The 144,179-nt window shown below is 40.6% G+C and overlaps 2 protein-coding genes across 19 annotated transcripts; one reads left to right on the forward strand and one right to left on the reverse strand.

The window, feature by feature from the left end:
* Nucleotides 1-23,672: 23,672 nt before the first annotated feature.
* On the forward strand, nucleotides 23,673-79,460 carry METTL21A (methyltransferase 21A, HSPA lysine). 14 transcript variants are annotated; one of them, XM_059168245.1, is made up of 5 exons: nucleotides 24,384-24,523; nucleotides 24,887-25,066; nucleotides 25,468-25,579; nucleotides 30,723-31,039; nucleotides 67,309-67,682. In XM_059168245.1, the coding sequence occupies exons 2-5, from the start codon at nucleotides 24,920-24,922 to the stop codon at nucleotides 67,537-67,539; spliced, it is 807 nt and encodes a 268-aa protein (XP_059024228.1). In that variant the 5' UTR covers nucleotides 24,384-24,523; nucleotides 24,887-24,919; the 3' UTR covers nucleotides 67,540-67,682. The 14 variants fall into 14 exon arrangements, with proteins under 14 accessions (XP_059024226.1, XP_059024222.1, XP_059024223.1 ...); XM_059168246.1 differs by lacking the exon at nucleotides 67,309-67,682 and adding an exon at nucleotides 37,199-41,086; XM_059168248.1 differs by lacking the exon at nucleotides 67,309-67,682 and adding an exon at nucleotides 31,706-32,620.
* CREB1 (cAMP responsive element binding protein 1) lies at nucleotides 38,073-100,798 on the reverse strand. 5 transcript variants are annotated; one of them, XR_009352039.1, is made up of 10 exons: nucleotides 100,565-100,788; nucleotides 82,321-82,442; nucleotides 76,129-76,275; nucleotides 75,350-75,391; nucleotides 69,294-69,394; nucleotides 63,231-63,373; nucleotides 58,345-58,527; nucleotides 56,191-56,341; nucleotides 43,699-44,267; nucleotides 38,073-42,401 (listed from the first exon to the last, which is right to left on the reverse strand). XR_009352039.1 is itself a non-coding variant. In XM_059168235.1 (9 exons), exons 2-9 carry the CDS (start codon nucleotides 82,432-82,434, stop codon nucleotides 44,123-44,125), a joined length of 1,026 nt encoding a protein of 341 aa, XP_059024218.1. In that variant the 5' UTR covers nucleotides 82,435-82,442; nucleotides 100,681-100,798; the 3' UTR covers nucleotides 38,073-44,122. The 5 variants fall into 5 exon arrangements, 4 of the variants coding, with proteins under 4 accessions (XP_059024218.1, XP_059024217.1, XP_059024219.1 ...); XM_059168235.1 differs by having other exon boundaries at nucleotides 38,073-44,267; nucleotides 100,681-100,798; XM_059168234.1 differs by having other exon boundaries at nucleotides 38,073-44,267.
* Nucleotides 100,799-144,179: the final 43,381 nt, after the last annotated feature.

Consider the following 144,179-nt stretch of genomic DNA (forward strand, 5'->3'; position numbering starts at 1 on the left):
CCTAACAAAACTTGGAAGCTCCATCTCTTCCCTGTGCAGATCTTTGTTCCAGGAACACCAGTTACTCAACACTCCCTTCCCACCCCCCTGCTTCCCTAGTGGCAGTCACTCGTCTAGAATGCCCCTCTCACCAACACATGGTCTGGCAGGTCTGACAATCCAGGATCATCTCAAATGCCACCTCCTCCATGAGGTGCCTCTCCTGTGCACTCCTTTCTCTACTCTGACAGAGGTTCTTTGAAGATAGAAGCTACATCTCATACAACAGTAGACCTCTAGCTTGTTCCCCCTCATTCCCGAGTATCAGGTTGTTGCAGGGAAATGACTACCCAGCCAGGGACCACACTGGCCAATCTCTGACATCCAGGTGTGCCCAAGGGGCTTGTTCTTACAGGTGGATGCAAGTGGCAGTGACAAGTGTCACTTACGGGCTAGGCGTCCTAAGAAGTGCGCATGCCTTCTTTACTCTTCTAATGCTTAGGCAGCTTGAACCAAGATTCTGATGTCCGAGAAGATGGCAGGAACTCAAGACAGAAGGAGCCCAAATCCCTGGATCATCAGGTGGAAGAGAGTTGCCTGATGACCTAGGACAGCATCACTGAGCTGTTGAGTGAGCACGAAATTAAGTTCCATTGGGTTAAGCCACTGAAATCTGATGTTTTCTTTCTTACAGAGCTAGACCCATTTCCTGCCCAATATAGCCTGGTATTCTCAGTATTTGGCTCATTCCATTTTATAAAGCAGGTGATCCAAAAGTATTTGTTAAATCAAAGGGAAAATTCAGAGACAAACACAAAGAAAGATAAATCGGGTTATACTATTAGAACATAGTTGGAGATATCTGATGACACTAAAATGTTCTTTTAACCCTAACTTCTTAAAAAATATCTCTTGCTCAAGTCATTTGTCTTACATTATGAGTACTTACACATTGAGATCAGTTGTCACTTTGTTCTTGGCAAAGAGAAAATAGGGTGTTTTGTGAATTGACGGTCATTCCAGTTGAATGTGGGTGCCAAGTTTCCTCTGGTTATATGAGCCAGATGGCATAACTGTGAACAAATAATGGTGAAATGAAAGATAATCCTTCTTGATTGTCAGATTCTTGGGTCAGACTTTCTAATATGATGTAACTAGTGGATAGGGCCCGTTGGCCAATAGCACTTCCATTCACCCTCCAATTAGACTTACATTATAAAATGATGATGCTGTTATTGGTGGTGTTATTTCTTAGGTCGTGCTCAGTCATACAAAAGGGAGATCTCTCTTAGCTCCAAGCTCCAAATTTCATCAAATCAAAACAAGCATGGGTTATCAGCCCTCCAAACCAAACATTAGGCTGATTCAATATGACTGGGTATTTGTTAGATATTGCATTAAAAACTCAAGAGTGTAAAGCTTGAAGAGTAAGAAGAAGAAGACAAGGTAACCAGAAATGTGCTATGTCTGGTCTTTCCCTCCACATTCCTAGCACTTAGTCAAGGGTCAGATCTTTATCTCATCATGTGGATGCAAGTGTAGTCCACTGTCCCCTCATACAGCCTAAAGAACTCCCTCGAGTATTTCTTGCAGGATAGGCCAATGACTGACAAATGAAATCTTTCAAGTTTTGTTTATATTTGTTTATTTGAATAACTTTCAATGACACACTTTACAAAAAGATTTATCCATTCATTTTAGAGAGAGAGAGAGAGAGAGAGTGTGTGTGTGTGTGTGTGTGTGTGAAATGGGGGTGGGGGGAGGTGTGGGCAGAAGGGTGGAGGGAGAGGGAGAGGGAGAGAGAATCTTCAGTAGACTCCCCACTGAGCACAGAACCCGACACAGGGGTCAGTCCCACCACTCTGAGATCATGACCCGAACCAAAATCAAGTTGGACGCTCAACCAGCTGAACCACCCAAGCACTCCTCAATGATGTATTTTTGATGGATAGTTTGCTGGATGAACAATTTTGTTTTTGTTTCAGCACTTTGAATAGATCATCCCCCTAATGGCTGGCCTCCCCAGTTTCCGGTGAGAAAAGCCAACTGTTTATATACTAATGATCAATTATACATGATACTGGATTTCTCTCTTGCTGTTTTCAAGATTCTCCCCCCATCTCTGGCTTTAGGCAGTTGGACAGTCCATCTATGGTGTATTTCAGCATGCCTGTCTTTGGGTTGATTAAGTTTGTTGAGTTTCTAGGATGTGCAGATTAATCTTTTCCATCAAATTTGGGGGAATTTTGGCCATTATTTCTTCAAGTATTCTTGCTGCCTCTTTTTCTCTGGTCTCCTTACAGACTCCCAACATGCATTAGTTGGTTAATTTCCATTTCCTTATTAAATTTTTTGATGCAGGCATAAGTACTCCTGTAGATTCATTCCTACAGACAAAATCACTAGGTTATGACAGTGACATTACAAGTTTTGATAAATATGGCTAATTGCCTTCTCAAATGTTTATAACAAGCCTCATACCCACAGTGTCTGAGCAAGTCCATTTCTCTAAGGGATTTTTTATTGATTATGTTGGAGATTCTTTTTAAATATTGGATGAGGCAACTTATTTTAATTTGGGCTATAGTTCCTGAGATGAGTCTTACTGCCTCTCAGAATCTTCCAACGATGTTGTTGCTACCTGCTCTATTAGCTCCTCCTAGAATTACCCTCAGAAAATATTCATGAAGTAGGAAGAAATGATGGGCACATTTCCCAATGCTTTTTTGTTCTATTCTGTTTTGTTTCTCACTGAAGAGAAGTCTGTTCATTCTAAATTACCTCTGTCTCAAATGATAGGGTCAACTGTGACCCTTCTCTGGGCACTCAAGGCTGTGGGGAGACATACAATGTCTGTTTTGTTAACTGTTTTTTTCCACTCAAACTACCTGATGTGAACATTTTCCAATGTCGTCGTCATTGTTGTCTTCTTCTTATTATTTTTAAGCTTATTTATTTAAGTGATCTCTACACCTAAGGTGGGACTCAAACTCACGACCCCGAGATCAAGAGTGGCAGCTCTTCCACTGATTGAGCCAGGCATGCCTCCAGTGTCTTCTTCAATACAATTTATAATGGCTGCATAGGAATTAATAACTGCAGAACAACAATAACAACACTGATTTTGGTCGTGTTGTTTCTATTTTTCCCTGTTATAAATAACACTGAAATGATTATTAATAATCTTTAAGCGAGCAGAGCCTTATTTTATTTTTTGTTGTGTGGCAGCCCCTAGCATAGAATCTGCCTTGAAAAAGACATCAGTAAGTGTGTGTAGAATGAATAAGTGATTGAATAACAAACTTTAATAGGTATTTAAACCTTTAATTCCAAATTTGATTATTTTCTTCAAAAAATACCCAGAGGAGAAGTTGATGGGTAGGTAGATGTATATGTTTTTTTAAAATTCTTGGTCAGAATTTTCAAATTGCCTACGGAAATTTTTTGCCAATTTACACACCCACTGGGTGTATATGGGAACGCTTGCTTCTCCACCCCAGCCAAATACTGACTTGTTGAAATCTATGTAACTGATGGTCAGAGAATAGGGTATTCTTACTAGTTTTAATGTGCATTTCTTGTAGGGCAAATGATATTGAAATTTTTACCTATCTTTTAGTATTTGCTCCTTTGACCAGCAGAACTCATTGGTTTGGGAAGGAGAACTGGTCTCTTGGTCTCTTGGGGGCCATAGCCTGGGGTTACTCAGGGAATGAAAGGGCTGTCTTGCGACTCATAAGACACCTGCTTCTCAGGCAATTTCTCAGGGTGTCATCTTTATTGGCATAAAAGAGAAGCAAGGAGAGTCCAGTTGTACCTTGCTCCTGGCAGTTTGCCTCTCCCTGTGCTGTGACCCAGGCAATTTTGGTTTATCTTCTAGATTTTAGGAATTTAGCAGCGGGCTTTGGTCACACTTCCACTGATACTCACCTTCCCCTAGGCAGAGGGTTTTCCAAGCTTTTTTGGTTTTGTCCCCATGCTGGCAAACCATTGTCAAGCATGTCTTTCTAGGTTAAACCTATTAACTAACAAAATCTATGCATGTAGTATAAATTTTAATGTATTAAGTACATATAAATCCATTACATGAAACTCAAAATTTTACAGATTTCATTTATTTACTTGAGAAAGCACACACGTGCACAAGCTCACGTGCAGGGGTGGGGGGGGGGCAGAGGGAGAGGGAGGGGGAGAGAGAATCCCAAACTGACCTCACACTGAGCCTGAGGCGGGGATCTCGACCCTATGATCATGACTTGAGCTGAAATCAAGAGTCAGACACTTAACTGATGGAGCCACCCAGGAGGCCCTGAAAGCCAAAATTTTAAAGGGTGACATTAAAAACATACATAACTGGCAGCTCCGTTTCTTCCTGCTGCTCAGTGATGCTGCCTTTTGGACTCTGCACGTTGGGAGTCCCCGTTCTAGTGTAGCTGCATGAAAGCAGGTTGTCTCCCGTCTGAGCAGGTGGGCTGTTGACACATTTATTTATTTTTATTTATTTTTTTAATTTTTAAAATTCTTTTTGAAGATTTTATTTATTTACTTGACAAAGATCACAAGTAGGCAGAGAGGCAGAGAGAGAGGGAAGCAGACTCGCCGTTAAGCAGAGAGCCCGATGCGGGGCTCGATCCCAGGACCCTGAGATCATGACCTGAGCCGAAAGCAGAGGCTTAACCCACTGAGCCACCCAGGCGCCCCTGTTGACACATTTCTTAGGGAGCCAGACCTCCACCACCTCCACCACCTCCACCACAGACCAGTAGGCTGTATAAATCAGCACTTTCTATGGGTGCTGCTGAAGGGCCGCTGACACCAGGACAGGCTGTTCAGCCAAACGCAGGCTGCGTCCTCCAATGCATACTTTGTGTGAGGACAGGGAACCTTTCTCGCTCTGCTTGCTCTCTGCTTGCTATCTCACCATCTGTGGCTAATCTGCTTGTTCAAAGATGGCCTTGACATTTGAGTAAAGGCAGGTGAAGCAGGATCCTGGTCAGGTCGCACCCTTGGCTGTTTCCGGTAGATTTTGCGTCACAGTGATCCAAGTGAGTCAAGTATTTGGTTCACACCATATTGTGTCAACATGTAAAGTCTCTGGACAGAGAAATAAACACACAAAATAACGTAAAATCTAACTGATTTTATCTAATCTAATGAAAGACACGACACACAAAAGTTATGGCGGGGATGTCTTTACGGTAAAATTTACCACCAAGTGCTTTCAAGGAAATACCTTTCCCTAAAGAGAGAAGAAAACTTCTCAAATAGATTTGATTTAAAAACTTTGACAAGGAGAGAATGAGAACCTCTGGAGCACGACCTGCTGATGCCATCCCAAAGGCTCGGCTGTATTTGAAAGGGCAAGTGTCTCTGGAGCCAGACAGCTAGGTTTTTTGTTTTAAAGATTTTATTTATTTATTTGAGATAGAGAGAGAGAGAGAGAGAACAAGCATGAGTAGGGTGAGCCGCAGAAGGAGAAGGAGAAGCAGACTCTCGCTGAGCAGGGAGCCTGACACGGGGCTCGACCTCGGGACTTTGGGACCATGACCTAGCCCAAGGCTCAGCTTAATGGACACTAGGCACCCCAGACAACTGGATTTTGAACTAGCTTTGGATCCCAAGCCTGCTGTGGGCTAGCACTGTAACCTCTGACACTGAGAGTCTACAGAGGGGAGAAAAATAATCCTTTCAACTTAGCAACATCAAGAGGGTCAAACCAGAGAACGCTTACCAACCATCCTGCCTATGGTAGTTGCTCAATAAATATGTGTTTTTTCCTTCCTCACGCTCTTTGGGTGATGGGGATTTCTTTCATGCCTGCTTATGCCCTGATTTCAGAGTTGGCCTCTTTTTTCTCTTAGCATTCATGATGCAGATCATTTCTCAGAGTTGCCTTAGCTACCTAAAAAATGCCTTCAATATGAAACTTCTATTTTAGAAGTTTATGCTCCATTTGATTGTTTCTAAGTCTGAAATGCAACCAAATGATAGCTCTGGTAAAGTCAGTGGGTATAGCCTCAGGTGCTTCCATAATATGACTGGCATCAGAACTGTTTTTGGCTTCATGAACTGCTTTTTTCCTTGTTTAATTATAGGCAACTCCAGTGTTCCACGAATTCACATATACAGCGAAATGCGCACTCACACCCACCGGAAAAAACCTGTCTTAGGAGAAGGCTTCTCCATCCGGCTCTCTCTGCTCAGCTTTTCTTTGCTCCTTATTCAGTTCTGTAAATACAGGTTTATATTTAGCCCTTTTTTGATTTCCCATATGTTCCTTCTAAAAACATTCCCTATTAAGGGATTTTCACTAGTTGATCTCGTGGAGAACTTCTGAGTGAACACGACCCCAGGCAGCCGTGACCAAGGTGTGTGTGTCGGTGGCATCACAACTAAACCAGGAGGGAAGGAAGCCCCTCCAATGTAGTCATGCCTGGCAGCACCTCATCTTTTCTGGAAAACTTGCTGCTAATGGACCAGGAGGGTTTAACACGGTGGGTGTGGAGGCCAAATTCATGCCATCTCTGCTCTGTGGGGAGTGCGCAGCCGGAGGATGGGAAAGGTCAGGTCACGGCCTCACAGACCGGAGGTAACCACCTTACTGGTTGGGAGAAGCCAGGATGCCTACTGGTCCAGGGACAGGGCAGGCTGGAGGGCCTGCCTAGCTTGGCCCAGCTTGGCCCAGTCGGGCCAGGTCTCTGACTGCAGACCAGCCGTTCTCCAAAGGAGCTGCTTCTGTTCTCGGGAAACAACTTACACGTGGCCCAAAAGGATAGGCAGGGAGAGGGGAAGCGTTTCAGAGCTGTGAGCCTGGCCCTGGGATCCTCTACCAGCCACCTCGAATCAGTCATGCGGGCTCTCAGTTTCCTCATCTGTAAAGGGGTTCACATTACGTGCTTTGCATGGTAGTGAGTGTGCGTGGCCCTCACGAGTGCTCCCTGAACAAGGCTATGCCTCAGTGGCTGGCCCGGGACTCTGCTGTTCACCCATCTATGCCAGGTCTCACTCTGGCTTTCCTGAATTTAGCTCTTGTCTCATAAAATACATCTTGGGTTGCCTTTCAGTGCTTTGTCTTTTTGTTCTGTGGCTTTTGTTTTTCCTGCTTTTCATTCCGGTTGATTTACCCCAGTAGAGAGTGAGTTCTGCTTCTTTTTTTCTAGAAATTTGGTTTCTATGGTTGCTAAAGATCACCACGTTTACCGACCTTGAGCTAAGGACCCGGGTGATTTCACCGCACTCCTGGGAGAGCATGGGTGTTCTTTGCTCGGCTTGTTAAAGAATTAACCTTCTTCCAGCCTTCACCAGCCCCAGCGGCTCCGAGCGCCTGGTGCTCCATCCCCTCCCTGGGAGTTCCCACGACTGTCCCCAGGCCTCTGTGCCCTTTGACACACTTTGGGAAGCCTGAAGTCCTGACATGTGGCCGTTCTGTCCTTCTTCTGAGAGCACGCCTGCACCCGGGACCCACACTCTCCTGCTCCTCTGCTGTAGGAAGGATTGAACCCCAATCCCCGGAACCCTGCTGGCTAAACCAGCTTGGTTTTACCGCAGCTGGAGGCCATGCCTTCCAACCTCTTCTCGCTCTGTAAACAGAGCTCTTTTTTGCCTTCAGCTTTATGCACTGTCTTACTTCTCAGCTTGTTTAGAACCCAGAGAAGAACAGGAGAGATTCTATTTCTTGGGGTTCCAAGACCCCATTGGTACTGTCAATGAATGAAGCTGGCTAGGGGAAAGGCAGTAGAGGGGAATGTGGGACCCTGAGGAGAAGGTGCGGCCAAGAGGGTAGAGCCAGCTGGTTGCTAGCTTGTGGGCATTTGGACCCACTTTGGCCAGATAGTTCAAACTTTTTTTTTTTTTTTTAAAGATTTCACCTATTTATTTCAGAGAGAAAGAGAGAGAGCATGAGAGGAGAGAGGGCAGAGGGAGAAGCAGACTCCCTGCTGAGCAGGGAGCCCGATGTGGGTCTCGATCCCAGGACTCCAGGATCACCACCTGAGCCGAAGGCAGTCACCTAACCGAGCCACCCAGGTGCTCAGATATTTCAAATTTTTAAAGAAAACCAGAGATCTGGGTTTCTATCTGCTACTTCCCTACTCCTCAATGTTGACAGTGAAACTAAAAAAACAGAACCCCGTGGTGTGGGATGAACAAAACACACTACCAGTCTGAGACAGCTGCCTGCACCCGGTCCTGGACCCCCAGGGTGCCATCTTCCTGGTCCCCTGTGCAGGTAATTCTAATTCCATCATCCAGCTGGAAAAATGTCCTTAGACTTCATCAGGATACTCGGACTCCAAAGGCCCCGTGTCTTCCGGGGAGGGGCACTGTTGTAAGGTTGTGAGTTAGTTTGAAACTGTAAGCTAGCATTTTTATTTGATAATACACCATTCTCCTTTTGATGCCATGTGAAATGCATGTGTAACTTTGAGAGTTACACACGAATTAATAAGCACAGGCAAAAGACAGGCAAACGGTTCCCTCCCTTTCCTTGGAATCATCAAAAGATAAAGAGTCCACCATGCCTTACCCGAGGAGGCACCATACCTGTGGGTACCACCGAACCCCAGGTTGAGAAAACACACACAGAAGATGACAACCTCTACAAACTCTTGAGCATCATTGACTCAGAAGCATCTAAGAAGTGGAATTTGAACTTAAACCCCCGGAAGTAAGGCAGGCAATAGTTGGGTAGGATAGCTCTCAACTGTAACTTTCATGCCATCCGTTGTCAGGTATTTCCTCCGCTGTTCTCTGAAAACTGCCCCTGGGATGGCCGTGCCCACCGGGAGGCAATGCTGGAAACTTCTCCCCCAGGTGCGGCTTCTATTGCGTTGTTGAAGGAGAACGTGGGGGCTCCTGGGCCCCGCTGCTGGGAACAGGCACTACCTCCCCGGCAAAATGAAAAACCCCAGTGTCGCTACTGAGGTTGCTCATGCCCTCCGGGTACACGGGCAGCAACTCTCCTCTTCCCGGTGCCAGGGAGGGCCTGTGAGCACTCGGACAGGGAGAAGCTGCAGAACTTAGGACTGGAGTTACGCCGGGACTCTACGAGCTTATGTTTCAGTGGCACCAACTGAAGCTTTATTCCTTCTGCTGTCTTGCATAGCGTGAGGCCTGCACCTCTTGGACTCTGTGACTCCCACCCAGGGGCCCGGGTAGAAGACGCAGAGATGCCTCCCCAAAAGGGTACACGCTGTTTGTGGGGTTTGGGGACTGCAAAGGCCTCAGTACCCCAGGGACTTACTCTCCACTTCCCCCTTGTTTGGGGCCTGCCAGTCTCTGGAAAGTTCCTGGCGTCTGCCTGGGGGCTTTTGCGTTTTCTAGTTCCCTGCTGGGAAGGCCTCCCTGCCCCCACATTTAGGTAGCTCCTTTCTTCAAATCTTTTAATTTTGGAAGGTTCTATGCTTCCGAGTTTCCATTTAAATGTCACCCCGTTCGTGTCCTCCCCTCCCCGTGTGATAGCGAAGAGGCCAGGCTACCACGCAGGGGGGCGTCAACTGAAACCCCGTCCGCTGTTTGCCACCACAAAGGCTTATTTCTTGCTCACGTCACAATCCAGGGACTCAGAAATCCAGTTCCTCCAGTTTGTCCGCTGCTGAGGGTGTGAGATGGGCAAGAGAGGGCTCCCAGGCAGGGGCGATATGGCCCAGAACCAGGCACAAGGCCCCAGGTTCCCTGGGAGGGGGCTGGGAAAGTCATCTTCCCTTACAGAGATTATTCCAGTTAATGCTCCCACAAGCCTCTGAGGTCCAGAGGAGCGGCCTGCTCATTTTCCAGATGGGAAGCCGAGGCTAAGGCACTAAGTATTAAGGCCACGAGGCTTAAGTGGCAGTGCTGGGATTAGAACCCTGAGTCCTCTCAGAGCACGTACTCTGTACCGCCCACATTGCTTCCATGTTAAAGACAACAAGAAGACTGACAACGTATCAACTATATATTTTATTCAGTGCTAGCAAAGCCGAGTCTTACAAGTATGCTTGTTCCTTTTCCTTGAATAGTCATAGTTTAGACAAAAAATACAGTTTTGCTATGAAGGCACGGGAACCACCTAGACAAATGGTTCTCAAAGTCTGTCCCGGAGCTCCTGGGGAACACTGAGACCTACCTAGGGAATCCACAAGACCAAAACTGTTTTCATAATAATACTAAGATGTTTGTTATTTGTCTTTTTCGCTCTCATTCTCTCCCGAGTGTACTATGGAGTTTTCTAGAAGCTCCCTACATATAATGATGTCATTGCTGTGATGCTAATATGTAATCAAAGTATGATTGTTACTTGAAAATGAATTAACAAATGATTGCTTTAGGTTTTAACTTCTTAAAATTTCTAATATGGTATGTATCAATAGATAAAACCCACACAAACAAAAGTTCTTTGGGGTCCTCAATAATTTTACAGTGTAAAGGATCCTGAGACCAGGATGCCTGGGTGGCTGAGTAGGCCAAGCCTCTGCCTTCGGCTCAGGTCATGATCTCGGGGTCCTGGGGCTGAGTCTTGCATTGGGTTCCGTGCTCAGTGGGGGGCCTGCTTCCCCTCTGCCTGCCCTCCCCCTTGCATTGTGCTCCCCCTCTGATAAATAAATATAATCTTAAAAAAAAAATAATCCTGAGACCATAAAATTTGAGAAATGCTATTGGGTTAGAAGTTCAAGGCAATGTGTTTTCTGATAACACTTTAAACTCTAGTGTATAGCAATTAGGAGGCTCAGTTTAAAAAATATCTTTTAAAAATGTCTATGTTTCAATTTCTATGTCTTTAAAATGAGATTATAGCACAACTATAATACTAATCTCTATTACAACATTAAGTAAAATATAAGCTAAAAACATTAACCATAGTAGCTTGGATGAGAACTAAGCAGTCTAAAGAAAAACTAGCATTAACAATAAATCAAAAGAAATTTCCCCAACTTTCTGCTCCTTTTCTTACCTCCACTCTTGCTCAAGAATAGTAGGAAAATGGGTCCAATTTGCTTTTAGCACAACATTCCGTCCATGAATTCTTCTACTTTTTGGAGATTGGTAGTCTAATCAATTTGCCTTGGCCCACATTAATGAAAACAGTCACTACAGATAAAATTTCATGGTAACAAAATTCATCTTAACTGCATACTGTGTAAAGAAACGGCTCCTGAGGTTGGGTGACGGCTTGGTGTGTTTTCTCACGCTGCTGTCACTGTGGTAAACTTCAGTTTAAAGAAACCAAGTAGCCATTCTCTCCCGTTCACGGCAGTGGTATGCGATGCCCCACGCTCTTGGTCTTTATAATCCATTTTACCTTTAAAGGGTTAGCCATGTGGGCAGCACATTCACTGCGACAGAATACAATGTCTGATAACTTGATATTATAATCCCTGTTACTTTAATAGGAGGTAAGCTGTGCGAGCACAGAGCAGCCCATTTACAAGATGACAGATAAGACTTCCTTAAGTGCACAATGATGCTTGATTTAAGGCTTAATAACAGTGGATGTATTTAAAGTGTTCTCATATTTGCAGATTTTAAGATTCTAAATAAGAAATGAAAAAAAGTAAAGAATAGGTGGTCTCATTAAGAGATCACTACGTGCAGGTGTTACGGTGTTACATGTGGTAATTGCCATGTGTTAACTCACTGCCCGCCTCCTCCTCCAAACAGTCCAAAGATGTGGGCATTATTACTATTATTCTACTTTTCCTACACTCTCAAACACTGTCCTATACCATTTTCCACTATAAAATTGTGAATATTAGTTATTTTCTTTTTAAAAAATGTTTGAGAGAGAGAGAAAGCACAAGTGAGGGCATGAGCAGGGGAGAGGGTCAGAGGGAGAGGCAGACTCCTCACTGAGCAGGGAGCCTGACACGGGGCTTGATCCCAGGACCCCAGGAGTATGACCTAAGCTGAAGGCAGACACTTAACTGACTGAGCGCCCCAGGTGTCCCTAAAAAAAGTATTTTCATTTAAAATTTGCCCTCATTTATTTGTTTCTTGCTGCTTTGGCTGCTATAATGGGTTCTCAAATACACCAACTTCATGGGCTGGAGGCCCAGCTGAACCCAAGACCCTAAGAGCGAGGCCTCCACGATGGCCCTCCTGTGCCTGGCACCGTGCGGACGCCCCCTGTGTCTTCTCAAAAGATACACTGAAGTCTTAACATCTAGCACCCATGAATGCGACTTTATTTAGAAAGAGGCTCTTTGCAGATGTAATCAAATAAAGATGAGGTCCTACTGGATTAGGATGGGCCTTCCGTCCATGACTGGTGTCCTTAGGATGAGTGGGAGATTTGGAGACAAAGACACCCAGGGAGAAGACTGCCACGTGAAGATGGAGGCAGAGATGAGGGGAAGGCTGCCACCAGACAAGGCAGGCCAGGGGCCCCCAGGAGATGGAAGAGGCAGGGAAGGATTCTTTCTTTAGAGCTTTTGGAGAAGTTATGGCCCAGCCAACACCTTGATTTCAGACCCTTAACCTCCTGAACTAGGAGAAAATACATTTCTGCTTTTTATAAGCCGCCCAGTGTGTGGTGCTTGGTTATGGCAGCTCTTGGCAACGAATACACCAACTTCATGGGCTGGAGGCCCAGCTGAACCCAAGACCCTAAGAGCGAGGCCTCCACGACGGCCCTCCTGTGCCTGGCACCGTACGGACGCCCCCTGGACAGACCCCATCAAACCAGTGGGTGACAGGACCAGACTGAACTGATAATGGGGTCTGGGTCCAAAGACTATTTTGAAGGCCTAGTTTTGTAGTGAGAGATCACAGAGCATCTTCAACAAAAATGAGATATTGCCAGGTATCTGAATATCTTCTGGAACAAGGCAGGATATAAAGAAAAAATTAGGTCTTTGAACTGGATGCCATGAACTTGTAGGCAATGGGGAGCCACTGATATGCAACTCTAAAGACGGTGTGCAGGCCAAGTGACGGCGGTGGGCTATCAGCTGGAGAGGCGGCGGGGTCCTGCGGCAAGACAGGCCTCGGGAGGACACTCTGGTCACCGTAACCGCCTGGGCTTACATGCACAGTGACCGAACAGAAATTTTAAACGGGCACTGAAAAGCAGGAAGGTCACCAAGCCTGCTAGACAGGAGAAGCTGGGACCACAGTGAAGGAATTGGTAACAACTAGGATTTGGTGAGTGCTTACTGCAGGTCAAGCACTGTGCTCAGCCCTGAGCATGAGGGCACTTCCTCCTCACATCAGTGTGGCAGCTTCAGCCTTGTGGGAAGATCCTCCTTTTGCAGAGCAGGAGAATGAGGCCCAGAGATACTAATCCACTTTTACGGACTTCCCCTCCTCTGGGGCACACAGCAAGCCCTGAATGAGGTGGGCATTATCATCAACCCCATTTGCAGGTAAGAAAATGGAAACCAGGGGAATGGCAGTAAAAATGCAGCCTAAGGCTGCATAATTAGACACTAGCCAGAGGGGAGCTAGCATTCAAGTCCTGGCGACTCTAACTACCCCCGCCCCCCAACCAACTCTTGCACTGCACAGCGAGGGAGCTGGTACCTTTTTTTATTTTTCAAGTTGACTCTGCACTGAGCGCCGAGCCTAATGCAGGTCTTGATCCCATGACCCTGAGATCATGACCTGAGGCCAAACCAAGAGTCTGATGTTCCCTTGATAGAGCCACCAAGGTGTCCCGGAGGTGGTACATTTGGTATGGTGGGGGCACCTCTTCAGCCTAGAATGGGCAGAAAGATGTCACCAGAGATCAGGCTTCCTTTCCACCAACATTTATCATGGTCTGGGCTAACTCAGGTCATCTGTTGACCACAAGTGTGGAGAGGAGTCAGACTTTTGTTTTTCAAACACATGTTCATCTGTTAGGATCATATTTGTTCTTTGGCAAATAGGACAGTAAGCTAGCTATCTCTGAGTTATATGCCAGGGACTTATAGAATGTATTCTGTGTACTTCTTCCTAAAAACAACGGAAAACACATCACTCATTAGGACTCCCATGATTCCGGGGCGCCTGGGTGGCTCAGTGGGTTAAGCGTCTGCCTTCGGCTCAGGTCATGATCTCAGGGTCCTCGGATCGAGCCCCGCATCGGGCTCTCTGTTCAGCAGGGAGCCTGCTTCCCCCTCTCTCTGCCTGCCTCGCTGCCTACTTGTGATCTTTTTCTCTGTCAAATAAATAAATAAATAAATAAAATCTTAAAAAAAAAAAAAGAAAGGACTCCCATGATTCTCGAGGTGTGCATCGGGCACTCAAGCCAGCTTCAGCAAGAAAAGGAAATGTATTCTCAGGTTACGCCGGTGCAGGTTGTGGCCGGGAAGCCCCCAGCTGCTCTCCGGGACCAGCCTCTCCATACATACATCGTCCAAACCGAGGACGCCCTGCGCTGGTATGGCTTTATATCTCCTTTACTCAAGGGACCAGCCCGGACTGAATGTGTCAGGGCTGTTTGGCTCCTGCAGGGGACAGAGAAAGCTGTTTGACCTGGCGTAAGTGAATTGGGGAATTTCACGGCTCAAATAACTCAAACTTCTCAGTCCACTGGATGCAGGTGGTCACAGGGCACCCTAAGCAGCAGCCTCTCCCTCCTCTAGCACCACTGCCGGCTCCATTCCCGGCTGGCTCAGCCCTCGTGGGACCAGATGACCAAAAGGACCTCTAGACTTCTACCCTTTGCCAACACTCTGCTATTCTGAGAGTCTCAGCAAGTCTTGGTAAGGGCTACAAGTAAGCGCAGCTCTGGTCACGTGCCTGCTTCTGGACCACCCATGGGCAGATGGAAGGAAGCGCTCACTGCCAGGTCTGGAGCCAGGGCCAAGGCTGGCTCTCCCCCAAACACATAAGAGCAAATGATACATGAAGTCGACTGTCGGGTACAATTTTAGGTGCCTTAGAGAAGTTAAATCGTTTTAACCTTATCTTCTTTGTTTGCTAATTTAATCAGCACATTGTCCCCTTTTGTAGGTGGGGAAACTGAGGCACAGATGAATGTGTCTCAGCTAAGGCCACGCAGCTGTAACCTGCAAGAGCTGGGATTTGACCTGAACTGTCAGGCCACAAAAGCTGGGCTCTTGACAGCTAGCACAAGGGATCTGCCACCAGCAAAATGCGACACGGATGCTGGGCTAATAACAGTAAGAACAGCTGTCCAACAGCCACTCTGAGTTTTCGCTCTGTGGAGAGAGTTACGGATCCGGCCTGGGTGGGGTACCCACCGTGACCCAGGGTGGGATCATGTTGTTCCAAGGTGGCGGCTTCTACAATCCATGACCTAGTACATGGACTAGTTCCAAAACACAGGAGGGACAAAAGAATAAGCACCCTTCCACCATTCTTCTCTGGGGAGGTGGTTGGGGAAAGGCAATTAATCATGCGGATAAAAATAAAAAGCTATCAGCCATAGGCCTCTGGGTGGACTTATTTATATGTTAACTCTTCCTAAGTTCTGCTTTCCTGCAAGACGCTGTGTGGGCATGAAGAGTTCCATGATGCTCAGAGAAGTTCAACAGTGCACCATGAAAGTGCAGAGGGAACCCCCTGGGCTGGGGAGATGCCTGAGCACATTCCCTAATTAGTTAGCAAGCTCCTCTTGCTATTAGGAAAAAGCCCATCATTTTTGGATTGCTATATTATGGTTGAACTGTACTTTGAAATGTGGGTAATGCAAAAATGGGATCTCTTTTTTTGGATACCTCCAGCAAGGCTGTCAGTAAGAGAACTGCCTTCAAGTCTTAGAATCCCAGCTGGAGAAAGGGGGTCAGTGGTCTCGGCTGACGTTGACGCTGGGGGCCCAGGAGACATTATGAGATGGGCAGAGCTCCAAAACAGGATCCACTTTACTGGAAAGCTAAACCGAGCCACCCGCTTAAAAACCTGTACCTAATGCTCGAGATTCCTGTCTCTTTCACACCTTGTCCGTCAGCTTCTGCTGAGCTACGCTGCAGTAACAACCCCAGATCTTAGTGGTTAGCTCCACAAGGTTTATTTCTCACTCCCGTTTCCCCTATCGCACAGGACAGCTGTGGTTCTGCTCCACGGGACCCGCGGTGAGGCTGTGTCCTGCTCTGAGACACACAGTTCTTAAGCAGGGGAGAAGCAATGACACAGCTGTGCAAGGCACCTCGTGCTCCTGCCTGCAGGTGGCCAGTGTCATTTCCACCCATGTTCCACTGGCCAGAGCAAGTCCCACAGCCAAGCCTGATCCTGTCCTGGCCCAGGGTGGGTGGACAGACATCACTTCCTCCAGAAAGGACACCAAGGACAGGCCTGGGGAAGGTGGACTGGATATTTAAAATAATTATCATCTACTACATACCCAGTATTTTTTGAGGATCAAACATTTATTTTCAAGTATTCACAGAGAACCAGCGGCTGTTTGGTTTATTCTTATAAAAACATGAGCTCCACTTCATGTCTACACTGCTATACAAGTTGCATATGCCCTAACTGTTCTTTCTGGTGCTTCTTGAGCCAAGTGACACCAATGAGAACCTTGAGAGGGCGATGGGACACACATTTCGAGATGAAATGTAAGTAAGTATAATGAGACGGATGTCCTGTGTTAGCGGAGGGCTGGAGAGGTCCGGAAGGTTCTGTCTCGTAAAGTTCTGTGCATGATTTCAGCAAAAACAATGGCGAGTGCAGAGAAGGAGGGAGGAGGGGCCGGGATCTCTGTGGCAGCCTTCGCACTCGAGGAGCCTGGGAGCTAGGGAGCTGTACACATGACTCAGGGTCATCCCGATGAAAGGGTCAGAGGCAGAATTTTACTTTCATGGTCTCTCTGGCCCCAAAGCCCGTCCTTTTTCTTGTGCCCAATCCTAACTTCCCAAGGGAAAGGGACCCAGAGAGGGAAGAAGGAAACGGGGTGGGAGGAGAGCTGAGAGGCAGCGGCCACACAGAGACAGGGCGGAGGTAAGAGAGAGGAGACCGGGGAGAGGGGAAAGGAGGCGAGAAGGCCGGAGAAGGAAAAGTAACTCTGAAGGAGAAGGGTCGTTGGAGGACTGCCCGACCGGACGTCAGATTTAGCACAAGCCGCAATTATCGAGACAGCGTGAGGCTGGCGAGAGGACAGGTGAACGGATCGGTGGAGCGGCGCGCGCCCAAAAACACCCACGGAGATGCAGTCAGCTGATCCCGGACAAGGTGGCAAAGGCAAGACAATGGAGAAAAGGCAGCCTTTAAAAAAAATGGTGCTGGAACAACCGGGACATCCACATGCAAAAACATGAATCTAAACACAGACCTTACAAGATAACTCCGACAAGATGACATAGCACAAAATGCAGGCAACCTTGCGTTTGCAATGATTTTTTTCAGTGTGAGGCCAAAGGCAATATCCATGGGAGAAATAATTGATAAGGTGACTTCTTACAATAAAATATTTCTGGTCTGCAAAAAATGCTGTCAAGAGAAGGAAAAGACCAGCCACAGACTTGGAGAAAATATTTGCAAAAGAGCTATCTGATAGAGGACTGTTATCCAAGATATACAAAGAATTCTTAAAACTCAACAATAAGGGGCGCCTGGGTGTCTCAGTCAGTGAAGCAGCCGGCTCTTGATTTCAGCTCAGGTCATGATCTCAGGGTCCTGGGATTGAGCCCCAGAGCCCCGAGTCTGGCTCTGCGCTCAGTGGGGAGTTACCTTAAGGATTCTCTTTCCCATTGCTCCCTCCCCACGGCCCCCCCACCGCTAGCACTGTCATGCTCTACCTCTAAAATAAATGAACGAATCTTAAAAAAAAAAAACAAAAACCAAAAAAAAAAACCCAAAAAAACCAACCTCAACAATAAGAAAATAATCAGATTAAAAATGGGACCAACAACAGGTACATGAGAATATGCTCAGCATCACTACCCTTAAGGGAAATGTAACTCAAAACCACAATAAGATATCACCTCACATCCGTGAGAGTGGCAACTATCAAAAAGGTAAGAGATAACAAGTGTTGGAGAGGATATGGAGAAAAAGGGATGCTGGTACCCTGTCGGTGGGATACAGTGTGGTGTAGCCACTATGGAAAACAGTATGAACATTACAGAAGTTCCTCAAAAAATTAAACACAGAGCTACCATATGATCCAGTAATCCCACTTCTGAGTTTATATCCGAAGGAAATGAAATCATTATCTCGAAAAGATACCTATACCCTCATGAACTTTGACTATAGCATTATTTACAACGTCCAAGACAAGGAAACAACCTAGTCCCATTGACAGATGAATGGATAAAGAAAATGTGGTGTGTGGGGTGATATATCTCATATATAATATATCATATAATACATATCATAGGCATACAAATATACGTTGGAATATTATTGAGCCATTAAAAAGAAGGCAATCTTGCTATTGGCAACAACATAGTTAGATCCCAAGGGTCCTATGCTAAGCAAAAGAAGCTAAACAAATATTATATGATCTTACTTATATGCGGAATCTATCTATATTTTCAGAGTGAATAGCAGGCGGGGGTGAGGGGAGGGGAGAGGGAGAGCGAGAATCTTAAGCAGGTTCCACATCCAGTGGAGCGTCTAATGCTGGGCTCAATCTCACTAACCTGAGAGCAGACCTGACCTGAAACCAGGAGTTGGATGCTTAACCTACTGAGCCACTCAGGCACCCCTATGTGGAATCTGTTTTTTAAAAAGCTAAATTCATAGAAACAGAGTAGAATGGTGGTTGCCAGAAGCTGGGGGTGGGGGAATGACAAGATGTTGTTCAGAGGGTACAACTTACAGTTGTAAGATGTATAAGTTCCAGGAATCTAATATTCAGCATGGTGATTATAGTTAACAGTACTATATCATATACTTGATAGTTGTTAAGAGAGTAGACCTTAAATATTCTTACTACACACATGCATACACATACAAATTATAATTATGTGAGATGATAGATGTGATAACTAACTTTATTATTTCTATTTATTTATTTATTTATTTTTAAAAGATTTTATTTATTTATTTGACAGGCAGAGATCACAAATAGGCAGAGAGGCAGGCAGAGAGAGAGAGAGGAGGAAGCAGGCTTCCTGCTGAGCAGAGAGCCCAATGTGGGGCTCGATCCCAAGACCCTGGGATCATGACCTGAGCCGAAGGCAGCGGCTTTAACCCACTGAGCCATTCAGGCGCCCCTAACTAACTTTATTATAATAACAATTTTGCAATATATACATGAACCAAATCATCACATTATATATCTTGAACATAAATATGTCAATTATATCTCAATACAGCTAGAAATTAAAATAGGACCCCAAAAAAGGGGCCACCAAAAATCACAAGATACTTAGGAATAAACCTCATCAAAGAAGCAAAGGATCTGTACTCAGAAAAATGGGGAACACTCATGAAAGAAATTGAGGAAGACATAAAGAAATAGAAAAACATTACATGCTCATAAATTGGAAGAACAAATATTGTTAAAATGTCTATGCTATCTAGAGCAATTTATATATCCAATGCAATCCCTATCAAAATACTATCAACTTTTTTCACAGAGCTGGAACAAATAATCCTAAGATTTGTATGGAACCAGAGAAGTCCCCAGGTAGCTAAAGAAAGGCTGAAAAAGAAAACCAGAGCTGGCGGCATCACAATTCCAGACTTCAAGCTCTATTACAAAGCTGTAATCATCAAGACAGTAGGGTACTAGCACAACAATAGACTATGTGTTCCAGATCAATGGAAGAGAATAGAGAGCCCAGAGGTGGACCTTCACCTCTACGGTCGACTAATCTTTTTTTTTTTTTTTTAAAGATTTATTTATTTATTTGACAGAGAGAGATTACAAGTAGGCAGAGAGGCAGGCAGAGAGAGAGAGAGAGGAGGAAGCAGGCTCCCTGCTGAGCAGAGAGCCCTATGCGGGACTCGATCCCAGGACCCTGGGATCATGACCTGAGCCGAAGGCAGCGGCTTAACCCACTGAGCCACCAGGCGCCCTACAGTCAACTAATCTTCAACAAAGCAGGAGAGAATGTCCACTGGAAAAAAGACAGTCTCTTCAACAAATGGTGTTGGGAAAATTGGACAGCCACATGGAGAAGAATACCTATACCATATACCATAAACAAAAATAGACTCCAAATCAATGAAGGACCTACATGTGAGAGAGGAATCCATCAAAATCCTAGAGGAGAACATAGGCAGGGACCTCTGTAACCTCGGCACAACTTCTTGCTAGATACATCTCCAAAGGCAAGGGAAACAAAAGCAAAAAGGAACTATTGGGACTTCATCAAGATAAAAAGCTTTTACTCACAGCAAAGGAAACATTCAACAAAATCAAAAGACAACCAACAGAATGGGAGAAGATATTTGCAAATGTCTTATCAGATAAAGGGCTAGTATCCAAAATCTATAAAAAACTTATCAAACTCGGGGCACCTGGGTGGCTCAGTGGGTTAAGCCTCTGCCTTCGGCTCAGGTCATGATCCCAGGGTCCTGGGATCGAGCCCCACATCGGGCTCTCTGCGCTGCAGGGAGCCTGCTTCCTCCTCTCTCTCTGCCTGCCTCTCTGCCTACTTGTGATCTCTGTCAGATAAATAAAGAAAAAATCTTTAAAAAAAAAAACAACAAAAAACAAACAAACAAAAAAAAAACTTATCAAACTCAATACCCAAAGAACAAATAATTTAATCAAGGAACGGGCAGAAAACAGGAACAGACATTTCTGCAAGGAAGACATCCAGATGCCCAACAGACACATGAAAAAGTGCTCAACATCATTCAGCATCAGGGAAATACAAATCAAAACCACAATGAGATACCACCTCACATTAGTCAGAATGGCTAAAATGAACAAGTCAGGAAATGACAGATGCTGGTGAGGATGTGGAGAAAGGGGAACCCTCCTACACTTTTGGTGGGAGTGTTAGCTGGTGCAGGTGCTCTGGAAAACAGTAAGGAGGTTCCTCAAAATGTTGAAAATAGAGCTACCCTACAACCCAGCAATCTCACTACTGGGTATTTAGCACGAATATACATATGTAGTGATTTGAAGGGGCACACCTGCACCCCAGTGTTTATAGCAGCAATGTCCCCAATAGTCAAACTGTGGAAAGAGCCCAGAAGTCCATCCACAGATGAATGGATAAAAATGTGGTATAGGGACACAGTGGAATATTATGCAGTCATCAAAAAAATGAAATCCTGCCATTTGCAATGACATGGATGGAATAGAGGGTATTATGTTAAGTGAAATAAGTAAATCAGAGAGAGACAATTATCATATGATCTCAGTCATATGTATAATTTAAGAAGCAAAATGGAGGATCATAGTGGAAGAGAGGAAAAAATAAAGAAGCAATCAGGGAAAGAAACCGTTAGAGACTCTTAATCATAGGAAACTTGAGGGTTGCTAGAGGGGAGGAGGTGGAGGGAATGGGGTGACTGGGTGATGGACATTAAGGAGGGCATGTGACATAATGATCACCGGGTGTTAGATAAGATTGATGAATCATCGACCTCTACCTCTGAAACTAATAATACATTATATGTTAATTGAACTTAAATAAAGATCTAAAAAAATATGCCAGGGCACCTGGGTGACTCAGTGGGTTAAAGCCTCTGCCTTTGGCTCAGGTCATGATCCCACGGTCCTGGGATCAAGCCCCGCGTCAGGTTCTCTGCTCAGCGGGGACCCTGCTTCCTTCTCTCTCTCTCTGCCTGCCTCCCTGCCTACTTGTGATCTCTGTCAAATAAATAAATAAAATCTTTAAAAAAATAACATAAAAAAGTGTGCCAAAGACTTAGCAGACACTTCATTAAAGAAGAGGCAGAGATGGCAAATAAGCATATGAAAAGATGCTCCACATCATATGTCACCAGGGAACTGCAAATTAAAACAACTAATACACACCTACCATAAAGGCTAAAATTTAAAAACACTCACAACACCCAATATGGACTAGGATGTGGAGCAACAGAAACTCTCATTCGTTGATAGTGGAAATGCAAAAAAATGGTACAGCCACTTTGGAAGACAGTCTGGTGGTTTCTTGCAAAACTCAATATACTTTTGCGGTAATATTCAGTAATCACAGTCTTTGGTATGGACCCAAAGGGTCTGAGTAAAAAGATGAGTGGTCATGGCAGAAAGAGGGAGAGGACTAGGTGGAGCACAGGGGAATTTTAGGGAGGGCCCCATCTCTGTATGATGTTATTATGGTGGGTATATGCCATTACAGATTGGTCCAAACTCATCAAATGCTCAATATCAAGAATGAATCCCAAGATAAACTTGGGGTGATAATGATGTGTCAGTGTAGGTTCATCGGTTGTAACAAATGCCCCACTCTGGTGGGGGGTTACTGATCATGGGCGGAGGCTATGCGGGTGTTGGAGCAGGGAAGTGAATGTGAAATCTCTGCACCTTCTTCCCAATTTTGCTGTGAATTTAAAACCGCTCTAAAAATAAATTCGAGGGGCGCCTGGGTGGCTCAGTGGGTTAAGCCGCTGCCTTCGGCTCAGGTCATGATCTCAGGGTCCTGGGATCGAGCCCCGCATCAGGCTCTCTGCTCAGCGGGGAGCCTGCTTCCCTCTGTCTCTCTCTGCCTGCCTCTCCATCTACTTGTGATTTCTCTCTGTCAAATAAATAAATAAAATCTTAAAAAAAAATAAAAATAAAAATAAATTCGATTACACACATTTAAAAAAATAAAAATAAATAAATCGAGCAAAAAAAAAAAAAAAAAAAAGTAAAAGAACTTCGCTGCAGATCTTTGAAGTTGATCAAGTCTCCTTCGCAGCCCCCCTTCCTTTGGAAGGCTGAGGTGTGCAGAGAGGCCGGCACGCCCCCTGCAGGCGGGGAGAGGCGAGTAGCGGCGGGGTTCAGGCTTGGCCTCAGGCCCCTACAGCAGGGAATGACCAGGAAGCGCTGAAAAATACCAATGCTCGGGGCGCCTCACGCCAACGGCGACTTCCCAGGGGCAGAGTCCAGGCCGGGGGAGTTGAAAATAGCTCGCGTGCACTCCAACACGCAGCCGGGGCTGAGAATGCCCGGGTCCGAGCGGCGGCACGTGCGGGAGGAACTGGGGCTCAGGAAGCAAAGGCACCTTTCCCGGAGGGGCGGCCGCCGCTCCCCGCGGGGCCGTGCGGTGGGCTGCTCACTCCAGCCGCGCCTTCTAAGGGCCGGCAGCTTGGGTCAGTGGCTCCGGCGTCAAGCACAGGGGTCCCGAGGCAGGGGAGCCAACCGTCGGCCCTCCTGGAGGGACGCTAGGGCCTTGGGTCTGCGGCAACCGCCCCGCACTAGGTGTGCGGCCACGTCCCGCGCCCCCCGGCCCCGCTGCCGCCGCGGGACGCTTTTCGCGATCGGGTCCCGGGCGCAGCGTGCGGCTCCGAGTTCGCGCTAGAGCTGACAAGGGCTTTGTCACTTTTCCTACTCTATTGCCACCAAGTGGCGATGACACCACTTCGGACTTCCCCTGCTGCCGCGAGGACGCACAGGTGACCGTGTCCACTTCGGAGCAAACTTTTACCTACACCTGCTAATTCGTGACCTTTAACACTAAAAACGGGCCGGCGTACAGACCAGAAGAAAACAAAACGACGCGCACACAGAGCGCGGGGCGCGGCGGGGGAGGGTTGAGAACCCTCTCACCCGCAGAAAAGTGGAACCAGCAGGAGAACGCCTCCCCCGCCGACCCGGCGGGCTCCCTCCCACCCCGCCAGGGCACCCCCGCGCACCTACCCGCGACTCCGCACCTCGCTCGCCTCCGGCTCCTCGCCTACGCTGCCCTCGGCGTCCCGGAAGCTGATCGGGCGGACCGGGAACCTCGGGGGCCTCGGGGAGCCCCCGGAGGGAGGCCGGATCCCCTCTCCCTCTGCGTCCTCCTCCAGCGCGCGCCCCGCACACCTGCGACCCTGCGCGCCGCGGGGCACCTGTCCGGGGTAGGAGGGACCGGAAACGCGTGTCTCCCGGCGCGCGCGCCGCCCACCCCCGCCGCCGGCCCGCGCAGCCCGCGCCCCGCCGGCTCCCGGCCCTTTAAGGCGGGCGGCTGCGGCGGCGGCGGCCGCGCTCGGGGCGGGGAAAGCGCGGGGCCGGCTCCCCGGCCGTAAGTAGAAGCGAGGCCCACCTCGGGCCCCGCCGCGTCGCCGGCCCCGCTTCGGGGCGGCCTGGGTTGGGGAAGTGGGCGGCACTCCCGGGGCGGGGCGCGTCCGGCGCGGCTGGGGGGGGGGGTGTCCTCCCCATCCCCCCACGCCCACCCCGCGGGCTCCCGGAGCTCCGGGGCCCGCCGGCAGCGAGTACGTACGCGGACCCTTTGGAGGGGACTGGGCGGGTGCGGCGGAGGACTCAGGGCAGGCCTCTGAGCCGCGGACGCCCGAGCCCGCCCCGGACCCGGGCTCCGGCTCTCCCCGCCCGCGACTCGGGGCTCGCGAGTGTCTTTCACTTCCAGTCCGGGCGAGCTGGAACTGCGACCGCGACAGAAAGCCGGATGACCAAGCCGTTACCACTCAGTCCGAGTGCAGCTTCGGGCCCGGGGCTGTCGCTGTTGAACGCGCTGAATTTCGAGGGGTTGGAGGGGAGACCGGGACGCAGCAGCGAACACTGTCCTGCCGACCGCCGCGAGCGGCAGCCGCGGTCCACACGGGCTCGGACAGGGTAGGAAGCGCGACTTCCACCGAGGCCCGGGGCCAGCAGCCCGGCTGCGCTCTCGCTCCTACCGCGGCCCCGGTTCACCCGGGGGTGACCGCGGAGTGCCTCGGGCATCCTGCGGGAGCCGTACGGGAGTGCGTGCTTCTGCCCGAAGACCTCGTCTGGCGGGCTTCAGAGCGGAATCGCCCTTCCCAGAAGAGGAAGAGCCCTGCAGGAAGGAATTAGACAAAGCCCCCCGCCCGCCCCGCCCCCTTTGTTGTCTTCTTTTGAACCTGTAAAAAAATGGCCTTAAAAAGCAGTTGGGGCTACTTAAGAGAGTGCATTTTTTTTTCTGGCCAGAGCGTCACGCAAGCTTCTTTTGCTCAACAGCTTTGAGGGAGCAGAGAGCGGAGTGCAGGCGAAATGGCCCTGGTGCCCTATGAGGAGACAGCGGGAGTGGGCTTGCAGAAATTCCACAAGCCTCTAGCCACCTTCTCCTTTGCCAACCACACCATCCAGATCCGGCAGGACTGGAGACAGCTGGGAGTCGCAGCCGTGGTGTGGGACGCGGTAAGTACACCCCTGGGCCTCTGAAGACCGCTGCAACTGATGATAAGACTGCACTTTGTTTACTTATTTTTAATAACAGCTTTATAGTAAGATATAATTCATATACCAGACGGTAATTAAACTTGCCATACGCCGCAGCACCCTGTGTTGTGTGGGCAGTGTCCTTGACCCCTACTGTCCTCCGGGGGGGATCTTGTGGGGCCTGAAGCCTCTGTCTGTGCCCGATTTAGGGGGTCACCGCCCAGCAACAGCTGAGTTTCTGCCTGTTGTTGCTAAACTGGGACTGGAACCTTGCAGGGGGGAGAGGGGTGTGCGATGTCTTCCTGCTAGTGGGAAGTCTGCCTGAAATGGGCTCCTAAACCACTTGTTGACTTGACTCACCCCGCTGTGCTTTGACTCAGGCTGTCGTTCTTTGCACGTATCTGGAGATGGGAGCTGTGGAGCTGCGGGGCTGCTCTGCTGTGGAGCTGGGCGCCGGCACCGGGCTGGTGGGCATAGTGGCGGCCCTGCTGGGTGAGTGCCATACGTTGGCTCACTTCTCTGTGAGTGGAACTCATTGTGTGGTGTGATTGCGGTTTCCTTGAGACAGACTCAAACTCGTTTTCCCCTTGCTGGACTTTTCTGTGCCCTGTGCTTATGAGTCAACTGCTGGTGCCCTTAACTCCAGTAAGCCTGGTTTCTTCTCTCTTGTTCTTGCTCTCATCCTGTTATTTATACTTCTCATAAAAGATTGCTTTGCCTTCTTCAGTTTTTTAAAAAAATTTGTTTTTTTTTAAAGCAAGCACATTTATTTGGGCAATTAGAATTGCAATTGGGGAGACTATTAGGTTGTCTGAGTTAGGTTCCTGCCCCCCTTCAGTTTTATGCCAGTAATATGATCTGAAGGCAACTTTCAGTTCAAAGAGAATTCTCATATTCACGCGCACAGCTTTTTTTCCAGTTTAGGGTCCTTCCCGTACTCTGTTGGATTTAACCCTGTGACGCAGGTTGAGCAGGTAGTCTCATTCTTATAGTTTCCTTGCTGAGAAAACTTTGCTGGTTTTTCTCTTCTAAGAAGGGTCGGCCCTGCTATAGTTTGTACTGACATATTTAAAATTTGTATTCACAGTATGCAGTCCTGAATTGATACCAGGGTTTGCCATTTTTTGTTTGGTGTACATACATTAACTTAGGCCTAGAGCATTTTTAAGCTTTTTTTTTTTTTTTTACTTAAAGATTTTATTTATTTATTTGAGAAAGAGAAAGAGCACTGAACAGTGGGGAGAGATAGGGGTCAGGAGCGAGGGGGAGAAATACTCTGCGCTGAGCAGGGAGCCCACTCAGGACTCCATCCCAGGACCCTGAGATCAGAACCTAAACCAAAGATGGATGCTCGGCCGACTGAGCCACCCTGGTGCCCTTAAGCTTTGTTTTTATTTTATAATTTTAAAAAATTCTTTGTTGACTCCTTTCTATAGCTTCTGACTCATGCAGTTCAAACTATCCAATGAGATATAACATTCATTTCAGTATTGTCACCCGGGGCTCTTGTTAAAATGAAGTTTCAGCTTCTGTAGGTCTGCGGTCAGGCCCGAGAGCCTCCATTCTGACAAGCTCCCAGGGGTGATGATGCCAACACTGTTGGAGTTAGACCACACTTTGGTGGTCAGGAGCTAGAATTCCATCCCATTACGTATAGGTACTCAAGGACCCACAAAAGCCCGTCCTTTATTGTGTTCTTTTTCTGGTAACTTCTTTCTTTTTTCAGTCTTCCTTTCTCTGTTTAGCTCTTGCCTTTCCAAATGTGACGGAGAGCGGGGCAGTGTGGTGGGGAGCTAGGTTTCCATCGCCGCACACCACAGCCCTTGCAGGCACTGATGAAGCCCTAGCTCGTACACTGCCTTTTGTTAGCTTTGTAACATCCCCATGGGTGTTAGGTCTTATTTTGAACTTCTTATTTTCCAGTGAAACTGGGGTTCTGGGAGATGAAGCCCTTTGTGAAGTCCTGGTCAGTGGAGCCCCGAGAGTCAAACCAGGCTCCTCAGACACTGCGGTCCTTTATTATCTTTCCTTGATGCTAACTTTGCTGCTGTGAGAGGAGTTATCTGGAAGGGAGATGAGGTTTCTTCTGTTTCTGCAGCAGCTGGCACAGAAACGGGTTAGTTGGCCAAGTGCATAGGTTTAGAGTTATACTTGGTTTTGACACCTCCTTTTAACTCTTCCCAGCTCTGTGACCTTTGGCAAATTGCTTAATCTGTCAGCTTCAGTTTCCCTGTAAACTGGGGATAATAATTAGTTCATGCCTGAGGATCCAGTGAGATCAGGCACAGGAAGCAGTTAGCTCATTAACTGGCACAAAGCAGATGCTCAAATAAATGTTGATTACTCCTCTGAGTATTTCCTTTTGTGATCTAGAAGTCTGGATCTGTGGGATGGGGAAAACCGGATGAGCTTTTTCAAAGACTAGGGCAGAGCGAGGGAAGGTTAGTTGTTGCCTCATAAGAGGGACAGCTCCTGGAGTGGCTGGAGGGGAGCCGCAGACCCTGTGCTCCTGATGGGGACATGTGCTTCCTGGCCAGGTTTCGCTGTCACCTCTTGGAGTCCTTTCCTGTCCCACAGCAGAATTCATTGCAGCCTGATTTCTTCTCCCCACAGCGCTTGGTCGGCTCACCACCTACGTCCCCACTGTGTCACATTTTGTAACAGGCGGTTTGTCCTTGTGTCTGTCTGTCCTGGCTGGCTGAGGTTCCTGAGACTCGGGACTGCACCTTACTCTGTGTGTCCTTGGCCCCACACACCACTTGCCACACAGTAGATACTTCAGTAGCTCTGGAATCAGAGTTGAACAAACTAGAAGATCATGAAAAGTCATGTTTCTTTTACAAAAGTGATGTCACTCTCTTTCAAAGTAGACCTAGAAGCAGAATACAGAAAGGGGATGACGAACTCATCTAATGTCCTAATTATTCATGACTGCAACATACATAGTGTTGCCACTTTGGTATATTTCCTTCCATTCCTTTTCCTCCCCCTGTATTTTTTTTTTTTTTTTTTTAAGATTTTATTTATTTGAGAGAGAGAGCATGAGCAGGGAGGAGAAGGAGAAGCAGACCCCCCACTGAGCAGGGAGCCCACTGCAGGGCTCCATCTCAGAACCCCAGGATCATGAGCCTAAGCCTATGCTTAACTGACTGAGCCATCCAGGTGCCTCCACGTCCACCTGTATTTTTTTTTTTTTTTTAAAGATTTTATTTAAGAGAGGGAAGCAGGCTCCCTGCTGAGCAGAGAGCCCAATGCGGGACTCGATCCCAGGACCCTGAGATCATGACCTGAGCCGAAGGCAGCGGCTTAACCCACTGAGCCACCTAGGCGCCCTCCACCTGTATTTTTAATCATAGCTGTAGTTCACTGTTACAGAGTGTGTGTGTGTGTGTGTGTGTGCGCACACACACATATGTCTCATTTAACATTACATCGTGCGTACCTCTCTGTGCTATGTGATTTGCATACCTATTATTGGTTGTGGCTGCAAAGTATTAGGTGTTAGTTTTGAGGCTGAAACCTGAGACTAAAGAAAAAGTTTCTTTAGAAAGGTGGCAGTGAGAACAGAATAGGTAGTGATTTTGAAATGTAAGAGGTTGATCATTCCCCTTTTTATTTATTTGTTTATTTTTAAAAGATTTTATTTATTTATTTGACAGAGATCTCAAGCAGGCAGAGAGGCAGACAGAGAGAGAGAGGAGGAAGCAGGCTCCCTGCTGAGCAGAGAGCCCGATGCGGGGCTCGATCCCAGGACCCTGGGATCATGACTTGATCGGAAGGCAGAGGCTTTAACCCAGGCGCCCTGATCATTCCCCTTTTTAAAGTATTTTTGTTTTTCGTATCCTGAGTCATTTATTACTGAATTCAGGGAACACCCAAAAAAGCCCTGGTGAGTTTTCTGCAGAACTTTAATAATGAGTGATGAGATTTTCCTGTTAAAAGAATAAAAACACCTGTTAATGCCTAGGCAGTTCCCAGGTCTTTAGTCTGTGCTCCTCAGCGTGCCCCTGTGTGGTGGGTGGGTCCAGTTGGAGCTCTCTTCAGTGGTGAAATGAAGGCTTGGTAGAGGTTCGGTAACTTGCCCAAGGTCACGAAGCTCATGGATTATGGAGTTAGAATTGGAATCTAGTTCTGACTCTTAAACCCTGGTTCTTGCTTTGAAAATCTCTTTGTACTGCCTAGAAACTATTCTTAGAAAAAAGTATCCCATTTTAAAGATAGGGTTCTGTACATTGGGGTGGGGTCAGGGAATCTGGATTTTAAAAGCTTTTGAGGTGATTTGATGTCCACCAAGTCTGGGGAACAGTCTGTTAAGAAAGCCAGAGAGAAGTTTTGAGTTAAACCAGGAAAAGGCTGTCTGTGACTTTCTTATCATCAGGAGAGAGGAGCAGTATCTCTGGATTCTGCTCATCAGGCAGCACGCTGTGTCGCACTGAATGGTCCAAGTGGTGGCAGCGCTTGTAAAACCCAGCAGCTTGAGCACTGTCTTCGGTGTCACACCTGGGACTGTAAATGTCAGATTGAATTACACGCCGTCCTAACATCACAGGCCAAGATAAACACCAGTCCAAGCTGCCACTGAAATGGTGTTTGCTGTAGCTGGTCTGGAGCCCCATGGGGAATTACCCATGACAATTCCAACTACAGAAGAGTGCAGAGGAGAGTTCATCTCGTGAAAGAAGAAGCCTAGTGTTACAGTGTTCAGAATTCACTAGGCCCAAACTGAACAGGATTACGCACGCTGTATTTACTGCAGCGCAGATGATCTGTTTCAGGGCTGACCTTACGTGCTTGTTTCACCGTGAGAGTGAACTGCCAGCTAAGTCTTCTCCCAGCCGTACTGGTTCATGGTAAATAACTCACAAGAAACATGAACAGAATACTGCCTTATTAACTGTATACACCACACGTAGAAACTTAGCATTTAGGAAACATGATCTCACATTTTAACCTATAGTGCTTTGATACAATCTAGTGTTTGTATATACTCCTCTAAGTATGCCATTTTTCAGAAATGATATAAGTATATAATTTAAATTGATATATAATTTAATTGATACATAATTAAAAGGATATAAATATATAATGATATAATATATAATTTATATATACATAAATACATAAAATACATAATGCTGCTTCCTAACAGCAGGAGATGTGGACTGGGATTTCATAATAGCCAGTTAATCTCTCCCTTGATTTCTTTTAAAGCTTAGACTCCAGAAAGTAGCCTTTCCCTGTTTTTGGTATCTTGTCATCTTCATAATCATTTGCTCCTAAATTTTTCTTCTGTGGATTCCATTTTACCCTCAGGTCTGTTGACTTGAAGATCATGACCTAATGAATGAATGAAAGTAGTGGTAGACACCTGTGCAGGGTGGGCCAGCTCTGTCTGCAGAAGGTGTGTCAGAGAGACAAATCAAAGATTCACCTTTGCCAGTAGAGTGTGTGGAAGGAGCTACTGGTCGTTGTTCTGCTCTTCTGCAGCCATCCCTGAAGGCCATGATCTTCTGGCTTGCAGTGGAATACTGGAGACACTCACTCTGCTGTTTAACTTGATCCCCCCCCTCCCCCACCGGCCAAGCTATTAGTTGTATTGATGTGCACATGACTGTCTTTCTGTCCCACATTCTAGGTGCTCATGTGACTATCACGGACCGAAAAGTAGCATTAGAATTTCTTAAGTCAAATGTTCAAGCCAACTTACCTCCCCATATCCAACCCAATGCTGTTGTTAAGGAGCTGACGTGGGGACAAAATTTGGGGAGTTATTCACCTGGAGAATTTGACCTGATACTTGGAGCTGATATCATATATTTAGAAGAAACTTTTGCAGATCTTCTTCAGACTTTGGAACATCTCAGTAGCAAGCGCTCCGTGATTCTTTTAGCTTGCCGAATTCGCTATGAACGGGACAACAACTTCTTAGCGATGCTGGAGAGGCAATTTACTGTGAGTAAGGTTCACTATGATTCTGAAAAAGATGTACATATATACAGAGCACAGAAGAGAAACCAGAGGGAGGACTTATAGTTGGCTTTAATTTATAAGAATGTTGTTATTGAGTGCCAGTGAAGGTCTTTGACTGGGAATTGAACCGTATTTAATGGAATGGATTACTGAACGAAAAGTCCAACCAAAGGTTCTCAAGGGCCAAAAAGCACATGGTTAAACAAAGCAGCATTTTGTCCCATTGCTGTGACATTTCAGTCCTATTTGACTCTGAAAAATTCAACTACCATTAAAGGAATATATGAGATATTTGTGTCCCATGCTGTTCCCTCTTGATTCACAATTTCCCTGATGATGTAAGGAAGGGTTGTTATAAGCGTGTCTTTAAAGCAGCAAGCTTGTTTTGGGAGGTTAACCCATGCAAATTATTTGACACACATTTGAGATGTATGTTTAGCCCAGTTTTCTAATTTTGTGAATATAAAGCAAGAGGCTTAATGTATATCCCCTGAGCTGTTAATGCTCTTGAGAACTTTTTGTCTGCCCCTACTTAGGGCTAAGTAGTTTTGGTTATTTGAGAGTAGGATATGAGTTCTTAGAGGTTCTCATTTCATGCTTTTTGGCTTAATTTCTTTTTCTTTCTTTCTTTTTTTTTTTTTTTTAAAGATTTTATTTATTTATTTGAGAGAGAGACAGTGAGAGAGAGCATGAGTGAGGAGAAGGGCAGAGAGAGAAGCAGATTCTCCGTGGAGCTGGGAGCCCGATGCGGGACTCGATCCCGGGACTCCGAGATCATGATCTGAGCTGAAGGCAGTTGTCCAACCAACTGAGCCACCCAGGCGTCCCTGGCTTAATTTCTGATTTAGGTATATAAACAAAGGATTAAATACAAATAAAATTTTAGCTGCTTTTTGAAAACTAAAATCTTGGTCCTCCATGTGCTGTGCACAGGCTATCATCCTCAAAAGCTGTAGGTTTCCCTTAGCACTCCCCTTTTTCAAATGTTGTTCTCGTGTTTCTTGCTTAGGCTTTCCCCTCCTCTTTGTAATGCATAGGGTGACAATGAAATCGGTTTTAAATCTCAGCCCTTCATGGGAGGTTAGCTCCCTGAGGAGAAGCTCCTTCCACACTGGATTCCCTGAAAGACTGGGGCGGGGTCCTCTGGAGAACCAGGACTGTTCTGTGCCTCTTCCCTGGCTGCCTCCCAGTAGCCAGTATCTCAGAGCCATAGTGTTGAATGAAAAAGATACATTCCATTTAGGGAGGACTGGTCTTTGGGGTAAATGATTGCTTCGTTGTTTTATGATTACCTTTGACAGACCTTATGAATGAAGTCACACACATTTTTTTTTTTTTTAACAAGGTACAAGATTAACAGCTTCAGCAAATTTAGATAAGAATATTATAATCTCAGTATGGTATTTGGTACTAGAGATAGATTTCCTTTGTAAAACATTAGAAACAAGACTTCTTTCCTCTTAACCTTTCAATGACTATCTTGGATGTGAAAATACCCAATACGTTATTTTCTGCATATATTTTAGAGGTTTTACTTTAATAAAGATTAATTACGAATTAAAAGTTCTGAGCATTCTGTGATGTACTGGTTCAACACACTTCTTATATGTGCACATGAAAGAGAAATATCCATAACTTAGCAAATCCGTAAAATACCAGTAGTGTGCCATGAACATGGAAGGTCTTTGAAAACAAGTGAAGGAGGAGCTGTGCAGTATCATCAACGCTGTAATGAAAGACCAGTCCCGTTCAGGTATGTTGTTAGTTTTTTTTTTTTTAAGATTTTATTTGACAGCGACACAGTGAGAGAGGGAACACAAGCAAGGGGAGTGGGAGAGGGAGAAGCAGGCTCCCCACGGAGTAGGGAACCACATGCGGGGCTCGATCCCAGGATGCTGGGATCATGACCTGAGCCGAAGGCAGAGGCTTTAACCCACTGAGCCACCCAGGTGCCCACCTTTTAGAAGTATTTTAATTAATTCAGCTCCTTTAATATCCTTGGCTTTGGAGGACAGATGCTGAGGTAATTGTTGGTATAGATGGAGACAGGTGGGACGGGGTGGGGATGGGGAGCTTCGGGATGCCTGGATGCGCTACCCGAGAAGTGAAGCAAGCATAAATTGGTGGTTTTACATGTTCATAATAAGAATCAGAAAAGGTTGGGGCACCTGGGTGGCTCAGTGGGTTAAGCCACTGCCTTCGGCTCAGGTCATGATCTCAGGGTCCTGGGGTCGAGTCCCGCATCGGGCTCTCTGCTCAGCGGGGAGCCTGCTTCCTCCTCTCTCTCTCTGTCTGCCTCTCCATCTACTTGTGATTTCTCTCTATCAAATAAATAAATAAAATCTTTAAAAAAAAAAAAAGAATCAGAAAAGGTTGAAGGTAGTTTTTTGTTGTTGTTTTAATAGAAGAAAATAAAAGGCAAGAAAAATTCATCTGGAATAGTTGGGTGGTTTCAGTTTTTTTTTTTTTGGCTTTGGGTTTCAAATGTTGTCGCAGGCTAAGTTCCCTGGGGAAATAGAGGTGGAGGTTAGGGTGCAAAGTTTAAATGGGACTGCTTCCAGATCGACATCTCTGAGGAGGTAAAAAGTACCAAGCCTGGGAAGGAGGGGAAGTTGGGTTGGGACGCAGTTACGAAAGTCCTCTGAGAACGGAGAGCGAGAATGGCCCTGCACTTGGGCCTATTAAGGCAAGGGGGTGGGACTTTATATCCCAGTGGAGGAGATTAGTCGTATGACCTGAGGGGCCTGACTTTAAGGGAAAGAAAATAACTGAAGAGGATCTCCGCTCAGGGCCATCAGCCAACATTCCCAGACTGCTTCATGGGGGTGAGGGGCCGGGGAGAGAGGCTATCCCTGGATAGCATGCCAGTGTCCACCATAAATGTCAGTAAAGTTGTGACATGTTTCTCTTATGTTCAGGGATTTAATTGATCCCCAAAGTGTGCATTCTAAGTCTGCTTGTTTTACCCTCAAGGATAGAAACCCAGTCCAAACATACTATACACTAAGCCTTGATTCTCGCATTGCTCAGTTTCTTAGAACTCTTAGTTATCCAGCGGCTATCAGTGACTTTTCTCAGAACTAAAGCCAAATACTGGTGCCAAGATGCTATGTTAAAATATATGTATATATGATATTAGGTTCTTAGAACTACCACTACTATAAAGTATGCTGTCATTTTCTAAGTGGATTACTTCTTGATGGTATCTTGCTTTAGTTCATGATAGATGTATCCGAAGCCCTGGTACCATCTTTGGTTAGTTTCTAGTGGAATATTTATTCCTTCATACAGAAGGATCAGAATTCTAATCAAAAAACTTTATCTAAATTAACTGAACATTAAATTGAAAACTCAGGGCAGAATAACAACAGTGTCTGGAATGTTTCATCTTACCAAATACAACTTATGCTCCTAGAAGACAATACCTCTTTCAAGTGTTAACATGGTGCCTTCTTCATAAAGGGCAGGTGTTTTCAAAGGGGTAAATAAATGTTTACTCATGAAAAATACAGATTCAAAAAAACCCCAACAGATTCCTTTACAGACGAGTTACCTTATTGCTTAATTTCTGTGCTTTACTTTCCCTTGCCCAAGGTGTAGGGATAATGAGAGATCAAAAAATGAAGCCTACTCTCAAAAAGTTACTATCAACTTATAGAAAAAGATTGAACTCAAATATCAAATCCATTTACTCTCTATGCTTTTAGTTTGTGGTGGTTGATAGGAGGATTTATCAATTTTTAAATCAAGAGAACAAAATTTTAATTAAAAAATCACTTTTTAAATGTACACATATTGGTAAGAGGCCCTAGACATAGGGCCTGACATCGTAGTTGGTGAAAGTCATGTGATTTATTTTAACATCAGAGATGTGGTCACAGTTCTGCTGCTACCCCAGAACCACTCCCGAGGCAGACGTAGTGGCATTTTGAAGGTCTTTAACAAGAATGAGGCAAGACACGGTTAGAGCATGGAGAACCTTGTTCTGGGAAACAAGAGGCTTTGTTTCTCTGGACAGACAAGCACTGCATGAAATCAGGGCAGATTTCTTCTCAGTTCTTTGTCACTTTAAAAACAGGATTTGCTAGCTCAGAAGTTTCTTTCCACTCCTAAGTCATGTTATACTTGTCTTTCCACAACCAGCAAAGTGTTAAAATTTAACACTAGAAAAGCCAGGACAATGAGAAACTCTTTCCTAGCTAAGAACAACTGCTTGTGAGGAAGATTAGAAGGGAAAACCCTGTGAAAGAGGCATGAAAAGAAGGCCTACCTACTACAGAGCCTTGTGTTAAGGCTGGTTCTGCTATTCTTAACTCCTAAAAAAAAAAAGAAAAGAAAATTACATACACTATATATAAAGTATGACATTAAAAAATACTAACCAAAATTTTTTTTATTAATTTAGCAGATTCTTAATGCTTAGGAAGCAACCTCCAAATATGAATAAAACCATATTTAATAAATGACAATTTCCACTTCTTTGTATCTATCCTAAAGATAAACTAGCTTGTATTTTTACTAACTTGTGTGTATCTGTAACAGTCAAAAGTCACAACTTAAGTGTGCACAAGAGGGTCCTTACTAAATAAACTGAGGTATCTATACAGTAGGGCAGTGCACAGTAGTTAGCAAGACTGAGGCAGATGTACATATACTGAAATAGAACTGACAAGACACATTCAGTGAAAAAGTACCATTTATGTAAAAGGGAGAGGAGGAGAGAATAGACATTGCATTTGCATGTGCACGCACAGATTGTCACTAAAAGGATACGCAAGAAACTGCTTTGTACTGCTTCCCCCTGTGTAGTTTTTTCCAAATGTGAAGTGAAAAAAATGAGAACATTATCAAGAAAGTGAAAAGGAAACTTAATGGGAGAAATAACTGCAAATCACATTACCTGTAAGAGTCTAGTATCCAAAAATATGTAAGGAACTCCTAAAACTCAACAACAAAAAACACCATTAAAAAATGAGCAAAAGACTGGGACATTTCTCCAAGTAAGATTTACAAATAACCAACAGACCCATGAAATTATTCTCCACATCATTAAAGAGTGCAAATCAAAATCACGAGATACCTCTTCACACCCATAAGGATAGGCACAATTCAAACAAAAACAAAGAACAAATGTTGGCCAGGGCATGGAGAAATTGGGACCCTCATACATCTCTCAGAGGAGTGTGAAGTGGTGCGGCAGCTCAGGAGAAATCTGGCAGTTTCTCAGAAAGTAAACCCAGAGTTGCCATATGGCCCAGCAATTCCACTCCTAGGTAGCTCTCCAACAGAACTGAAAACGGGACTCCAATACTTGCACATGAATGTTAATAGCAGCACTATACACAAGAGCCAAAAACTGGAAATACCCAGTGTCCATCAGCGGATGACCGGATAAACTGTGGCTCACATAATGGATTATTACTCAGCCATAAAGAGGAATGAAGTAATGGTAAGAACTAGTGTGGAGGAAATTCAAAAACATGCTAAGTGAAAGAAGCCAGACACAAAAGGTCACATATGGTTCTATTTACATGAAATATTCAGAACAGGTAACTATAGAAACAGCAGATTGGTGGATGCCAGGGCCTGGAGGAAGAGGAAAATGGAGTAACTCTTTAATAGGGACAGGCTTTTGGCAGCGATGTGTTGGAACTGGATATACAGGGGGTGGTAGCACATTGCGAAGGCACTAAATACCACTTAACTGTTAACTTAAAAAAAAAAATGGTCAATTTTGTTACGTGAATTGCAGCTCAATTAAAAACAAAAGTAGCATTCAAGTGCCTAGAAATACCTCTCCTCTCTCCTCTTCATTTGTTACGCCTTCATGAGACTTCTAAGCCCCAAATTTGGTCAGTGTGCCTAAGAAAGATGTGGAGAGTGGAAGGCTAATGCTGATTAAGGCAATTCTGGGCTTTTGCCTTAAGCAGTTGAGTGGAACAGTGGCATCTTTTATAAGATGGAAGAAACCAGCTGAAGAATGAACAGATTTAGAGGAGAAATTAGAAGTTCTGCTTTGGACCTCAGTTTTGCAATCTGAGTAGAGATGACAAATCGGAGTTTGTAGCACAGAGTTGAAATTGTATAAATGTTTTAGAAAGGTTTCTTTGGCTGTCTCAGCTTCTTTTTTTTTTGTCTCAGCTTCTTGAGGGCAGGGACTTCTTATTGCCCAGAAGTGTGTCTTCAAGTATTTCTGAAATAAGAAAGAAACAACAAAGGTATGGGCAAAGAGAAGATGGGTACTCTAAGGTACCGTATGGTTTTATTGGAGGCCCAAGCACCTGAACAACACGGGTTACAAGGAGGATGACCATAGGTCCTGATTTACTCAGCACAATCCTGCTTTACCCCTTTTGTCCCTATTAATTAGTATCACCTTTTTACTCTTAAAAATGTCTGCAGAATAACTTACACAGTCATGCTCTGTAGAAAAACAATAAGATTTATATAACAAGCTTCATAAACACGTCATGGTAATTTTTCTAAAAAAAAGTTTAGAATAAATGCAACTGCTTATTTTCAGAAATTGAATCAATAGGAGAATCTTTTATTATGCTTTAAGCAAAGAGCAGATTAACCACACCCTCTCCCATTTCCTTCCATTTTATATGATCACAGAACTTTAGAATTACAAAGGGACCTGAGAAGTTTTCTATTCTTATTGTTCTTCCAATGCAAACACAGTATTTTATGACACTGGAGACAGCTCCTAGTTTGTCTCCCACCGGTTTTCTCAATAGGGTGGTAATATCTCCAAATCTTCAAATAGGCACCTGTTCAATCTTACTGAACAAAAAAACCTTGTGCTAAAAATGACGAATACAGTAAAAGTAAATAACTGAAGATATGTTCTTGTTGCTCACATTAGTTTTGTTGCTATGTAACAAGCCTGTGAAATATTCTAACATAAATTTGCTCATTTAACAAAAGTAATAAACCTAAGTTAAGAAACTATAACTCAACACTACTGACAAAAGAGAAAATAGAGATCCCATCCCCAAAAAAGAGACTTACAGAGTTTTTAAAAGCATGTTTATGTGACTGCACATAAATGTGTGTAAAAAGGGCATTATGACAGTTGATACCACAAAGATTACAGTAAGAAAAAAGCACTTTATGACAATATTTCACAAATTCACAAGGATCACTTTAATATACAAAGCAATTGCTACCATTCTGAACACAAAGCAGCTAATATGTACATAGTGTTAATAAAATGCATTATAACTCAGTACATTTTCTCTCTTTACACAGAGCACAAAAGATTTAGGTAAAAAAATTAAAACAGGGATGTTTCTAGAATGTAGGGAATTTTATTAGAAATGTATTTCCCTCATTATAGTTATTTATTTAGTATTCAACTCCAATAGCAACATCAGAGTTAAAAATCAATACCCTGTTTTGTGCTGATAGTTTTGTGGGGGAGGTATTCTTTACCCCAGTCCTCAAGGAAAAATTAAAACAAAAACAAAAAGCATCTTTCTCTCTAGAAACTTCCCTGATTATTTTGTTTCTAAAAAGTTTCAAGTGATACATCTAGGTTAGAAATCATTCCTTCTGTGGGTGGGGATGACAAGTGACATGTGGACACATCAGCTAGAGACACTCTCCATGGAAAACTGCTAACTAGCACTCTTCTTTGCCACCCCTAATAAATCCATACTCACAGAACAAGGTTGACAAATTATTTCCCACTTTTAATATAAATAATTTTATTACATACACAAATTGGAGTGGCACCTGGATAAAAATACGTCTATAAAGCATTTACCAATTCAATTTTAAAAACATAAGAAAATAAAACCTCCCAAACACAATGATAGATCATTTCACTTGGCCAACTAACGTAAGATTATTACCTGCAGGGATTTTCTTCCTTCCCTACCAATTTTTAAACTACCTTAGATTTACTCTCACATTTCTGAGATGCTCCTCAGACAGAAGCTTGGAAATGCCATACTTGTGTAGGCAAGTATCATATAATGCCTGTGTAAAGTAGGTAAATCTAAATTTCCTACTCTTTGACCCTTTTCAAAGACATTTCCCACAGATTGTTCATTTTTCTTTTACTTGCTGGTGAGAATAATTAAAAACGTGTCATGTTATGCCCAGCTAGGACCTGCACCCACAGTACCAGAATGCAGACAGGTCAGTATCTTCCCTCTGTGCTAAACAACTCTGCCTGTTTATAATCTCATCTTGCTTCACAGGCTTTGTTCTATTTTTTTTTTTCTATTTTTATTTTTTTAAAAAATAAATTTCAAGCTAAAACACCTGAAATATAATTCCTCCATTCAAACATTATCTGGTCCCTCTCAAAGTTTGTCTGCCCCCTGAGGACACATACAAAGGCTTAAGCTACATTCACTAATCAGTAAGAACTTATCAGAAGCATATGAGACAGATGGAACTTCAGCACCCTGTTTGATTTATTTGAAATTCTTCCATACTGACTCAGCTTCATGATATGTTCAACCCCTCAGGTATTAGTGCCTCTCCTAGCCATCAATTCGAGAAAGTCAAGGAAACCAGTTCCCAGTACATACAGTGACTGTGCAGTCAACTTAAAAAAGTCAACATATCAATATTAAAAGTATTCAAGATGTATGCAAACCATCCAACAAAAGTTCTAGTTGTGCTTTGTATGATTGAGTGAGCAAACATATCCCCCAACTCTTCACCTACAGGCTTGCTAAAGCACACAGCACTTTCTCCTGTCTCACCTGACATCAGTCAAATTTAGGCAGCATTTCTTTGATGTTAAAAAAGCCAATTTAAAGTGATAAAACCTTTGTCTAATGATTACACGTGGTCTCCATCATGATAGTAATTACCTTGAAAAATATTTTACTGTTCTGGACAAATTCATGGATACCTTGGCATCCTACAGACAACATCAATGTTGGAAATTAACATCTATTCATTCGAGTTGCTTTTCCTTCTATCTTTATCCATGATGAAAAAGCGTAACATTAGATCCCAAATCATCTTTTAACTAACTGGGCCAGGCAAATCTAATTTCCTCTTATTTTTCCTTTATAGCTATTTAAAAGACTAGCCTTTAGGTGCTAAAATATTTTAATGAAAAGTTTCCACTTTAAAAAGTCACATGATTTGAAAAGAGGAGAAAGACATAAGTCAGTTGACAATTAATTGATGAGGGAACTTCTCAAGTTGCTAATACCCAACTGGGTCATTTTTAAAAGTGCAAGTTACACCAAACATTTACAAAGAATACAATGTAAATATAATCCAAATAAATATACAAGTTTTGTATTAGGTCAATGGGAAACAATATACCAAAAGTTTCAGAGCCACAAAGGCAACAAAATACAGCCTCCTGAAATACCTGAAAAGGTGTGTAACTACTGTTCTTAAAACCCACTTTAATTAACTTTACCATATTTGTCTTATTTAATCCTGCAAAATGAAGCAGCCTTTTTGATCTTCAAAATAAAGAGACCAATTTATGCTAGTAGCTGACTGTAGCAGATGACAAAATTATGTACATTTTAAAAATGTAAAGAAGAAATCTAGATTGAAGTCACTTCAAGTAAAAGCATCCTGGTTTAAACAAACTTGTTGTTTCTTTCTAAGCCTTTGTATGATTCCACATGTCACCCCACATGGTCAAAATGACAGTAGGGATGAGGCCTGAGAGACCGAGAGAAACTTCAGCCAGATGACCTCTGATCACACAGCCTGCCCCACGGTGTGTGCTTTCCGACACTAGCGCTGCCGCTGACCTACCATCAAAAACACATTTTCTGACAAAATCCCTGCTCAAATGAAAACACTAAAATTCCTCCCCCAGGATGAGTTTTGAAAAATCAGTGGTACCTTTTAGAAGCTATCTTCAAAATGTTGTTACCACTGTTATAGCTGCCAGAAACAAAGCAAAAAAATCAAATACTTGGGGGAGGGGTGGGGGAGTTTTCAAGTGACTAGTAACATATGTAAAAGTATCCAGCCAAAGAAAACTAACAATAAAAAAAAAAAAAAAAGGAAAAACTTGGAAGAAAATTAGAAGACAAAAATCAATCATGAGTGCTGAAGTAATGCAGTCCAAGAAACTACCAAAAGGGATGCAATAGAACACACAAAAATGTAAAATTTCATCTGACCTCAATATACTATAATACTCAGCATTCCTGACTTAAGAGCTCTCAGAGCTTCAGATTATATACTGTATGTATTTATATATATTTACACATATATTATACAAATGCCATTCCCCCCCAATAGTATCTAAATGAACAGAGCACCTATGACAATATGATGGTTGCCAATATGGTACTTGAGTTTGAAAAGAATGAAATTAAAATTATATCTGATATCAATTTTTTAATAATGTGAACACATTGGATCTAGCCCTTTCTAAACCACTTTTCAGTTAAACACTATCAAAGCTTGAAAACTCATGAGAGTAATATATCAAAAATAAACCCCTCCCACTTCATTTTTATTAGAGTTAATCTGTCCTATAGATAAAAGTGCCACATGGCCCTATATTTGCAAAGTAATCGATATCAAACTTGCTATTTTCTAGGCAAATCAGTAGCATATGTACAGATTCCTATGATGTTTTCATTCCCTTTTGGCCAATATGAAAAAACATTACTGGTAATGTGGCCCATATATGTTCTTGGCTACAAGATTTTTTTTTTATTATGTCATTTTCTTAATAAAGATTTTCAACGTTGCATGCTTAAAAACAAACACCTTTTTTCCAATTCTTGTTAAAAAAAAAGTTGCATAAAAGATGCTTATCTGTATAAACTGAAATATCTTCAAGTCTCTTTAAGGGTCTAAAACAGATTTAGCAATAGAATACATTTCTTACCTCACCATGAAGTAATTGACTTCAAACCAGTGCAATCATCCTCAAGGTACAACGGACCTGGTATTTATAAAAACTTATAAATTAACCAGCTCATATGGGTGTGACTGCCTTGATTTATCAGGGACTAAGAGGACCACCAAATTTCTAATTAAACAGAATGCCTCAACTTTTGGAAAAGGGTTTAGAGAATAACAACTTGCTAAAGCCTAGGCAATTTTCATTTATAAAGTTTATGACATTCAAAACATTTCGACTCATTAAGAATTCTAGTTTGTGAACAGATTTGTGATTTTGCTTAGTTTCTGTTGAAGTTTTGGAAAATGACAGATCTATGCTGATATACAAATAATTTTTATGCTACAACTTTCCCCATTAGCTCAGCAGGATAAACATCAAACTTTAGTCGTTTGAAAGCCTTCTTGAGAATCTGGTGAATTGTCCAAATATAAGACTACATCACTCAATTCTTAGAATGATGCTCCTTCATAAACTCTGTTCATCCTTGAAAAAAGACAATGGTTTGTTACAAACAAAAATATACCATATACAAGTATTAATTAAAAGCCTTATTTTTCAAAATGGACCTGATAACACCCAAATGCATATTTTGTTAACATATTAATAAACTTAATGTTTTAAAAAAAAACCCTCAAGACTAAATATAAAACATCAATTTTCTATACTCTTCTTTTAAAAGGAATAACCTTCTTAAATGAAAAATTATATCTAATATTATGTCAGTCTCCAATTTTTAAAATCCACCTTAGTCCTATTTTTCTCTTAAAGGGTAACTTTTAGATTTATCAAGCTTAGTGAGTGAGTAATTAATAATTAGAAGCAGTACTGGAAACAATGTATGATACATATAAATACAGACTGTTATAGTCAGGGGTTCAAACAGGTAGCTCCTTTGTAGAACGACAAAGGCTATATAGCATATTGGAAAGCTAAAGCAAAACTGTCCTTTTTAGGAGAAAACAAACCAAAAATATGTTTTGTAAGAATGACAATCCAAATATTGTAGTACAGCAGTCATTCAAATATCTCTGAAGAAAATAACTTTCCTTGTGTACATCTAATCCTGTACTTTTTATAACTATACAACTTTTTATTAAAAAATTCACTAGAGATACTCTGTTAAAGTATGTTAATATGGAAAAGATTTCAAATCAGTGTTTTTCTACAACACATAACATTTTATAAACAAATATAATCATTTTGTTTTATTTAACATCTTGAAGGCTTTCCTGTTGGTGGTATACTGTAAAGTGCAAATGGGAACAGCTTAATTAGAAGTATCTTTAAGTAAATGAGTGACATAAATATTTTTTGAAGGCGATGACAAAAACATTTATTTAAAAACCTGGTTATATAACTCAAGGGGGTGGTTTACTAATGAGCATCTTTTTACTAATTAGAATTTGGTACTAACTAAAACAAGCTTTGTACTTTTACTTCAATTTAAAATTCAGATACCATGCTTTTTCATTCAGTTGGTTACTTCTTTTAATGTATTCAAAAATGCTGAACACATACAGAACTGAATTAAGAAGCAACAACTGCCCTATGGAAGAGCTGGAGTTAATACAGAACGTTTTTAAGAATCAAGGACAAGTTTTCAGTATTGAAGAAGAGAATGTACATAGAAAGCACTCCAAATTCATTCTTAATTTCTTCAACACCATACTAAAATTCTTTTTTAGAGGGTGTATCTCTTAACAATTTTACATAATTCACAATGAAAATGTGAAAACATGTCAATTTGGCAATCAACACTTCTTCATTGCACCTTACTTACTTTATGCATGAGGCCCACACATTACTTCAGCTCAAGAGGCTGGGGTAATTCTGTCCCTAAGGCAATCAAGGAGCTCAGCACAAACCTTGAAATCATTTTAAAAAAGATTTTCTTTTCCTCATTTCTCCCATCAATTTACAAGTAAACAAATTATTACTCCTTGAAGAGGGAGGGGGATGAAAAGCAGAAGTCTCTTCATGATTCCTGGTGCTGAAAATTTCTTGAGGGGAGAAGTGGAGGCAGGTGTTGGAACATTCACAGTTTAATGCAAAAGCACAAATGAATGAAATTCTGTAGTTGCTTTCAGGCAGTTTTGCGAATAGAAAAAAAGAAATGTTTAGAAAATAAAATGTTTATTTCGTCTTTCTGGTTGTGGCCAAGCCAGTCCTTTTCCACCGTTAATAGGTGAAATTTAAATCCCAAATTAATCTGATTTGTGGCAGTAAAGGTCCTTAAGTGCTTTTAGCTCCTCAATGAGTGTCTTATTTTGGTTTTCAAGCACTGCCACTCTGTTTTCTAAACATTTCACATATTCTTTCTTCTTTCTACGACACTCTCGTGCTGCTTCCCTATGAGCAAAAAAGGACAGGAGAAATTATGCAACATTTGTTTATGTATCATTTATTTTGGGCTAGAGTACTTTTAAATATTTAGTTCAAAGCAAAACATATTTTAATATATTAAAGACTAAGCATTTGAAAAAATGATACAGAATGATTTGGAGATGGCCTCATATAAAATTTTAATTAAACATACCATATAAGTATGACATGGAGGACACTAGGAGATGGAGAGGAGAAGTGAGTTGGGGAAATCGGTGGGGGAGACAAACCATGAGAGACTGTGGACTCTGAGAAACAAACTGAGGGTTTTGGAGTTTGGAGGGGAAGAGGGTGGTGGGTATTATGGAGGTCATGTATTGCATGGAACACGGGGTGTGGTGCAAAAACAATGAATTTTGGAACACTGAAAAAAAAGAAATTTAAAAAAAAAAATCCAAATGTGAAAATCCCATGAACAACACAAAGGGCTGAACGATCACTTAAAATTTAAAAGTTGTATCACTGTTAGTTGATATGTTCTGTATCACACCTATAAAACTTGAAGTTCTATCAATAACTAAGAAAATATTAAGGCTAAATGTCACTGTGAAAAACATCCTAAGTCAAATACAAAAATCTCATAAACTCATCATTTCAGGGTAATAAAAAAAAGCCTAACATGGGTCTCTTCCACAAGTGACGCTGAGAAAACTGTATACCCACATACAGAAAGAATGAAGTTGGATCCTTCCCTTATACCATATGCAAAAACTAATTGAAAATAGATTAAAGAACTAAATATAAGACCTAAAACTATAAAACTTAAGAAGAAAACAGGGGAAAAGCTTTTTTTTTTTTTTTAAAGATTTTATTTATTTATTTGATAGAGATTACAAGCAAGCAGAGAGGCAGGCAGAGAGAGGAGGAAGCAGGCTCCCCGCTGAGCAGAGAGCCTGACGTGGGGCTCAATCCCAGGACCCTGGAATCATGACCTGAGCTGAAGGGAGAGGTTTTAACCCACTGAGCCACCCAGGCGCCCCAGGGGAAAAGCTTCAAGACATTGGGTTGGCAGGGATTTCTTGCTATGCCACCAAAAGCAGACAACATAAAAATAAAAAAATGGGGCGACATCAAACTTAAAAACTTCTGTGCATTAAAGGGCACACAATCAATAGGGTGAAAAGGCAACCCATGAAATGGGAGAAAATACTTGCAAATCATCTATCTAATAGGGACTTAATATCTAGGACATACAAAAAGAACTTTTACAACTTAACAAAATAACTTGATTAAAGAATGAGAAAGGACCTGAATAGACATCTCTCCGAAGATGTACAAATAGCTAACAAGCATATAAAAAGATGCTCAACATCAATCTAATTATTAGAGAAATGCAAATCAAAGCTACGCCGATGTATCACTTCACACCCTTTAGGATGGCTACTATATTTACACAAAATAAAACAAAAAACAATTTCCCCTCCAAACCCAGAGAGAAAATAAGTGTTGACCAGGACGTGAAGAAATGTGAACCCTGTGCATTGTCTGTGGGTTGTAAAATGGCCCAGCACTACAGAAAACACTATAGCAATTCCTTAAAAAATTAAAAATAGAATTACCCTATAATCCAGCAATCTAACTTTTAGATATATATCCAAACAACACAGAACAGGATATTCAAGAGATATGGGCATGCCTATGTTCATAATAGCATTATCCACAATAGCCAAGATGGGGAAGTAACCCAAGTATTCATCAACACATAGACACACTTTAAAAATGTGGTGTATATATACAACGGAATATTATTCAGCCTTAAAAAAGAAGGGAATCCCACCAAATGCTACAACATGGATGAACCTTGAGAACAAAATGCTAATAAGCAAAATAAGCCTGCCACAAAAAGACAACTGTATGATTTCACTTATATGAAGTATCCAAAGTAGTCAAACTCATAAGAACAGAAAGGAGAATGGTGATTGCCAAGGACTCACAGAAGAGGAAAATGAGGGAATTTGTTTTTAATCGAGTTTCAGTTTCACTAGGTAAAAAAAAAGTTATGGAGATCTATTGCACAACAGTATGAATATACTTCACACTACTGAACTGTGACCTGGGGATAAAAATATATGTTTATAAAAAATATATGTTTATAAAAAATAAAAAATTAAAAAAAAAAAAACTGGTTAAGATGATAAATTTTAAGTTTTATACCACAATTAAAAACTATTAAACTATTTTTAAAAATCTAGCAGATTAAGAATAAAAAATATTTTTAGTGAGCCAGGAAGTCCAAACTGGTAAATTTTTTAGCTCTCTGGAATTAGGATCGCATATTATATCCTTAGTCACTAGCCAAGGGCCTGGCATAATGTAGGTCCTTATTCCTGAATGGACATAAGAGTTGAAAGAAAAAGGTTCTAAGTCTTTAAAAAATAGAAAAAAGCAGCAACTTCAATCACTCATTTACAATAGTGGCAACACAGCATAGCACTTAAAGAGTAGCAACTTCAGTGTCAGGTTCTTAGGTTTAAATGGTTCCCTCTTACCAATTAATTATATGACCATAAGCAAATTAAGGCAATTACATGACCTTAGTTTCCTGACTGTAAAATAGCGAAAACACTAACTACCTCAAAAATTTTATGAGGATTAAAGGAATTAATATATAAAAAGTGTATGAAATAGTGGCTGGCATTTTGTAAATGCTATTTATGTGTCTGCTGTAATTATTTCTAGATAACTCTAGTACCTTCATTAATGTCTTCATCCCCATACAGCCTTCTCAGTCAGAAAAAAGGAGCAAGCTGACTTTTGGAATAAAAAAAGCTGCACCTAATGTTCTATTATCCATGACATATGGACGATATATGATCCACTGCATCACTGTACCACTGGTGAAAATTTGGGGGGAGGAAGGACTTAAAAATGGCCAAACATTCTCATGTACAGTGAAGACAACAAGCCAAGAAGTGCAATAAGGCCGTGAGTGATGTAGAAGACCGCAGGTGGGAATGATTCTGAGGTCAGTCTGGATGTTCCGTACGTGGTGAAATCTAACAATACGGAGTCTGTGGGATGTAGTACACACTGACAAATCTACTTCTATCCAGGGCTGTTCTCCTGTTTTCCTTGCTTTCTCCCCCATCATTTGAGAATTTAGAGTTCACAAGTGTTCACATGAATCCAGTATCTATCTATATGCTAGTTTCTAAAAAGTTAAACTAATATGATCCCATAGGTTAGTATCTTCTACTTTTGCTCTAGCGAAGTTAGTATACTTTAGTGTTGCTAAAGCTTGGGTTTCTCAAAAGCAAAAAGCAAAAAAAACAAAAGGAACACTGGATTAAGATAATTAACTTATTTCTTTAATGTTAACACCTTTGATCCTTTCAATATACTTTATATTGAGACTCTCTCCAAAGAGGAATTCCAACTAGCAAATGCCAAGCTCATTATGGGTATAAAATACCTTTTTGGAGGAACACCAAATAAAGTTCAAGTACTGTCTTGCACAGTGACGCTCCCAGTTTAAAATAAACAACGTGGATACAAATTTAATATAGTATGATAGAATAGCAGGACTTCTAAACTGAGGATCAGAAATCTTAGGTTCAGAGCCTGGCTTTGAAACTAACTAGTTCTATAGTTTCCAACAGGTACCAGGGAAGAACTATTTCTTTATCTGTTTGTTTTTTGTTTTTTTAATTTAATTTTTATTTATTTTTTTTAAAAGGACTAATCAAGATGTCTCCAACTAGGACCGTTAGATTTGTATTAAGGAGTATGCAAAATCAGGGAATAAACCCGCTATGTCATTCTAAAGCACCAATTCTGATTAATGGGTCAGAGGGGTGGCAAACATTTTCATATTTAAAAAAACATTATTATATTTTGGAGTGGAATACAGAATACAAATGAACTTTAAATAAAAATTTTAAAGAAATCCTTAGCTTGGAGAATACTACTTAAAGCTTCTCAAAAATTTTTAGATATATATTAAAAAAGAAGAAGAAAATGAAAGGATTCTCCCAGCGGATCGGTCTGACAACATGGTGTGAAGATTAAATTGACCACTGATGTTTCTTCCAGTACAGAAATAGGATTTTATGATTTTAAGCATTCATGCAAACAGATGGCTTATAAATTCTGCAATTGATGTGATAGGCATATTTTTAGAAAAAGTTCTTTCACATAATGTGTCCCAACATCCTCCTCCATTCACTGAACTAGCTCTTCGCCTCTAAATGATTCTTATTCTCTCGTTTTCAGCATCCTCCATAATTCTAAACTACCTGATTTTTTTCTCTTTTACCTTCAAAGTTTATCAATTGTACTTTAAGAAACAAACAAAAAACAGGCTTTTGTTACACTGATTTTCCTCTATTGATTTTCTCTTTCTCTTTTCAGTTTTATTGATTTTATTTATTTATTTATTTTTAAAAGATTTTTATTTATTTATTTATTTGACAGACAGAGATCAAAGGTAGGCAGAGAGAGAGAGAGAGGAGGAAGCAGGCTCCCTGCTGAGCAGGGAGCCTGATTTGGGGCTTGATCCCAGGACCCTGAGACCATGACCGGAGCCGAAGGCAGAGGCTTTAACCCACTGAGCCACCCAGGCGCCCCTATTTATTTATTTTTAAAAGATTTTATTTATTTGACAGAGAGAAAAGGTAGGGGAGTGGCAGGCAGAGGGCAAGGGAGTAGCAGGCTCCCCACTGACTAGGGAGCCCGATGTGGGACCTGACTCCAGAACCCTGGGATTATGACCTGAGCTGAAGGCAGACACTCAACCAACTGAGCCTCCACGCTCCCACAGTTTTATTAATTTTAATTTGCTCTTCTTTTTCTAGTTTCTTAAGATGGAAGTTAGGTTGGCAAACTTGTTTTTGGTAAATATGTTTGGCTTCTCAGGCCAAATGGGCTCTGTCACAACTACTGCTATTGTAGCATGAAAGCAGCCTTAAATAACACATAACTGAATGAGCACGGCTATGTTCCAGTAAAACGTTATTTATAAAAAACAGACAATGAGGTATAGTTTGCTAACCCCTGACAGATGACTGACTTAAGACTTTGTTTTCTAACATTAAGTATTTAATGGTATAAATTTCCCTCTAAGCACTGACTAAACTCCCACAAATTTGTCGTATTTCAATTTGCACTTAGTTAAAGATACTTCCTTTGAAACATCCTTTTTGACCTACAGACTTAGAAATGTTTGATACATAATTTTCACACAACTGGGGATTTCCTGGATGCTTTATGGGCCAAGCGCATATTCTAGTATTTCTATTCTCTTAAATTAACAAGTGTCATTAAAATGCCCAATAGGTAGAGCTGGTGGACTGTCATTCAGGCTGTCTATCTTCTTTCATCATTCAGAAAAGAATGCTGAAGTTTTCTTTTTTTGGTGGGCAGCAAAGCAAGGTTTACTGAGCAATGGTGAAGTGATAGTACAAAGCTCCCAGAGGGGGAGGGGACCTGCGAGGGTTGCCCGGAAGTTTTCAACTACTCAATTCTGTTCAGTTTCATCATATTTGGCCTCATTTATGTTACAGCTCTGTTAGGAGCATATACATGCAAAATTACTATGCTTTTTAGAGAAACAATCCTTTTATCTTTACATATTCTCCTTTTTTGTTTTATCCCCGACAATGTTCCGGCTTCCTTTTGATTGCTGTCTGCACGCTCTATCCTCTTCTACTCCTTACCTTCTCATTTATCTATGCTTGGTATTTGATATCAAGCTTGATATTTGCTTGATATTTGAAATGAGATTCTTATAAATAGCATATAGTTAGGTCTTGGTTTTTTGTCTGGTCTTTTACGTGGGTTAGACAAGGTTTAGCCATCTATGACCCATGGGTCAAATCCACACAGTCTGTTTGAAACAATTTTTAAACTAGCCAGACCAAGTGAGAGAGAGAAAGGCCACAAATTCTCAATATCAGGAATGAAATTCCTATTAAATAGTCCCCTCCACCACCCAAGAAAACCACAACCAAAAGCCCAGAAGTGTTTAGATATAAATCTAACCAAAAAAATGTACAGAATCTGTATGCTAAAAAATGGAAAGAACATCGTGTTCCCAGAATGGAATACTCAATATTCTTTTAAGATATTAATTCTCCTCAATTTGATTTATAAACTCAACAAAACCCTAATCCAAATCCCAGAAAACTTTCTTATAGACATCAACAAACCAATTCTAAAATTCATATGAAAATGCAAAGGAACCAGAACAGCCAAAACAATTTTGCAAAAGAGCAAAGTTGGTGGACTCATCCTGTCAGATTTGAAGCTTACTAAGATGCTACAGTAATCAAGACAGCACAGTACTGGCTAAAGGATACACACAAAGACCCATGAAACAAGCTAGCCAGAAACATACGCACACAAATATGGTTAAGTGATTTTTGACAAAAGTGCAATGGCAATTCAATAATCTTTTTAACAAATATGCTGAAGCAAATACATATCCATACACAAAAAATATGAACCATGACACACCTCACATCTTATATAAAAGTTAACTCAAAAGGGATCACAGACCTAAATGTAAAACATAAACTGTAACATCAGCCACTCTGGAAAACAACTTGGCCATTTCTTATAAAGTTAAATAGACGCTTACCATTCTACCTGCCCAGCCCACTGCTAAGATTTATTCAAGTTAACTGAAAGTTCATACTAACTCCTGTGTATGTTTATAGCAACTTCATTCATAATCCTCCCAAACTGAAAACTATGATGAACATCAAGGTCAACAGATAAATAAACCACAGGATATGTGTACAATGGAATACTAGGGATAAAACCAAATAATGATCCATGTAACACTATCAATAAATCTTGAATGCATTTTGCTAAGTGAAAGAAGCCAAATCCTAAAGGCTACATATACTGTATGTTTCTGATTATATGAGATTCTGGAAAAGGCAAAATCCCAAGGACAGAAAACATTTCAGTGCTTCCAAAGTCCAGGAAAGGGGGCAGAAGCAGACTACCCATGGGGTATCAAAGAGATTCATTCTAGGGTGGTGGGACAGTTTGGTAAGGCACTGTGAGGGTAGAAACATGGCACCATACATCTGTCAAAACCAAAAGAACTATAGAACTTTTATACTTTTTATAGTAAACTACATGCAATCCCAGTATTGAATGAAGATGGTGATGAATATTTCATACTACACGTGTGTGATATAATCTTAATCTTCTGGGGGGCGGGGAGGAACAGACCTAAACAGGTTGGAAAACAGTACTTTCACTGGTACTTTAAGGCTAAAAAACGATAAGAAACCATACATAAATACTGTATTGTATTTGGTAAATTTGTTTCTCACAGGTATATAAGTTAGCAATTTTGTAACTATTTTAAATGTATACTAGAGTTAAACATATATGTAAATTATACTTAATGGGAAGCCAAGTATGTATGAATCTGTCTATTTATATTCTTAACTCATTATTAGTCTTCTGACTTGTTAAACATTTCTAGCTTGTCATTTGCTTTGCTACTTTATCTTTTTCTTGGCTAAACAGAGGTTTTATATTTTTGTACAGTCAAACCCACCTAACATTTACATCTATTATTTTGCCTTCAGGAAATCTATTAAAATACTGCATTCTAAAATTGTTAGACAAGGATGTAGACTGCATTAATTCCGTAATTTTTTATTCCACCTTTCCCATGGGAAGAGCACACGTTCCCACTCCACTGACACTGGGCTTCTCCTTGTCTGTACTTTGGCCAGTGGTACCTAAGTGGACATGATGTTGATCACCATCAAGAAGAGGATTTAAAGAAACACTGTCTTTTTTCCTTTGCTATAGAAATGACATGTCTCAAAAAAGGTGCTCCTCCTGTAGCTGGGAGCATGTGGAAGAGAGACACAGCAGCTGGCTTGCAGCTGTCAAATGTAACGTGAGGAAGAAATTTTGTTGTTCTAAGACACAGATTTTGAGGTTTCTGTTGTTACTACAGCAACAAAAATTAAAATAACAACCGTCTATCCTTTCTTTTAGACCACTTATCACTTCATTTCTGAGTAAATGGTAATCTGAACAGTGTAGAATTGGGGGATCATAACTTTTTTCATCAAATTTCAGTTTAAGATAGGCTGTGTTTGAGGTACATATAAGGGACATTCATCCTAGTGAGTATGTTCAGGAGGAGAGTGATCCCCTAATTTTTCTACTGAAGTGTACCCCTAATGGAAGAGGAAATTCTGGGGACACAGCCCAAAGCAACCACTGCTGGTGTGAACTTCTTTTAAGTCTCTTACCTTAAAAATATTTCTAATTTTTGAGCAAGATAAACATTCAAGGAGAGCATTCCATGTTTACCTCTTGGGGCTACATTATCTCCAGCATACTATCATAAGCTCTGGTTTGAGAAGTACAGCAGGAGAGAGCTGTATACTGAGATCTCAGAATTAACATGTAGACAGGGCTTTGCCCCCAGATACAAGCTCAAGCCTCGGGTCTACCAATTTAAACGAAAATTTGAAAGATTTTATTTTTAAGTAGCATCTACAATGTGGGGCTCAAACTCATAACCCCAAGATCAAGAGTCATAGGCTCTACTGCCTGAGCCAGCCAGGCAGCCCTGTACCTAATTCTTTAAAGGTGTGACCTTTGGCAAGATACTTAACTTCAATCTGAACTATAGCGCCTCTGTAAAAGGGAGATAGGCTTCTCCCTCATCGTAGGCAATATAAAATATGTAAAGAAACTACGTTTGATGTCTAGCATCACTGGCCCTTAGTAAATAGTATCTTAGGAAAAAGGTCAAAGCCAGCATTTAGAATTAGAAGGTGTCAGCATATAGCTGATGCCTGAAATACATGGTTATGAATGAACATTCTAAGGGAAAACTTCAAAAGTAGTCGGAAAACCAGATAAATAAATCAGAGTTCAGGAGAATAAGTCAAAAGTGTCAAATACGGGGTACCTGGGTGCTCAGTCATTAAGCATCTGCCTTCGGCTCAGGTCACGATCCCAGGGTCCTGGGATCGAGCCCCATCATCAGGCTCCTTGCTCCACGGGAGGCCTGCTTCTCCCTCTCCCACTCCCCTTCTTGTGTTCCCTCTCTCACTGTGTCTCTCTATCAAATGAATACACAAAATTAAAAAAAAAAAAAAAAGTGTCAAATATTCCACAAAAGTAAAGTGAAATGAAAAGAGAATACCAGATTGCCAAGTGCGAATCTGTATTTTTTAAAGATATTAAGAGTACTATGGTGAGCATAGAGGCCAGATTCTAATGAATGGAAGTTGGAAAGAGGAAGCAGTAGTAACGTGGGAATAAAGGGTAAAGGGAACTACAGCAGAGTCAACAGGAAGTCTCCTTAAAACTAAATCCAAGCAAAAGTATTTTATTAAAGTTAGAGACCATGCTAAAGATTTCAGACCAGCAAAGGTTGTTAGGAACTGTAGCTTTGTGAGCCCTGTCCCTAACTTGGAATATAAGTATAGGGGTGGGGGGGATACATAAACTAAAAAAATGAAGAAAAAAGGAAATTTGGTTTGCTAGACAAATGAACAAGTGTTCATAAATGGGCAGCTCTCTGCTCCATACAACAGAGCTGACAAGAAGCCATAGGGCTGCCTCCTCACCCACCAACTACACCACCTGTTGGTCTTTTCTGTATAAGGGGAAATGTCTATGGGGACTTGTGTGTGGTTGAGTCACAGACTCTAGGTTTCAGCTCAGGTCACAATCTCGCGTCACAGGAAGTCTGCTTGAAAATCTTCTCTCCATCTGCCCCTTCCGCACTCGCACTCACTCTCTGAAATGGCTAGATAAATCTTTAAATAAAAAGGTGCAGGGGGGGGTTTCTGTCCCACAGAGGCAACTACAAGGACACAGCATAAAGTCCTTCTGCTGTTTTTATAATCAAGAAGGTTTTTTTTTTTTTTCCCCATCTGATTGCTTTGCTGTGTCTTGCCTAGAACTGGTTTATTTAGTAAGCGCTACTGTCTTAAGTTTTAAAACCTGGCCTTTACTTAAGACTTCTTAATCGGACTTGCTTCTAATTTTAGAAAGGGTTAAACATTTCTTCACAAACATTTTAAAGCTGAAAAGATGTAAATACAGTATTTAATGTATTATTTAGAATACATTTAAATGAATGCAGCTTTTGATGCTTCTGTTTATTATTATTACTACACCTAAGGAAAATCTTGGATTGATAGAGCACAACTAATATTCCAGAAAAAGTCCTGCCATTTCCCAGAGCTCAGATGTCATTTACTGATACTCTATAACAGCTAGGTATTTTAGGGACAAAAGAGGTTGAGCTGAGTGGAAATATGAAACTTCATAAAAACAAACACTTCGATAAAGCACTACAGTTAAAGTGCTTTGAGAGGAATGATATCTGTCCCATAGAACAGCCATTTGGATGGGTGGCAGAATCTTTTTTTCGAAGAAGAAAAAGGAGGTTTAGAGGGGGTTAGTATGTTCTTCCAAAGTCACAGCAAGTAGAGTAGATCCAGGACCTGAATCCAGACTGTCTAAATTCAATCCCTATGTTTCTTTTACTTTATGGCAGTGTTTGAAAAATCTTGGGGTCAAGAACAGAGGAGGGGCACCTGGGTGGCTCAGTGGGTTAAGCCTCTGCCTTCGGCTCAGGTCATGACCTCAGGATCCTGGGATAGAGCCCCACATTGGGCTCTCTGCTCTGCAGGGAGCCTGCTTTCCTCCACCCATTGACTGCCTCTCTGCCTACTTGTGATCACTGCCTGTCAAATAAATAAATACAATCTTAAAAAAAAAAAGGGGGGGGAGCAAGAATATTTTCACCAATTTCAAATTTTATCTTTATAAAACTTTATTTTCATTTTCTATAGTTTGTCTTAGGTCATTTCCATTTTAAATCCTCAGCTAAATATTTAGATCCTAAACTAAATAAAAATACTAAAGTAAATACAATAAAAATATTTTATTGTTTTTTGGGGGGGAGGGACAGAGAGAGGAAAGAGAGAAAGAGAAAATCTTAAGCAGGCTCCACACCCAGTTTTAGAAGCCCAACCTGGGGCTCTATCACACAACCCTGAGCTCATGACCTGAGCCAAGATAAGAGTCGGATGTTTAACCTACTCACCCAACCAGGTGCCCCTTACTAATTTTTTAGATGACAAAACCATTTACAGCTGTAAATTTACATTATGAGAATTACTTTACCCACACTTCATACATTTTGTTGTGTAGCATTTTCATTGTTGAAGACTAACTCTATTTTAAGATTTTGTCTAATAACAAGGTAATCTTAGATTTAATCTATTTTTGATGACTCTTTAGGTACTAACTTGTCAAATCTGAGTGAAGATAATATTAATTAAAACATGAACTGGCCATCATATTTCCTTTCTTTTAAATAAACTTAACATAAATGAAATATTTGATATTAATATACATACCTGAAACTCTTGATCTTCTTGAGCAATACTATTCATGAAAAGAAACAGTATTTAAATAATCTAGGCTGCTGGTTAGAGCATAGTGAAAATGTAAGAGTTGTGTATTAAATCTTTCATGGAATAATTACACAAAAGAAAACTATGTTACAGATTGACCCATGGGGCTCCTGGGGGATCCGTGGGTTAAGTATCTGCCTTCAGCTCAGGTCATGATCCTGGGGTTCTGGGATTGAGCCCCACATCGGGCTCCCTGCTTAAGTGAGGGGGTGCGGCTGCTTCTCCCTCTCCCTCTCCCCCTGCTTGTGCTGTCAAATAAATAAGTAAAATCTTAACAAAATAAAGATTTGACCCATAACCCCATTAGCCATTTCATAAGTGCAGATTATTAAAAAAGTTTTAACAAATCCATCAATTCTACCAGAAAAAAATTCATTGCAAAGATTCAATCAATTATCAAATTCATGTCTGACAGAATCTGAAGATGACATGACCTACCACAATCTAAGTAAATGCAATGGATGTACCTGTTCTTCATTAGGCGAACCTCTCTCTTTCGTGCTGCTTCTTCAGCAGGCTGTGTAGGAAGTGCTGGGGAGGATGCCATAACAACTCCAGGGGCGATGGTGCTAGTGGGTGCTGTGCGAATCTGGTATGTCTGTACATCTCCAGAGGCAGCTGAAAAGAAAAACAGTGAATATGGCATAAGACACAGAAGCATATGACTCAGTAAAACTACATGTGTCAATCATCAATTTAAACATATACTTTGGATTGAAAAGGGAAAAAAAGGAACATGATTCTAACTAAAACGCTGAAAGAATCAGCACTCTTTGGGTCATTACTGACAAATAATTTTCAATTTAATATATTTATTAGTATAGACACTTGGGTGAAAGAGCCTTAACCTAGGTCTGCCGGGTCTTGTATTTATCTCTCATTGGAATGTAGTTCTATTCTGTTGTTAACATGCTTACCAACCTTAAGTCTAAAAGTAAGTAGGGCACAGCTTGGATGATCTTCCTAGATAGAGTATACTCCTCAATGTCTTCCTTTGATATTGGTAAATTCATATTAAAAAATTTCAAGTAGACTCTTGCCACGACATAAAAACGACCATGATTTTTCATAAAATAGCAAAATGGGAGAGAAAATAAAGCATTATGGTCAACTATTATAAATTTCTAATTGAAACAAAACTGAAAGTATGAAAAAGTGTACCACTTGATGTCAATTATATTACTTGTTTTAATGTAAATGCTAATTGCTAAATAAACTGAAGTTTTTTCTAAATGATCCATCACTTGTAAAAAGAAACACAATCATTATCTGTCAAACTGCTTCTAAAAACAGCTTAGTAATATGCCCTACTAAGAATAAGGAACCTAAAATTATCTGAGAGAATTTGAAGGTCTTTATAAATTATCCATTTTTGCTATTAATATCAATTAAAATGTGTGGTTTGAGTGGAAAAGATTTATATACTAAACATGTTACCATCTTCAAACTGACGTTCAGAATTCAAATTCACTGACATCCTGCTTTACAATTTTTGAGTACCTGCATGTAAAGTGAAAAGGTGTTTTACTCCCATTAATAAACAAAATATTATCTTCTTCAAATATTATTTGTTTAGTAACAGAATATGTTCTGTAAATACATTAGGGCCTTTAAAAGTAAACGATGACTCTCTAGTTGGTGTTTTAGGATTATTCAAAAATTATCATCCATGCTGAAGGGGTACAATGGTCATTATTTAACAGAGGCAAAATATATTATTATTAATAAAAATACTTTTAGATACAGATTTTAACATTATTTCCTCAATATGCAAATTTCAATCTGGCATAAATTATATTCTTAAAATATTCAAATGGATTCAAAGAAAAATGGTCAACTCCTATCCATAAAGATTCCTAAAGTAAGAAAAATAAATAAATAAATAAAAACAGAAAAAACGCTATTTCAATAGTTCATCAAGGATTTAACTACTACTTTTTCTCCATAGACCAGCAGACATGCACACTGGTATAAGACTTTTCAGAACATACTGTTTTCATCTGAAATAAAATGATGATCTTAGAAATGAGGATGTAAATTTTTTGAGCAAAAATCCGAAAAACAGAATTTTGAACCTTCAAAGATTTCTTTTTTAAAGTAAGCTCTATACCTAATGTAAGACTTGAATTCAGCCCCAAGATCAAGAGTTGCATGCACCAACTGAGCCAGTCAGGCGGCCAGAACCTCTAGAGATTCTCACCAGTGATTTAGTATAACTCTTTATTTGACATGTTTAAAAAAAAAAAAAAAAAAAAAGGCACAGAGAGGTGATTCTTACTCAAGATCACATAGCAAATCTATGCAGTTAGATCCAGAATCTAGCTTTTCTAATTCCTGATTTCACTGTCGTGCCCTGTAACCTACCCTGATTCTCCTATCCCCAAATGCTAAAAGTGTTAAAGATGTTATATTTTTAAAAGAGAAGACAGTTGTTTTTATGCCATGACATTTGGGTCCAACTGGAATAATGGAAGAGTTCATGGAGAACATTTTCTATAATTAAAAAAATTAACTGCATTTTCATAGTGCTTGGCAGTATCATACTTACTTTTTCTGAGTTTATAAACAAGTTTTAACCTTTCAAAGAATTTACCACACTTGTGAATTCTGAATTCTCTCACCTTGAACGACGACTTGGTTGCTGGGCACTAAGATCTGCTGTCCATCCGTGGTCTGTGCGTACTGTAGGATGGTAGTACCCGGCTGAGTGGCGGCTGCATTGGTCATGGTTAATGTTTGCAGGCCCTGTACCCCATCGGTACCATTGTTAGCCAGTTGTATTGCTCCTCCCTGGGTAATGGCAACTAAAACCCAATGGATTTTATTGTTATCAGTTTAATTAATGCCATGTAAGACTTACAACACACTAAATTCAAAGTAGAATAATGTGTAAGAAATAACTGAGGAGAAATTATTGTAACAAATAACACTAGCAAGAAGATTTCGTATACTCAGGTAACTTTCTGCTCTGGAAACCCACTTCCAATTGCTATAATACAAATGCACTCTATGTATTATAATTTACAGTAATACCCATTAACAATTAAAAAAAAATAAATGAGAAGATGTTAAATTCCTTTCAAAGTTGTTTGGTTCAGAAGAGGTACCACACTGTGATCCATACTTCCTTTATTCTAGTCTTACTTAGGCCGTATTTTAACTGTTTGATATTTGCTGCTCCACTAGCAAATAAATTTCTTGAAGGCAGGAAATATGATTTTTCTTCTCTACTTTCACATACTTAGCACAGAAATGGGCAGTAATAGGCGCCCAATAAATGGTTATTTTAATGCATAATTAAATAAAAACAGTTCAGTAGTGCATTCTGTTCTCCAACTCAGCTACCAATGCATAAACTGTAAATTACATATCCATGCATTCTCATACAGGATCCTTTGATTATTCACTAATTAACCATACATCATTCATCTTTTATGAAGTAATCTACTTTGGCTCACACTAAAAGATATTTCACTTTATTAAAAAAATGAATTCAACTTTATGCTACAGTACATGGAAAAAGTTAACAGAAAGAAGTAGGTTATTATTTTTTTTGAGTGAAGCAGTCCTTCAGATACTACAATCAAGATAGGCAGTTGGATCCTCTCTAGACACTCTCCCTATTAAAAGTTTTCTGGAAACAGGCCTAAAAAATCACAATATTACATATAAAATTGCATAATGGATTTTAACTAAATAAGTCAACAAACTTGCGACTTACTCAAGTTCCTTTTTTTTTGGTCTGTTAGAAGGGAATTATTTGGGATCATTTGTTAGCCAGCTCTAGGCAACTAATATCCTGAGTCGCCTATATAAAGAAAATGGATTATCTACTGTTTGGTCAAGAAATAGTAACAGTAAGTAAGTATGATTTGGTTTACAAATGACAAATGATACCTATGGAAATTAAGATACTGGCATATACAATCTATTCACTTTAGCCATTCCCATAAGTTTTACTTATCTTTGACAACTAAAAAGGAATATATAAGAACTATTCTGAGATTAATATTGCAGGTAACTTGAAGGAATCAGAAGGTTAACAGAATTAAAACACAATTTCTCATATAGAGTTAATAAGCAAATTCTACTGCCCTTAACATACATAGCTTTCTTCTTGGTTATATAACAATAAACTCAAGGGAGAAAAGAAGTAGGAAACTAGAAATCAGACCTGGGTTCTAGTCCAGATTCTATCACTAAATTGTTACTTGAATCTATTATCTCTTCTATAAAAATAAAAATACCTGGTTCTAGGCACTAAATACAACTATAAAAATTAAATGAGATCACGTAGGTGAAAGTATTCTGAAAACGCAAGTCTGATCCTATCAGATGTGTTTTTCCCTATAACACATATTTATATACTTTATAATTCCAAAAGGATTTGAGAGGTCTTTCAATAAAACTAAATTCATTAAAACAAGAGGAAACGAGAAGTCAAGTAACTGATGTCTCTAACCACAGAGGTTCTACCAGAAAATCTAGAAGAGAATACAATTAAACGTGAACTTAGCTAAGATTCTGAATAGCCAAAGTAAGGAGGAAAACATCATGGGTTACACTTGTATTTAGTGAAACAAAAAATTCAAGTTCAAAATGATAGACACATATGTTTCTACCTTAGAAGAGAATTTCTCAAATAAGACTATCAGGAATAGTAAACCAAGTAATAGATAAAACTACTGACAGCATTTAAAATGTAAAAAAAAAAACCAGTTTATGGAAGGAATACAAACTGGTGCAGGCACTGGGAAGGGAAACTGGGCAGGATGTGCTTTGATTCAACAGTTCCACTCTTTGGATCCTATCCAACTGAGGTCCTACTACATATATAAGAATCTTCCTGTCACAGTGCCTGAAACAGCAGAAATGCCTTAAATGTTCATCAGTGTGTGTGGGGGTGGGGAGGGAATATTAAAGAGGGGGGGAATGTTTAAGTAAAAGTTATATTTATTTTATTTTTATTAATTTTTAATTTTTTATTAACATATAATGTATTATTAGCCCCAGGGGTATAGGTCTGTGAATTGCCAGCTTTACACACTTCACAGCACTCACCATAGCACATACCCTCCCCAATGTCCATAACCCCATCTCCCTCTCCCTACACCCCTCCCCCTGGCAATCCTGTTTGTTTTGAGATTAAAAGTCTCTTATGGTTTGTCTCCCTCCCGATCCCATCTTGTTTTATTTATTCTTTTTCTACCCCCAAACCCCCCACGTTGCCTCTCAACTTCCTCAAATCAGGGAGATCACATGATATTGTCTTTCTCTGATTGACTTATTTCCCTAAGCATAATACCCTCTAGTTCCATCCACATTGTTGCAAATGGCAGGATTTCATTTCTAAAAGTTATATTTATACAGTGAAACACAATACAGTTGTTAAATTGTATACATCTGTAAATATACATTTGACTATAGTATATAAATAATGTAGGTCTCACTTGTATCAAAATACATGGTAATATATTTATGTATAAATAGAATGAAAAAGAATGGATATATACTAAACTTTTGACTACCAGGGAGAGATGAAAAGGATTATAAATTAAGAACTATATAGGGCACCTGGGGGCTCAGTCATTGTCTGCCTTCGGCTCAGGTCATAATCCCAGTCTCCTGGGATCAAGCCCTGTGTCGGGTTCTCCACCCAGCGGGGAGCCTGCTTCTCCCTCTCCCATTCCCCCTGCTTGTGTTCCCCCTCTTGCTGGGTCTCTCTCTAAAATAAAAATCTTAAAAAAAAAAAAAAAAGGAATGTATAATGATGTATATATTTAAATAGTCATTACATTGACTTTTTTTCATTAGAATGATTCTTAATGACAATCAAGAACATGCTACATCAATTCTGTCAAGGCTCTATGTAAATAAGGGATATATATAATGTAATAAAGCTTTAAAAAAATCTGAAGTATTAACCTTTAAAACCAGCAATTTTTAGTTCCTGGAAGAGAGTGGTGTATCGAATTAAATATACACATTTCTAATTTCATTTCCCTATTTGAGATTCTGATATGCCTATTTCCAAAAGAGCATGCTTTCTCCTGCAAGCAAGAATCCCTACAATCACTGAATCACTGTCACTAACAGAAGTACACTGTATCCCTCAGGTTTCTCTTGAGGCAGGGGAAAAGTAAAGTTCATGTATCAATGTCTCAGCATACATACATCTGGAGTAACTCAAATTATCTGGATATAGGGCTAAAAATACACACATCTGTGTCCAGAGATAATACCTGTTTCTCTTTGTCAACAAAGAACTCAAGAAGGAAAAAGGGGACTGAACTCCAGTAAGCACAGAGTGGACAGGAACGTTAGTCAAAAATGCTATCCTTCTGCTCACTTTCCAAAGTTTCAGCTTTGGGAGAGCTAAAAAGTCTGGTACTTGGGAATCTGCTTTTAATACAGTTAGAAAGCAAATTAGTTATGGTTAAACCAAGGTTGAGCTGTACTGTGAAAACTATTAACTTGGGAGTCAAACTTTTACACATATTCCTGACACAGACCACCCCAGGGTATTAGAAAATTAATGCAACAAGGGAGTGTCAATGTGTACATTTGATTTGTAGTAAGGAGGAAAAAGGGGGAAAACCACATAATGGGAAGTACTAGATTTAATGGATAAATCAAAATGAAGAAATCTATGTAAGAGGCACTCTGGGAGTCAAAAGGTATTTGGAACAGATAGAAAAACATACCATTCACACAAATGCCTCTGATCAAGCAAAAGCAGAGCTGGAAAGATAGTTAAAAGATTTGGGTGAAAGATAAGAAGAGAGACCTAAGTATCAGACAGAAACAGAGACTTTGATTAATTTTGCACACACACAATAAAACCTTTACTTTGTGTGAGCCAATTTCAGCAGTCCTTGTCTATGTTACCATAATTCACATTACATTTTATATTAAAAAAGAGTAACTGAATGTCCTGGTAGACTGTGACCAAGCCTCTCAACCACCACCAGAAAACATTAAATATGACTTTAAAATGCTACTTTTAGAAGGGAAGGCGAATTAATAAATAGATGAATAGTGAGACCATTTTTGTCCTTACACATAACCATGGAATGGTTATCTATCTTATCTGAAGAAGTATTTCCTTTATTAGCGTCATATATTACACAAGGACTAAAATCTAGAGTTTCAAGCAGTGGTTCAAAAAACTTCCAAGACTCTCCTGGCATCTGCACAAAACAAAGGACCACCTGAAGGACTAACATGCTTGAGCAGTACTAACAAAAACCCTGAATAATGTAGGTCTCACTTGTATCAAAATACATGGTGATATATTTATGTATAAATAGAATGAAAAAGAAAAGAGTGGAAGAAAAGAAAATACTTCTGTTACACAACTTTGCATACTGAACAGTAAAGGAAATATAATAATGGCATTCAAAACTGAGAAAAGGTTGGCACTTGTAGGATTCCTTTAAGGAGAATGCAGCCATTAGCTTTGTTTTTTTAAATCTCATTTTCCAAAGCAGAAATATCTTTTACTCACTATACTGTCCGCTGCTAGTTTGGTAAATTGGAGTTGGCACCGTTACAGTGGTGATGGCAGGCGCTGAAGTCTCCTCTTCAGACTTCTCTTCTTCAATCCTTGGCACTCCTGGTGCATCTGAAGATAAGTCATTCAAAATTTTCCTAGAAAAATAGAAATCTACATTAATCAAAATGAAAATGACATTTACTGGCTAAATATACATAATAGTAAAAGAAAATGGGCAGAAAGCTGCTAATACTTACAGCAGCAGTTTAAAAAGACTGTATTTATTTATTCATTTGAGAGAGAGAGAGAGAGAGAGAGCGAGAGCGAGCGAGCAGGCCTGTGGGTGGGGAAAGGAGCAGAGGGAGAGAGACAAGCACACTCAGTGCTGAGTGTGGAGCCCCACGCAGGGCTCAATCTCCTGATCCTTGAGATCATGACCTGAGCTGAAATCAAGAGTTGGAGTCTTAACCAAATGAGCCACCCAGGTGCCCAGGACAGTAGCTTAAAATGTAAGAACAAGAACAGACCATACATGGATGAGAGATCTAAATGTCAAAATAAAATCATACAAGGACCTTAAAAAAAAAAAAAAAAAAAAAAGAAATGAATTTCTCTTTAATCTGAATGAAAAGGAAGGCTGTGATTGGAAATACAGGTGTAAGCAGAGATTATTAACACTGACTACAGTAAAAAAATCCTTCTGCAGGGCAAAGAACACCAAAAAAAAAGTTAAAAATGATTAATAATACTAGGAGAAAATGTTTACATATATTACAGATAAAGGGTCAATAGCCTTGATATATAAAGAACTCGGAAAAATTTAGGCAAAAATAAATAAATGAATGAATGGATGGATGAGTAAATAAATAAATACCTAAAACCTGATTAAGCTTTTCAATTCTCAGACTGGTAAAAAGTAAAAAAAAAAAAAAAAAAAGTTTAACAATACATTCTCTTAGCAAAACTGTAGAAAACAGACATTCTCACTATTTTGAGTATAAAATTGGCACAACTCTTCTGGAACGAATTTGGTGACATGTAACAAAACTACATCTTTACACAGCAATCTTACTTCGAGGAATACATCCTTAAGATATACTTATTACAGTACAAAAATACATACATAAGGTTATTCACGGTAGCACTGTTTGTAGCTGAAAAATACTGGAAACGGTTTACATAGGAAAGCGGCTGAATAAACTACAGTTCATCCAGATAATGGGTATAGCATGGTACCTTTTTTATAAGAAAGAAAGTAAAATAATATACATGCATTTGTTCTACTGAAGAAGAAACTCAGAAAGAATAAACCAGATAAAGTTAATGAGATTGCTTAATCCACTGGGATTGGTAAGAAAGAAGTTTTAAAAAAGGAAAAATTGGGAGGGAATACTTCTGAGCATGTGCATTTTTTGGTATAATTCTGACTTTTCAAAGAACCATGTTCATGTTTCACACATTAAAAAAAAAAATCAAGGAGGATGGAGAAAAAATTCTAAAATGGAATACAAATAAAAATAATAAACCTTACTGTATTCCAAATGAGTGGCATAATCACAGAAGAGGGGGGAAAAACCCACCCAAGTAATTTCTGACATCTTAAACTTCTAACAAACCAGCATGAATTAATAATTTAGCTTCAACAGTCTACCCAAACCCCACGGCTTTATGCTGCTATAGTCACAATTACATTTTCATATACTGTGTGTGCATTAACAAAGTCATAATTATTATTTTATGCATTTGTCTTTCCAATCACACCGGAAAAAAAGCATTTCAAAGCAAAGAATATAATATTGGCTTTTATATTTACCCATGTTAATTGCCTTTACTGGAATTGTAAAAAGTATTCTACTATTATCTCTTCTAACATTTCTTTTGGCCCTATTTCCCCTCTGAAAATTCTGTAAATGCTTCTTCTACTGGAGCACCTCACTCTATTCCCCATGACTTTTCACCTTTCTCATTTTCTCCCTATTTCTGTTCTCTATTCTCAGTAATTTTTTAGTCCCCTTCCAGTTTACCAATTCTCTGATCAGCTACTCAAATCTTGTTTATCCCACTAACTGGCTGTTATTTATTTATTTATTTTTGGCTGTTATTTTTCTTAATTCCACTAATTGTATCTCTCATTTCTCAGACTTGTTAATCATTTCTTTTCCACATTTGTTTGTTTTCATTTAGCAAACTCCTATTCTTACCACAAGGATGATTTTTCTCTCCCTATCTCTTTGCGAATGAGAAACACAACTATTTTCAACAGCTTATAGACTGACAGCTGGTCAAAAGATCAACTCTGGGTTTTGGCCCAGGTTGTGATCTCATGGATCATGGGAGGCCTGCACTGGAGCTCTGCTTGAAGATTCTTTTCCTCTGTCCCTTCTCCCATGCATGCACTCTTTTTTCTCAAATAAATAAATAAACAAATAATTTTTTTTGGGGGGGGGCAACGGAGAGCATACGCTGATCATTGCTCTAGAACATCATTTCAAACTTTAGCACTGAAGCACTTGAAGAGCATGTCAAAACAGATTCCCGGGTCCTCACTCCACAGATTCTAATTCATTAGAATATGTGGTAGCGGCACAAGAAGTTGTACTTCTAACCAGATTCTGATTGCCAGTGTGGTCTCTGGACCACATTTTGAATAGTACTGGTCCTCAGTGCAATGTTTTTCAAACCTATCCTAAACTATGTATGGTTCACAACCCATACATTGCCGTGAAAAGAGTTACGTATGTTTGCAATCAACATGAAACAAATAAAAAAACAGCTGGACATCATATATGATAAAGGTGAGTACTGCTATATATTTTGCTTCAGATGCCTATATATAGGTAGAAATATGTGTGTACCTGTGTGTGTGTGTGTATCCATAAATGAATATAGATAATGTATATACAGAGTAAAATGTAAAGATATATCTTTTACTGTGCATTGTGGTCAAAATAAAAGTTTGAAAGCTAGTACTCTAGACACACAAATAAATCTTATCTTTTTCATGAAGCCAGTAATCACATCCTGTCTTCTCTTTTTAGTATCTAATATTGTTGACCTAGACCATTTTGGTCATTCTTGTATCTTGGGCATATATTTCACTTTCTCTCACAGTATATTCCAGATGTGGTCTGAGCAGTGAGATTAATTCCCTCCCTTAATGTAGACTGTCTATGTATATCTTAATGATAATTAAAGAGCACAATTATCTTTCAAAAATGAATTCTTAATCCAGAATCTTATACTTAAAGAACTGGTTTTTAGACTCAATTTCAGAAATTATATAATTATCACCAACAACGGACAGAATTTTCCTTGGCTATGATCTTTCAAAGCACTTATTCTCATATCCGTTAGGGCACTCTTTAAGGGCACTCTCCCTTAAAGTTCTGCCACGTGCAATCTGATAAACATGGCTTCTGTGTTTTTCAGCTGAACTGCTGGTAAAAATACCAAGCCAGGGGAGATGAAGTGAGAGCCCTTCAAGAAATTTCTCTGTATAATTTAATCACTATAAAGCTGGGTGTATCAATTAATCCCCATTTCTCCAACTTCACAAGTGTATCATAAGGATTCTGTTAAAGATGCTGTTATAGTCAAGACAGAAAAGCTAGGTATCAAGAATTTGTAAGCCTAAAATAAAAATGATACATAATGATTTTAAGGGAAGATGTATTATCTTTCATGAACAGAACTCTCTAACGCAGGTGTGGTCTCAGGCATCTTCTATCTGATTATGAATTAAGGTGTTACTATTTAAATGATCCTTGCTAAGATACAGGTTATAACAAAAGATCTTTTTCAGCATAAAACTCTTGTTTTATTTTACTTTATGTTTTAAGACTTCATTTATTTAGAGAGAAAAAGCACAAGTAGGTAAAGGGGCAGAGGGAAGGGGAGACATAGAATCTCAAGCAGACTTCACATTGAGCAGGAGTCTGACTCGGGGCTTGATCTCTTGATGAAATCAAGAGTCCGAGTCATACACCTACCTAACTAACTGAGCCACCCAGGTGTCCTAAAGCTCTTATAAGGTCTACAACTAGAATTTACAGAACTTATTTACAACTATTTGCCTGAAATTTATATACAGAGAAGGTTTATGTCTCCAAAGCTGGTTGGATTTGCTTCAAGATTAAAAGTGTTAAAAACTGGCAGTTGCGGTCTTGCTCTCCGAGTTCCTGTTTCCCTCCTCACGCCGCCCGGATGGCCTCCCAGAACCGCGACCCAGCTGCCGCCAGCGTCGCCGCCGCCCGCAAAGGAGCCGAGCCCAGTGGGGGCGCCGCCCGTGGACCCGTGGGCAAGAGGCTACAGCAGGAGCTGATGATCCTCATGATGTCCGGTGACAAAGGAATTTCTGCCTTCCCTGAATCAGACAACCTTTTCAAATGGGTGGGGACCATCCACGGAGCAGCTGGCACAGTGTATGAAGACCTGCGGTATAAGCTCTCCTTGGAGTTCCCCAGTGGCTACTCCTACAATGCGCCCACAGTGAAATTCCTCACACCCTGCTACCACCCCAACGTGGACACCCAGGGGAACATCTGCCTGGACATCCTGAAGGACAAGTGGTCAGCCCTATATGACGTCAGGACCATCCTGATGTCCATCCAGAGCCTGCTAGGAGAACCAAACATTGATAGTCCTTTGAACACACACGCTGCCGAGCTCTGGAAAAACCCCACAGCCTTTAAGAAGTATCTACAAGAAACCTACTCAAAGCAGGTCTCCAGCCTAGATCCCTGACTGTCTAGCCTCTCTTTTTATTTTGTCTTTTTATTTTCTCCTTAGACAGTCTGTCTTTTTCCTCATTTCTATCTAGGACTGTGTATCTTCAGCTGTGGTGTCATTTTTGTTTTGTTTCTATTTTTTAAATTAAGTCTCTGGTTGAGCCCTTGTGATGAATATATTAAATAAATACATTGGATTAAAAAAAATGTTAAAAACTAACATGAGATAGATTTCAAAGTTCAAATCTAAAATTTGCTATATTAAAAAAAATGAGCATAAATGCATACAACATATACTTGTTATCAAAATTTCTTAAGAATTCAAAGTCAGTTTGTTGATACTCATTTAGGATCCTTTATTTTAAAAGAGAAAAGGGTTAGCTTAGTAGTTGAGTGGAAAAAAAATTTTAAGCATCCCTTTGAAAACAGAAATAACTTAGGCTAATAACAAGAAGAAATAGTAGAAGTTTGAAATTTGTTGAGCTTTGAAGCAAGCTTACGAGTATTTATGGAATTGCTCTTCCTGGAGGTATTTAGCATGGAGCCAATTTCTACATATTAAAAAAAATGATTTTGGTACATCTTCGAGGCAGGTCATAGACTAGACAACCTCCACAAATAAACACAAAAACTATAGTAGGGTGCCCTAAAATTAGGGGATATCAGCAAAGCATCATCCTGAAACAAATACTAAATTAATAAATAGCCACTAAATACCATGGCACAAGAAATGGTTTGCAAATGTGCTGTTAAACAGATAAATAGTATCGTGTCAGAACTAACAAATAACTAGAAATGCTATAACTTAATGAAATACATTCCAAATTTTTAAACAAAAAAGCAGCAGCTGGCATAGTCTATAAAAACAGAAGCAGAAAAAAAAAAAAAAATCACTGTTGATCCAGGACTGTGCAGAGGAAAAAGTTCTCTTATTCTGTACAATAAACTTCAACTGAGAGAGAGAAATACCTCAAGATGAAGAAAAGTAAATTCTGTGGTCCCGAATTGAGCACCTAATTGGTCTTCTGACATCTTTTCTATTTTTTTCTTTTTAGAATTTATTTGTCAAGAGAGCGCAAGCGAGTGAGAGCGAGTGTGAGTGTGAGCCAGTGCACACGAGCGCACAAGCAGGGGGAGTGGCAGGCAGAGGGAGAAGCTCCCTGCCAAGCAGGGAGCCTGACGTGGGGCTCAATCCCAGGATCCTGGGATCAGGACCTACGCTGAAGGCAGGCATTTAACCAACAAAGCCACCCAGGTGGCCCGATCTTCTAACATTTTTTCACCTCTAAGTACCTAAGGCTTACTGACATCTTTGATTCTAAATTCTTTAAACAATCAAATTCCATACCTGTAGGAAGGCCTCCTTGAAAGAATTTCTCTTCGTTTTTGGGAATCAGTTACACTATCCACGGACTCCTGTGAATCTTCACTTTCTGCAATAGTTGAAATCTGAAAATAAAGAAGAACTTTATCTTGATAATCGAGTTTAGTTCCCATGAAATTTTTATGAATTCTAAGAAAAAGTTAAATGTAAAAGGACATATATAAACCTTACACATGCCAGTAGAAAAAGGTCAATTTTTACGGGAGACAACCATAGAAGTCACATTCCTTTCCCCTTTACTTATTCTACAGAAGTCATGGGGCCTAAATTTTTTTTTTGTCAAAACCAAGCTGATGTGATATCCAAGTTCAGTTTCACCTCTTTCAGAACCTCATGTAACCAATCTTGAATGCAACATTACTGTCAGTTGTTTTCTTAAAATTGTTAGAACAAAACTGCCAAGTAAAATAAGGTTTCTGACATGATGGAGGAATAAATGAGCATATATTTAATCATAAGTCTACATAGTGACTATACAAATATTTTCCTTTAAACACTTATAAATATATTTACAACTGTATAAATAAGGATTGGTGATCCCCCATCATGTTCCAGATGGTTGTTCCTAGCAAGTTAGTTTACATATAGACTTTCAAAATTGGCATTTGACAATTTTTATTAAGCAAAAATCAAGGTAAAGAACTGTGCATTTCTGGAAAAGTATCCCTGGACTGAAAAGTAAAAGATAAGCTGAACAAAGATTTTACATGGGATAATATTAATAATAGCAACTAGCATTTATTGAGAACTTACTATGTGCCAGATACTATGCTAAAGCACATACGCACATTACAGTAATATCAGGTTCTAAACAAGTACAATTACTATATCCATTTTGTAGATGGGAAGAACTAAGGCACAAAGAGGTTAAGTAACTCACCCAAGTCACAAAGCTAGGAAGTAGTGGAGCCACTGTCAATAGTTGGCATCTCAATTTTAGAGATCCTTACCAGCATCAAAATCCTGTTGGTTCCAATCTCAAACCAGTTTTGTCAGAAGGAACAATCCAGAGATGTTTTAGACTACAAGTTCACTCACCCACGCATATATATCAGAATATATACCATGAAGCTTCTCTAGTCTAATTAGCAGGAGTCTTCTGCTCTTTTCGAACTAAATGTGCATGATGCCGTCACAGAGAGAATAATTAGATTTAGTGAAGGCTAAAGAGTCTGTGTGGTTCAGCTCTGTGTCGAAATTTAGGGCAATGGCAACAAGAAAAAAAATATTCAGAGGAACCTGAGGAATCCCACACGGACTCATATGTGGTCTGAGCTTATGCGTTCTGGAGAGTAAGACTCATTTTGACAGGGCACTTTGTAAAAAGGCACTCCCTTTAAAATAAAATTAGGTAAATCTAGTCATGCCTCACAGAATTTACCTACAATCAAATAACGTACCCCACCGAAACACTTTAAAGTTTAAGAACTATACTCTTAACGACATACACATTAATAGGCAACACTTAATGAATCCAGGAAAGACAGATAAAAAGATGTGTGAGTCTGAATTTAGTCTGTAATTCTGTGCAGAGTAACAGTGCTATGCTTCCTGCCAAAGGAGCACAGAGAACAATTCCCACCAATCTCAGAGGTATAGCAGAGGAGGAGCTATGAAGACCTTAGAAGAGCGTCTGAATTTCAAGGAATAACAAGACTGAACAAAGTGGACAGTACTGTGACAAGTGTTTACCTTCATAGTACTTCTCAGAACCTCAGTTCCTCTACTGTTTTCTGCCTTCTTTGCATGACTCTCATCCTTACAATCTTTTTTTAAGGACACATAGTGACATAAGCATAATCTCCCAAGTTGAAAGTCATTAAAATAATAATTTTAAAACATTCTATATAAACTACCCCCAGGGAAGTTTTGAAATGAAATAAATTAAAGTTGCATTTTAATATATGGCCTTTGATTGTTTTTTTTCCCAAACTCCGTGGATCTACGCTCTTAGCAGGAAAAAAGCCTCCTTTTCTCTCATCTAAAAGATTTTGTGATTTCGGATAGAAGGAATTAATTTGTCACTATGTAGTAATTACAACTATTTTCATGTAAAGGGAATTCAGAATTATTCAGTAACACATAGCGAATATAACATTTTCTCTTTGGGAATATTATCCAGGGAGAATTTACAAGCTATGAAGCCACTTCCTATGGACTGCCTACCAAAACAAACAAAAACAAAACCAAAATCCAAAGCACACACTGTATCCACATTTCTGAGACTAATAAAAATCATGTCAAAAAATCCTTTTTATAAATAATAACTATTAATTACAATTTAAAATATAATTAACAGTTATTAGACATACCCATATAAAAATGATATCCCAACCATAGGTATCACAAACTACCACCACATTCCACTGGTAGAGGCCCTTCCTCTGGTCCCTTACCTCCTGTCACCTCTTTCATTAACCCTCTTCTTAGCTCCTTGAATAGGTCTTTAACCTTACCACTTAGAAGTTTGAGACATTTTCAAAAGCCATATCACAACTTGTAGATGTAAAGTTTTAGATCTTTATTTCTCAACTTTTAGTTTGTTAAAAACCCATACCTCCTATTTGTAAGGAGGACAATCTTCCCATTTTGAAGTTATTTGAAATTTCAAAATTAAATGTACAGTGACTAAAACCAAGTCAGATGCTTTCTCAAGTTACACACGGTCCCTTTGAAACTCAGACTTATGGTTTAGGTATAGTTATTTACTCCCTGGATCAAGAACATTAATAAACATCTAGAATAATGATTTCCAAATTCTTTTCACCTGCAGATCTTCCTTATAAACAAGAAAATTTTACATAAGCATATATATTCCCTCTGTAAATTTTAACTGTTGTTTTTATAATAAAACAGTTTTGAAAGAGAGGAGTATAAGTATCAAAACATTTGTAAATTTCTTAAAACATAAATCATCCCATTTTTTATAGAGCAAGAACGATGTGATTTAATATGCTTCATTAAAAAATCACTTAATATTTTATAACAGTGCCTCTGATTCTAAGCTTGGGCTTTTTAAAAACTGATTTAGCATTTGCTATTGTTGAAAAAGGGAACTCATGAGAAGCAGACATAAAAATAAGTGCATTTTTGACTGGGCTTACTAAATACAACATCGTTTTTTCATTTTCATCTACCAATTATACAAACTTTTGATGAGATTTACCTAGTGCATTTTCATCTCCCTGGCTTTTAATAATTGTATGCTAATAATAATAGGTGTTACAGTTTTGTATTTTAACAAGTACAAAACCTACTGAAATTCTAGAAGACTTATGAATAGTTTAAAGAATTCTATTTCCAGAGTTTTTTATATATATATGAGTTTTGAGCTGACAAATTTATACTAACTGCAATTAAAAAAAAAAAGTATGAAAACATTTCCAAACTTCTTTCAAAATGCTCTCTCCACAGCACAACTTTCTTTCAAAAAGCAGTTAGTTATCCTCTTGCATTGTTAAAATGTCACTTTCTCCCAGGGTAGTTGAAAGGGATTTCTTCTTTCAAAAGTATAGATAACACATCCCTTCCAAATCCTTACTCACCATCATTAAAAAGACCAGAAACTTTGGAACACTTGTTTCATGTAAAACACAAACAAGTAACTCAGCCTCATGTTAGACCAGTCTTCAATACTTTGCTGCAATAATAACCACTGATCCTATTTTTGCACAAAAACTTATTATTGTTCCCATCATATTAAAAAGTATTATAAAGATTCTATCAAATGTTTCATCCAGCCACTCTCCCTTTTGTTCATTCTATCTGAACCACATCCCTTTACTATATCTTGATATATGAAGCACATTCGTACTTCTAAACCTTTGGGACTTGCTTTACTGCTTGCATGGCTTAGCCTCCTGCACTGCCTTCTGGTTTCTGTTCACTGCGTTCCCTGACCACCCTACAGAAAACAGAGCCCCCTGCCCTCCACATTCTCTATCCCTTCCCCTGCTTTCATCATCTTCCCAGCACTTATCCTCACCTGACATATTTTATTTTTTCATTGTTTCTCTTCGCTCAAATGTGATCTTCATGAGAATAGAGAAGTATTATTTGTTCACTGCTGTCTTTCATAGCACCTAGAACAGTGACTGGCACATAGCATGTGATCAATAAAAATTCGTTGAAGGAATGACTGTAATAAATTTAAGGTAACATAATCCATAATCCAGACACGTTTAAACTGCACTTTATTAAAAATGCATTTAAAGCACAAATTAAAAGTGAAAATGCCACTGTTAACTTCTATACGTTCATGTAACTCCTACTATTTTTGCAGGAATTCTCATATAATCTGTGAGACTTGATACACATAAGGATAAAATTAGGGCACTAATGTCAAGCCATATATGAAACACTAGCACAGTGTAATTTCTAATATTCTTAGATTAAAAACAGAAACAGATCCTAGTATCTTATTCTCACATTAAGAGAAATGTGTCTTGTATTTTTTGAAAATGATGTTCTAGAATACTCTTATTTTCCCATGTAGAAGTTCACAGGATCATTTCTCTGTTTAAACACATCTCTTCTGATGTAAACTACTTCCTAGTTACCAAAATACTAATCCCTGTTAACCAGCTCAAATGACCCATAAAGTTTAATATATTCTTCATGATTTAGGCCCTTCAAAGAAAAAAATAAAGTAAAAATATTGTGTCTCTATTTGTAGAATTCAGGTTTTCAGTTATAAATATAGCTCACCTTGATGGAAAAATGTGCTCTTGAGAAGATGAATAAATATTTCTACAAAGTTAATAGCCATATACTCCCCAGGTCCAAATTATTATTGTCACAAAGTAAAGATTAAAATTAAAAATATAATTGACAATTAAATATCACATATTATGACGAAAAATTATCATCTTAATAAGTTTAGAAAATTTTGGTGTGTTCTTTATAGAAAGGCCTCCTACTCGTAAGTGAAAAAGAGAAAGTAAGGATTAAATGTGATCGGGAATCTAGGTCTCCTGATTAGCAGGTCAGGTTCCTTCCACTATTACCAAGAAGAAAATGAGTGGGAAATTAGTAATGGCATTGTATGGAGAATAGTAATATAGCACTCAATGAAATAAAAACTGAGGCAAAGGATCGGAGACTATTGGCCAGTCAGTGTGATTTCACAGAAATGTCTAATTCCTTAGTTTTCACCAGGATGACACCGTCTCCATCTTGGTAACAAATTCCATTCCGAGTATCTTTCAGTATGTAAATTCACACGTGTTGATATTTTTACATGAAAACGTTCTTTTTTTTTTTTTTTTTCCATGTAAGTGTCCAAGCGAACCAAAAGCATAAGTAGAGGTGGGTAACGGTGGCTCAAGGACTCAATAATATAATACGGCTGACTAAATCGAATATACCGTTTGAGGACATTAACAGAATGCTTCCAGGGCAAAGGAAGCACTTGTCCCATCTACAAATATCAATCAGTCTGGCTACCATACTCGAGGAAAACACAACAGCTCTCATCCACAGGATGATAGCAAGGACAGTAAAGAGCAATAAAAGCTACATCGTACAATAAATGACTGAAGAAAAATAGACATTTGTTTAGTCTGGACATTTTTTCTTTCAAAGTAGGAAGGGTGCAAGAGACAAGGGAGAAGTGGTCCAAAGGAGAAAGAATTAAATTTGCTTAATAAGTTTCTAAGGATGGAACTGGGACCACTAGTTAGATGTTTTAGAAAGGTATATTCTGGCTCACCACAGGGAAGAACAGTTCAGCAATCACCCCTCTTTATAAATTGGTTACCTCGGGAGACAGGGGTTCCATTTCCCTAGTGTTCAAGTAACGCTGAACTACCATTTGGAGGAGAGGAGAAAAGATACGCAGGGAAAGTAAGCAATACACTAAGGGCTCAGCAGGTAACAAGTCCGGCCTAGACCTAGATGATCTCTACGATCTTTATGCAAACCTTAAATTGCATGTTTATAGAAGGATAACAACATAAAGAATAATTTCTCACCTTCCTTTCTAAAAACAGTTCTTTCCAAATCTAGGACCTAGGACTCACCTGAGTTCCGGAGAAAAGTCTTTTTAAGTCCTTACAGGAAGACTGTGAAGCAAAAAATATGAAATGGGAGGCTGGGGTTATGGCCTACTTGAATGAACGTTCAAGTCTTTTTTTTTTCTTTCAATAAGCTCACTGCAAAGATGTCTACTACTCGAGGTTCCCTACAGTTCAGTAGAGTAGTCACCTTCATTCAGAGCTCTGTGTGCTTTTATTTGCCCTGGATTCAATCCAAAGGAACAATCTCTCCAAAGAATTAGATAACATGCGCAGTGTAATCCCTGAATATATCATTATTTCAAAATTATATACTCTAACTTACACCCCTAGACATAGCTGGTTTTATAATGCTATGATCTCCAAATTCAAGTTAGTATCTTAGGTAAGGTTATTAATTTTGACAAGGGCTTATTTTTTCCAATTGCATGTTTAGAAAATAAATACAAAGTTATTTTTGTTATCTCAATTTTCCTGAACTAAGGTATATCAGCCTTGGTCTTTCCCAAACATTTCCACTTTACCCCATGTACTTTAAGATTTTTTTTCCCCAATCAAGTCTTTTTCTTCTGTAGCTTAAGAAAAAGTCTTTTTTTTGGTCTGTTCTTATGTGTATATATGTTCCTATACATAAGGTGACTATACAGACGCAGCATATTCCTTTACCGTAAATAAAATAAACTCTGAACTAGATATGTTCCTAATTCCATAACTAATGAAAGGAGAGAGATATGGCTATAAACGACAGTTATGAAAGTAGATGCAGAACTTTTTTATACACATACCTGAACTGTCTGGACTTGTGGAGACTGAATAACTGATGGCTGGGCCGCCTGAATAACGCCATGGACTTGAACTGTCTGCCCATTGGGCAGCTGTACTAAAGTTACGGTGGGAGCAGATGATGTTGCATGAGCTGCTGGCATAGATACCTATGGTGTTGAACATGGAAAAAAATTATCATCACAGATACCTCTTTGAGAGTAGTCACGTTCAGTACGAAGCAACTTTTTTAGCAGGAAAAAGATGACTTCTGCTAGCCAAGTATTTCACTGGTGTGAAAGAAACTAATGATTACATTTAATATATATTTAAAAAAAAAAAAAAACAACTGTACATGCCCCCTCCCTTTCAAATCCTTCCAAATGACAAAAAACTATTTTAATGTAATATTTACAATTTAGGTTTTTTTGCTAATATTTAAAATTTGTAACACAGACTTCCTCTGAATACTAAATACACTTTAATTTGTATGGTGCTTTAAATTTTTCCTACCTGCTTTCATGTCCAGTTTCTCATTTTGCTCTTCGAAGAAATCATGACTGGATAATAAGGATTATCTCCATTTTAGAGTTAGAAATATCAACTGCTCAAGAGATTTAGTAACTTACCCAAGGTCAAGAGCTATGGTAGCTTTGAAGAAACATAAAAGTCTTCAGAATATTTTGTGTTAAATAACTCATATTCTAAAATACAACTGCTCTCAGACTTGGGCAAAACTTAGCGAAGTCTAGAATAAATATATATCTAAAAATGTATAGCACAGTCTTCTCTTTTAAACTAATTACAAGTATGCCTTTTATTAGTGAGAAAGTATTAATACGTATTATAAACTGAAAATTTCTACCCTTCCTAAATCAAACTGATATGATAGTTGATATTTTAAGGATTTATTTTCCTCTTAAAGGAATAAAAGAACTGAACTGAGTGAATTTAAGAGATACTAATTTTCTCCTGAGGCACAAAGAAAGCAATTTTAATGAATCAATATCCAGGTCCAAAGAGCTCTTATGTCATATCTATATCTATCAGATAGTATTTCTTGTTCCTATGCTTGAACACATTCAGATGTTCAATAATTTTTGCTCATTTGGTAAACAGTAATTGTGGACCCATGTGCTAAGAGCAATGTCAGAACTGAAACTACAAACATGAAGGGAATTACTGGGGTACATGTATGATGAAGGCATGGGGAAAAGAACACAAATAAATAAAATCCAGTGAAGTAATGAGGCTTGCCAAGAGAAAAATACACACACTGAGAAAAGCTACCCCACCTCCCCTAAAAAGGGAAGAATGCAAATTTGAAATAAAGATTACAAATTAGGCATATTTTGATTCCCAGGGGAGAGGCACAGAATTTGGGGGAAGAAGGGATAAATAAATGACAGTTAGCACTACTAAGTGCGTTACTGTAGGAATGTAGGAACCAGGGCAAGATAAAATTGTAACACCAACAGGCAGGGGCTAAATGAGCTCGTCATGAAAAACCATATATATTCCATTAAAAAAGTTGCACTATATCTTGAGGAGACTGGGAAAGGCACTCAACGGCTTTCAAACTCTGGAATATCACATGGTGAGGTTTGAATTTTAGATAGATCACTTCAGTGGCAGTATGAAAATCATCTATTTCATTGAAAGAACAAAGTGGAGGGGAGGAGACTGAGAAAGCCTATCTAGTAGTTAGGTGAGATGATAAAGCCAGAAGTAAAGTACTAGCTGTGGTACACAGGAGAATGAGAGAACTGATTCAAGGAAAATCCAGGAGGCAGACTAGAAAGAGCTTCATGAATGACTGCTTGAAGGAGGTGAGAGAGGAATCCAGGATGACTCACATATTTCATGTTTTGGTAAGAATCGATAAACTATGCTATCAACTGAAACAGAGAACACAAGAAGTAAGGAGAAGCTTGGGCAGGAAAGAGCCCTAATGAAATGAGAAGTTAAAACTATGAGTATCCATCTTTGGGCAGTTAGGACATCCCTCCTTAATATAATCATTTTCTCTCTGGCCACTATAAATTTTGTTTGGTTTTATCTGGTTCTCAAAATGTGGTCCATGGACTACCTCCAACAGAGTTACAACATGTGCCTATTTATAAAGTCAGACTCTTGGTGGACCTAAGGACACTTTCCCCTATACTGAAATTTGAGAACCACAACCCTAAGTTATTCAGAATATTTCTTCTTAGTTCCGTACAAAGGCTCTTCTGATATATGAAGCAATTATTATTTCCTCTTCTCTATTTTACAGAATAAATATAACAAGCTAACTCAAGGAGCTGGTTAATCTCTTCTCTACCTGGATCATTCTACAGAACAGCTGTCTCATTATAACTTCGTAAACAATACAGATATAGAAGATAAAAATTTCTTATGTTCCTACCACTCAGAGATAATTGCTGTTAATATTTTTGCTGAAGATCTAGATGCTTTTAAAAGTGCACACTCACACTCAATTTTTATAACACACAATCATGGAATCTAATTTAATCTTTCAAATCCATTATATCTTTTCATACCATTAATAATTTTCTTAAGTGGTTTTAGGGCTGTACAATAAAAATTACTGTTTAATAAATTCCTTACTATTGGATATTTAGGTTTTCAAATTTGCCTGTTACAAGGAAGCTACAATGATCATCCTTTTACCCAACTCTTTAGTTAAATCCATAAAAGTTTACATTCTCATAGTCAAAACTAATATTGTTTTTTTTCCTTCCCATTAAAAAAAAAATCTCTGTAGGGGTGCCTGGGTGGCTTAGTTGGTTAAGCATCTGATTCTTGATCTCAGCTCAGGTCTTGATCTCAGGGTCGAGAGTTCAAGCCCCACACTTAAAAGAACAAAACTGTGCAAATTCCAAAAGTAAAATAAAGCATCTCATTATTGTTTTAGATTGGTTTTCTTCCTTTGCTAGCTCGGCTGAATTTTTTCCTGTTCACTTCAAATCACTACAGTCTTGGATTTGGCAATTTTATTATATTTTTCCATTATTAAATACTGACAAAAAAATACCAGGTTTCAGAATTATGAAAGGAAATTATGACAAAAAGGCATCATGTATGTGTTAAGGACTTGGATGACCAAGTGAAAAAACTCTGTAGTTAGGAATAAAAAGAACAAAACCTACACAAATAGGAATAGAAAACCAGCTTTTCTAAAACTCAACTATCATGTCATTCTGCTCTTCAAAGTAAATGCTAAAGGACTGCCTGATAAGGATGATAAATTAAACATGTATATATCATTTTGCTCCTTCCTGAATCTTCAATTAAACTTCATAAAATTGATTTTGTTTTTACAGGCACAATTACATGAGCAAAGAATGGGACAGAAGATAACACGAAGAGTTTTGGAGGTTGGAAAGAAGACTGGATGAATGGTAATGAACTTGGGAGACCTCAGGAGGACAACTCATGACGTAGAAACAGGGAAAGCCTGATTTGAACCACAAAATCCTTAAGAGGCGCAGGATCTAAGTCATCCTGGAAGGTGGAGTAAAGGGAGAAGCTGAAAATAAGGAAGGCTAATTGAAGGCTCTTTGAAAAGCAACTGGATCCCCTCCCCACACCCTCTGTGGAAGAGTAATTAATCTACTCCATGCTGACAGAAAAATGGAGAATTAATTTCTGGGTAGTGGATCTCCTGACTGCCTATAACAGACACTGCTGAATGTTGGGTTACTAACCTCCAGTCTACTCTCTCTTAGCTCCCTGGTCTTTACCCTACAAGCAAGGGATCAATAAAGCCTTCCCGGAGGAACCTAATCAGTGACAAGGGGCTAAACAAAGACTTAAAAGATACTGACATTGGGAAGGCCATAACCACCCTATAGTGAGGCTCACACACAACTCGTAGTTGTTAGGCCCCAGCACACTTAGAGCTTCCAATGGTTTTTTTGGTCCCCTACTTTAAACTTGAGCAGACAACCACAATTATAAAACAATAGAGGAAAGCTTCTAATATGAAAGATGGAGACCAAAACAAATTGAAGGGCAAAAAGGTATACAGAGGAAAATCTATGTGGGGAGAAGAAAACTTAAAACCTAATTAATATTCTCAGAGACGACAGAAAATATTCCCTTTGTTAAACATAAACAGGATGCTATTAAAACACAAAAGGACTATTCAGAGAACAAAAGGAACTCTTGGAAACATGACAGCAGAAATAAAACGTTCAACAAATGGGTTGGAACATCAAACTGAAAAAGTCTCCCAGAAAGCAGAGCAAAAAGACAAAGAGAAAGCAACAGAGAAAAGATGAGAAAATCAGAGAAACAGTCCTCTAGGTATAACATCTAGATGACAAAGAAAAAAGGAGAGAGAGAAAAATCTTCAACCAAATAATTTAAAGAAATTGCCCAAAATTGAAGACATGAGCTTCCACTAAAAAGGGCCCAATGAAAATATACAGCACAATGGATAAAAACTATTCAAACCAAGACCCTAATAATGAAATAGTGAAGCACTGTGAACAAAGAGAAATAAGATACCAGAGAGGCAAAATAAATGGACTTAGTCTTTTCCAAAAGCAACACCACATGGTGACTGTTCCAACTTTGAGAGAAACTTTCAAGCTTTGGAAGAAAAATCATTTTTTAAAAAATAATTTATTTATTGATTTGAGAGAGAGAGAGAATGTGTATGCAGGTGGAGAGGGGTAGAGAAGGAGAAAAACTCTGAAGCCGACTCCTCACTGAGCATGTAGCCTGTCATGGGACTCTATCCCAGGATTGGGAGATCATGACCTGAGCTGAAACCAAGAGTTGGATGCTTAACTGAGCCACCCAGGTGCCCCAAGAAAAATGATATCCTTACCAAGAATTTTTTACCCAAACTTGCTCAAAAAACCATTGGAAAACATGCTTTATTATACCAACGAAACAAATTCAGTAAGAAAGCAGGGGGAAAGGAATTTCCAGGGCTGTATTGTATAGCAGACTTAAGAGGACAACCGGATCAGACAGAAAAGTGCCCCCCAAGAGACAGTTATTTGGAAGGCTGTCATCATCACCAAGATCCTTTCTGGGATTATATCTTATTTTTACCATAGGGTCAAATGCTTAGGTGAGCCCAGATTCTGATCTGTGCATGTTTGCCTTGACCATGTACTGATGAAGTCCTGGCTCTTTCTTCTTCATTCCTCCATCTGCCTTATCTAAGTATTTACTTTATCCCTAGATATTTTCTGCTTTGCCTTACTGCTGAGGGTTGGAGGTAGACCCTAATACTCTCAGAAGAAAACACAGAGCAGCTCACTTCTTCTGACCATATTCCTGCTGGAGATCCAGTATTTGGGCCATACGTTAATACTACACCAGAAATGGTGTAGTAACCATTTGTGGTTAGCCCCCTATTAGCCAAGACTCATTTTTGCTCAGGGACTTCCTTAGTAGGGCTTTTAAATTCTTCAGGAAGCTGAAGCTCAACACTGTAGAGCCTCTGCTAAGATTATTTTCTCCTGGGAGCCTTTATCAAAAAGAGGCAGTAACATACTCCTTTACCTAGCAGGTTTATGTCTGTTATTTATCTATGTATCTATAACTACCTTTCTTATATAAGGCATAAGGTTATATAATGTTCTTATATTAACTTATTTCTTATGTATGCAAATAATGGTTAATAAAATATTTGAGGAAAAATAAATCAGAATAAAAAATAAGGATGAAAGAATATAACTCTAGAGGTAGAATGTTTAAGACAAAGACAAAATAAAGGAATCATAAATTATATGTAAAAGATATAGGAAACAAAATTTATCATCCTTGAAATTTACTTGTGTGTCAATTTATCTGGTTACCCTATTTTTTATTTTAAGCACATAGAAAACTTAGTGTCTCGGATTATCTAAATTCCCATGCCTCAAAATAAATCTGTGTGATAAAAAAAAAAAAGCAGTTACCATATCAGGTTTTCTTCCCTCGTTTAGGAGAGACAATCTCTACCCATTAGTTAAAATGTCATTATTCTAAATCAGGTCACTACAAATAACGTTCTAACAATACATTTTTCTGTTCTGTTAGTAAATCATTTCTAAAATTATGCTAATACTTAGTAAATAGGAACTTCAGTATTCTAAGAATGTCTCTGCTCAATTCTATGTCTATCTCTGCAATAAAAACTAAATCCTCTTGTCGAAAACATATTTCTCTTGGAAGAGACATAACTTGGAATCTCTCCATGTATTTTATACCTGGGCTAATGTGGCAATCTGTGGCTGGGCTTGAACTGTCATTTGCTGGCTTTCAGCTTCTGTTACAGCTGCATCTCCACTCTGCTGGTTCTCTGCTCCAGATTCCATGGTCATTTAGTTACCTACAATAATATGGAAGAGTGTTACAAGCACTACAGTGCTTTGTGCTTTTGTGACTTTAAAGGCAAATTTCAGGTTATAAATAGGTATATGTGTGGTTAGGTCAGAAAATGCACTCAGAAATCTAGTTAAAAAATAATCTAGCTCAATTATTGTAAACTTATCCAAGTCTGCTGAGCTGTAAAATTCTAACCCCTTCAAAAAACCTCCCCCCGAAACCCAAAAACCCAAAAAACCCCTCTCTTTTCCCTTGTTATTCCAACTAGAAAGAAGGAATTCCTCCCTTTAATGAATCTCCCCTATTAACAAGGGGAAGGGGGTGCCAGTAAAATTCTAATTTTTTTCAAATTGTACTCCTCAGGTATGGAGAGAAGGTAGAGAATAGAAGTGAGCTGATATCAGGGTCTATGAGATACTGGCTTCATGGTACTTCATATGAGGGCATTCCCTTCTATTATAGGGCAGAAACATAAAAGTATAAGCTACTTCCAAGATAATTACTGGTGGTGGGACAAAAGCAGCCCAGGTTGTGGGGTATCAAGATAGAAAGGTGGGATAAATAGACACAAAGCCAAATCAGAGACCCCAAACACTGCAGATCTTAGCCTTCTGAATCCTCACCCATATACAGCGTGCAATACTACACATGCACACAAACATGAAATAAAATTTTGAGTAAGTTAATCAAGGCTGCTCTTTTTTACTTTGGGACCCTGCTTTGGTAGTATATTTGTTGGGTAATCTGGCACTGAATGGCAGCAAGATTTAGTGGAGAACAATTCAAAGCAGCAGCAGCTACATGCAGATATTTCTGATAACAGATATAAACTCCTGGTGATAATCATGTCTAAAGGAGTCACAGAAAAAGGGATTACTTCTCATTTCTGTTCTATTGTTATCATTTAGTGCCTGGCATATTACCTGTCAAAAATGAATTTATTAATAGTGATGACTACCTATAGCAATCCCATAAATAACACAAAACCCCAACACTTTTCCAGAATTTATTACATTTATTTTATAACTCTGAAACTGATCATCAAAATTGCAACTGATCCTTATATCATTACTACACACCATCGGAACATATCACATACTAATATATTTTCCATCATTCACAGGGCTCTATAAAAAGTTTTACAATGACAGGTAAAAATGGAAGTAAAAATACCTCTGTGGAAAGAAGTATAAATAATTTAGAAATACAGAATCAATAAAAGGGATGACAAATGAAAAAGATCAACAGACCTGACTACATAATTATTTAAAACATTCAAATGACAAAAGACACCAAGACAAGAGCACAGGGAGAAAATACCTGCCACGTATAATCGACACAATAACACCTAGAATACGGAGAAACTACTAGTCAATAAGAAACTCCATTACTGACTAGTTCACAAAGATGTATGCAAGGATATGCATTGTAGAATTTTTTTTGTAATAGTGAAAAACTGGAAAAAGTATCCATCATTCAAAGGACCTTTCGAGAAGTCATAGCAATGAAAGAGAGAAAAATCTAGCTGTAATGTAATAACATATAAAGTTTTCCAAAACAAACTGAGAAGGGCAAGTCACAGAGCATACTGTAAAAAAGAGAATTCTATTTATTTTAAAAGAAAAAAAGTAAAAACAAGTTGTTATAAAACGTTTCCCATGTATGTGCATCAAAAAAGGTATGGTAAGTTACATACTAAATTTTAAGTGGTAGCTCTGAGGAGAGGAAGATGTTGTAGAACTGGATAGGATGATGACTTCCACCTTTTACTTTTTACATATTTTAGTATTTATTTTCTTTCCATCAGCATTGATTCAGGATTACTTGTACAATTTAAGATTTTAATACCAGAAGTCATGAATAACATTTTGAAAACTATGAACCAAAAACTGTATTTCAATCATGATTTTGAGATACCTGTTGAAAAAAAAATTTTTAAGTCCTAGATATTTTTATATGAAACTATTTTTATTTATATCTTGCCTAAATTGTTTACCCCACATTTCCAAAGAGTAAAAAATATCCAAAATACCCCACAATTCCAAAGATAAAAAATTATCAAATAATTTTATTTTAATTGTGATAACTGGAATTATATACTTACAATCTGTGCTCTTTTAAACTAAAAAATTTAAGAAAGACCTCAAAATAACAAAACAACATCAACAACAAAATGGTTTACGTATCCTAAATGTTGTTCATTGCATTTTGGTCTGCAAGAAAATAGCATGTAAAAACATTAAAACCTAATCTCAGGAACAAGCAGTGAATCCATGTGAGGACAAGACTGAACTGAGTCGGGGCGCCTGGGTGGCTCAGTGGGTTAAAGCCTCTGCTTTCGGCTCAGGTCATGATCCCAGGGTCCTGGGATCGAGCCCCGAATCGGGCTCTCTGCTCAGCAGGGAGTCTGCTTTCCTTCCTCTCTCTCTGCCTGCCTCTCTGCCTACTTGTGATCTCTGTCTGTCAAATAAAAAAAAAAAAAAAAAAAAAAATTAAAAAAAAAAAAAAAAAAAAGACTGAACTGAGTCAAGCTAAATAAGGGCAGAATTCCATCAACTTTTTTTCATCCTCTCCCTACGCCATCATTTTAATGAGAATGAAGACAAATACAAATTTATCATCATATAATCATAATATATCCTTTGTAGAGAGTATGCACCAACCATTTTTGAAAGACTATTTCAGGCCACTTTTTTTTTTTTTTTTTAAACTTGTGCTGTCATCCATATATTTTTAACTTCCCCATTTGATTAAAAGCAATCTATGGCACAGATCATATTTCTTTTGTTTTTGTTTATTATACAAGAATTAGGACTACTTTTTTCCTGATACTTCAGGTATAGGACATCATTATAATTTTTTGTTGCAAAAAATAAAATGTGACGTTATTATAATAAAGACACAAAACCACTAGTTAACATAAATAATTATAGCTACAAGGACACATTCAAAACAGGAATGTGATTTGCATTCTTCTTCACTCCCCAACTTGGTAAGTTCTTAAAAAAAAAAACCAAAAAAACAAAAAAATACACCCCAAAACAAAAAGAGTGGTATTTCCAACAGATATGATTCTCTCATTTAAACTGCCAGGGTTTTATTATCATTTCTTTCATTCAGGCAGAATCTTTTTTTAGAGAAGGGTACAGCATTCTTAATTTTTATAACTCTTAGCTCAAGTAGATAGCAACATCCAAAGCAACAGTACAAATACTGTCTTTCATCAGAAAATTCTCAAAGTGCAGGTGAGATATATTTAAGGAATAAAAATTTGTTTCAGATAAACAACTCACTGACTGAACTAACACAGACATTATTCTTTTGGCCTTTACCACAAAGGTACTAAATGGACTCTCAACTAGACTAAACTAATATTTAAAGTAGGTGTATTCTTTTTGGACTTCGAAAACTTTTGTTCTTTTCTATCTTCAGGTGGTGAGGGAAGAGATACTACAGTATTACATCTACAGTCTTCAATTTTTTTATCAACCAAGGAGCAGTCCAGCCAGAAGTATAATATTCAGACACACGATCAATTACTATAGCCAATATGTGGATTTCCAAAGTTGTTTGAAAAAAGTTTTTTTTTTTTTTAAAGATTTATTTTATTTGTCAGAGAGAGATAGCACAAGCAAGGGGAGCAGCAGGCAGACGGAGAAGCAAGCTCATGCCTAGCAATGAGATGGATGCAGAACTTCATCCCAGGACCCTGGGATCACAACCCAAGTCGAAGGCAGATGCCTAACCAACTGAGCCACTCGGTGTCGCAAGAAAGGAGATTCTTAATTCACTACACAAATGAATGCTTTTCAGGAATATAAAAATAAAAAAAAAGACTGAATACTACTATAAAATAAGTAAAAGATCAGGTACATAAAAACTCAGAAAGAATGTTCTATAAATACTGGGCCTACAATATGAGAAATAGATTGGAACTTAGAAATCACTGAAAATCTAGTATTAGCTTGAGTTTGGGGATTCTTGTTTTCCAATAATTCAGAGTTACAAAATTTGGGATATTTAAGATTTGGGAATTTTCATGATTTATCCCCTAAAAATTAACATAATCCTTTGGAAACCATAAATTTATAATAAATTTCAAAACAGTATCATGCGTAAAGGAAACAAAATGTTTAAACCAATTCACAAAGATAAGTGTCATTTTGCTATGTAATGCTCTTTAGAGTTATCCCTCTTAATATGAAAAATAAAAAGTGAAGTGGTTTTTAGTGTTACTGAGAGAGCCTAACACTTGGTAGAAAGCTGGATCTGTCACCAAGTGATCATTGGAAAAATTAAACTTTTTGTGCTTTAGGTTTCTTCATCTGTAAAAGCTAGGAAGATGAATTAAAGAGCTCGTCCAATTTTATATGCTCTGATCCTAGGAAATGACACAAGATGTATGTACGCAAACATAATTATGCAGGCAACTTAATAAAATAGTATATATAATAAATGAAGTATTTCCTTTTATTCTATAGTAATATATGTAGACAGTAAAAGAAGACAGATTCACTAAGAATAGGTCATCTAGCCTCTTGATCTTGGATTAATACAGAGCTATCACCACTTACTGATTTACAAAATCATGAGAATGCAATACAACTTAACAATTAGCAGTACCTTTAAAAAAATGCTACAAGACCAGATACTAGTCAATAAAGATTCTCTCACATGTTGGGAGAACAACTCTTTTACTCATTACACTGATCTGGTCACAACTATTGTTCGTTATTAAATAGTTTTACAGTCCCCTTTTGTTAATTTTCAGAGGACAAAGTTTTTCCTTCCCATCTTAGAAAGCTTCAAGAAACTTCCCTAAGACTCTACCACTTTTGTACCCTTTATACAGTAAAGACAGTATTTAAAACCTTAGAATGTAGTTTAGATAAACCTCTCAGTAAAGTGTCAAATGAGTGCTTCCATGACATTTAAAAGAATAGAAAACGTTCTGCAATAGTCAAGAGAGTGGGGGAATTCCAAAGCAGCACTGAGAATGGACCCAGCACCATAAATCTGGGGAAGGAGGGTAACTTCTCTGATCAGAAAAATGGTATGAGCAAAGGCTTACATTAGTATGCCTTTAGAGAAATGAGTGAATCCGTGGCTAGTGCCAGATTCTATATAGAAGGAAGGAGAGAGGACAAATGATAACAGAAAAGTCACTCAAAAAGCAATCAGCAACTGCCTACTAGGACAAAATGAAAATTGAAAATAATGTCTCTTTAAAGTAACTGTGTTTAGAACTTTCATATCACAATGAATTTTACTTCTACTCTATATGGCAACATATCCTGAGAGAATTCACCACTAGTAACTTTATTTTTTTTTTTTTTTAAAGATTTTATTTATTTATTTGACAGGCAGAGGTCACAGGTAGGCAGAGAGGCAGGCAGAGAGAAAGGGGAGGAAGCAGGCTCCCTGACGAGCAGAGAGCCCGATGTGGGGCTCGATCCCAAGACCCCGGGACCATGACCTGAACCGAAGGCAGAGGCTTTAACCCACTGAGCCACCCAGGCGCCCCACCACTAGTAACTTTAAATAGAACCAACAATATCTTCAGTTTTAACAAGTGGCATTATATATATTATACTTGTATTAGGTTATCATATCTGAGGACTTATATTTCAGGCACTGTCAAATTACTGGGGAAAAAGAAATATACAATATAAATTTTTAAAACTTTGTGCAACTTACATTCCCGTGTGTGGAGCAGGGAAGAGAAAGCAGATAAAGTATGTAATAAATCAGATGGTGAGAAGTATTGCATAAAAAATAAAGCTGAAGGGTACCTGAGTGGCAGGTCAGTTACGTGTCTGACTTGACTTTGGCTTAGGTCATGACCTCAGGGTTGTGAGATTAAGCCCCACACTGGGCACCATGTAGGGTGTGGAGCCTGCTTACGATTCTCTCTCCCGGGGAGCCTGGGTGGCTCAGTGGATTAAAGCCTCTGCCTTAAACTCAGGTCATGATCTGAGGATCCTGGGATCGAGCCCCGCATTGGGCTGTCTGCTCAGCAGGGAGCCGGCTTTCCCCTCTCTCTCTGCCTACTTGTAATCTCTGTCAAAAAAAAAAAAAATCTCTCTCCCTCTACCCCTCCCCCCACAAAATAAACAAACATACATATAAATAAATAAAAAGCAAGCTGAGAAGGATGCTGGGGGGATTTTTCAATATTTTTAAAGCTAACAAGTGAAAATCTTGATGCTAAAGTAGCATTTTAATTCACCTACTAAACACCTATACAAAACTATACCAAATCATGGACAATTTCTGGAAGTACTATTTCCATACCTACCTGCCTCTACCAAGTTAAGCAAAGCTCATCAACAAGAAAGCAAGCTCATATTCTCACTTTCTGCTAAAAATCATTAAACAAAAGAAACGAATGCTGTAGATCTTTACCTTGTTCTTTCCTCTTGAAATATTCTGACTTTTAGGAAGTGCCCCAGTCCACAGGATCCTAAACATTCTATTCAAGTTTATAAAAAATAAACCCATCTACCCCTCACAACCTAGTTTACTTTTTAATCCCTTAAATCTAAATCTCAATCCAGTTTAGGATGAGATGGATAACTACCATATTCAGAGAAATGAACTAAGAATTTTGACTGAAGAATAATGCATCCATAACTAATGGAACATATGAATACTGTGATTGTTAAAAATGTAAATGATCTTCATTAAAAAATGAGAAAAAACCTCCCCCTGCACCCTAGCGAGTGGCTGACTCCTCCGAAACTCAAAAGCCCAGGGATTTAAGGAAATCACACAAGCAGAAATCTAAGGTCTCTAGGGTAACCATAGCAAAAGGAACATTTGGGCACATGATTTTAAAACTATATGACTATTTTGTTGTCAGAGTCAAATACAGTACTAAATATTTTAAAACTATATGACTATTTTGTTGTCAGAGTCAAATACAGTACTAAATATATTTTACAGAAGTATACCTAGAAACAGCCATGAGTGGTACAGAATATCTTGTACATGTTTTCTACCTCTTTTCTAGTTTTTAGGATAATATAACTGACTCAAAGCATTGCTAACGCATTCTCAAAAACTCCAACAGGACTTAATTAATTTTCTAAAGTGTTATGATTAGTTTATTAAATAAAATTACAAAATGTCCAGGTGTTACACAACAGACTTTGGCTTTCCAAGAATCAGTAACTATGTGGCACTGCCTTTTTCCCTCTATTCCCCACCCCCCACCCCTGTACATTTTTGGGTGTTGTTAACTTGGAAATAGTTGCCACTTATCATATGCTTAATCTAGAGCAACTGAGGTGTATGCAATCAATACTGGAAATTTAGCAATGCTCCAGGTTTCTGATGCTAATAATAAATAGTCTTGGGGTAATAAGTTTAGCATATCTTCACTGAAACCTGAAAGGAAAACAGCTGATTCAATGTTGCATGTGTATACATAACGTGTAGGTATACACACGTGTGCATTACACACACACACACCCCGCAACACAGATACCAACTTCAATTCTAAAATTTTATTAAACTAGAATAATCACACACTATCAAAATTTAGTTAAATACATTTCTGAGAGAGAGTATGGACAGGAAATGTGATAAGCTAAAATAAACTGGTGTAAATTCTGACAGTTTTTTCAAAAAGTTTACTCTGTGCTCCTACCAAATTCTCCCTCCCTTAATTAGGAGAATAAATCCATATTTCTGCCTATAGTCTAGATATTAAAGGCAAGAAAAGTTGTAACTGAAGTTAATTGCGTGATTTGAACTCGATGAGATTTAAACATTTACAAAAGAAAAATAAAAACCTAAAAATTTGTGTATATATTTTAATAAATTCTTTGTATTAATAGTAAATATCAGTATCGCCCAACCACTAGTACCAAAAAAGGCAACATACAGTAACAGGGAAACTTTTCAATGTTATTTAATAAAGTTAATTCCCTGACTTATTCACTGGATTGAACTGAGAGAAACTGCTTTAAGTTCAATATTCATATTTTACAATTTATTGCACTTCTGTAATCACCACAGTATTTGGATGCTATTTTTAATAAATTATTTTAAAATATGTAGCATGTGCTACAAGAAAGAGGGAGGCAAACCACAAGAGACTCTTAATCTCACAAAACAAACTGAGGGTTGCTGGGGGATGAGGAGGTAGGGAGAGGGTGGCTGGGTTATGGATATTATGGAGGGTATGTGCTATGGTGAGTGCTATGAAATGTGTAAATCTGATGATTCACAGACCCATGCCCCTGGGGCAAAGAATACATTATATGTTAATTAAAAAAATTAAAATAATAGTTAAAAAATCAGAAAAAAAGACACTGTTCTCAAAGAAATATTTTAACAGAAGTGAATTAGAAAAATATTATGTGATTTATAGAACTGTACTGCATGATGACAGCCATCCTATAACACGTGACTAATTCTATAGTAACTTTCAAGAGAAAAGCTTTAGTGCTTTCTCAAATCAAAGTCATTATTTTCTAAGTACTAGCAAATGTATTTGTCTTGTTGCCTTCAAGGAAGATGGACTACTCACAGCTCTCAAACAAGCCTTCATGTATCTGGTCACCAAGAGACAGTGTTGCTTAGCAAGGCAGCAACCATGACTGTGCATTATTTTAGATAATAACATTTTATCCCATTTCCTTCCCAATTTCCTTTCTTTCTCATCCAATACTATGTTTACAGCTTTTCACACCTTAAGCATTTCAAAGATGTGATCCTACATAAACTTCCTATATGAAGTTCTACTAAACCGATTTTTTTTGGAGATGATTTTTTTTTTAAAGAAAAAAGGATTATACACCTCCTACGAGCAGTTACTTATAGAAAAGCAATTTCTGTGTTGACTAAAGAGTGAAACTGTCTTCATATTTTAAGTTCTGATTCATAAACTAGCTCAATGCTAAAACTGTAAGGACCCACAAAAGTTATGCCTTGAAGTTAAATATTTAAAGTCTACTATTCCATTTGCTCAATAAAACCAGAGGAACTATGTGAAAATCACTAAATTTAAATGGAAAATGAATATCCAAGGGTGTTTATAAAGTTAACATTCATTATTTTGACAGGTCTGTTTTGAACTATATTTTAAAATGCTATTTTTTGTGAATTATTTACAAATTAGACATGGAAGAGTGACAATTCGCTTTTCCTGAAGTGAGACAGCACGTGTTATAGGAGGAGTTATAAAACAGGAATCCTGGTTTTAGCTCTCACTTCACAGATGGAGAATTAGACATGTTAAGAGATTTGCAAGGAGTTTATAAGACTGCAGAGGTATACCACGTAACCTCCAGTATTATAAAATGCGAAGAATTCTTTGTATTTGGCAATGGAATGGCATGGATAATTAAGCCACATGCTAAGCCTTTTTTTTTTGGCTAAGCATTTTTATTGTGTTTTGCTTGCTAGAAAAAGCCCAAGCACCTAAGGCACCAAGAATATATTGGACTACATTTAAAACTTAGCCATGGTAAAGCTACAAAGCTGATAAATTACATGCAGACAATAGCAAAGACTTTATGTATAGTTTTGATAAAATATTCACTTCAAGTTTAGGTATCTTTATTCCTGAAAGAATCAAAAACAAGTCCAATCAGTGATGTACTATTTTTTTTTTTTTTACCCAACCTGATAGTGATTTCTGGTAAGGTCGTTTTGATTAATAGTACACTCTCATGCCATTTCTCATGTCTCAGAGGCAAGAAGGATTGGTAAAGCATCAGAGTGTAATGAAAACGTTAAGTAGAAAAGCTTCGTTTTAAGCTATGGGAAAATGAGCCTAATTTCCTTGGCTTTTTAAAAAATAAATCTGGGGGCACTTGGGTGGCTCAGTGGGTTAACCCTCTGCCTTCAGCTCAGGTCATGATCCCAGGGTCCTGGGATCAAGTCCCGCATGAGGCTCTCTGCTCAGCAATGAGCCTGCTTCCCTGCTTTCTCTCTGTCTCTCTGCCTACGTATGATCTCTATCTGTCAAGTAAATAAATAAAATCTTTTAAAAAAAATCTGTAATTTCAATTAGTTTTAACTGTCTGAAGCATGTATGTCTGCTTCCTTTACTTGGTGCATCCCTACAGGGGGACTGTTTTTAATCCTGCCTTTCAAAGCTGTGACCCTCCCAAGAGGGAATCATTCATTAAACAAATACATTTTCTGTGCCTATTACATAATAAGTGTTCTGCCAAAAACTATGGGGACTAGAGTTTAAAACAGACACGAAATTTTCTCTCAAAGAGCTCTCAAGCTAACAAGAGATAAAATATGTGTTCTATAAAAAGATACACACACACACACACACACACACACACAGAGCTGGGCAAGTATAAACTAATTTTTATAACCAGGTTGCCTACCAATTCCCTTCAAACAGGTATTTAATAACAATGATTTAAAACCATAAAAATCCCAGTTCAAAATGAAAGATATACAATGAATTATGGAAAAAATAAAGCATGAGCTGGCTATTTATGGTAATCTATCTACCGAAGCAGATTAAGAAAACATTTATTCATTCATTCATTCATTTATTTATTTATTTATTTATTTATTTATTTGAAGTAAGCTCCATGGCCAATGTGGGGCTTGAACTCATGTCCCTTGGATCAGGAGTCAACAAACTACTGACTAAGCCAGTCAGGCATCTCTCCTATTGATGTAGATCTAATTAGTAAGATAATGAAACCAATGTATTTTTTTAATACCTTGGCTAGAATACTCCTTCCAAGTGAAATTTTATAAACCTAAACTATTACTGTTTAGGAACAGAAATCCTAGTAATCACCAATAAAGCCAGAAACATGAAAACTTTCTTCAAAAGAGATAATGCTAGAAAAACAGTGATGAAAACTATGCTTACTGTTATGTCTTGTTCAGAGAAAAGGCTCTACCAGCAAATAAATCATTTAAGCTCTCCAGGGCTCAGTTTAGTCATCTGTAAAAAATGAAGGAGTTACTACTCCCTCAATGGCAAAAGTGTGTTAAGTTTGAATTCCCCAGTATAGTAGAGTTTATGAGTAATACCCATAAAGACACCATAATAAACTGTTCATAACAAATCTCAAAATATGGTACTTCAAATTAAAATGTTTCACTGCAAGTTGCTGTACCTTGATTTTTACCTCACTCTACTTCCATGTCTTCATCTTTGTTGTCCTTGCTACTGCCTAGAAGATACTATCACTACCCAACCAAGTTCTTTAGTATTCAATTTATATTCTTTCTCATAAAACTTTTCCTCACTAAATTCCTGCCTTTCAAAGCTGTAACCCTCCCAAGAGGGAATCATTTATTAAACAAATACATTTTCTGTGCCTATTACACAGACAGTAGTGAAGAACTGACACTACGCCATGCCTACATCCTTCTTCCTTACGCTCCTTTGTCCTCGCCACTATAGCACAAGTAGGTTCCCGGAGGGCAGAAGCGACACACTCAGGTTTCACTGTTTACAAGCAACTAGCACAACACTTCATTTAATATCTATAAAAATCCTTACCTGAATAAATTTTCTTACAATTATTTCGCTTAGTATAAAGTCAATGGTCAATAAATGTTCACCAAATAAATGACTAGACTGATAAATGACAGTAAATTAAACCAAAGCATTAGTATTACTGGTCATAGCAAACAAAGCTGCTACTGATACTTTCAAGGAAATGATACTCCTTCAGGAGTACAAATAGTTCGGAACAAATAGCAATTTTCACTTCAGTGATAACGCACTTCTGAGTCCCCTATTTGCCAATCATCTACAGAAACAGGGATAACAACCCTCAGAAATAATGGTTATTCAGCTTTGGCTAAATTACAAGCATTTTTAGTTACATCTATACCATCATATAATTATAGCCAGAAACCCAGATAACCAGCTCATTAGAAATACTACTAAAATTGAAGAGAGAAATCTTAATTTCAGAAAAGATTCACTAACCTTTGGGAAAAAAATTTCCTATTACCGTCAACTTTCAGATCTATCCTTTACTACTACACCAAGGTCATTTTTAGCAATTTTAAGTTTCTACTTAATTCTCTCTTCTGTAACAAAGTATCAGTCTTTACTTCTAGTCTTTTGGCAAAAAACTGACCATCAATCCCTCAGATCTCTCTCTCTCTAAACCGTGCTGTTTATTAGATTATTCAGAGATCATAATTTTCTATTTTAATTCAACAGCAGAAAGAACACTGCTTTCCTTTCCTTTTTTTTTTTTTTTAAAGATTTTATTTATTTGACAGAGATCACAAGTAGGCAGAGAGGCAGGCGTTGGGGGGGGGGGGGAGCAAGCTCCCAGCTGAGCAGAGAGCCCGATGTGGGGCTCGTTCCCAGGACTCTGGAATTATGACCTGAGCCAAAGGCAGAGGCTTTAACCCACTGAACCACCCAGACACCCCAGAAAACTGCTTTTCATTTTTGTTCAGACAGCCTATCTCATTCACAGTAAACTCCTTTATTATTTCAACTCAACCATAAGAAAAAGCAACTCAGGCAATTAAAAGTTTATCAAGGAGTGGTACTTTTTAAGTTTAAATTCATGTCACTAAGCCCCAAGAACTGATTACATATTAAAGGTAATTTTTTTAGCTTTGGAGGTGTAAAATAGCCTCTTTCACTTATCTGCTTGAATAAACACCAGAATACTAAAGACTTGCCTCCCCCCCTCCCTTCTTTTTGATAACCTAGAAGTCAGGTGAGCAAGACTCTAGGTGAAATATAACAAAATACATCTCAACAGGGCCATATTTGGCAGAGCTAAGAATGCAAAACAAAGAGTATATATATTTATTAAGGGGAGAGAAGCATTCTGAGTAAGAAAATCCAACAGCTACTCTTTATCCAGGTTTCAAACATGTCTCAAAAACCAATATTGATAGCTATCAATATAGAATACGTTTAAAACCATCTTTCTTCTTATAGCTTCAGAGGCTGACTAGGATTAAGCTCTTCTATCATGATTGAGCATATAAAATTGGCAGAGGAAAACAGTCATTTTCACACTATGAGTTTGTCCCTTTAGTTCATGATCTTTACCTCTACCACAGAAGACAATTTACTGATTCCAGGATACTGTGAGAAATCATTTAAGTCCCTGGTTCCCACAGATAGGTTCTAGAAGGAAAATTCTCTGCCTTTACAGATTTCAATTATGGATCTCCATCCCCTTAAATCCGTAAAGATGATTGCTTTGTAAACATTTTAGTCCCTGAGCAGGTAAAAACCAAATATGTCAATATTTTATATAAAATACTATAAATCATGAAAATATTAGTAAGACAATATTCTTACACTAAGAACTTTCACACATGTAACTGTCAGCTTCAGCATACAGAAAATGAAATATACCACAAGAGTTTCATTTAATGGCTTTTTTTGAGAGATAAGAGACTTATGTATGTCCCTACTGCTGGATTATTAGTTATCATTTTCTAAGTTTAATCAACTTAAAACACTTACAGAATTTGTATTTTAAAGATAAATATACTAACTGCATGTAAAATGTACTTTAGTTAAATGCTACTTAACAGCCAAAAAGAAAGAGAAAGGTACTGAAACTTGTTTTGTGTTCTAGTTAAACTGAGTATTACTTTGTCCAATTGGTTGACCAGGGACTTACACACACGTCCCCACCCCTCACACACAATCACCTAAGCAGTAAAGTCTAAGTACTCAAGCATATAGGTGAAACTCATTTATTTCTTGCCATTTACAGATTATTTGCTATTATTTATTGCTATTTACCTAGGTATCAAATATAAAACTCACTGACAATAACACGAAGAAATACTGGAACATCATCATGAAAAGCAAAAAAAAAAAAAAACAAACAACCACCAGGGAAAAAGCTGCACCCTAATCAGCACTGCTGGGCAGTAATACTGCATGAGAATAGTCTGCTTAAAAAAAAAAAAAAAAAAGACTGGACTACATGAGATGTTCTTTCTCATTTAGAAAAAAAACTATAGACACTTTTTTTGGCTGCAATAATAGAAGGAAATCTGTTCAAGGAACAAGAATCTTAACAAAAAGAGTTAAATTCAGACAACACAGTTTGTGAATTAACTCTTACACACTTGCCTTTTTATGCACATCTGAATCATTTCACTAAAACTTTTAAAAACTAGAGCTTAAAAGGTAATAAGGCAGTTCAAATAACCATTTCCTGTCAGAAACTGGTATTTCTCATTCAACAGAAATAAAGACATTAATGACAGAAGCCCTTCGCTTAAAAGGTCATACAAGACCTAAAAATAAAATCAACTTACTAACTGGTTACTAAATACAGGTATATCCATACAATAAGATGCCTCATTAAAAAAAAGTGAAGCTCTTTATGTACTGATACAAACCAATGGCCAAGTCATTTTAAGTGAAAAAAAGGGAAGACATAGGAGAGTATATATAGTATACTATCATTTGTTTAAAAAAAAAAGTGTGGGTACAGGGTGGGGAACACAGAGTATTCGCTTTTATATGGATAGAATTACCTTTGAAAGGAAGGACAAAGAAGAAATTGGTAACACTTGGGCAATGGGAATGAGCACGAGGGTGTATCACATGACAATCTGCCGTATTACATTTTATATGCTTTGAGTTACGGACTTCCTGAATGAATTACTTATTAAAAAAATAAAATTGGAAATATAAATATATAGTCTTCCTTTCTTCCATTATTTCACCAAGGGTGATCTCTCCTTTGATTGCTTTCTTATGACATATATTCTGTCTCATTAGTCATCGTGTCCCCAAAAGTTCCTTGAGGGTAGAGATAAAACAGTGTAATTCATCTCTGGATTTGTTGCAGTTTCTGGCTGGGTGTATTAAATGTAGTAATAATGAATAATTTTAAAATTATAGGAAATGTTTGTTGAACACTTGTGAAATGCTAGGCATTTAATATGTATATTATACAACACCTACATTTCTATGAGGTAGGTATAGTATATTTGTGACCAAGGAAATTGAGGAACGGAGAAGAAATTTACTTAAGGTCCCACAGCCAAGAAGTTAAAAAAGCTTTAAAATGAACAGCTATCATGAAGTCCCTAAGGAGGTACTTTATAATTTATCGCACAGCCCTATAAAGTAGGTGGTATTCTAATTTAACAGATAAGGAAACCAAAGTTGAAAGATTAAGAAACTCCCACAGGTCACAAAATTTCTTGAGGGGTAGGCACATGATAGCAGTGGCAACAGAAGGAATGAAACCCAGGCCTTTAAGTCCAAACCCAATGCTCTTTCCACTAACTACATTCTCTGTTGCAGGCAACTAAATATTTGAATTATGACCAACTACTGCCTCAAGTGATTCTGCAGTACAGATGAGTTCACACATTAGTAAGGAAAAAAAACCCCTTACATTTTTTCCATTCCCAGATTATCTAGTATATTCTTAAATTCAGATTAGAGGCATAAGTATTCAAGAAGCACATGCTTGTAAAAGACTGACACAGGCTGTTATAAGCAAGTCTATATAACCATATCTGCTAAATTATTTTATGGAATAAACTGAATTATAAATTTCAGCGATACACTGAAAGCCATTATGTTACAATTTTTTCTACTGTGGAAAAAAATGACTAAAACTATTAAAATAAGGTGAAGAAGGCATACTTGGTTTTATTATAACCACATTATATCCAAAAAGTAAAATCCAATGCTTTAGGATGGGAGATTATAAAATAAAGCTACTTGTCTATAGAAAATTACTATTAGATATAATCAGGAAAAGGAAGGTACCATATTATGAATCAGGTTTCTAAGTTCCCCTAGGTTCTTACATGGGGGGAAAAATCATTCAAAAAGGGGTATCACCAGAATTTTAAAATTCCACAAGAAGTGGCCCTTTAACATTTTTCAGTCTGTTTGGGTCAAAGATCTTTTTATTCACTTTCTGAATAGATGTAACCACTTAAAAAAAAAAAAAAAGAGTACAGATTTAACTGTAATTTTTCATGATTCCCTGAGAAGTGACATAAGTATAAGTTATAACCATGCTCCAAGTGAACATTCAAAAATTAATGAATATAAAAGTCTAAAACATTCCATTTGGAACTGCTAAGAATTACAGATTATGAATCTATGAATAAAACAAAATTGAAAAGACCTTTTGGATAAGACAAGAAAAAATCCATCTGAAAAAAAATTCTTTCCCTTTAAATTCACAAAAAAGAGAGTCACTGGCATAGTCTGTGTAAGGGAAAAATATTCTACTCAACTGATGCTGGCCTGCGAAAATCAAAGGAAAAACAGTAATCTATGGCATCTTCGATACTGTAACTACTTCAGTGTTGGTAAATAAAATCACCTCCCCAATCCTTATGTAAGCACTCTTAACTGCATCTTAATGAAGTTTCTCAGCAATAACATATTGTTAACATGTTTTTTGTTGTTAGTTGTTTGACTTACAGTAAAGTAGTTTTGAAAAAGTGACTTGGATACAGAAAAACCAAAGACAGGGCTTCTATTATCCATCAGTATTTATTCTTAAGAAGAAACCTTGTATGTATCCATCACGATGCCATCCTACTACGAGAGTATTCTTACAACGAATAACTTGTTCATCTTTTGCACCACCTAAAATAACTGTTTTGGCTTTGCTTTTAAAGCAGGAAATGAGCCGTGAGTGTAAAAAGATTTCAAGAGCTGACAACCAAAGTATCTTTTACACCAACCCTTTAGAAGGCTGAACCGAGGCAAGCTAAGGCTAGGATAAAATTCTAACTTCTTAGGAAGCTATCACAAACTTAAATAGGTCATATTCCAGGTCCTTTCAAAACTGTCTTTTAATCTTTAATGTGTCAGTGACTTCTCTGCCGTTCCTTTTTCCCAACAGGCAAAGAAAAAATAAGCCTTGTGGCTTAAACTATGGTCGGTCCCCGCCGGAGTTACTTCTTGCCTGGAAGGCAAACACTGGATACTTCTAAATGCCTATTTTTAGAATTAGTATTAATCCATCTCTTATTTAAGTTTAGACAGAAACGTGGGAACCTTGGTAGGGGGTGGGAGATCCAGAGGACCCAACCTCGGTTACCCCTAACCCCCAAAGTGAGGCAAAACAAAAGTGAGTCGGCTACCCTTCGTTTCAAAGCGTTTCAGAATGATAGCTCTGAAGGATTACTACCTTATTGAAAAGGGTTAAAACCGAAACTGTTTTCAGACACCAGCTTCCCTTTTACAGGATCCCAACAGCTTTTTAAAAAAAGTTTTACAAATCTTTTTTTCTTAGCACCCGCCTTCCTCCCCAAAGAATGCATTTCCAGGACTGACTACTGACTTCAAAAAGAGTGAGGGAGAGAGTCAAAAATGATCTTTAAAAGCGCGGCTCTCGTCATGTCAACTAAGCAGGAAAGAACAGAAAACAGTGTCTCCCCAATGGGGTGGGAGCGGGGGGAAAGGGCACGAATAAAATACAGCACGAGAGGAAACCTTTGGTTCCGAACTTTATTGCACAAAGAGCGTGGAGAGAAGAGTAGGTCAGACGTTGCAGCGCTTCCCCTCGCGAAGCGGGCATGGCAGGCACCTTCACCTCCTCTGCCCTCAACTGTCGCCTTCTTCCTCCTCCACCCCCCGCGGGCACCCCGGCGGCGCTGCCCCGGCGGACCGTCGGGCCAGGTCGCGCCAGGCCGGGGGCGAGGCGGGCGGCGGGGGGCCGGGCGGGCGGACGCGCGGCGCGGGGGGCAGCGCCGGGCCGGGCCGGGCGGGCGGCCTCCCCCGGGGCGGCTCCCGGCTCCGGGCTCCCGGCTCCGCGCCCGGCCCGGCGGCGGCGGCGGCGGCGGCGGCGGCGGGAACGCGGGCGCCAGCTCGCCGCGGCCGGCCGCCCGCACACACCCCCGGCCGCCGGCTCCCACCCCGCCCGCCGCCCGCCGCCCGCCGCCCCCCGCCATGAGCGCCGCCGCTGGCTGCAGGCAGAGTCGCTGCCGCCCCGGCCGCCGCTGGCTCCAGTCCGCCGCCATTATTCTTTGTTCGCTGCGAGCGGCGGCGATGTTGTGGGGCTCGGGCGGAGGCTCCATCTTTACCGCGGCCCCTCCTGCGAGGGGAAGGCCCCGAGCGCGGGTGTCCGGCGCCTCCCCGTCCCCCCTCCGTCCCCCCGGCTCTCTCCGGCTCCTGCCTCCTCCTCCTGCTCCTCTTACCGGTGGTACAAGCTCCTCCGTCACTGCTTTCGTTCGCGGCCCGGATCTCGCTGGAGTTTTATTCTCTCCCCCACGTAACACACCGCGTCAAACTACACCTCCGCCGCGTCACTCACCAACACTCCGCTTCTCCCAGCCGCCCGGGCCACAGGCAGCAGCAGCCGCCGCCGACTGAGGAGCCGCAGCCAGGGAGCCAGCCAGCGCCGCCCAGTGCCGAGTGCGCAGCGGCCGCGCACGGAAACAGCCGAGCTCGGCCCGGAGGAGCTCGAGCGGCCCCGCCCCCCCGCGCTGGAGGCGGAACTTGCCGAAGGCCTTCGGGGTCCTTCGGCCGAGGCGAAGGCGTTCCGCCTGGAGTTGGGTGGTGGCTAAGGTGGGAAGGGACGGGCGGGGGAGGAGTGGTCTGAGCCCCACCTCGCGGTTTTGGCGGATAAAACCCGGCGGCGGCAACGGGCAGGAGGAAGGCGGCTTGTGTGTGGCTCTTCGGGGGAATTCCTGACGCGTGTCGACCGTTCGGTGGAAACCCCCGCGCCTGTCTGCCCCTGTGGCAGCAAGCGGCGGGCTCCTGAGCCCCGGGCCCCGGAGCGCCTGCGGCCCCGGGAACTTTCAAAAACGCGGCGGGGACGTGGCCGACGCGCCGCCAGGTCTGGGACGCGGCTGAGAGCCAGAGCCGGGCGAGCCGGGAGGGCGGGTGGCGGAGGCTCTGCAGCCGCAGCGCAGCCGGGGGCCTGGGCCGCGTGCCGGGATCCGGGGCCCCTGCGCCGCGCGGGCGTTGTGGCGCGGGGCTGGGAAGGGTTTGCCCGGCCCGCGGCCTCTTCTGTCCGAGAGTCCGCGGAGCTGCCCGGCGGCCGCCCGTGCCAGTGTTCGATCCCGGGGGACGTAGGCCCCGGGACTTGGGGCGCCTCGCGGGGCGCCGCCCAGCAGCCAGGCCGTGATAACCTGTTCGGTCCCTGGGGATCCCCGAGCAATGACCGGTCTCGACCGAGGTTGCTCTGGGGCTCTCCGAAGTACGAACCCCGCCCCCGACCTGCCCGCCTCCCCCCCCGCCCCCCCCGGGCATCGTCCGGGGTCGCTGTCTTTTCGCCGCCGTTTCTCACCGCCGCGGTTTGCAGCCGCGGCGCCCTTTCCTGCACCCGCGCGGGGAACCCGACGGCGTGACTAACGTTCCTGTGACTCGGACACTGCTTTCTCGGAGGTCGCTCAAGGCCACGTTTCTGGCTCTTCTTTTTACTGAGCTCTGCAGTCCTCTCCCCGGGCTCTCCGGTCTTACGGTTCTTCTGTCCTTTAAAGCGAATCTGTCTTTAGGAAGCCGAGGGGACCGAGTCACATCGGACGGAGCCCCACCCGCTCCGGGCTTCCCGCCGCAAAGCCGAGTTGCCCTTCCGGGTGCTCTCGATGTCCTGCTTTCCCAGGGACTGGGGGCTGGAGAGGGTCCCTCTTTCCCTCGGTTACATCCAACCCTTCCTTCACTCCTGGCTTTTCTGTTACTCGAACACGCTGAAGGCTCTCCTTTATGTAAAAATATTTCTCTCCTTAAGTCTTTCCCCAGCTGGGACTGCAGTTGTGTCTTACCCACGGGACATTCTCATGTGTCCCTTTCCTCAGCCCCCCCCCCCCCCATCCCCGGTCTGGCTTCTGTTCCTTCCACGCACCTGAAGCGGTTCTGAAGTTTCAGTCCTCCTCTTGCAAGACCTCGTTCTAGCGTTGGAAACTATTGACCAACACCCTCACTGTAGCATTCTCTTCCTTCTGCTCGTATTTCAAAGTTTTCCTCTCATTTTTCTGATGGTTCTTTAACAAGCAGCTTCGCTGTTAGCCAAATATTGGATAACCCAATATTTATCCAAGTATTTGGATAACCCAGCCCTCATGTACAGGTACCCTCTGCCAAAGACGGTCCAACTCATACCTCAAGCCTGATCTTGCTCTTGAGCTCTGAATTCATATTTCTAACTGGCTTTGTGACACTTTCATTTGGATGACTGGGCCATGTCAGACTCAACCTATATATCATATTCCCTCCAAAATCGTCTTCTCACAGCCCTTGGATCAGTAAGGGGCATCCTATTCATTTACTCAGTTCAAGCCAGAAACTTAAGATACTTCTGACACACCCAAATCACCTACACGCGTCTGCCTTAAAAAATTGGATTTGTGGGGTGCCTGTGTGGCTCAGTCCATTAAGCATCCGACTCTTGATTTTGGCTCAGGTCATGGTCTCAGAGTTCATGGGAATCAAATCTTGTATTAGGCTCTGTGTGCAGTGCTGAGTCTACTTAATGTTTTCTTTCCCTCTAACTCACCCTCCCCAGGCCTCACACTCTCTTTCACTCTAAAATAAATAAATAAAATCTTTAAAAATTTTTAAAAATTTGATTTGCGACCTCTCCTTTCCTGTGGCTCCTTTTCATACTCTAGTATAATCAACCTCCATCGTTTGAAGTCCTGCAATGATTACCATCGAGGTCCAACAGAACTGCTTTTGGCTTATTCCAATCCATTTGCCATGCTGTAGCCAGAGTCAATTTTTTTTCTTTTAAATATAAATCTGACCAAGTCACTACTCTACTTGAATTCTTAATGACTTCCCTTTGCTTACTAAAAACAGTCTAAGGTCCTTATCATGGACACCAGACCCTCTACCATACCTCATACCATATCACTTCTCATTGTCTCCAGCTTTCCCAACTGTCCTAGCTCTCAGCACTCCAGCCACATTAGTCTTTTTATTTTTTCTAGGCTCTTTGCTCTCTCTCTCTCTCTTTGTTCCCTACTGCAGGCTCTCATCTCAAGGTACTTAATGATGTTGTTCCCTTCCTCTGGAATTCTTTTTTTGCTACCCACTCCCCATGCCAAACTGTAACTTCTCACTTTGTTTTCTAACTCACCCTACATATCTGTGCTGGTAGTGATTATATCTGTCTTGTTCACCACCAGCTCTTCCCCCTCCCTTCCCATTCCTAGCACCAGCAACAATTTCTAGAATGTAGCGGTACTTGTTATTTATTGAATAAATAATGAATATGTCTGGTCCTGGGCAAAGTTCCTTAACATCTTGGTGTTCAAGTCCTGGTTCAGCCACTTACTAACTACGTGACACTGGGCAGATTGTTCATTCTTGTCCTTCAGTTTTTTCCATCTGCAAAATAAAGATGATAATAGCACCTACATCCTTGTGTTATTATGATAATTAAATGAGACCATTGATGGAATGTGTTCTTGGAACAATGCTTGGCATGTAAAATAAGTGGATTAAAATGTTACGTATTACTAGCTTTTACTTGCACATCTTACCCTTGTGTCAAATACGTTTTCAAAACTGAGCTTATCATCTTCCTCGTCTTACCCTATAGATGATACCAAGTTCTTGGAATTATTTACTCATAGCCTATTTTTATCACCAATCAAACTGGTAATTTTTTATTTCAAAGTTTCTTCACATTCTTCCTTTCTGCTCACGATGACCTTCAGTTAGGCCCTATCTCTTCGTATCTTACTTTGCTAACTTCCTAGGAGCGTTCTGACTGCAGGCCTACTTCCCTTATTCCCTTGTGCCCTGTGGTCAGACCTGTGGGCCACCAACAGTTATAAACCCTACATTCTCCTTGAGTTCTGCTCTCTTGGCCTCTGTTCTCACCTAAGTTTGTTCATTCACTCATTCATTCAATCATCCATTCATCCAAGTGCAAGTTATTTTACTAAACATTTTGGATATACTCTCGACTTGAAATTGAGTCTCTCAATTTCATCTAGTCTTCTCTAGCACCTCTATGAACCACGAAAATGAAGGAGAAATGTCAAACTTTCAGCATCCATTTTTTTTTTTTTGTCTCTGTGACTTGGAAGCTGCCTTTATTTTTGACTCAATCATAGCCTTGGAAAATATGATCAATATTGGGAAAAGAGGAGAAGTTTTGTGCCCTGAGACAGATCCAGAAAAGGGGGAAGGTCTTATAAGTTGATTATAAAAAGATTCAAGGAGAAAGTGATATCTAAGAGCTTCTCTCTAACCACAGCTTCCTTTACCTGTTATTTTTCTCTCTTGCCTTTGCTGTTGAACCTAATTATCACTGTCACTACAAAGTCATTTCATGAACCCTGCCTATTCCAGTTCATCACCTCTCATGACTTAATTTGCTTTCCTACCTAACCCCAAGGCCATGGTGAACTATTTCATTTATTCGAAAAGTATCGGTTAAACACCTACTTTGTGCCATGCACTCTTAGAAACTGAGGGCAGAGTAGTGAATAAAACATTGCTCCTATCTAAAGGATACAAAAATCCTTAACCTCTCCTTTTCTGACATTTCTTGTTCACCATCGTGCTCTCCATTGTGCTCTCATCCAGTCTCAGGGTTGTAAACACTAGGTATATGCTGACAACTTTCACGTTTATACCTTCCCCACAAGTCACTAGGGACCCCAGGCTCACAACTTGACTTGGTTATTATCTTAAACTGGGTTGATAGACACCTCAAACTCAAAATATCCAAATCTAAATTGAATTTCCCCTTCACATTTTTACTCCCTGCTTTTCCCACCCTAATAGCTGAAGTTAAAAATCTTGGCATGACTCTTAGTGCTTGCCTTCCTCTCACACCTCACATCTATTCCTTTAGGAAAATGTATTGGCTATACCTGCAAAATGTATCCAAATCTGACTGCTTACCACCTTCACTGTGAGTGAGCCAAATCTATAATACCTTCATTTCTTGCCTGGATTACTGCAATTTCTTCTGAAGAAGTTTCCTTACTTCTTGCCTGGCCATACACCAGCCATACTTCTGCCTTAGCGCCTTGGGGCTGTTTCAGTGCCTAAAATGTTCTTTTTCCAAATATGGAGAGAGTTAACTCCCTCACTTCAAATCTGCTGAGGGAGAAAGCAGTTTCTCACTGACTTTTCTCCCTCCAATCCTTCCTTCCTCCCTCCCTTTCTTTCTTTCTTTTTCTCTTTATCTATCTATCTATCTATCTATCTATCATCTTTTGCTTTATTCATGAAGTTTTATTTAGAGATACTTCCTCAGAGTGGAAGTAAAATTACTGGGGCAAAGATCATGAAGCATTCCTAGTCCTTGATTATCAAATTGCTAATCAAAAGGGTTATGGCAATTTACATTCCTTTAAGCAATGTATCAAAGTACCCACCTCAGTCCATCTTTATTTACTCCGATTGCTCATTTATAGATGAAAAAGGGCATCTCCTTGTGGGTTTTTTTTTTTTTTTTGGTGGGTTCTTTTTTTTACCATACTACTTAAAATTGCAACTTTTCACCTGCCTCAACCACACCCCCATACCCAGCCCATTTTTCTAGAATCTCCATATCCTGTTAGTATTTTTTTCTGTTTTCTGTGGCACTTATTACCTTCAAACATACTATTTTACTACTTTTTATATTCATTGTTGACTGGCTTCTCTGCTAAAATACAAGTTTTAAAAAGTAATATTTTCATTTTGTTCGCTGATGTATGTCAAGTATTAGAACCATGCCCTAACATATACCCTGTGCTCAATACGTATTTGTTGAATGAATTTCCAACTTGCCTGTCTTTGATCTTAGATGGTTCATACCATTCAGATTTATTTCCTTGGTTGCTTTTTCAGTTAAAATGCAGAGATGTATAAAAGGCTTTCTTCTTTTTTTTTTTTTAAAGATTTTATTTATTTATTTGACAGAGAGAAATCACAAGTAGATGGAGAGGCAGGCAGAGAGAGAGGGAAGCAGGCTCCCTGCTGAGCAGAGAGCCCGATGCGGGACTCGATCCCAGGACCCTGAGATCATGACCTGAGCTGAAGGCAGCGGCTTAACCCACTGAGCCACCCAGGCGCCCTAAAAGGCTTTCTTCTTATTTCATAATTACCTTATAATCTTAAACTTAATGTAATAGGTACCAGTAAATATTTCTGGATCAGGAAATAATTGAAATCATTAACTCTTGGCTCTCTATTTATAACAACAAAAAGAAAAAAAAAATGAGTGACCCAAGTATCCCCACTACTAAATAGTTAACTATTGAGTTAATTTTTTGACCCTTATAGGTACATGTAACTTTTTAAAATACTGATTATATTGTAACTATTCATTTGCTTGTCTTCATCCTTCATTGAACCATGAGCTCCCTAATGGCAAGGTTTTGTTTTGTTGAACTTGCATCCTTAGTAACTGGCATATAATAGATGCTTAGTAATGTTTCTTGAATAAAATAATGAAAGTATGGTTAGAGTTTCTCCAGCACTGGTCAAGGGAGAGGTCCCTTGCCCAGTGGATGCTAGCATATGATCTCCTGAGTTCCTCTCCTACAAAGTGTAGAGGGATGCTTGGGGCTCTTTGTAGTTGGAATCAGTGAAATTTATCAATGCTCAAGAAGTCATTCTGTGCTTCTCATTGTACTTTCCAGATAGTTTTCCAACAGAGATGAGAAAGCACTGAACTGTCACAATTATTCCCGGTCTGTTTATAAGTAATAGTTCTCCGTGTAGATTAATACATTGCTTCTTAGAATTAATCTTAACAACAACAAAAAACAACTCTTGATTTCCACTTCCTTCTCCAACTACTGTCTCATTTTTCTTTTTCTTTCTTTCTTTCTTCTTTTTTTTTTTTTTTTTTTTTTGCTCTCTTTACAGCAAATACCCTTGAAAGAGTTCTATATTCACTGTCCCAATTCCTTTTCTCTTACTTTCTGTTAAATCTGCTGCAACTAGCTCTTACCCCCGGCATTCCACCCGACTGCTCTCCATGTTACTTAATCCAATGACCTGTTCTTAGTCCTCATCCTACTTGACCGATCAGCAGCATCTGACACAGTTGATGCTTCCCTCCTCCCTGTAACACTTTCTTTACTTGGCTTCTGGGACGTTGTGTTCTCCTGGTTTTTGTCCTACACTACTGGTCACTGTTCTCGGTTTTCTTTGCCCACTGACCTCTTAATATTGGAATGTCTCAGGACATTGTCCTTGGACTTCTTTTGTTCTTTTTAAAAAAGATTTTATTTATTTGAGATAGAAAGCAAGAGAGGGAGAGCACAAGCAGCAGGGAGGAGCAGAGGGAGAGGCAGGCCCCCCCCCCCCGAGCAGGGAGCCCGACTTAGGACTCGATGGCAGGACCGTGAGATCATGACCAGAGGTGAAGCCAGACACAACCGACTGAGCCATCCAGGGCCCTGGGACAACTTCTGTTCTTGTAACCTCTCCCTTAGTGATCTCTTTCAGTCTTACGACGGTAGGTAGAAGTAAGCTCACAACTCCCTCATTTCAGACCCAGACTTGTACAACCAAGTACCTGAGCTTTCCTACTTGGATGTTTAATGGACCGACCTCTCCATTTCCATTCTAACAAAACTTAACCCTGGATCTCCTCTCCCCTCAAAAACCGTCTTTCCTTACAACCTTCTCTATCTCAGTTAACAGCAGCTCTGTCGTACTCATGGCAGAGGTTGACTCAGCAACTTTTATACCCCATGTCCAACCTGTCATCAAATGTGTTGCTCTCCTTTCAAAATATATGACCACGCTCCCTATCTCCCCTGATACCCCCACCGTCACCTTTGACTAGGATTTATATCAGCTACCCTTGATCTTCATTCTATACTCAACAAAGCAGCCAGAGTAACCATGCTATCACTGTCCGGAACTATCCAGCACGTCCCCATCTCACTCAGAGCAGAAGCCATGATTCTTGCAATTAGCCAAAATTCCCATTACCTCTTTGCTCTTACTTCCTGTTATTCTTCCTCTTAATTTCTTTGGTCATGTTGGCCACCTTGCTGTTCCTCAAATATCTTGGCCCTGCTTTCTCCTTGGGGATTGTGCACTTGCTGTTTCTCATGCTTGAAATGCTCCTTCCAGGCATTTTCATGTCTTCCTTATCTCCCCAGGATTTTGCTCAGATGTCTCCATTTCTGTGAAGTCTTCTCTTACTACCCTGACGAAAATCATTCACCTTCCACTCCACCTTCCTTTGCTCTTTTGCTCCCCCTATTTCCCTTTCCCACTTAATTTTTCTCCGTGGCACCTATCATTCTGTGGCGTGTTATACTCTTAACTCACTAATTGTGTTTATTGCCCATCTGATCCCTCCAGGGCAGGGACTTTTATCTCTTTTTTTCATGGCTGTATCCTTAACCTCTAGAACAGTGTCTTCTACATAGCTGGCATTCAAATATTTGTTGACCGAATGTAATTGAAATTCTGGATTCAGTATTAATCTCCTGGTATTTGGTTAGCAGAACACATCCCCTTCAGTCTGATCGCCTCTGGATGCATCCAAAGATACTGAGTTTCTATCCTGCAGTCTGAATCATGAGGGTTCCACCCAGGTACTGTCTTCTCATGGGGCTTGATTTCAGCATGGCCATGTTCTCTGCCATCTCTGTCTTGGTTCTATATAACCTGAAGGAGGTGAGGACCCTTTTGAAGCTTTCTGATTTTCCCATGTCCCAGAGTCAGAACTGAGGAAATGACCAGCAAGATTCTGGTTACTTTTAATTTCTATTTTGAGGACTAAATGGTAAGCTACCAGTGCCTGTAACTGAGTGCAGTGCTACATAAACAATCAGATGGCCTCTTATCCTTCTAGAAATTACAAAAGGGCCAGTGGTTGGTGATTGAAATCAGTAGTGGTAACAGGTGATTTGTTGAGTGCTTACTTTTTGCCAAGCACTGTTCTAAACACTTTTGTTGTATTAATTAATTTAATCCTCACAATAAACCAATGGGGAGAAGTATTAACATTAAAAACATTTTATAGGGGCGCCTGGGTGACTCAGTGGGTTAAAGCAGAGCTCTGCCTTCGGCTTGGGTCATGATCCCAGGGTCCTGGGATTGAGCCCCACATCGGGCTCTCTGCTCAGCAGGGAGCCTGCTTCCTCCTCTCTCTCTCTGCCTGCCTCTCTGCCTACTTGTGATCTCTGTGTGTCAAATAAATAAATAAAATCTTAAAAAAAAAAAAACAATTTTATAGATGAGTAAGCTGGAGCACAGAAAGGCAAAGAAATGTCTCTGAGGTCCTAGAGCTAGGAAAAGGCAAGGTCAGAAAGGGAACCCAGGAATTCGGGTTCCAGAGCTTTACTCTCAACCACAGTGCTCCCCTGCCTGTTTGTAGAGGGGACAGTGAGGAGGAGCTTTGCACTGAAAGGAAAACAGAGTAATTATGATTTCATCAGCATAAGTCTACCATTCTGGAAGCCCCATAGGAACACAAACTCTTTTTTTTCTGTCATCTGCCTATTGATGTTTTCCTATATAACACAAGAATCAGGGCAACTAGGGGCACCTGGTTGGCCCAGTTGGTTAAGGCTCTGCCTTCCGCTCAGGTCATGATCCCAGGGTTCTGGAGTTGAGCCCCACATCAGGCTCCCCTGCTTCTTTCTCTCCCTCTGCCTGCAGCTCCCCCATTTGTGCTCTCTGTCTCTGTCAAGTAAATAAAATCTGTGTGTGTGTGTGTGTGTGTGTGTAGGATCAGACCAACTATCTTCCAAGATACCATGTTTCCTCGGCAAGGAGTAGGCTCCTTGAGACACTGCCAAATCATTCCCTTCCTTCCCTACTTCACTAGCTCCTACTCTTTAGCGGAGCTTTGAAGGGTATATCATTAGCTCTGAGCCCTACCTAACTGTTCTACCCCCAACCCCACACTCAGGTCCAGTTTAGGGGCCTCTGTTTTTGTTTCCATCAAAGTGCCTATCACACTTACTGGTCATGACTTAATTGTCTAGTCTCCTGCTAGACTGTAATCTCTATGAGGGGAGAGATTACATCCACCTTATTCACTGAGACATGCCTAGCATGATGTTTTTCACATTGGAGCAATTCAGTAAAATTGTTTTGAGTGAATGAATAAAAGTGTTTTTTCCCATAGACTATTATATCCATGCATTAAGGTATGTTTTCTTATGGTCAAGGTTGTCTGTCTAGCCTGAAATGGAAAAGATAATTTTCTTTTAGTCTGCATTTCAGCTGTTGGGTTTCCATGTTACCATTGCCTACACCATCACGCTATTGTCATTTGGCTCTTCTTTCTGCCTCAGATTTAACTATTAATTCAACTGCTATGTGATGTCTCCCTAGGGTCTTTGATATCTATGTGCTAATTTAAAACTGAGATAACTTTTCTGGGTTTCAGTTTCCTTGACCATGTATTCAAGATACCTAATTGACTTGCACAAGATAAAACTATAAATTTGAAGATGGATTTGAATTTAGAGCTTCCAATTCTAAATTTAGCTTCCTTTTTTTTTTCTCATATATAATGTTATCTTCCTATTCCCATCTCAAATCTGTGTCTACTAGGCCATGGCTAACACCTGTATTAGTGAGTGACAGCCATATTTCATAATCTTAACATACGTACCTTCTCTGCAAGCCTTTTCCCCCCCTCCCCTTTGTTCTGGTTATCACTTTTTATTCGTTTTCTTCTCATTTCCACTCTGCTGGCTCCTCTCCCAACCAGTGGCACTCAGTGTTTATGAAAACATTCTCAGGCAGATTCTAATCTTGTATATAGATTGAGGGCTTTAGTGATAATTGGTTATTTCTATTATATGCTCTCCTTACTTATATCTATTTCAGAAGTATGTAGGAAAAGAGTTTTAGAGATATGAACTGGGACACATACTACTTGGCACCTGATCAAACAAGATGATTAAATATACACTTTTTGGTCTATTCTTTCCTGACTCTCCATAGTACAGGAGGAAGAAAAGTATGAACCCTTATGGTACAGACAGAATAATGCCACCCTGCCCCCAGACTCTCATGTCCTAATTCCCAAAACTTATGAATATGCTAGCTTACCTGGCAAAAAGAACTTTGCAGATGTAACAAAGTTAAGGGTTTTGACATGGGGAGATTATTTTGAATTATTTGAGTATAATCATAAAGATCCTTATAAAGCAAAAAAGAAGGCAAGAGAATTCAAGTCAGAGAGAAAGAAAAAAACATATCGAAAGCTCTGTTTTGAAGATAGATGATGAGGTCATTAGCCAAGGAATACAGAAGTCTCTAGGAACTAGAAAAGGCAAGGAAACAGATCCTCCCCTAGAGTGTCCAGAAGGAGTACAGACCTTGATTCTAGCCCACCAAGACTGATTTTAGACTTCAGACCTTTGGAACCATAAGATAATAAATTCGTGTTTTAAGCCATTAAGTTTGTGGTAATTTGTTACACTGACAATAAGAAATTAATTCAGCTCCCTAAGGACAAAAGGAACAGGAAAGGAAACCATAGCAGTTCGGAAAATTCAGCACATGTTATAAGATGTGATAGATGGAAGAAAAGTAACAGATGGAAGACGGAAGAAGGGGATACCTGAGTGCCTACAGGAGGGAGAAGGGATGGCAACAAGAAGCAGGTAACTTGTCCTAGAGAAACCCAGAAAGGATCAGGAACTGGAGGTCATACCTGATGCATCCCATTTACAGAGCCCAGGAAAAGAGGAGGCCTTAAAATGTAAATTATAAAATGTAAGTTATAAATCCAGCTAACAAACTGCTAACTAAAATATATTCTGTCCTATCTTGAGAAGTGCAGAGAAGGGACTTCCATTTGGGGGTACTTGATCAGCATGAAAGAGAGAAACCAACAAACTATTCAACCAACTAAAACCAACCAACCAGAAAGCCTGATAAGTCTGACGATATTGAGATGAGAGTTAAAGTGGTGGAGAGTTTTGAATTAGTGACATGTGCTTAGACAATCACATAAGTGAAAAGAACAATACAATTATTAGCTCCAGGAAAAAAAAAAAGGTTAGGCAGGAGGGGAAATTAATTACAGTCTATTATACGGCTCAAATAGAATAGAATACAAGGCTCTAAAAATGCAACTACCAATTATTAATCTAAGTAAAATTATGATAATGGCGGCTGGGTGGCTCAGATGGTTGTGCAACCAACTCTTGATTTCGGCTTAAGTCGTGGTCTCAGGGTCATGGGATCAAGCCCCCTGTTGGGCTCTGTGCTGGGCATGGGGTCTGCTTGTCCCTATTCCTGCCCCTCCCCCTGCGCATCTCTCTCTTTCAAATAAATAAATCTTAAAAAAAATAAAATTATGATCTATAATGAAAGGCCATGTGTATGGTAGGCATGCAGAGAGGGAGGAAAATAAACCCTCATTTCCATAATACAAAGGCAATGAGTAATGCCTAAAGCAGAAGTACCAAGTGGCCACAATAAAACATGTGTAGAGATAAGGAGGTCCGTCTGAAGAACCAGCCAAGAAAACTCACAGTGGCTATCTGTAGGGTAGGGTACATATTCAGTGAGAAGGCTGTGGTATTCAAACTATGAACATGTATAACTTCGATAAAACTAGATTTTTCTTTTTAAAAAGGGGGGGGGATAAATTGTGGTATTGGGGAAAAATTATCAAAGATACTTCCCTGGATTTGAAAAACATGAGCATTAAGATTGAAGGAGATATTCAAATCTCTTGAAAAGAGCCCATGTCCACGTGTATGACCATACAATTTTAGAATACCAGGTACAAAAACGAGAAGAAAGTAAATGCCTCTGGGAGGGGCTGAAGGTATGTACAGAGGACTTGGAATGAGAAGGGCACTGAACTCTCAACAGCATCACTGGAAGCTTGAAGGCAATGTGTTCGTGTGTTCTGATCTTGAGGGAAAATTATTCCAAATGCAGTATGCAGTTTACTGTTATTTTTAGACATGCTAGATTTTTTGCCCCTCATGAACATTTCCTCAGGAAACTATGAGAAGATATGCATTACCAAAATGAGAGAGTAAGCCAAGAAAGAAGGTCCAGGAAACAAGCATGTATCTGTCAGTTTAGGGTATGATGTAGTCACAACCAACATGAAAATCTCCACGGTTTACAATAAAGGTTTAACGTTTACTCACCCAAGTGTTCACCATGTCGTTCTGTTGGGACTCTCTACCCGGGATGTTATTGTCTAGCCTTGTGGCAGAGGCAGAGAGATAGAGAGAGATAACAGATCTCATCTGTCTCTTAAGCTTCTACCTTGGGGTGACACACGAATTGGCAAGTGACATGGTGACTTCTGAGTTTCACATGGCAGAAACGTAGACTCCTTCCATAGGGTGGAACATCACAAGTCATGGCATGGGCTGTCAGGAGGGTAAAGAAATACCATCCATCCATTCAGTGCAGGAGAAGCATATATTTTGAACAAGAATACACTCTATCGAAAAGGGAACCCTTGCAGAGAAGAGAGCCAAAAGGAATCCCTACAGCAGCACCTGTGAGGCAGGAGGGAGAGAGTGTCAGGAGGAAGGTTAGTCTGGCAGAGGAGGAGGAACCGATGGGGATAGCTTTGTGACAGGTCTGACTGTTCAACAACCACCTGTCTGGGTAGACACTAGAAGGTTTGGAGTGGTGGGCTAACAGACTGCTGTTTCCTCATCAGCTTTCTTGGTACAAAGTGAGTTCTTTCAAACACTATGCAATATCATAATTAAATGCAAATTTATATTATTTTTTAAGTGGGTAGAATCTTACCTACACGGTGTATTGTGTGCTTGTGCCTCTGTGACATGTGTGTGTCCCATGTTTGCCTTATGTGTGTGGTTAGGCAGTTCTTCTGAAACTGTAATTGGGAATTTCTGGTACCTGTCTGCCACAAGCTCAGTACAGAAATTGAGAGCAAACATTTATAAGCTTTAATAAGTTAATTAATAACAATTCATTCATTAATTATTCGTTAACTAAAATTGATTAATTCAATAGAGTATTTTATGTCTGTTGAAACACCAATAGAACAAAATGTGAGGGTTCTGTTTTGTATTCTTTGCTTTAAAAATTTTTTTCCTAGTAATTCGTTTTTACTGTATTTTGCAAACATCTGCATTGGATTGGAAGTTTTAAAAAAATGTGGTTCTTTGCCACAGTTTTAAAAGGACTGATTTAGGGTGTTAAAGTAAAGCTCTAGGATGAAAGCATTTGAGAATTATTGTCCTAGGACAATCAGCAAATGACCCATGCTACCCCTCCAGTGATGCTGCCTTCTGCTCAATTATACTTGGAGAATTTTATGTAGAAAGAACAGAAGCATATTGAGGTCAGCACTCCTTGTCCTTAGGTGGCAAAGTTATTTACGATACCTCCTCTTCATCCAGCTTGCCCTTCAATAAAGCACCTGGAAAAAGTCCAAAGAAAACAGTTGTGTTTTCCAAGAAACCATGGGAAAGCAGCATTAGCAACCCCGAGGTGAAGACTTTTGACTTTCTAAGGCTAACAAGATTACTTTTTTTTTGCAGTCCTGTCCAAATGCTGCATTTTTGACTGCACGGCTCTCATGTTAATAGTCAAATACTTAAGGCATTTGTAATAGTAATATAAAAACATAGGGATTCTCTTGCCTTTTTCAACTGGCTTATTAGGTTCTTGCCTCTTTCCCTTCAGGCTTTATGCTCCTGCTACCCAAAGCTTATTAAAAGGAGACAAAAACGTCCATACTAAATGTCGCTGAAGGTTTCACAAGTGGTGCTTTACAGCAATAAAGCAGAATACAATTTATCATAGGATACATTTCAGAAGTGCCAGAGCACATTTCTTCCCTGGAATAGTGACATTTCTTTTCAATATATGAGCAAACATGATGAAGTAGTCAGTAACTCTGTCAGTTTTAACGCTGAAGTTCATATGTATCTTGAAAAAACGCTTCTGGTATCTGTTAGCTGGGATTTCATCATGAATGTTGTCCTGGTCACACTGGAAAAGAACACAGCTGACTCCTGCCCTAACAGGAGTTGTGACTACCTGAACTCAGGAGCAGGATGTAGAGGTTTAAACCATACCCTGAGAAGCATCCCATCTCTGCACGGTGAAGGGCTGTCAAAACCTGGTTAGCTCTGGATACAGGAGTCCCTGTGTCTCCTAAAACTCGCCATATCAAGGTATTTGACTTATGCAGTTAGGGACTTAATGAGTGGTTATCAAGTTTTCTTTTTCTCACAAAACACATTTCTACCAAGAACATCCAAAGATGGAGTGGGGGGAGGAGTGCTGTGTATTTTCAAAAGCTCCTCCCGCCCACGCTGGGAGCCCCTCTCCACTTTCTCCCCTTCTACAAGGAATTTAGCAAGAGTTTTCTTGTTTGGGTGTGTACGGATGATAGGGAAGGAGAGAATAAATCTTTTTACCTGTGCATGTCACCAGGCTCAAATGAGCCTAAGAACACTTAAAAATGTCGATGGTATTATTCCCAGTGTCCCTTCTCCATGTAGACTTTTCTTAGTAAGGAATCTGGTCCTGTCAGCCAGATTGTTATATTTCAGTATTTGACATACTTCTTTTTGTAAGGGACTTATCGATGACAATTTACTATATGGTTCTGTATGCTGCGTCAACTACAGCGTTGCTTCTTCTGGGAAATAACTTCCTGCCAACAGAACTTTCAGGAAGACAAGCGTGCCTCCTCAGCACAAGCAATGTTATGTCATTACGGTCGTGCATTTGCAGATCAGAAAAACAACTTTGTTTCATCTTAATCTATTGGGTTGGAACGCATACCTTCACAGTTCTGAGATCCTCTTAAAATAAGAGGTCCCTTAGTAATCACTTCTCAAACTACAAAGGAAGGCTATATGGAATTGAATTTACTAGTAAAATAGAATTGAATTTACTAGAATTTGTCATGCTCCCAGCTCTGACTCTTGACGGGGTGACATCTTATTCTAGGATGATGGAGTCTTCCTCCTTAAATTGATTTTCTTCCAGGATGGATCCCATTCTTTTTTTTTTTTTTTTGTCCCTCCTGTCGGTAAACTTACCTTGTGTAGATGTCATCTAAGGGATCTGTAAATGTTATTGTCTAATATGGTACCATTTGACACCCTATAATATTCCCAACATCTGTTCTATGGCACAACACTAAACAGTTTTTGTCACTGTGGTTTTAAAACGAGCCAGTAGAATACTTTTGTACTCGTGTGTCAGTTTCTTCTACTTCTTCCAGGAAGGCAGCCCTGAATCATTTTCAGGACTTTTTTTTTTTTTTTTAATTGAACTCTAATCGACGTACAATATCCTGGTTTCACTTTTATATAACCTCATCTGTCATTGTTGGTCCAAGATTAAACAGATAGTGTTTGCGCTTTAGGCTTACATGATGCAAGGTGTGAAAAGACTTATAATCAAAACACTCCATAAGCGGCTTGCTGCAGCTCACGAGTGTTTACCGGAATTACCCATAACACAGCACACAGCCAAAGGAGTTTTAAAAACACCTTTTCTTTCCAAAAGGACTTGTCCTAAGTTGTTGCTCCCGTCAGAGCTTGCTGCACTCATGCAGGCAGAGCACCTCTTGTGTCTAAGGAGGTAGAGGACCCATTCAGGTATTAATTTGCTTAACCAAACGACTCCAAGCACCTCGGGGCGGGGATGGAGTCTTACTTAGGGCACCTCCTTTCGTGCCTGTTCATTGCCTTGAACAGAGTGAACCAAACTCAACATCGAAAACACAGGACACGAAAGACTGGAATGAGACGGCTGAGTGGAAGAGGGGGTAGGCAAAGAAGACCCGGCTAAAGATTGCATTCTTAAAATTCTTAAAGGGGAGGAACTTATTAAACCAGAAGCAGAGAATTTCATCTCGGGGGGGAAAAAAAACCAAAAACAATGGCAGAGTACAGAGATTGTACGAGGCGTGCAGGAAACACACTGGTTTTCTTCACTGTTTGGAGCTTCCTCTGTGGAGGGTAGGGTGGGGGATGGAACTACTTTGCTGGATTGTCATGAGGTGGAATGAAAAACAAAACAAAACAAAACGTGTATCTCACTTAGTGGTGTCCCTGACTCACTGTAAGAGATTAGTAAGTATTAGATATTTTTATCACCATATTTATTGTATCCAATTAAAGGATAGTTTTGTGTCACAATGAAAAAAATCCATCAACTAAACCATTACATGATTTCTTATCATAATTATTTTTTATTTATTGAAAAATTTTAGAGTGACTTGGACAGACTTTAAAAATCATATTTCATCCTCAGGCCATATAGATGCAAAGGAACCATTGCCTGCTCAGAGTCTAATTCATCAGAATCACTTTCTGTCTCAGAGACATGGATCTCCGTGTTTTTTCTCACAATGTTTTCTGTCATGTCAAGTGTTAGAAATTAGAAATGAATCCTCCGCGCAATTCCAGATTTTCTTGCAAACCACTGCCATGCCCTCTCCTTGCGCTCCTTTTGTCTTTCCAGGAAGCGTCCACGGTGCATTCTCAGGCAACAACCAAATTCATACTCTTTCTTCAGTTCCTGCACACCACATCCTAACTCGCTTCTTCCAGGGTCTTTCCCCCACTAGTTCATGGTTAAGTCCATTGTAGGAGTTGCTCAGGAAAAAATTCCTTGAGTCACCTTTGTCTGTCTGTGGCTTGTTACACCCCATATCCAATCCCACCAAGATTTCAAATCCAGAACCCGGCTCTCACATGCCTTTCTCCACCGCTGCTGCTCTAGCCCAAGGCATCATCATCTTTCACCTATAATCACCTCCAACAGGTTTTTCTGCTTTTGTCTTGGCCCCGTTACAGGTCTGTCCGTCGACACAGTGGCCTGAATGAATCATGCAAAACTAAGTCAGCTCTTGTCCCTCCTCTACCTGAAACCAAGCATTAGCTGCGGGTTCACTCATAGTGAAAGCCAAAGTCTTTGCAGTGCCCCCTTCCCCTGACCCTCCATAACTGATGCTCCCTGCTCCCCCCCCCCCACTTCCCCTCCTCCTCCCTTCTGGACACTTCCTCCAGACTCATTAGCCTCCTGGCTGGTTCTTAGTCTCACCAGGCATGCTCTCTTTGCCCTCTCTTTCCTCTGCATGGAAACTGCCTCCAGGATCCACGGACTTAACTCCCTCACCTCCTTCAGGTTTTGCTCGGGTTCTCACAGAAGTCTACCTTTGGCCACCTGAATTAATATGGCAACCCAAACCTCCCTTTGTACCCCAGCCCACCCCGTCTCCCTTAACACATTCCATGTTTTCTTTTCCCATAGCATGTAACAGAATAGCATATGGTAAAATTTACTTATTGATTATGGTGCATAATCATATCATATCATATTGATATGGTGCATAATTGTTTATTAGATTTCTCACAAGGGCAGACACCTTTAATTTGTTCGCTGATGATTCCCAAGGGCCTGGAACAGTGCCCAAGAGGCATCCGCTCAACACTTGTTGAAGTGCACTGAACTGTGATGGATCCCATGACCGAGATCAGCACAAGGTTCCACTGGAGTGCATGGAAATGGTCTGCACTGAGCAGGTCAATAAAGATTTTGTGAAGGAGCCGATGCCTCAGCTGAACTTGTTTCCCAATAAACAGACTGAGGTGGCTGAAGTTATCATGAGAAGCAATGAAATCACAGATGCAAAGTCCTCCCCTGGGTATTATTTCAGGGGGAAATTCAGATTGGATACTACCTATGATTACCGTTCAGAGTAAGGAAGTTAAATCCCATAGGCAATGAACTTTGTAAGCAAATGTTTCAACAAAGCTTAGTTCTGTCTGGGTGTACCCTATTATTATCGTGAGCACTGATAACATTTCATGGTCCAACTGCATTGGCCAGGAATTCCAGTCTGACCAGCCTCAATCTTTGTTTTGGTCAGCAGAGTAGCCAGTAATGAAATTCTAAGGTTCTGCTAGCCAAAATAGTAGTTAGGGAAGTTTATATTGATTATCTTTAGAAAGGAATGCAATGGCATAGATATTTTTTCTCATTTGAGGTGTTCTTTCAGTGCAGACCAGGGTTTGTCCTTGGAGAGAGAGCCCTAGCTATTTCAGTACTTGGGACAAGACACAGATTCACTCTCAAATCAGCTTTCTAAGTTACAATGTATGATTTATGTGTTCTTAACAATCTGTGCCATCTGGTGGCTTCATATTAAATAATTATTTTTGATAATTAGATGACAAGCTCAGTTGTTTCTAGCTGTTGAAGAGTATATGTGGTGTCAACATGTAAATATAACACATTCTAGAATCGTATGCTCTTTACAAAGTTTACCTGCACCCTTTGAATTTCAGTAGGCAGACCCTTTCTGCCTTCCCAATGTTGACTCTTTTCATAGAATCACCTAAGCTCAGTCCCTGGGTGACGCATGTTAGTCAATATGCATTATTAAAATGACTAAATCAAGTAAATTGTGGTCCAGAAGAAACATACAGGTTAAGCCTCAAGGCGTTGGCGAAACTGAACTTAGTATATTCTTGTATCTGTAAAATACATTTTACCATAATACCTATTTTAGTCTTTATGAGAATTAGTATGTATAACAGGAGTTAATACTTGTAAGTGTTTGGTGTACTTCTTTTATTAGTAGGCTTTATTTTTGTAGTTCAGTTTTAGATTCACAGAAAAGGGGAGGCGACTGTACAAGAATATTTACTTACATATCCTCCCTCACCCTACCTCCAGCTCAGTTTCCCGTTATTAACATTGTACACTAGTAGGCACATTAGTTACAATCAATGAACCAATACTGATACATTACTAGTAACTAAAGTCTGTAGCTTATTCAGATTTCCATAGTGTTTACCTAATGTCCTTTTCTATTTTAGGATCCATGCAGGATACTATATTACATCCAATATTTGTGTCTTCTTAGGCTCTCTTTGCTGTAACAATCTCCCTGGATTTCTTGTTTTTGATGCCCTTGACAGTTTTGAGGAATACTGGTCAAGTATACTGAAAATTGCTCCTCTACTGGAATTTGCCTTTGGCACATTGGAGGGTTTACAAAATTGTTGACCGTTATTATTATTTCCTTTGCGTTAAAATGTAGGAAAGAAGTGGGATGTTGGGGGGGGATCATTTTGCTGTGTGTTCACTATTAATTAATTACTTCCTTAATGTATTATTATTATCATTAAAGATTTTATATTTATTTGAGAGAGAGAGAGAGAAACAGCATAAGCAGGGGGAGGGTCAGAGGAAGAGGGAGAAACAGACTCCCCACTGACTGTGGAGCCTGACATGGGGCTCAATCCCAAGACGCCGGGATCATGGCCTGATCCAAAGGCAGATGCTTAACCAACTTAGTCACCAACACACACCTGGATGTTCAGTATTCAAAAAAAAAAAAAAAAAGATTTATTTTAAGGCTTGGTCAGTTTATTAGTGCTGAAAAACTGGACAAATTTGGTTTGCCTACATCCATCCTTCCATCTGTCCATTTGATTCAACAAATATTCACCAAGTCTGTATTGTGAAGGTAAAAGTGTGCTAACTGTTCAGGATTCAATAATTTGACTTCCGGTAAAATAGGGAGACAGTTAATAAACAACTAAAGAAATAATCTGAACGATATCTTATCACACACAGGGAAGATAAAATATTTTTATAGTAAAGAATATCTCTGTAGGTGAGGGGAGGAAGGAGTCTTTTATTAGGATGGTGTATTAGTTGGAAGGGACAGAAAATTTAAGAAACAGAGGCATAAGGGAAATAAGAATTCCCTTGTCATGTTGAGGAAGTCAGAGCGTCCGTCCAGAGCTAATGTGGCTCCATAGATTCAGGACCCTGGCTCCTTCCATCTTGTAGCTTGATGCATGATTTCATTCCCTAGGAACATCTCATGGTCTAGGACAGTTTCAGGGGCTCCCGCCATCATATTTGAATTCCAGCCAGCATGAAGGTGAGAGACAGACAAGGGAATACTCATTCCCCCAGTTTTGCTTATTTTTAAGATTTTAATTATTTATTTGACAGACAGAGATCACAAGTAGGCAGAGAGGCAGGCAGAGAGAGAGGGATAAGCAGGCTCCCTGCTGAGCAGAGACCCTGGACTCTGGGATCATGACCTGAGCCGAAAGCAGAGGCCTTAACCCACTGAGCCACCCAGGTGCCCCTTTGCTTATTTCTTATTGACCAAAACTTAGTGGCCTTACCCAGCCATTGTACTTAATCTTTATCCAGGTGGCCTGATATACCTGCTACGTATCACAAGAGTTATTGCTATAGGACAGCAGTTTTAAATGCATCAGAATCATCTGCAAGACTTGTTGAAGCACAAATTTCTCATTCAGTAAGAGGCAAGAATTTGCATTTCTAGCAAACTCCCATGTGTTGCTGATACTGCTGATCCAGGACCACACTTTGAGAACCACTACCCTAAAAGGGGAGTGTGAATATTTGGGGAGCAGCCTCTGATTTGGAGCATAATTTGAACTTTTATCATTTACATGTTTGTCCTGAGACAGATTATGCTTTCTGAGGTCAAGTATCTCATCTTTGATATGTCAGATCTGGATAGGTATACACAATTTTATCATTTTTGTAAGAGGTTAGGAGTTTTGGTTATCTACTGCTATGTAACACGCTAGCCCAAAAGCAAGCTTAAAGCATTCATTTGCTTGTGATGTTGTAGGTCTGCAATTTGAGCAGGATGCAGGGCAGAAGTCTTGCCTCTCTTCTCCATGTGCAGGCCAGCCATGACTAAGGCTGGAGGATGCAACATGGCTTCACTCACACATCCAGGGCTGAGTACCTTGGAGCTTCTCTAGGAGACTCTGTTAGTACAGCCTGAACTTCCTTACTTGGAGGCTTGGAGTTGCAAGAGGGTGAAATGGAAATTCTAAGTCTTCTCAAGTTCTAAGCCTAGAAATCACACCGACTCCCTCCTGCCGGATTCTGTTGGTCAGAGCAAGTCACAAAAGCAGTCCAGATTCAAGGGGAGAGGACTCCAACTACTGATGGGAAGGAGCAGTGGCCAAGTCACAACAAAAAAGGGCATGTGATTGAGAAGGATTATTGTATCTGTCCAGTAATATAGTCTGCCCTGGTCAGGAATGAGAATGTCAATTGTATAGTAGGAACCCCTTATCATTGTAACTATGGACATAGATCATTTATTGTGTTTTATCCTTACCAGGACCAGAGTATGAATTTGGAGGAAGCATTTCCAAGGTTTTTTTTTTTGGTGCATGGCTAGAAAAGAAGCAAGATCAAACAGGATTTTAGAAAGTCTTGTTTACTGTAAATAGTTTTCTCTTACCTTTATAGATATAAAAGTTCAAACGTGAGGAGGACATAATTTGGAAATAAGTCCATCAATATTTACTTGCTGACCTATTTTAGCTACCTGGCTATTTTGATTGAAAGTTGTGCTCTTAAATTTTAAAAGCCAGCATTTCAAAAATAATGTTCTCACATCCATACAATGTGAATTAATGCTCTAAAAGAGGCCAAGTTTATAGTATATTTTTATACTTTGTGTTACTTAGGCTGAGAGAAGAGTCTCTACTCTCTCCACCCCCAGTGAAATCTCTAAGAGTGCTTGAAATTTTGCCAGGAGTGATTATTCGTTCAAGCATTGCTCATTTTCACTGATTCTTATGTAGCAAATACTTCTGGGAAGGGAGGGGTGGAACTAAGGAGCACTGTACTATGAATAATTTAAAGGAACAGTCTTCTCGGAGAATCCTGAGAGTCCCGGATGCCTTTGGAGGAAGAGGGCCCTGAAGGCAGAAGCTTGGCTAGATAGGACTGGGAAGGTGAAGCATGGTTAAGACAGAGTTACCAAGCCCTGATTTCTTTACCTCAAACGGACTGCTGCTTAGGTGGCGTGCACTGGGCTTACACGATGTTAAAAGAATCCGTTCTGTACCGGCTTTTTTATTGTGGAGAGAGCATTTTTTCCCTAAGCTATGATATCATACATTCTGTGTGTATGTGTGTGTGTATGTGTACGTGTGTGTGTTTCTAAACATTTCCCCACAAAGAGTATTTCTTTACCCCGAAAATAGCTCCAGCCGCCTGCTTGGAGGTTTTTTATTTATTTTTTTTTTCTCCTATAATAACTTTTAACTTCTGTGATTTTCCTTTGGAATGGACTATCCAGCAGGCCTCCCCTCTCACCCTGTTTTCCAAGGTCCAGAAGACAGTGCTGGCGTTCTCCGGAGCCTCTGAACTTGCCAGTGCACTGTGGGAAAATTCCAGCTGGGGCGGAGACCTTGCTGTCTGCTCACCAGGTGCTGAACGGACCAGAGGGGAGCCGCCCCACAGCCTGTGTTTTCCTTGTTAGAACAGCAAGCTTATTTTCGTCTTTGATTTCCTTAAGGGCACTGGGTCTTCCTTTTCACATATGCCTTCACCTGGTGCAAACTAATCTAACTCAGAAGCCCCGAAGAGTTCCATTCTCCGGAGCTGCCTTTGTTGGAGGAGCTAACACAGTGCAGAGCTGCGATTTTATTATTCCCGCAGAAAGCCAGAGTCTGTTCGCTGGTTCAGATGAAAAGCTCTGTGACTAACAGGATTCTTTCTTCGTTGCTTTCTTTTTTTGGGTTACATTTCTCCCATGAGCTGCCAGGTTGTTTCACAACGTTTCTCCCGGGTGAAGTGATGTATCACGCAGAGTGAAGGAGAAGTGGGGACTGTCTGCTTTCCTCTGATACCACCACCACCCCCCCCCCCCCCGACAGCAGGGCTTCTGCTCCTGCAATCAGGACAGGCCCACAACCTGTCACTTAGGTGGTGTGGGCCCAGCAAAGGAAACTTGACTCACAGCTGTTATCGTTATGGAGAAGTCCCGGGATACGGGGCGGTGAGCCAGCTGGGGTGCAGCCTGCCTCCTGGTTCTCCTTCCTAAAGCCAAAGGCTTTTGGAAGACAAGCCTTAGTTTCGCAGCCAAACTAAAGATGGAGGTCCTTCTGCTGTAGTCCTGGGTATCTTCTCCGTATGGATTTTATATCAGCCAGCGGCTGCTGTAACCGAAACAAGAGTGACCGGGAATAGGAATCTTTAAGCCTCCGTGTGAGCTCCTACTCCTGCTCCTTAAGCTGGTAGACAGCATCCCAGGGGATACCCACAGGCTGTTGAAGACCCCTCTCATTCCAGTGTCCCGTCTTGTTCTCCTAGTCACTCCTTTCTTCCCAACCACTTCATACAGACAAGCATGATTTTTGGGAAAATAAGTGGCAGTCGGGCAAATCCAATTAGTAGCTTAGTGTCATGACGATAGCTGAAGAACCAGGTGATACAGACACTCTAGTCTTGACAGCTGGCAGAGGTCCACCTGAAAAACAGGTAAGCCATGGGCAATGAATGAATTGGAGGAAAGTGCTCATTTGCTCACAAGGTGGCCTGAGAGGATTGTCAACAGGTGCAGAACAAATGTAAATTCAGTCTCTGCTACCCTCTTGGGGAAATCTGTGTTGAGGGGCCCTCCAGCCTCCACCCTCTGAGCTTAGGTTCCACTGGGCTCAGAGGGTGGGCTGGTCTTGACAAGTCGGGAGCAGATCAGTGTACTATAAAAGTGTACCCAGGAAAAGAGAAACCAAGCTGAGCATTTGAAACAGAGGGAATTTAATGCAGGTAAGTGTTTATACGGAGACAGAAGACCTGAGAAGCCAGGCAGTGGATGGTGAGATAACCCCAAGAAGGGGAACAGCTGGAAGTCACCGCTACTACTTCTAAGCTGCAGGTCAATGGTGTGTGTAGGGGGGGTGCTTTTTCACTAAAGAGGAGGAAGCATGAGGGTCCTATGGTGGGAAACCACTGTGGGTCTGTCCGCTGAAAGTTGGAGCCTGAGACAAGATGCCAGAGACACGGCCTTAGGCAGAGAAGGAGGGAGAGAAATCCCCTGGGAAACGGAGTTCTGCCCAGGCAAGGAGTGTGCTGTGTGTGTGTGTGTGTGTGAGAGAGAGAGAGAGAGAGAGAGAGAGAGAAAGACAGAGAGAGAGAGAGGTGGGGGGAGATGGGAATTGAATCTCACTGGGAGCAAACCTTGTGTCTGCAGTGCCCGGAGTGACTCCTGGCTGCTGTGACTCCCACCAGCGGCCGCATGTCCCGTCAGCAGATTGTAGGGGAGAGTGCGGTGGTCACAAGTGCTGTATTTTTCTCGCTAAGAACGTGGGGCACATGCATGTATGCATTTATTCAAGAGTCACAGAACTATAATATATAAATTGTACCTTGATAGAATGTAAAAGTACACACATGCAAAGAGACTTAGGCTCTGGAGTCACACTGTTTGCTACTAACTAGCTCTTACAGACCGAGTGTGTCCCTTCCTTCTCCCACCTGCTGAAGCCTTAACTCCCCATGTGACTGCATTGGGAGATAGGGCCGTTAAGAAGGTCACTAGGTTAAGAGAGGTTATAAGGGTGGTCCCTAATCTCGTAGGACTCGTCTCCTTGTACCAAGAGAAAGGGAAGCCAGAGATCTTCCATTCTCGACACAAAAGAAAGGCTGGGTGAGGACAGCAAGGCAGCCATCTGCAAGTCAGAAAGAGAGGCTTCACCAGAAACCAACCCTGCCAAGCACCATGATCTTGGTCTTTGAGCCTCCAGAATGCTGAGAGAATAAATTTTGCTTTTTAAATCACCCAGTCTGTGGTATTCGCTACAGCAGCCTGTGCTGACTAGTCGACGAGCTGTGTGACTTCGAGCAAATCACACAATTTCTGTCTACCTTATTTCTTCATCCGAAAAATGGAGATAATAACATTCCCTCCTCAGGATTTTTGGGACAATTAAGTGAGACAGGAGGTCAGAGCACTCAGCAGGGAGCAAGGACGCATGTGTAGCTCTTGTCATTCATACCCCTGAGTTTCTGCCTCAGTCTCCCTGACTGGAATTCTGGGTCTGACCTCTCCTCAGAGGCTATCTCCAGCCCCCTGGCCTCACACAAGAACTTGCTGGTCCTCTTCCGGTGTCCTCTTCCTGGCATCCTCTGGCTGACATTTGGGGTCCTGCTGGAATTGCTCAGAACTGTCACCTGCCTTTCTCTTCGCTGTCTGTGCTCCATCGCCACCCTGAGAATGTCCTTACAGTTCTGTGCTTTGGTCCATTTACCAAGTGGCTTGTGGCTGAGCCAGCTGTTTCGGTTTCCCATGACCCCGTCCGTTCTGATCCTGGCTGCATCCCGCCAGCCTGGGCGCTTAGCTTGGCCTGGCATACTTCCCACCTCTGATAGCACTCCAGACTACTTGCACAGACTCATGGAGTTGGTAGCTCTAAATTTTTCTTTTTAAATTTTTATTTACTTGAGAGAGAAAGAATGAGAAAGCATGAGAAGGCAGAGGGAGAAGCAGACTCCCCGCTTAACAGGGAGCCCAACTCTAGGTTCCAATCCTAGGACCCTGAGATCATGACCTGAGCAGAAGGCAGATGCTCAATGGACTGAGCCACCCAGACACCCCAGCTGTAGATTTTTCTGTCTAGAAATACCTTGGGCTGGAAAGCGGTGAGAAGATGAACTTTCTCTTACATGTTTAGCAAAATGCTGTTTTATGTTGTTGTTGTTGTTTTTAAACGTACACTGTGGACTTATTTGGGGAGAAATAATGGAAATCATGTATTCCCGTGGCGTTGAGGGCCATGATCACAGGCGGATTGGAGACAACTTCCCAGCATCAGTTCCTTACTGGGCACATTGTTGCAAGTTGTATGTGGTATTAGAATCTGTGGTTGTCTGTCGGAGGCTTGCTGGGTCATTTGTAAGCAGTGGTTCTCAGGTTTGTAATGAATCATGTCTATTACTTTCCAATTACCATATATCACAAATTTATCACTGCAAACCAACACATACTTATTATCTCACAGTTTCTGAAGCTTTTAGTCTTTTAAAGTTGCACAAATGATACAATCTGGTAATAACAAGTTTAAACACTGAGCAGTTTATAAAGTAAAAATGGTAACATATGCCCTTTTTCACTTCTGTTCTAACTCTTCCGGAGAAATGATTACTGGTCGCTGTGAGTACATCTATACACCCTTTTTGCAGGCTTAGATGAACACACACTCATAGAATACACTCCCCCCTCCTTTTATTTGTGAAACAAGAATGAGCTCACACTTCAATTAGGTAGAACTTCTGTTTCCAAGCGATAGAAACTCTACATCAACCATTTTTGGCAAAAAGAGGAATTCACTGGCAGAAGAATTTAAGCCACAGGACTCAATGTCTCTGCCTTTCTCTCTGCTTCTCACAGACCAGCGTTCTCCACAAGTTGGAAGTCTGGTCACCAGAGGCTGCCTGGCTCCCAACTCCATGCTTCCCCACACAAAGGGCTTTTCCCTTGTCTTTAAATAGAGCATTCCCAAGAAGGACGTTGACTGACCATGAATATCATTTAAAATACCTTCAGCTGCAGATAACAGAAACCCCAACTATGAGTGACTTAATAGATATTTGTTGTTTTCATGAAACAAGATGTCTAGAGGTACACAGTAGTTCTATAACCCAGCGATGCCATGCTTCTGTGTGCATCAACTTCTTGGCCATTCTCTTGGTCTTCCCCTCAGGGTTGCAAGATGGGTACAGCTGCTCTACACATCACCTTCTCATTTGAAGGCGTCCTTTTTTTTTTTTTTTTTTTTTTTTTTTTTTTTTTTTTTTTTAAACTGGCTTCTCTCAAAAGTAAAACCTGAGACACAGGCTGTTGTGCAGTGGCCCGGGGAGGTGATGGCAGGGAGCAAGGGTAAGGACTGAGGAAGTGAATCTGGGAAGGAGAGACAGCCACCTTAAGGAAGCGTTACTGAGTGGAATGGTGTGGAGGGCCACCTTCTAGCATCTCCTGAGGGGCCTTATGAAATCTACCTCAGGACTGGCTGCTGCGGGACAAAGAGGGAAACTTTCTTCTATCAGCATGCTCCCTCCTCCCCTAACTAAACAATAGGACAATGGACACACTTTCCAGTAAGTGTATGTGGTTATGATATACACAGTTTGTATCTTCATCATTATACAGAAGAGTCACGCTTGCCTATTCTATTAATGGGCATTTAGACTGCAGTCTTGGTTTTATATCAAGTTGTCATAAACACTGAAAGGCGGATGGCCTCCCTCTCCTGCCTCCTGGTCCCAGAACTGAGGGACTTTTATCCTGTTTCAAGGCTTTGGCACACTGAAAAATATAGCAGTATTTCATCTTGCCAAAACATAACTATTTCACACTAACCTATTCAGAGCAAAAATAGAAAAGAGGTAAAAATAGCTTCTGAGTAGCCAAATAGATGTCAAAGAGTTACAAATTCCAGCTGGACTGTCTCCCCCCCCCACCACCATGTGCGATGTCACTCTGGTTTGCGCTGAAATCTCATGCACTTGCAAGAGAGAGCTTTGTTAGGAGCCTGTTTAACCTCATTTTACTTACAATTCTAACTAGCTTGGTATCCTAGTTACTATTTCCACAAATGAGAAGGGGAAGGAAGCTGCTAAAGGAAGCCACACTGCCAACTCAAATGAAAAAAGGGACTACTGACGGTAATGAAAACAAAACAGCAGAAACAATAACCCAAAACCTTTTTAAAAATGTTCCAAACATGTAAAAAGAATACTGATATTCTACCTACTCGGTGGGACAGGAAAATAACAGAGGTTCCCAGGCAGGAAGAATTGTTAAAATCACATTCAGAGACCTCTTTACAAGGCATGGCATGAAGAATTTATTTTATTTTATGCTGTTATAGCTTTTCATGCAGTATTGATTCAGTGTGATTGTACTTTTTGTGCAATAGTTTGGAGAGATTTCCCAATATGTAGGTTTCAAATGATGAAAAAGTTGATTCAAAAATCTCTGGGGAATATCACTGTCCAAACAACTGGTTTCCATGGAGTTTTAGCCATAAAATTTCCTCCAGCAGCCTGGTTGGGTAACCATACAGAATGATTTCTCTACTTCTCTGCATAAGGGGGTGATATCAACCAGCCTCCCCTTCTAATTCAGGCCAGTGGTGCTCCATTTTGTGAATGCCCTGGGACCGTAACTAACCATCCTTGGACAGTGATGGGTTAAGGTTAAGGTTAAGGGGAGACTTTTATCCATCCTCCTAGAAATTTTCCAGAAATGTTAGAGATAAACTGGAATGGGCAAGAAAATAATTTTTTTTTTTTCAGGAAGAAAGGAATTTGAGAAATTTTTTAAGAAAAGGTTTTATTGATTTATTTTTGTGAGAGAAAGAGAGAGCACTAGCATGCGCTCACGGGGTGGGGCGGGGTGCAGAGGAGAAGCAGACTCCTGTCTGTGCAGGAAGCCCAATTCCCAGGATCCTGGGATCATAACCTTAGCTGAAGGCAGATACTTAGCAGACTGAGCCACCCAGGCACCCAGGAACTTCTACAAAAGTTCTGTATGTAACAAAATGTCATTCCTTTCTCATTTAGTTCATCTAATTAGTAAATGGTGTGGCATCAGTTAACCAGGATATTAGTGTGTTTGTGAGTGTGTGTATGCATGTGTGTGCACCTATTCACTTGAAACTGGCTTATAGCATTGAATAGAGAACTTTTTTTACTTTGTTCCAGAATCTTATTACTAATTACTATTATTATTGGTATTAATGTTATCACTTTATTTTGTCCATTCGCTGTTATTTCTTACTTTTTCTTCCTGGTTTTTGTTTGTTTGTTTGTTTTGTTTTGTTTTACACATTGTGGTAGACAAAATAATGCCCCCCCCAAGGTATGCCCGTCCTAATCACCAGAAACAGTGTATATGTTATATTACATGGCAAAAGGATTTAAGGTTGCAAATGGAATTAAAGTTGCTAATCAGCTGGCCTTAAAAGAATGAGATTATCCTGGATTATCTGGCAGGTCAGATGTAATCACGAGATTCCTTAAGGGAGCAAGGCAGAGGCAAAAAAAATCAGAAACAGAGAAATGGCACTGTGAGAAAGACCAGCCTTTGATGACTTTGAAGATGGAAGGGACTCACTAGTTAAGGTAAGTACAGCCTCTAGCAGCTGGAACAGGCCAGAAAAACAGAATCTCTTCTATAGCCTCTAGGAAGGAATGCAGCCCTGCCGACACCTTGCTTAGCCCCATGAGACCCATTTTGAACTTCCGACTTCCAGAACTCCAAGATAATATATTTGTGTTGTTTTAAGCCACGGAGTTTGTGACAGTTTGTTCCAGCAGTAGTAGAAAAAGGTACACACATTTAAGACATATTTATGAAATGTTTACTATGTCCTCAACTTTGTGTATGGGGAGAATATACAAAAGTAATGTAAACCTTGTCACCTCTTTCTAGTGATTTATGATTCAGAAGATGAAATAAGGCTTTATTTCTATAATACAGACCTTGAGCTGTCATTGTGTAATGCTCCTAGTTGCGTAGGTAACTTGATTAATCTAGTCATCCACATTTATTAGTGCCCTTCCTGTGCTAGGAGCTGTGCATGCAATGATAAGGCAAATACAGTGATGAACAGTTACTTACTATGACCAAGAAGAATTCTTCCACTCTGCTACAACGCAATCTGCTCCTCTTGCTATCTTTTTCTAATCTCTCAACTCCTCAAATTCCAGATCTACAAAATAGTAGGAGCAGAGGTTTTCAACCAGTGGTGTTTGTGAAAGGGCAGGTAAAAATACAATGCCTAGACTTGCCCTGGGAGATTCTGACTGAGTAGTAGTTTGAAGAAGCATTTGGCTATACGATTTTTTTTGGTGAAAGCTCCCAGTGTAATTCTTTACCTTGCTTTAGAGAACAAGATAAATGTAGCACTAATAGGCTACAGAAGAAATTATTGTTGCTGTTATCATATAGGTAGTACCATGTTATTTAATTACAATGTCATGTATCTGTAAATTAACAACAATAGAGTCATTCAAAATCTATACATTTGGGAATTAACAAAGCACATTCCTAAATAATTCATTTTGGGGATGAAGAGGGAATCAGGGTGAAACTGCAATATACTCAGAATGAAACCACGATGATAGTAGTATGTATCAAAACCACAGAAAGCAGCCAAAGTGGCATTCAGAGGGAAATTTATAGCCTACAGGTGATTAGAAAACAAGAAAGCTTGAACATAAAGTACCCCACTTAAGAAGATACAAAAAAACACAACCAAAAATAAATTCTAAAGAGTGGATGAGTTTGCGGAAGATTACATATAAAAGCAAAATCAATGAAGCAAAATAATCGCAGTGGAATTAATGAGACCCAAAGTTTGTTCTTTAAAAAAATGAATAAAACAAACTTTGGTTATGATAAATAAATGGGAGTAGTAATCATGGTAGTGGTGGTGGTGGTAGCAATAGGGAAATGTGTATATAATGATATAATGCTCTGTGTCAGATATTTCTTCCTCACTAGGCTTACATGTACTTCCCTGCACTTCTGGCCCCTCTTTCCCATGAGGGCCATGCTGACTGATGAACTGGCAGTGGAGTAGCATTGTGCAATGCTAAGCAAAAGCATTTAAGAGCCTTGGTGTGATCCTCCAGCTCCCTCTCGTCCCCCCCCCCCCCCCCCCCCCCCGTCTGCTGTTGTGAGGTTGAAAGCCAGGTGCTGAGATGCTGAAGCCATTCCATGGAAGCAGCCTGGGTGACTGTCTAGGATGACTGATATCTCCAAATGAAGGACAGATGCTCCTGGGGAGTTGCTCAATTGACATGGTGCTCTGCATGAACAAGAAATTAAACTCTGTTGAGTAAGTCACTGACTCATGTTTTAATGTAGCACAGCCTGGCTTATCCTGACTAATTCATGTTTCATAAAATGTGGCCTTTCTAGAGGACCTTTGGGTTGTTTGATAAATACTGTAATGTAGCCAACATATTATGAAAGTGTAAGTGCAGAAAGCGAGTGGAAAAGGAGAGAGCAGCTAAGCTCTTCAAAGTTTATGATTTTTCCTGTTTGTTGCTAGACAAATATACCTGAAGTCCCGATCAGTTACCGAGACATACTGGCCCAGGTTGTTTGTATCCATAAATACATATCCACCTCAAAGGCTGTAGAGGGGAACGGTTTCCAGGTGCCTCCTTTACTGTTTTCTGTTTAGTATATTTCTTTTAATTTGTTAATTCACTGTTGCTTTAGGAAGATAGTAAAACTCAACATCAGCTCTTTCTTGATTTCTAACTCCAATAGACTATTGGTGTGATTTATCATGAGTAAGACATTGCACCAATTTTTTTCACCAAAACTTGAATGTGGAAACAAACACAACCAAGAGATCTCGGCATTAAATGACCTGTAACTGAGTTGGAGCTGACTTTGATGTGAATTCTCATGTTCAGAGTATACTCTAGAGCAAGCTGTTCATTCACATTCATTGAAAAGGCTAGTTCCATGTTATTTGCACAGGAATGTTTTAAAGTATCATATTTCTGAAATGTATAGAATACTGAAGTGTGCAGTGGTTTGGCATATGAAGTCAGCTTGTCTGAGTTCATATCCCAACTCTACCATCTTACTAGCTAGGTGAACTTAGGAATTTTTTAACCACGTTGAGCCTCAGTTTCCCTTTCTGTAATACAAGATTAACAAGAGTTACCACCTCAAGGGGTTTTGGTGGGGATTAGAAGTGATACTCGGTAGAAACTGCTCAACACATGTTTGCAAGCTGGTGATGGCAATGGTGATGTTCGTGACCTGGTGGGTTTGAGAGGAGTCTAGCTAGCCACACAGGGCTGGCATTCATGAGCTGCTTTGCCTCTTACTACATGTGTATCTTTGAGTAAATTACTCTCATTTTCAATTTTCTCATGTATGAATGAGGATAATTATAGTTATCTGGTATACCTGTTTTGAAGATTAAGTCAAATAGAGTATTATAAATAGTGTTCAGCACAGAGACGGGTACACAAGGCACAAAACAAATGACAGCTACTACTATGAAAGCCAGAAATTGAAAAGTGTTATTTAGTTTACCTAGATAGTACAAATATGATTCAAAATAATATTTTGTGTTACCCTACTCTTTTACTCCTTCCTGTGGCCTTAAACATCACTATTATTGTCCTCTGAATTACAAGTCAGATTCCGATACCAAGAATTCCTATATGCTCTCAAATATTTTCATTTTTATGTTTTTTAATATCTTGCTTTTATGAAATATTTGTTGCTGTTATGAAGATTTGACTCCTACCTGCTGGGTTTAACTTGGATTTTTGTTTTTCCACTTTTTTCCCCTTTCTTCCTCTTTCTGTCAGTCTTCCTTCTGGTCTTCCCTCCTTGGCTTCTTCCGTTCCTCTTTATAATTAGATAGACCTCTACGCTGTAATCCTGGAAACTCCCAGCAGCACGAAAGACTAGATCTGTTCCCTGTGGAAGAACAATGCTGAGAAAGCAACATCAAAGCTAACACTGACCTTTTTCAGCTACCAGATGTCTATCTAATGGTCTTCTACTTGGCCGTGCAGAGGCCACCATGGCTCCTACAGCTTTTGCTCTCATTTCTGCTTAAACTTTATATTCTCCAAAAAGCACTATTCATTTCAGGTTGCAAACACTTCATAATTTTTAACCTATTTTTCTTTCTTCGTTGCTACCATAAGCATATTAGCTCCCAAGTCTCTCTCTTGCTTACTAATTTTAAGTCCTTAAAGAAGATGGCAATCAAAATCCCATCTTGTCTTGCAAAGTAACTCAACAATATAAAAGGGTATTTCTTTTGGGTCAAGTCCCAGCCATGCAGGGAAAAGTATTCTAGGCAAAATCAACAATTTCTTCCTTGGATTCTGAGACTATATCCATTTGTTTGTTTGGCACCAAGCTGCAGGGGAAATTGAATTATCTAGATTGTCTCCAATAAAGAAGATTCCCACTTTCTGAGAATGGTATGCTTTATTTCTGGAGAAGAAAAAGTACCCATGGTGTTGATGCTAATGTTAATATTAACAGCTATTGAAGGGGGGTGGGTCATGGTGAGGTTTGAGGAACTGGGGAGAGAATCCTTTCTTTAGGCACATCGGACAAGGCTCCTGGAAGAACAATGGCGGCAGAAGCAAGGGCAGGTTTGTGGTCAGCATTCTTGGCACTTCTGGGGAAGTGGGAGCACAGCTGTAACTTCCATTTTGAGGGACAAGATGGCACAATGGGGAAGAACACAGGCCCTGGAGGCAGACCTTGCCAGCTTGGGGGGCCAGCTCTATCATTGCTAGTTGTATGACCTTGTATAAATTGCCAAAGTTCACCAAGCTTTGGTTTCTTCAGTGGTGAACCTGGGCCACTAGTGGTAGCTTTCCTTCGGGGGATTGAGAGCATGCACGGAGAGCATTTCACACGGTGGCAGGCATGCGGGGAATTCAGTAAATGTTTAATATTGTAGCGGTCGTTTTTTATTTCCTATTATGTTATTATCCTTATTAAATTCTGTAATTTAAGAATTTAGTGGAGGAACGAGAGTTTTTTCTCTTTTCCAAGCAGTCATGTGATCCTTGACGTCTGCCTCTGGCTTTAAAACAGGAAAGGCTTATTGCTGCTTCTGTGTTTTCTCTGTTTATTTGGCTATAAAGAGGATAAGCCAACTTCTTTCCTTCCTTCCCACTCTTTTCTCTTATCCATTTGAATACAGTAAAACACTTTGCCTAATGAGAAAAGTGGTTGCTTGCTCCTGCCGTTTGAAATGTGGACTTGGATGCAGTGGATCTCTGCTGATGAGAAAGAGTTCCAGAACTCTCGGGGGCCTGACTGCTTGGGTTTGAAGGACTCGGGCTGTGGGTCTCCCTAGGGGTGGTTTCATTTTCGGAGGCTGGGGACTTTGACGGGCTGTTTTTGGTCTGGTGTCAGGGGACTCCCCAGACATCCGTGTGACCTTCCTGGAGGCCTCTTCCTCCCTGGTTAATTACATGCTGGGATGTGAGAGGAGGGTCATCTTGGTCCCTCCCTGGCTTTTGTCAAATACATGGAAGCTGGGAGAAGTAAATGTCAACCTCTGGCTGATACTGAGAGGTAGCAAGGAGACAGAGTTCTGACATCCGAGATGGGCAAGTTCAGTACTAAAGCTGCAGGACTGAGATCAGAACGTGTGCACTGGGATTTTTTTGGCTTAAGTGACCTGTTATTGCTTTATCACTTCATTTTGTTTTTGTGGCTATATTTCTTTACTCAGAGTGCTCTCACACTGAGGAGAAAAACAGTCTTTTCCTCCCTGTGTTTTCCTTTAGTCTCACATGGCTATCCCATTTGGACACTTCTGACCCTTCTGGTCACCAGATGTGTGATCTCAGCAGAAATTCTCTGACGTTGCCTACCTAGAATCAGGGACTGATCCCACAGGTCAAGGCTCAGTCAGGAGAGGGCCCCACATCAGATACAGATCATAGGTCCCCTGGCTGCCCACAACGTCTACCCGATTGGCTAGAAAGTGCATGTTCTCATGACCCCCTCCTCAGGTTCAATTAGTTTGCTAGAACGCTTCACAGAACTCAGGGAAACACACTTCCCAGTTTATGCAAGGGTTTGATGAAGGAAATAGATGAAGAGCAGGGTGAAAAGATACATAGGGCGAGGTCAGGAAGGTCCCAAGGGCCCGAGTTTCTGTTCACAGGGAGTTGGGGTGTGTCACCCTCTAGGACATGGATGAGTTCATCAGCCTGGAAGCTCCCCAAACCCTAAAATTGGGATTTTAGGACAACTTTGTGAGACAGGATCGTGATTGACTCCATTTCTTGCTCTTCTCCCAGTTTCAAAGAATGGAGGATGAAGATGTGGAGCTGAAATCCCAAGTTTCTAATCATGGCTTGTCTTTCCTGTGACCATCCTTCATCCAGGAGACATCCAGTAGCCCACCAAGATTTCATTTTATGAGGATAAAAAACGTTCCTAACACCCAGGAAATTACAAGGGTTTGGGAGCTCTGTGCCAGTCCCTGGGGACAGAGACTGGTTTATATTTTCCATTGCCTCACATACACATATCAATGGGCATGATCCTCACAACAACCTTTTGAGGTACAGGGATGGTCCATCCCTGTCTGACAGAGAAGAAAATGAAGGCTTTCCCTAGTAAGTCTTAATAAGTGGCAATGTGGCTCCTGTTCCAAGTGTAGAATGTTTCTGGCCAGGCTTATTCCTAGGTAAAGACTATGGTATGGCTTTAGGCCCACTGGGACAGTCTCCAGGCACCAAATTTCTTTTACTTTTCTGCAGTGATTTTTCTGAAATTCCATCGTTTTGAGTCAATCGTATAGCCAGCACCACTCCGAGCCCTCTCTTTCGAAATGCAAAGACTCCCTAGCAGGGGGAGGTAAGTCGTAAATGGTAAATCTGTTGGCCAGATTCACTTCTCTCTTGGCAGTCAGCTGAGATCAAGCTGGGTAGGGATGGGAATGCCGGTGGCAGATGGGGAGAAGGAGCTCCGCAGTTTGAAGCACTGCCTGAGAGGAGCACACCTCCGAGGGTGTATTGGTTTTCCATCGCTATGTAAGAATGACCGCAACCTTAGTCACTTAAAATAGCACACATTTATTATCTTGCAGTTTCTGGAGGTTGGGAGTCAGGATGAGACTTAGCTGGGTCCTCTGCAGGGATCTCACAAAGGTACCAGCAATATGCCGGCTGGGTGCATGCTTTCCTGAACTTGGGATCCTCTTCCAAGCTCACATGGCTGGATGCGGGCCGAATGCAGTTCCTTCTGGTTATAGGGCTGGGACCCTCTGTTCCTAGAGCTGGTCTGTAGCTCCCCGCCACGCGGCCCAGCCACGCGGCCCAGCCTGGCAACTTGCTTCCTCTAGGCCAACCGCAGATTTTCTCTCTCCAGTCTCAGAGGTGGAGTGCTGGACGAGTGTAATGTCGTCACGGGAGCGGCGTTTTGCGATTTCACTTGAAAATCCGGAGCTTGCAGGGAAGATGGGCCCACAGTCTCACCCGGAGACCGCCGAGGGGTGAGGACTCGCGGCCCCATCGGCCGTGGGAGGAACTCGAGGGCGCCCGGGTGTCTCCGCTTCCCCCGACACTGCGCATGCTCGGCCGGCTGCAGGCCGCTTTGCTCCTCCCTCCACGCCCTCAGGTCAACCGTGCTTTTGAGTTTGGGACCCGGGATTCTGTTCCGAAGAGACGGACGTGTGTGAGTCCAGGAAGTGCAATAAGGAGGCTGTGGTTGAAGAAGGGGCGGGGGCTGCAGCGCACACGGCCCACGCTCTCTCCTGTCCCGAGTTCTAACATCTAGAAGGTGGGAATCCCGGCTCTGCCCTCACATGTATGGATTTTGGTCTATAATTTAGTCTCTCTGAGCCTCATCTTCCTCCTCTGGGAAGACTCCCTTTGCCCAGAATTTCTGATTCAAATACGTTTGGGTTGGAGCCCAAGAATCTATAATTTTGACAAGTGCCCAAGGTCACTCAGTGGTCAGGCCAGTTTAGAGGGCGAGTCCATTCGCAACTGGACATTAGCCCACAGCTAGCTAAGGGATCAGGAAATAAGAGCCAGCCAGTTTTGTTTTGTTTTGTTTTGTTATGTTTGGGGTGTGTGTGTGTGTGTGTCTCTCTCTCTCTCTCTCTCTCTGTGCGTTTGTTTTTGTTTTTTGAGGGAAGTCCTTGACAGTTGGAGCTTACCTAAGCAGGCTAGAGTTCAGAGAAGTATTTTAGTTCCAGAAAGAATATTCCAGGGCAAAAACAGAAGTTAAGAATCTGGGAAATTGAGTCAGAAACCAAACCTTGTAAACCAGGGTGTCATGGCAGCGGGGAGAGTGGGCATGAGGTACACTGGGTTCCTGCCTGCTGGCCTCCTTCCCATGTTGGCTTCCTACCATTCACAGTTGCTTGCGGCAGGGACTGACCATTTGTATCTTATGTCTCAAAATAGTTTTTAAGGGACTGATGGGCAGGGGTACCCAGCCCAGCAAAAAGCAAGGGCTAGGTAAATGCTGGTTGAATAAGTGAATCAATGAAAGTAAACATTTTCCAGGGTCTGCTGGTTGGCACTCTCTCATTCTGAATCCCTCTGAGAACAGTGAGAGAAATTCTCCTCTCTCTCAATAAACTCCTTCTATTGAACTGAGTACAATCTATAGAGAGATTATAGTTAACAAGGGGACCAATTTAGAGGAAATCTTTTATTTCCAGCCAAGAACAAATCAACTGCCTCCAATGTCCTGGTTTGAAAATGCAAAGCTCTAATTTGTCAATGGAAAAGAAATCCTTTCGGTGTCTGAGTTTCTAATTCTGGAACACATATCCCAGCCGAGGGGGATTTCTAGTAACTTACAGGTGCAGAAAGTCTCACTGTGCAAAAAGTTTTCTCAATGATAAAACTTGGGTTTTATTGTTACACGATCATGTTTGAAAATATAAGAGAATTCTAAGTAGTCTAATACAAATGCTGATTGTTACAAAGCTTTGTGATTAAAAGAACATGAGATTTATCAAACTGTGCACTTTAATATTGTGCAGTCTCTTATTGGTCAGTCATACCTCAATAAAGGCATAAAAACGAAAGACATGAAGTGTAGAAGGTCCCTTGTGCTTTATGAAGTCCTACTGAGGGTAAGACTTTGCTTCCCTTAAAATATATTTTGGTCAATTAATTCATATATTTTTGGTCTTATCTCTTTTTAACACACAACATTGGTTTGGTTTAATAACCCAAGAGAGCCTTTAATTATTTCATAGCTGATGGTCCTGATGAAAACGTAACTCATACCAAAGTTATTTCTTATTTATGGGCTTCTGAGGGCATCCATAGTGCTCCACGAAGCATGGGAAATACAAGTTTATGCTCTGGGCCTTCTGTGAGTACTTGGCATTTAGAAAGCAGTGACAAGTATGAGAGTGAGCGGCTTTGTGAGTTATTTGGGGTGATAGCCTCCTGGGAGAAATGACATGCTGTCCCGCTTGGGGGAAAATGATTACACAGGTGTGGTCACCCGTTACTGCATTTGGAGTCATTTTTCTAGAAGTGGTGATGAGCATTTCAGGGACAGAAGGATTGGGGAGGGTAGATGGGGAAATGAAAGGCATTTGAAATGAGGGAAACAATGTGACCAAGGCACAAATGTGCTGTATCTGGTGTGTTTACGGACATATTTGGGGAATAGAATCTAATCGGGCTGGGTAATATGGTGAGCCTGGATTATGAAGGCTCTGGAGAGGCAGGGCTTGGAATTTTAGCAAATGGAAATAGGAAGTCTTTCTTTCTATTCTGTTCTTTTCCTTCCATCCTTCCTTCCCGAGAGAAAGTGCATGCAAAGCAGGGTGGTGGTGGAGGGGCAGAGAGAGGGGGAGGGAGACTCTCAAGGAGACTCCACTGGCAGAGCCCAAAGGGTGGGGGCGAGGGGCTCAATCTTATGACCCTGAGATCATGACCTGAGCTGAAATCAAGAGCTGGACACTTAACTGACTGAACCACACAGGCAACCTGGAAATAGAAAGTTTTCTGTTGAAGGGTTTTGAAGATCCAAATGCTATAATAGTAATACATTTTTTATTGAACCATTACTATATTCAGATAGTGGTGTAAGTGCTCTTGTGTATACTGACTCACAGCAACTTGTGATATAAACACTCTTTTCAGGTCTCATTTTTTCAAATGAGGAAACCAGGCACAGGAAAGTGGCTGTGGTAGGATTCGAACCCAGGCTGTTTGGCTCCAGAGCAAATGCACTTGATCAGTAGGCTGTCTAGTATTCCTCAATGTGATAAGTGGATATTTAAGGGAAGTTAATCTGGTGGTGATGTTCAGGGTCAATTGCAAGGAAAAAACCAGCCTGGTGATAAGCAGTGCAGTTAGGAGGCTATGGCAATCATTCTAGGCATACTGGAAACCACTCATATCTTTGCTTCCGGCCTCTCCATCACTTGACTGCATCCATCCCTACTAGTTCTATGCTGATTCCAGACGCCATTATTCTCTGCCTCGTCTTTGCTCTTTTGCAATCCATTCTCCACCTTGCAGTCAGAAGATCTTAGTAAATAGCAAAGCTGAGCAGGTTGCTCCCTTGATTAAACCTTCCGTGTAAAATCTCAACCCTTCAAGAGCTGGCTCTCATTTTCTTCTCCAGCCCCATTTCCAGGCACCTGCGTCCTTCTGCACCAATAAATGTTAGCTGTCATTATTACCCCATCACACCCCACTTATCACACCACTGTATTTGCTGAATGGAGAAAGTCAGTGAGTTGGAAGAGGGATTAAGAGATGGATATGAGTAAGAGGCAGAAGTCTGATTTAATACTTCCTCTCCACCTATGGGCCCCGAGGCAAAGAAATCCAGAGGAAAAGGATTTACCTTTCTATTTCTAGACCTTGGCAATCGTGCCTTCCAGACCCCGTCTGGCAAATATTGTCTTTCTTTCTGCACTGCCCTTTTGGAGGGTCAGTTTCCAGGCCTGCACCCCATGCAGGTCCCTTGACTCCTGGCTTGGGGGCTGGCCACACTTACTGCATGCAACTCCAGCTGTAGGAAGCTGGCTTCAGAGGCCCTGCCCCTCTGCTGCCTTGGGAAGGGAATCCAGATCATTTCAAGGGAAAAGAGAAGATGATGCAAAGATGAATAGATAGTTTCAAGGGGGCTGACTCAGAGAATGACTAAGAGAAGATAGCTGGGGGCGGGGGTCAAGAGAGAGGACAGAGCCTCTGCTGGTGAAGGGCAGGAGATCTCTGGGGGCAATAGGGCTGGGCTTCAACCCAGTGCCTGACCTCAGGCAGCACCCCCCCGCCCCCCATTACCCTCAGCCTCAGCTCACTCTCTCTTCCTGGGGCCAACCACAGTACCTGCTTTATAGGACTATCAAGAGGGTGAAAGGAAAACTGGCCCTTGGGCACTCAGCATGATGGCCGGGGCAGGAAGCACCCTCTAAAAGTCAGCTGGCATTAGTTTAAGTGGGAAGTTACAACAAAAGTGTGTCCTCGCTACCAGTGCCTTCCAAACTTCTTGGTTTTGGGCAGGGGTGGGCCCATATACTCTGAGACATTAGGAAGGACTTCAAAGAGCTTTTGTTTATATGTATATCTAGTAATACTTAACACATTGGAAATTAAAACCAAAATAGTTAAGATATTTATTAATTCATGTAAGAATGATAACAAACCCATTATATGTTACTGTATTTTTTTAAAATGAGAAATAATCAGTTTTTTTCAAGACAGAGGTACTCGGAAGAATGGCATCGCTTTAGACTTTTGCCAGTCTCCTTAATGTCTTTCGAATAGAGGACAGCTGGGTGATCACACAGTCTGCTGCATCTTCGCCTGCACAATTCTCAGAGAACAAGAATGAACAAGGCAGGTGACCTCTTGGTTACCTTAGGTGTTCTTAGGAGATAGTTGTAACCTCAGTGGCTGCCTGAAGCAGTCCCAGGAACCTTCCAGGGTTCCCAGAACACACTTTGAGAACCACTGACCTAAAAGAGTATTTTGAAAAAAGCAAAACAAAACATAAAAACAAAAACGCTTTTTCAATTTGTGTATAAAGATCATGCCAAAAATGAGATTACATATCATTTCCATTTCAGGGGCAAAACCCAAAGGGTTTGATAAAATCAAGTGTGTCTGAGGACGTGACACATGTGGAACTCTCAACCACAGCTAGCAGAGGTATACACTGGTTCAACCACTTTAATTGACATTAGCGTATTCAACTCTACCACCCAGCTGTTCCACTCTGAGAAAAACTGAGGAACAAATTATGGTATCTTTATATAATTGAATAGTGCAATTAAATACTATAATGAATAATAATAGGAATAGAATACAGTTGGCCCTTGAAAAACATGGTTTGGACAATGCAGGTCCACTTACATGCAGATTTTTTTTTCAATTAATACAGTACAGGACTGTAACTATGTTTTCTCTTCCTTATGATTTTCTTATTAACATTTTTTTTTCTCTAGCTTACTTTAGTGTAAGAATTCAGTATATAATACAGACACAAAATATGTGTTAATCTACTGTTTATGTTAGGTTAAGTCTTCTGCTCAATGGTAGGCTATTAACAGTTAAGTTTTTGAGGAGTCAGATGTATATGCAGATTTTCAACTATGCAAGGCATCGGCTCCCCTGTGTGGTTCAACAGTCAGCTCTACTATAATAATAGTCATGTGATATATTCATATCATAGAGTGTTACTATTAAAAATAAATTCGGGGGTGCCTGGGTGGCTCAGTGGGTTAACCCTCTGCCTTTGGCTCATGTCATGATCTTGGGGTCCTGGGATGGAGACCTGCATTGGGCTCCCTGCTCAGCAGAGAGCCTGCTTCCCCACCCCAGGCCTGCCTCTCTGCCTACTTCTGATCTCTGTCTGTCAAATAAATAAATAAAATCTTTAAAAATAAGTACATTATAGCCACGTTAGTATGAATAAATCTCAAAAACAATGTTGAGCAAGAACAGAGCAAAAGAGATGCAAGTCCAGGGTATCCTTTATGTACAGTTCGAAAATATGCAAACAAAACTATATGTTACTGGGGCACCTGCATGGCTCAGTCGGTTGAGTATCTGCCTTTGGCACAGATCATGATCTCAGGGTCCTGGTATCCAGCCCCTGCACTGGCTTCCTGCTCAGTGGGGAGTCTGCTTCTCCCTCTCCCTCTGCCCCTCCCCCAACTTGTTCTCTCTCGGAGATAAATAAATAAAATCTTTTTAAAACCCCCCAAAGAACTCTATGTTACTGACGGATACATACTATCATGCATGGAACAAGAAGCACCAAATTCAGGGCAGTGATCAGCCCTGAAGAATGAAGGGCAGGCAATGAAATCAGGGGAGGAGTTTTGGGAGGATTTAACTCTATCTGTGACGTTTTAATTTATCTATTTTTAAAATCTGAATTAAAAAAAACAAAGTCCTGTTTAAGCAATTATGTGCTGGGAAAGAGAATATGGCACGAAAACAAGGCCATGACGCTAACAATTCAAACTCTCTGTGAAAGTTTGCTCTGGCTCAGAGAGCTGGGAACTGGCAGCCGTGGCCTGACCTGCCCTCTCCCTCCCCTCCAGCCCAGTTTTAGGGTAGGGGATTCTCACATTTCTGAGCCCTTCAAGGTTGGCAGGGTAGGATCTCTATTTGACAGGACAGTCTAGGGTGTGGATTTCTGTTGGGGGGGTGGTGGTCTGGGATTCGGGGGCCAGGAGATAGGGCTGGGAAGGGCAGCCCAAACCTGCCTGCCCAAACCTCTGAGTTGAGACAGCTCTTTACCCTCATCATCTTTAGAGTCATCACTCACTGATTTTTTGCCAAGACCTTTTTTATTTCCTCTTTTACTGCCAGACTGGTTGCTTCTGGCCCGAGACTCTCTCCTCTGTTCCCAGAAGGAAGAGCCTCCTGAGGCCTGCTATACAGTAGACACTCTGCTGCTGTTGACTCCAGAATTTTCTTATAGGCAGGCTTAGGGGTGTTGGTTTGGTTGGAAAAAGGGTTTGAAGTTGTATTTATGTACCATTTTACATAAGATGGAGCTAACATCCATTGTCCCTAGTCTACTGGGAGGGGCTGATGGAGAGATGGAGGTTGAGGCCAAAATACCACCCCAGCCCCCAGTCTTCCTCAACAGAAGTCAATTCTCCATCTTCCCTTCCTCCACTCTTCTCAAGGTCTGAAGTGAGCACTGTGCTTAGGCATTTTGGGGAAAAGGGAGAGACTAAAAATAAAAGGCAAAAGGAAAGTTGAGAATTCTCTGAGAGGAGCACCTGGCTGGCGCAGTTGGTGAAGTGCTTGACTTTCAGTCTCACGCTTGTGAGTTTGAGCCCCATGCTGGGTGTGCTTTCACCCAGCTTTCAAAAACAAAAACAAAAAAATCACAAGCGAAAAAAGGAAAAAAAAAAAAAAAGAATTCTCTAAGAGAATCTCATATGTTTTGGCCTTGATATGCATTGAAGCATATGTCCAATTCATTAAAAGTACATTTTAAACTATATTATAATCTTTTGTCAATAGTAATAACATATATTAAAAAGATCCAACTCATCATTCCAGTCACACTGCTCTTATGTTTGGAGATTGCCTTTCAGACCTTGT

Source organism: Mustela lutreola, chromosome 3 (assembly GCF_030435805.1).
Source record: "Mustela lutreola isolate mMusLut2 chromosome 3, mMusLut2.pri, whole genome shotgun sequence".
Classification (NCBI taxonomy): Eukaryota; Metazoa; Chordata; class Mammalia; order Carnivora; family Mustelidae; genus Mustela; species Mustela lutreola.

Excerpts from the sequence above, each read along its gene's own strand:
- METTL21A (XM_059168243.1), top strand. The coding sequence starts at position 24,920 with ATGGCCCTGGTGCCCTATGAGGAGACAGCGGGAGTGGGCTTGCAGAAA. Across the intron at positions 25,067-25,467 it reads CAGCCGTGGTGTGGGACGCG|GCTGTCGTTCTTTGCACGTA; the intron begins GTAAGTACACCC and ends GCTTTGACTCAG. Across the intron at positions 25,580-67,308 it reads CATAGTGGCGGCCCTGCTGG|AGAAGGTTTATGTCTCCAAA; the intron begins GTGAGTGCCATA and ends ATTTATATACAG.
- CREB1 (XM_059168235.1), bottom strand. The coding sequence starts at position 82,434 with ATGACCATGGAATCTGGAGCAGAGAACCAGCAGAGTGGAGATGCAGCT. Across the intron at positions 76,276-82,320 it reads AGATTGCCACATTAGCCCAG|GTATCTATGCCAGCAGCTCA; the intron begins GTATAAAATACA and ends TCAACACCATAG. Across the intron at positions 56,342-58,344 it reads CAACCAAGTCGTCGTTCAAG|CTGCCTCTGGAGATGTACAG; the intron begins GTGAGAGAATTC and ends TTTTCTTTTCAG.